At 38.6% G+C, this 121,896-nt stretch overlaps 6 protein-coding genes and 2 long non-coding RNA genes across 10 annotated transcripts in view; 2 read left to right on the top strand and 6 right to left on the bottom strand.

Moving 5' to 3' along the window:
- The first annotated feature begins 333 nt into the window (after positions 1-333).
- LOC124286526 (phospholipid phosphatase-related protein type 5-like) lies at positions 334-38,833 on the top strand. Its single transcript, XM_046722899.1, has 10 exons — positions 334-970; positions 23,190-23,399; positions 26,277-26,400; positions 26,453-26,491; positions 30,263-30,380; positions 35,417-35,594; positions 36,370-36,427; positions 37,009-37,185; positions 38,260-38,358; positions 38,631-38,833. The coding sequence occupies exons 2-10, from the start codon at positions 23,206-23,208 to the stop codon at positions 38,826-38,828; spliced, it is 1,185 nt and encodes a 394-aa protein (XP_046578855.1). The 5' UTR covers positions 334-970; positions 23,190-23,205; the 3' UTR covers positions 38,829-38,833.
- Positions 18,475-27,970, bottom strand: LOC124286528. Its single transcript, XR_006901052.1, has 3 exons — positions 27,940-27,970; positions 20,597-20,918; positions 18,475-18,939 (listed from the first exon to the last, which is right to left on the bottom strand). It is a non-coding gene; the product is annotated as an uncharacterized LOC124286528 (long non-coding RNA).
- A 12,852-nt stretch (positions 38,834-51,685) lies between the features above and the next one.
- Positions 51,686-75,327, top strand: LOC124286531. The gene is made up of 4 exons (XR_006901055.1): positions 51,686-51,789; positions 64,490-64,492; positions 71,492-71,499; positions 75,318-75,327. It is a non-coding gene; the product is annotated as an uncharacterized LOC124286531 (long non-coding RNA).
- Positions 54,546-77,378, bottom strand: LOC124286521. Of its 3 annotated transcripts, none has more exons than XM_046722892.1 (15): positions 77,189-77,378; positions 72,407-72,491; positions 72,113-72,245; positions 70,695-70,876; positions 70,357-70,496; positions 68,637-68,781; positions 63,990-64,081; positions 62,967-63,192; positions 60,893-61,041; positions 60,467-60,677; positions 60,083-60,241; positions 59,660-59,812; positions 58,731-58,818; positions 58,100-58,169; positions 54,546-57,694 (listed from the first exon to the last, which is right to left on the bottom strand). In XM_046722892.1, exons 3-15 carry the CDS (start codon positions 72,238-72,240, stop codon positions 55,745-55,747), a joined length of 3,693 nt encoding a protein of 1,230 aa, XP_046578848.1. In that variant the 5' UTR covers positions 72,241-72,245; positions 72,407-72,491; positions 77,189-77,378; the 3' UTR covers positions 54,546-55,744. The 3 variants fall into 3 exon arrangements, with proteins under 3 accessions (XP_046578848.1, XP_046578847.1, XP_046578849.1); XM_046722891.1 differs by having other exon boundaries at positions 72,407-72,476; XM_046722893.1 differs by lacking the exon at positions 77,189-77,378 and adding an exon at positions 77,035-77,056 and having other exon boundaries at positions 72,407-72,476.
- Positions 77,379-94,442: 17,064 nt separating this feature from the next.
- Positions 94,443-107,954, bottom strand: LOC124286524 (oncostatin-M-specific receptor subunit beta-like). The gene is made up of 10 exons (XM_046722896.1): positions 107,785-107,954; positions 106,313-106,404; positions 105,508-105,733; positions 100,850-100,998; positions 99,883-100,093; positions 99,133-99,291; positions 98,728-98,880; positions 98,060-98,147; positions 96,147-96,219; positions 94,443-95,757 (listed from the first exon to the last, which is right to left on the bottom strand). Exons 1-10 carry the CDS (start codon positions 107,882-107,884, stop codon positions 95,380-95,382), a joined length of 1,629 nt encoding a protein of 542 aa, XP_046578852.1. The 5' UTR covers positions 107,885-107,954; the 3' UTR covers positions 94,443-95,379.
- A 381-nt stretch (positions 107,955-108,335) lies between these two features.
- LOC124286504 lies at positions 108,336-109,800 on the bottom strand. The gene is made up of 4 exons (XM_046722878.1): positions 109,655-109,800; positions 109,245-109,362; positions 108,886-109,067; positions 108,336-108,406 (listed from the first exon to the last, which is right to left on the bottom strand). Exons 1-4 carry the CDS (start codon positions 109,755-109,757, stop codon positions 108,336-108,338), a joined length of 474 nt encoding a protein of 157 aa, XP_046578834.1. The 5' UTR covers positions 109,758-109,800.
- A 253-nt stretch (positions 109,801-110,053) lies between these two features.
- LOC124286503 lies at positions 110,054-115,319 on the bottom strand. The gene is made up of 2 exons (XM_046722877.1): positions 114,947-115,319; positions 110,054-110,310 (listed from the first exon to the last, which is right to left on the bottom strand). Exons 1-2 carry the CDS (start codon positions 115,317-115,319, stop codon positions 110,054-110,056), a joined length of 630 nt encoding a protein of 209 aa, XP_046578833.1.
- Positions 115,320-121,692: 6,373 nt separating this feature from the next.
- Positions 121,693-121,896, bottom strand: part of LOC124286502 (proteoglycan 4-like) — a 9,103-nt gene continuing 8,899 nt past the window's right edge. Inside the window, exon 9 of the mRNA XM_046722876.1 lies at positions 121,693-121,896. This exon is cut by the window's right edge and continues 1,377 nt beyond it. Within this exon, the coding sequence (XP_046578832.1) occupies positions 121,693-121,896 (204 nt within the window).

Genomic DNA, 121,896 nt, shown 5'->3' with positions numbered 1-121,896 from the left:
CAAAGGTAATTGATGACTAAAATAGCCAGCAGTGCGGTCCGTCTGACGTTTTTATTTACTGATGATATGTTTTGTTTAGAGCTAACGAGGACAAAGAGTGTGTAGAGACCAGGACTGTAAGAAGACCTTGTTTAATCTTGGGGACATATTTGTCCACTAGGGACAGCGGCCGCGACGTCGCTGCACCGTGCAGGAGTATACCTCCTCAAACATAGGTCTGTTACGGCAGCAAGATTAGGGAGTAAATAGTCCTAACGTGCAGCATTTTAACGTGTTGACACAAGACTTTCTATGTCATTCCCAGCATGGGCAAATAGGCCTGACCCAGGAGACGGCTTCATCCTGCTACCGTGATGCTAGTCCTCATGTCTCCTCAGTCAGTCGCTCCTCGCTGGAAGAGGCAGTTGGTAGTCGGCTGGGGTGGTGGCAGCGATCTCGAAGCAGCAGTGTTGAAATAGCTGTCAGCATTGAAATACTTGAAGGGATATCATTTGCACCTGTTAAGTAGTGGTTGAATATGTTGAAGTGTGACCAATGTTGAATTGTGACCAGTGGTTGTAACTGTTGAACTGTGACCAGTGTTGAATTGTGACCAGTGTTGAATTGTGACCAGTGTTGAATTGTGACCAGTGTTGAACTGTGACCAGTGTTGTACCATGACCAGTTGTTGAATCTGCTTAATTGTCAACTGGGCAAAACTGATGGATAGTGATAATAGTGGCAACAGATGATAATAATATAATATCTGCAAAGATGAAATAGTGACTTTGGCTGCAGTGACTGGAAAAGGAATTTGTTTAAAAAATATTAATATTGACTTGAGTTGTGAAGAAATGGTATAATCCTTGACACTGTGATAGTGGTGAACAACTCAGACCTCACGGGACATCTGTAACTGACAGCCTAAATACCTTTTGTGAATATGACCCGAAGGATTATTAACTTACCCAGTCAACGCTGAAAGCATCTGGTGAGTAAAAGGACTATAATCTATACTGATGCCCTAAAGATTTTATCCCATAAAAGTCATTTGGCAAGTCGAGCACCATTGCTGCTATATTGGCATGTGTCCATATAACAAGCCGTTTTCTAAACCTAATGAAAAAGTTGTTTTAAACTGAGAAAAAAATACTGGCATGGCTTGGATCTCTTGCTTACAGTATTTTTACAAACTCTGACAGCGAATAATTCTGGACTTGACCAACCAGTGATTGATATCCTTTGCAACAACCCATGCTGTATGGGTACTGTACTTTGACATGCAGTCAGCCTATTGGTCAAGTCTGTCCCCTCATTACTTCAAGTCACATTGTTCAAAATAGCATTGGTTCGAGAACACTGTCTAAAACAGAATCCAATTTGTTAATTATTTGTCCATAGGAATGTTAATCTACAATATTATTTCCCTAGATACCATTTTGTAGGAAAGAATTAAAGAAAGTTTTTTCACATTTTTCATTAATTCAAAAACATTGAACTTATGTTGATTGACTTTATTGGTTTTGGGTTTTTTACAAGAAATGTAAAGAATTGTCCTTAGCATGGTAGTTCTTTGAGAAAACAAGAACAAATTCTTTCAAGAAAAGATATGAGCCTCGTTTTTCATAGAAATAAAGTGCCATCTAAATGAAATTCTCCATAATAGATGAGTGTGTTGGGTTTAATGCAGCACTGAACGGATTTCTAGTCAGCATGTCAGCATTGGTGAAATCCACTAGACAAGCCTAAAAACATAATCAGGGTGAACCAGGTGTAGAAAACATAATCATAGATTCCTGCAATGTTCAAGGGAGGCAACTCTGTACATCAACATGTGGTGAACGTTTGATTGAACATGTGGTTGAGGGTATGTAGAAATAACAAAGAATGCACTTTTCAGGAGTATATTACTAAAGTACTGGAGGTGAGTGAGATGTAAAAATCTGCCAGATTAATTGAGGTAATGAACTTGTGATATCATCTCAAACCTTTGATATTTTAAAACAGATTGTAAAATCAATCATTACATGAATCACCTTTGGAAGCAATGTTTGAAGCCAAAGTTCAATATCCAACTAATCTCTGTCACTGATGTTTTTTTCACATGTCAGGAATTCAAATATTCTTGTCCTTTCGATTTCTGCTCCACTAATGGCATCCCGTCCACTGATGCTGATACGGAACACATTGATTATCCCCTGATGGCCGGTGTAAAGTAACACCTTAACACACCCACATATTGACAGTCCGCCACTCGGTGACAACAATTACACATTCTGTAGAATTACTCTCCAAAAATGAGATCGGATTCAATATTTGTTACATGAAAAAGGCTCCTTTGGACAAATTTAGAATCTGTAATAAATCACCGGATATGAAACTGCTCAGGTCAATGATGAAGTAGCTTTTTTATTACTGTAGGATATTACGATGTATTTCTTCGATCGCTTCGTAGGGCTGTAGGGTTAAGACATTCAGGATGTTATTGTCTGTGGTATAACTTAATGAACAGAGCTAACAGACTTTTACAGTTAGCTATCTAGACAGCATTGTGTTCAGAGGTTCTCATTTACATTATTAGGTTAGGTAGCCCAGTGGTTCAAGCATTTGCTGTTGGTTTTAGTTCTATTCCCCATGGACCAGTGAAAATCCTGGTTAGAACTGGTCTTCAGTAACCCATGCTTGTCGAAAAGAGACAAAATACGGGATCTGGTTGCCAGGCTCACTGGCTTGGTTGACACATGTCATTTTATCCCAACTGTGTAGATCGATGCTCATGCTGTTGCTCACTGGATTGTCTGGTGCAGGCTTGATTATTTACAGACCGCTGCCATATGGCTTGAACATTGTTCAGTGCGACTTTAAACAACTACCAACCATCCAATCTATTCCCCTCAAGGTATAATCTATACAGCCCCTGTCTGGTGTCCCCGCAGTAGAACCCCACTCTCTCATTCAACCTCACTCACTCACTCAATTTACACAATGAAAACTGACCATGACCTTCATGCAACATACATACTGGTTACCATAGTTACTTGAGGCACAACAATTCACTGAATTGTCATAATCACCAAGGTATAAAGTGCAGTGACATTTGTGAAGATTTTCTATGCTTCAATTCTTTTTCTCGAATTACATCCAACAGAGATGAAGTGTGGAGATTGATCTTTTTAAAAATAAAATGAATTCAGCCATATTAGGACTGAAGAAATTGTAGATGGTCACAGTGGGAGAAGCTCATGAGGATACAATTCATTATTTAGTGGTTTACCTATAACAGATAAATGTCTCTTCCGAAGCTATGTCAGTAACAACACATCACACCATTTTGAAAATCCTAATAAAACTTAGATCTATAACTTGTAATATATTTGTATTTTTTTATGTAATATTAAATTTAATCAACAAAACCTGTTCTATAATTATAAGAAATACTTTTTTTTAAAGTAAAGTCCATATTGCTTGACGTACAGGAAACATTGATTGCTGGAAGTCATCCCTCTCGACGTACTGAGACCTTTGGTATGACCTTTATCCACATTTTAGAGTCATAACAATGAATAGTTTACCTAGTACAATGTACATTGTAGTGCCCCATGCTTGTATATTCTTTATTTAATATACTACACTGAACTTATACTGGACTAGAGGAAAGGTATCTGGTGGTATTCCTGTAGGGCAGTGTTACATATTTGTAATGAAATAAAGTGTTATTTTGTTTGGTGAAGCTAACAGAGTCAACTTGGACAGTATCCTCCAACATTTGACTTCTCCATTTGAATTTACAACTTCAACTAAACTGATAGTATAGATTTTCTATGTAGCATACACTAAAGGTGAAGTGAGAATCATACAAGGGACTTTCTTATGGTTATCAGATGGTTTTGTCTCTTCTATTTCCTTTGATTTTACTTGTATTTCTCTTCTGTTTTATTTGTTTTTTCTTATATTTCTCTCTATTTCACTTGCATTTCCTTCTATTTCACTTCTACTTCTCTTCTATTTCACTTCTATTTCTCTTCTACTTCTCTTCTATTTCACTTCTATTTCTCTTCTACTTCACTTCTATTTAAATTCTATTTCTCTTCTATTTCACTTCTATTTCACTTTTGTTTCAATTTCCCCCCTGTATATATCCCTTGTATTTCCCATCACGAATGACTGTCTTTCAGGAACGAGGTCTCAAGGATATGAATGTAATCTGTATAAACAGATTCAAGAAAGGCATCCTTGTCATTCCAGGACCCAGCTAGCTCCTGATACAGATGGTCTAGGCTCATATCCTGTTAGGAAGGGTTTATACACTTCGTCACCTCCAGTCTTCAATAATGATGTATATTGTTCTGGGTTGCTAATGAAACTCATCAGACACCTGTCTCTCATAAACATGAACAGCAGGAAGACACTGGAGATATCTGGTCAGAACTAGTTCCCGCCAGCCTATTCTGGTGAAGGACTACAGGAATCAGGTGGTCCGACTCAGAGACTTGTTTGACTTGGGTCAAGGTACCCTGATGTCTGGGGCATGGTGCTCACTATATCAATCACAGGTTTGGTTCAGTAATTTACAGGCCAGCATCTAGTCTGTCTCCCAGTCTCTGAACCACATTATTTTCCTGACTGCCCAGCCCTCCAAGCAATGCTAAACCCCTAAATGAATCAAGTCTAGATTTCCCTAGATCTCTGGTCTCCCTGGGGCTTCTTTTTTTTAATGGGTTTGTTTGTTGCAACAAACAAACCTAGCAGTAGTTCCTCTATCAAAGTATCAGGTTGTGTCAGGAATTCTTTGTTTCCAATTCCATATTTAGATAAACAGAAGTTATTAGAAGGAATAATGGTGCCGCAACAGACAATGAGGAAACAAACCAATGTAGAAGTAGTTCCTTCATCAAAGTTTCACGTCTGTCTCACAGTCCCTGAGCCACATTATATTCCCTTCCGCAGAGCCCCTTCTACAGTCCTAAAGCCCTGAATGAAAGTTTAGCTTTCATCAGTTTCTTAATCTCCCTTCTCACAGGGACTCCATATTAATTTAAAAGGAATTATTTGTTTCTGTCAGAATTATATATATTCAGAGACTAAGCCACAGTCTAGTAGTGACAGGAAATCTGTTTCTATATTTAGACCAACTCTGATCACTAAGATTAGGGGTGACACCAGGTGTTCACAAGGTAAGGGTGTTCTGCTCTGCCTATATCCTCCCCTCACTGAGACGCTGCATAAGAATACCTGGACATTTACCTGTAATTAGGGCATAAAACCATCTTTACCATTTCCATAGTAACCCTTCAGGTAAAATGACATATAGCCATGAAAGTCAATATGTAATGGAGGTATGAGTTTATCTTCTTGTTGGTTTTTGTGTATGATTCATACATCAAAGCTACTAAGATCGTTTCCAGTAATTAAATAGTGTCTGGTAATTAAAAGCAACTGCAGCATCCATTTACAAGGCTGAGGAGTTTAGTTCTTGAACTTCCTCACACAGTGTAATGTACAACCCTTGTTAGGATACCAGTGTACCTTGAGGTAAGACAGAACAAAACACTTCAAGTCCTTTACACACACTTAGCTTCCACCCCAGAACTGCCTCGCACAGGAAATGTAGTTCCTGAAACCTTCGGACAAGTACAAGGAACTGTTCTCCCCCTGATTCTTAAAACTTTAATCCACAAATGAGACCTCATTGCCATGAGATACTTTAATCCCTCCCAAGATTAGCGCCGGCATCATTTTACGTTGTGTTTGTTCTCATTATCTGCGTGTGACAGCGATGTTTGAGACGGAAGACTAACAGAATCTTGAGTTTGTCTTGAAGGTATTTGACGTGTATACACAGTAAAGCTTGCAGTCCACTGCAGCTGGGTGGTGCCCTCAAGTCACCGTCTCAATACGGGTATTTATACTCCCACAGTAGCCTCTTCTCATAATTAACATCCCGTTTGATTAATCACAGGACAGATACCACAGGCTTGGTCCCACAGTCACTAGCTGTTCCTGAGTGTGTGCTAATATAAACTTCTGGGTGGATGCTCATATAAAGTGACATCTTACTTTTGATTCCCACAATAGTCTTCATTCTGTCCACTGATTGATGAAACCAGGGCTTCTTTTCTGCATCATTTTGGTCAATCATTAAGGTAAGAGGATTTGTATGTATGTCAATGAAGATTATAGGTGGAAAGACGACTACTAAAACAACTATCCATTTCTTTGATATGTGATGTTTATTACCCTGTGGTATGGAAGAATCTTGTTCTTACCACTGGTCCTGTTGGTGACATCCTGGGCTGTGTTTTATGTCTGCTTGACGATGAAAATTGACATCCTGCAATGAAAACACAGGTTTGATATTTCAAAAACTGACGCTGTATGATGCTCTAGGATTTCCTAATATCAAACATCCTGCCTGATCGTCAGCTGTTGATTTATTTCATTGTATTTATTCCATGAGAAATAATAGCTGTGGCTTTAAGCTTGAATGATACACTGGAATAGAAACAATGGTTTTGTGTTGTGATGGATAGATAAAGTCAGTAGGTGTGATGTCAGGCACTCTTGGACATCAAGTAAATATTTTGCTAATTATTTGCATTTTTTGTCTTAATTTTCTGTTAATATTGTCAAATTATTAATTAATATTGACTTTCAATTAGTTCTCTGATTAAATATTTAATGGTTTGCATTCAGGTGTGCAGAAACAGAATGAGCAGTAGACCCCACTGGTCATATATCCTGTATATATAATTGATTTGGAGTGGGATGATAGTGTTTTGGGATGTGTGGAGGTATTGCTTCATACGGACTGCTGATATCAATGCAAATTCTATCATGGCATGGACGTTAACTTGACTTTGATTGGTCAAAATAGTATTAAAATCAGGTCTCAGTAAGCTTGATTGTGACTGGTGACAACAGTATTAAAAACAGATTTTCAATTCTATATGCTACCTCTAAGTCAACAAGCCTTTTCACACAGAAAGCATGTATGAATACATTGATCTATTGATGGCTCACATACAATAATTACTGCCGATTACCTATCAGAATTGTATACATTTGATATCGGGGCATTATCAAATATATTTGGCAAGACTTTTACCGAAGTACCAAGTTCCAAATTAACATAAGAGATATTCTTTCTACAGTGAACATATGTAAAATTCCAAAACAGTTGTTTTTTCTGGTAATTGTTACTATGTTGCACCTAGAAGAATGTTCTTGTACATAGCCTAGATTTCAGCTGCCCATTGTTGCAATAATTGTTGCTGTGACATCGCCCAGGTATTTGGTACATCAAATAGGCATCACCAGTGTTGTTTGGTTGTATCGGGCCACCTGTGTGATATAGAGTTGTTTGTTTATTCTAAGGAGGAAATTCATTGCAATATTACAACAGTGTAGTGTTGTTAAAACACTGTATTTATGAAGTGCAGGTGTAGATGTGTTGATTCACTGAGACTTCACCTTGGCGCCAGTAGAGTTCAGGTAAGTGTCCAGTGGCCATATGTGTTGTGTGGACATGATGATGATGATGATGATGATGATGATGATTTGGAGATTGAACATTTGCTTACTGACATAATGAGTATTTCGCAGCTGAATGGGAATTACTGTGCTATTTATATTTCTTGGTTACTATCAGGCTCATGAAATACAAATAAAAGATGTTTAAGTAATATGTAGTCAATAAATCATATCTTCTTCAAGTGGCATTTAGAAGCTGGCATGATGAAGATAAACACCTTTTTGTGGATAGACAACTTCTTTATAGGAATAGATGCAACATTTCGGTGTAGATCCTAACACCGTTATCAAGCAAATGATAACGGTGTCCAGCAAATGATAACTGTGTTAGGATCTACACCGAAATGTCGCATTTGGTGGAAATAACCCATTGCCCGACGCCCAAGTCCAGTGGTTTTTTCTGTCGGGCAAGCAAATTTGTATATCCTACTGTACCGGTGTCCAGTTGACTTTCCAATATTAATTATGTTGTTTATTTAAAAAATCAACAAGAAAACGGCCGGTATAGTGGAAAAATTATCAGGGCAAGTGATTTTACATGTGCCACTGTACCGGAGTACACTAGCAATTTTAAAGTTATTTCCACCCCTGTATTGCTATAAAGAAGTTGTCTAACTATTGTATACCTCAAATGGCTTAGACTGTTAATGATATAGTGTCTGTAAGTAAATAACTGATTCTTACTGACACTGACTCCAGAAATGCATGACAAACTCATTTTGGTAATATTTTTGGGTTTTTTTATGGGGAACTTTCATTTTACTGAATAAATATTGACAATAATTGTGTGCCATGTTAGAAAACTACTTAATTATGAAGGGTCATGAAAACAAGATAAGTACGTGACAGGGGGTGGGTCATTGTCACACCACACGCAACATATCTGGCATTTACCCTTCATGATAACTGACCAGTCTCATTGACCTGTCTCCCAGTAACTGGTCAGATCCACCTGTCTACCTGTATATGTATAATACAGGTAGGATACACTATCTAGTCTGATCCACCTCTCTACCTGTGAATGTATAGTACAGGTAAGATATACTAGATAACAATTCAGACTTTCAATACATATTTCACAAAGACAGGGCAGTATTTAATTTTAAGCATTTTTTCAACCATTTCCTCAAAATGTTTTTATGTTGATTTGTAAATACCTGTATCATTTAGCCCAAAGACAATATGTCTTGAGTAAATATGGATGAGATGGGAAGATCATGTCTGTATGACTAAACTAAAATCAGGGATCAACATTCTGTCATCAAGCATTGATTTTCTAACCTGGCCATTTTTATCAATATTTGATTACCTGTTCTCGTTAATGGTAATTTGACACCTCCGTCTGTATCCAGGTGTGTCGGCCACACTGCCAGTGCTACTCCGATAAAGAGTTGCTGTCTGTGAGGAGGGGGTTCTGGGTTCTGTTGGCCGAGGACATTTTGATGCACAGATTGAACAAAAGCTCCTGATAATGTCGAAGATGCTTTTGAGGTCACAAAAAATGGATCAGGGTGAAACCAAAATGTCATTGTTCCTTCATCTGTTGTTGAGACTAAGTTGTCCAGTAGTCTGATTGACCTTCGTCTGTTGTTGAGACTAAGTTGTCCAGTAGTCTGATTGACCTTCGTCTGTTGTTGAGACTAAGTTGTCCAGTAGTCTGATTGACCTTCGTCTGTTGTTGAGACTAAGTTGTCCAGTAGTCTGATTGACCTTCGTCTAACATCTAGTCTCTGAAATGAAAGTATTTTAATTTAACAAAATGTAATAAAATATAAAATATTTCATTTGTAGAAACCGCAGTAATCCAGACTTGCCACATATTATAGACATGCATGGGTTTTCTTAGATATGCTTGTTTCAGGGTCTGTATGACAGACACGAACCACTTTATGTTCACTGTCTAGAATTAAATCCCTTGACAATGTAAGGATCCCTTGGTCTTTGGTTTGAATCCGAGATTCACTCTGTTTAGGATCCAAGTGGATCATCAGGGTATAGGCAGAGAGGAAAGAGCTTGGCTTTTGGAATGCCCTTCAATATATATCAGACACACACTGATAGTCTTGAAACAGTGTATGTAATAAGGCCCGTCCGACTGCCCGAGACAGGGCTAGATTTCTGACGGACGGTCTAAATTTACAGCTAGCCAGCCCGATGGTCTGGTAAATTTTTTAGATGTTCTATACATCTGAGTAAATTCACCATATTTGGTCTGGTTAAATCCATTTTGGGCTGGTAACATTTTGAAGTTACCAGCCGTGATGTCTGGCTGTATTTTTGGCTTATATCATCTACTGCTTGAAACACTCATGTCACTTGACTTGACTCATCTAATTATTGTTCTATCTGATATATATCTAGTAATATCATGTTTGTGTATTGTACATCAAAAATACTACATAAACTACATGTCTATTTCACAGTGCAGAGTTCCATCCCTTTACAGTATCAGGATATACTTCTCATGAGTTTGAATCCCAGGTTGGCCCTGATCATTATTCTTAATCCGTCAGCACCACACCCACATTTGTTGGTTTCCTTTAATGGAAGTCTACAACTTAAGTTGTCACTGTAAGTTTTCCTTCCTCATTAAATTCCCAAGTACCCCAAATACTGTTTAATGCCGTATGATAGAGGCTCACTAACAAGCTCACTTTCAAAGTTTTTATATTCTCTCTGGAGGAGGATGAAGATTTTGTGAAACGAAAATGTCTTTTCAAATGTAGACCTAATTACATGTGCGCAAACAAAGCCTTGACTGGCACTACCGGTCACACCAGCTGGGTGGGGGTGGGGCACCTGTCATTGGTGGGGACGGAAGTGAGTCAAGAACACTTGTCGTTCAATTACCCATTGTCGTAGGTGAAACCACTTGACTCAATAACACAGTAATTGCTATCTATAATGAAACCCCTTCATCTGGACTATAAAGGTTCAGGTTGAAATAATTCTGATCTGCTAATAAACCCATTTATAAATCTTGGTGAAATTGTAATATCGCTTGGAAATCATGTAGATATTCTTAACAGTAATTGTCCAGAAAGCAGGGATTTCTGATTAGAAGGGTGCAGAATATAAAATATTAAAGATTTCTCAGGTACATATATATGTCGAATATGCCATACTTGATACACACAGGCTCTCGAGGCTTACAGTGTGAGTGAGTATAGTTTTACGCCGCTTTTAGCAATATTCTAGCAATATCACGTCCGGAGACACCAGAAATGGGCTTCACACACTGTACCCGTGTGGGAAATCAAACCTGGGTCTTGTGACAAGCGCATACTTTAACTACTAGGCTACCTGACAGCCCCTCCAGTCTGACAGGTTCATATACATCATGATATCAGACATCGATCGTTGTGTTATGGGGTTTGGGATGTGTAGACACCCTTGTTGTTTCCTGGCTAATCACATGATCAACTGTAAAACATATCATTGACTTATAAAAGTCAATATTATCTTAGCCAACAATGAGTATTTGCTATGTCTGTGTTGCACAACACGCCTTGGTATAGCACGAGTTAACAAGTCATCTGTAAATGTACGTCCAGAAACATGTTTTGGGGATCCACTGTTAAGTGTCATTCTGAAAATGTAATTGTGACATGAGTGAGTGAGAGTGTTTTCTGTGTGTAACTGGGTCCCCAATGAGTGAATGGGTAAAACCGTGGTACGCCCCTGAGTGAGTGATGAGTTAATGGATGGGTGTGTGGGTGAGTGAGAGTAAATTTTGAATGAGTGAATGGATGAGTGGGTGAGTGAATGGAATGGGTGTGTAGGTGAGTGAGTGAGTGAATTTTAATGATGTGAATGGATGAGTGGGTGAGTGAACAAATGGGTGGAGTAGGATGGTGAATGAGTGAGTGAATGGATTGGGGTGGATGGGTGGGTGATTGAATGGATGGGTGGGTGGATGCTTGAATAGATGGGTGGGTGAGGTGGGTGAGTGAGGAGTGAGTGAGTGAACGGTGGGTGGTAGGTGAGTGAGTGAATGGGTGGGTGGATGCTTGAATAGATGAATGGGTGAGTGAATGGGTGGGTGGGTGGGTGGGTGAGTGAGTGAATGGATGGGTGGATGCTTGAATAGATATGGGTGGGTGAGTGAATGGATGGGTGGATGCTGAAATAGAATATGGGTGGGTGAGTGAATGGGTGGATGGATGCTTGAATAGATATGGGTGGGTGAGTGAATGGGTGGGTGGATGCTTGAATAGATATGGGTGGGTGAGTGAATGGGTGGGTGGGTAGGTGGGTGAGTGAATGGATGGGTGGATGCTTGAACGATATGGGTGGGTGAGGTGAATGGGTGGGTGGGTGGGTGGGTGAGTGAATGGATGGGTGGATGCTTGAATAGATATGGGTGGGTGAGTGAATGGGTGGGTGGATGCTTGAATAGATATGGGTGGGTGAGTGAATGGGTGGGTGGATGCTTGAATAGATATGGGTGGGTGAGTGAATGGGTGAATGAGTGAGTGAATGGGTGGGTGAATGAGTGAGTGAGTGTGATTTCTCTGTGAGGAGTATGTAAAAAGACATTTAATCACCAGGCTACACCATTTTCCCTGATTATCTGAGACAAAACGTGAAACTATTGTCCTGGGATTATGTTTGTCTGTGAGTCACCTGTCTCCATCATAGCATTTCCTGCCTGCTGCCGACATTGTTCCTGAGTTTAGATCAATAGTGAGTCAACTTCCTTGTCCATGTAGGTAGGACTCCAGCCACAGCATCATCTACACCTCCACTGACCCTGACACGAGTGCTCTGCCGATGATGTATGTGTTTTATAAATACCTAATATAAATCTTTTTTGTTGATATATGGGGCGGAGCTGGATGACCAGTTCTGTGTATAGGTGGTGCTGCTCAAGACCGAGAGGGCCATATGTGTGTAACATAAGAATATTGAGGTGTATATATTGACTTCATCTGGTTGTCATTAAATATTACATATTCAAAACTAGAAATACAGATGTATGTTTTCATGTCAGGAAATGCTGGAGAAATGGCCTGGGACTTCTGTAGTGCAGTGAGAATTCTCGTAACAGACCAGACACACTCTTCGGTAATAGTTGCACCTGATCATAGTAAAAATATGAAATGTGAAGCGGGAATAAATGGAAAGTGTATGTATTTTGTTCTTTCCATCAAAGACTGCACTTATGGTGCTCCTCGTCCATACAAATTATATAGCATCTTAGTGTTCTTTCTTACCAGTGAAGATCTGGGTTAGGATTGGTCTTTAGCAACCCATGCTTGTCTCCCGTGAAGATCTGGGTTAGAATTGGTCTTTAGCAACCCATGCTTGTCTCCCGTGAAGATCTGGGTTAGGATTGGTCTTTAGCAACCCATGCTTGTCTCCCCGTGAAGATCCGGGTTAGAATTGGTCTTCAGCAACCCATGCTTGTCGTAACAGGCGGCTAACAGGATCAGGTGGTCAGGCTCACTGACTTGGTTTACACATGTCATTGTTACCCAATTTTGTAGACTGGTGCTCATGCTGTTGATCAGTCCGCTGCCATATAGCTGGACTATTACTGAGGTGGGGCATCTTCGTGGTCTTCCTTGAGTATTTTTATTGTTAGATCATAATCAGGTACTAAATGGCAATGTATGATAAGGGGACATTTGTGGCCCATAGGATATACGTAATTTTACAAATTTGGTCCAATTTTAAAACAACATTCACTGAAGTTATTGTATGTCTTCCTACAACTGGAGGGGGCAGTAGGGTAGCCTAGTGGTTAAGGCGTTCGCTCATCACACCAGAGATCCGGGTTCAATTACCCACATGGGCACAATGTGTGAAGCCCATTTCTGGTGTCCCCCATTGTAATTTTGCTGGCGCTCACTCACTCACTACAACTGAGAACGACGTTTTGTTCATTTCATCACATGCTTGTTCTGGACTTAATACAAACATGAATGTATGCAGAACAATGACAAAGATACCTTAAAGTCACAGAAAACAAGAATATTCTGATAGACATTTATAGTTACATTTCGTACATTTTTGTTTTAAAGCTTAAGGCATCAAAAATCAAATCTAGCTGTCTTAGCCAGTTCCTTCTCTGAGTATGCATGCCACTTACGTATCAAATATTACCTGCTTGAAATTATGTACACATCATTTTTAAAAAAGACCACTTAATATTGAAAAATATTCTTTTTATTCCCGAATGGATGTACATTTAGAGAACTTAAAAATCTAACAGAAAATCATCCAATCACAGTTTCCTGATTGTTCAATCCACATTCAAATCTCTGTGAAGCCTGATGTTTGGAGTACTGATTAACTAGTGGAACCTAACAAGGAAAAGATCAACATATTTATGTAAATGTTATCATTCTATGAGATAATTGTATAAACGAGAGTGGATAAATATCCTCTAAATGTATTAGAACTTGTCAGCTATGAGGCTTTTTTACTGTGATGCCATTGTTTCCTAGTGTTTCAAATATTTAAGATTTTTCAGAGCAAATTTTCCCAGGTCTAGAAATGAGAATGTGCTTGCTAGTATGAGCAGTTCATGACTAAGTTATTGCTGCGTGCAGTGTTAAACAAGACAACAGCAGTTTGAATAATGAAAAAATTGTTTGAGTATAAATATGAACAAATTTGTCAACAAATGTGAAATTGTATGTAATAAATGTTGTGTCATCTTTGTTAAAAAAATATTGACTAAAACTGTACTCTCTAACATAGTTTCAATCACGCAATGAAACTGTCCATAAAACTACTGTTTGGTACATGTTTTGGTTGTAATAAAAACAATTCCCCGGAGTTTGTTAAATCCGCATAAACTGTTCATCAAGCTGTCCATTTAGCATCCATGTTTATATTCTTTGTTTGCAAAAAAAATTCATCAATGTTTTATTTAAACAAATCTTAGCCAACAAGCCATTCAAGTGTTTGCTTAAATGCACTGTTTAACTTAATCCTAGGTCGTTCGTGGGCCGCTTGGCATGCTGGGACTACCTGGCTTGTATTTACTAAACATTGATTCGCTCCCATTTAACTGACTTTCCAATACAGCGTAATTATGAAAGGTCAATAATAGGCTTGTTGAGCATTCATCTTAATAGCGCAGTCCGGGAGTCTATGGCAACAACCTTTCCTACAATATCCTGACCTAATACTTCATCAAGATATCCCACTCAATACGTTAACGCTTTCTTGGTACGAGGGCATACATCGTTTAAGAAAATGGCTTACGGGGAACATGTTTCACAATTAATCCTATTTTAGGACAATAGTTATTGTATTGTATATATTTCAATAGCTCTGGGTTTTTTGTTTAGTTCTGTTATTGATACTAAGACAACCATGACAAACTGACCCTTACGTGAAGGAAATACTGGTCGTTGATGGCATATTTCAGCTGATGATTTCAGAGAGTGGCATACACGAAGGAAGTGACCTGTGTCTAGGAATGATGGGTACTTGTGGACAGGAGAATGTGGTGAGATATCCTTACTCTATTACACAATCTTGAAGGTACTTGTGGACAGGAGAATGTGGTGAGATATCCTTACTCTATTACACAATCTTGAAGGTAGTTGTGGACAGGAGAATGTGGTGAGATATCCTTACTCTATAACACAATCTTGAAGGTACTTGTGGACAGGAGAATGTGGTGAGATATCCTTACTCTATTACACAATCTTGAAGGTAGTTGTGGACAGGAGAATGTGGTGAGATATCCTTACTCTATAACACAATCTTGAAGGTAGTTGTGGACAGGAGAATGTGGTGAGATATCCTTACTCTATTACACAATCTTGAAGGTAGTTGTGGACAGGAGAATGTGGTGAGATATCCTTACTCTATTACACAATCTTGAAGGTAGTTGTGGACAGGAGAATGTGGTGGGATATCCTTACTCTATTACACAATCTTGAAGGTAGTTGTGGACAGGAGAATGTGGTGAGATATCCTTACTCTATTACACAATCTTGAAGGTAGTTGTGGACAGGAGAATGTGGTGAGATATCCTTACTCTATTACACAATCTTGAAGGTAGTTGTGGACAGGAGAATGTGGTGAGATATCCTTACTCTATTACACAATCTTGAAGGTGTGAAGCAGAATGACAAGATAAATACCAATTAATCACGACTCACTCTTGGATTGATTGCATCTGTGCAACGTCCACAGATATAGGCATTTCATTTTTTATGAAACCTAATGAAGTCCAAACATCCATGTACCGTTAAGATAAATGTTTACACAATCAAAGTCATGTAATACACAATTACATATGTACAACTATAATGTGTAACTGTATTTGCTTGACATCATTATCTGTTTGTTCAATACAAGAGAAGCTGTACAATATTCTTGTGAAGAGATTTTGATAGTATGCGTATTATTTACATTTTTATTAAATATTCATGTTATCTGATTACAAGGTAATAATATCAATGTGTTGTACCTGACAGTCGGTAGGTAGTACTACAGTAAAGGCAGGAACACATTCTGCCCATCTTGAGGACTGAACATTCTTCAAGCTAACACTTTAACCACAGAGCTTCATACTCTACCTGCAGCCCATTTCTGGTGTCCCCCGCCGTGATGTTGCTGGAATATTGCTAAAAGCGGGGTAAAACCAAACTCAGTCAGTCAGTCAGTCATACTCTACCATACTGTTGGAGCAACAACAGTAATGACAGTAGTAAAGCAGATTCTAAATGTGACTGTATATATCACATATATTACTTTTTAGTTGCAGACAGGGCCTTTCTAAACAATATATAAGAAACTTTCTTAAAACTTATTACTTCCTGTATAATGTTTAAGTTAATAAGTTATTTGTGTGAAAAACAAAACTGTGTATTTTGTATGACCCCTTATCTCAGCATCTCACTACCCTCCTCGTCTATGATAAATGGTCAGTCCCCTATAGACACCTGACACATGTGGTCAACATTTCCTATCCTTCCACATTGACCTGTGTCTATGTTCTTCACCTCAACACAGGCAGGCATTGATCAAGGTAACTAATTCTTTCACCAAGACGCAGAAATCACAAATTGAAAATTATGATACTGTAATTGTCTGTGCTAAACACTGCCTACTCACACTGATTTATTTATGTATTTGTCCATCCATCCATCCATCCATCCATCCATCCAAATACTAGTTTTGTCCGTTTATATCCAGATACTCGTGTCTGCTCAAATACAATTATTTTATAAGGGTTTGCAGAAGACAGAGTGACATTACTTATCAAATTTATTAACAGATTCTAGACCAAGCTGAAACGGATGCTTCTGCACACTGAGACATTTGAACATCCACTCAAGCTGAATGTGATATTAGTGCAAGATAAAATTCTCTAGTAATTAGTCGTGTCTTGTGTGAGCATGGGAGAGGGGAAGTCGAGGGAGACGTAGCAGGCGATTTCTGCACAAACATTGGATACAGTGAGACACTCGGAGCTTGTAGAGGAAGCTCTGGGTGGAGTGCTTCATAACACAGAAATACACTCACACCGTCACAGGGAGCATGTGTGTTGAGTATGTGTGACCAAATCTGAACTCTGTGAGTATTAGGGTTTTAAAACTTTTTGCTCTTCAGAATAGTTTTTTCACTTCTTAAAACACTGGACTATTAATGTTCTCTTCTGCATGTTTTGTTCCTGTTCATGCTTAGATGGTTTATTCATTATTTCATTGGGCACTTAGGTAGTTTTATAAAGTGTTCACTGTTTTTATGAGGCCATTTAGTACTTTTTATGCTGGGGTTTTGAAAGTTTGTTAAATTTTACTTAAATAACTTAAATTTAATACTGGCTAATCTTTTGTCTGCAGATGGATTATAGATAATTATGGGAAATCAAGTATTTTGTGTTTTTGTAATTTGTAATTAAATATATTACATGTATGATATTTGTGTGATGTCACAGTTAATAAGACCAAATTGCTAAACTCTTTTCTAGATAAAGTTTCTGCATTTTATTGTTTTATGGTTTTATGGACCTACGTTGGTCATTTTTTAAGAAACCAGAAAATAAGAAAATGTACGGATTCAGGGAAATCTCCTAAAGGCAGCTTTCAAATAAATGTTTGGACAAATATTGCAGCAAGATGTTAAAAATAATAATTTCAATCTGACATACAAATTTAAATCATGCTCTTTCACATTTGCAAACTAGGTAAATTCTTTCATAACCTGTCATTGTTGGAAGATGGAACTGATGCTTAGAAAGACGAGTTGATTGTCTGTAATTTTATTAAAGATTTACATTTCTCTTCAAGATCCTGTCTTTAAGATCTTGAAAATCCTTGAACTAACACCGATAACGTCATGTAATGTTGTGTTGTGTCATGTAACGTTTGTTGTTTCTGTTAGCTCTGAGATCCAAGTTCCTGGACCGTGTCCACAGATATGAGTTGAGACAGGATGTACATATTTGACTTGATGTCTTGAATCTCTTCCAGTGTCAAGTTGACCTGACATGTGGTTTATATTAGACATGTTTTTAAAGATTTTATCAGCTCTGCAAAATTTCCCAGGATACATTATAAGTGTTTGATAGCTTGATGGAAATGTTATGTAGCAAACAGCTGCCAACTATCTTGAAAGTGATGTTGTTTTATAACATGAGCAGGTTGTTATCTTGCGTCTATGTTTGCTGTATGTGGTATGTATGTATGTGTAGATCAATGTTGCAAACATGCAGTCAAAACAAAATAGGGAAAAAGTTTCTCATGATACTGACTTGAGGTCATATTGCTTACAAAACACTTTAAAAAAGGGTTAAAAGTCAAAATGTGAAAAGAATATTTTCAATCAAAAACAATACCGCTATATATATATATATATTTGGGAAAAATTGCTAGAATCAGTAAAGTAAGAATACAGTCTGTCCAAAAAGATTACCAGCAGTTGCTTTGAAGCCAGGATAGCATACTGTGCTCCTTAAATCAAACACTGCTAGAGTTTTAATGTTTGTATTTTCTTGTTTCCCTGACTTTTGACTTTGGATTTCATTGTAAACACACAGTTAGATTCTGTTTCAACAATTACATTAACAGGTAATATACGCCAACCATATTAAACACTTCAGGGACAGAAAGGTTTACATATTTAACAAAAAGTCTATTTCGAATAATGTCCCTAGATCCACCAATTGCCTAAAAGGGCTGAAAACTTAAAAATATGAAAACCCCAAATATTGAGATCTCTGGGATTAGATGATTTTCTGAAGCTTAGCAGCATTCTTGTCATAGACACTGAAAGGTCAACCGATGACCTTGAGTAGCTTGCTGGAAGAACCAGGTCTTTAAGACACGGCAAAAGAGGAAGCCAGGGTGGATTATCTTTCTTACTGGAGTTTCATCCTATACTCAGAGATTTTGCCAACTTCATCGCTTTCTGCGATGTAGTGGTCAGTGGCCGGAGAGGTTGTCACTGGGGTCTCACCTGTAAACAAAGCCAGTGAACCATTTGGCATCATGGCCTCTTCGTCTCCCAGTTGTATTCATGCTGCTTTGATCTTCCCAAGCCTAGATGATACTTTAAACAACTGAAGGTTTGATGTGTTCTACAGATTGTCACTTTTTATCAGTTTGCCAAGAAAATTTATTGTATCAAAGTTAAATGATTGTATTAAGGTGTTTAACTTGATTGAACATTTTGCCAAATTTGAAAAATGCAAACATTAAAGGGTTTTTAGAAATGTAAGGAGAATTACAGGATACTTGTTGAAAACATGAAGGAGAATGTCTGCTTTGAAATAATTATTTTACTTTTTTTTTTTTGTAATACAGCACAAACTTGGTTGTTACTTTGTATTGTCTCAAACCAAATAATTAATATTTTGAAAAAAAGCTTTTTAATGCAAAATATGTTTTCACATTATGTCTTTTCTTCCCTAACACTCATGAAATACATAAAAAGTTCCATATTCATACCATGCTAAGGATGATTTTTTTGTAGATGTTTATGTAATGAAATTCTCTTCATCTGTTGAAGTGAAGTTAAAATTATATATTCAACACCTTCATTTTAGATGTTCTTCTCTAACCAAAACAAGGAGTACCAGTTTGTAATGTTATCAACTTTACTTGATAAAATATCTGTAGAAAAGTTCATTAATGCAATAAATATGTTCATCTCATGTCTTTTCTTTCCTAACACTCTTATGAAATTGATAAAAAGTTCTGTATTCATACCATGCTTAGAATTATTTTTAGTAGATGCTTATTTAATGAAATTTTCTATATCTGTTCAGATGAAGTTAAAATTATATATTTGGCACCTTCATTTTTAAGTTCTTGAAAGGCATTTGGAAGTTGGATGATGATGAATACACAACACATGTTATGGATAACAACTTCTTTTTATGAAATACACAATGCCATTTTAGAAAGTGGTCAAATGTAACATATGTTATTATTGGGATTACACTTTCTCAGTAAAGTACAGATTCTAGTACATCTTTTTATTCTTTATCACGATGTTTCAGAACTAAATCTTGCTCCTTCATCAGGTGAATGATGAAGAAGCAAGAATTAGCTTTCAGTTGTTATTTCTGAAATGTTGTGATAAGAAATAAAGATAAGTTGTTATCCATAAAGCGTGTCATGTATTCACCTTTTAGATGAAAACCAATGTTTACGTTATATAATCTTCAGGATTGCTTTTATCACACACATCTATGAGGATAATACTAAAGACATACGATGTTAACAATAATTGCTTGTTGATGCTCCTGTCTTTCAAGGAGTTGTAAAGCTAATATTCCCCTGCTCTCTTTGTAGTTTGGTGTTTTTTCTCTCAGCTATTTTGACTGTTTGAGTTTTGAAATTCCCAGGATGCTTCATGGTCAGTGTTGTACCCATAACGGTCAATATTGAAATGACTGTTCCCCCATCTGATGTTTGTACACCCCAATGGTGTCAGCTGGTCAGACGAAATCTGCCATAAGCCATGGCCAAAGTTGGGTCCAGCTGCTGATTAAACACACTGGACTAGACTGGCCACTGGAACACGGGTTACTTGTAGGTTATTTCAAGTATTTGTTAAACAGCAGTTCTTTTCTTGTTCACAGGCTGTACATCGGCATACTGAAGGTTACCTGTTGTGGGTTAATCCAGTGGATTATCTGGCCCTAATGGCATCAGTTATACATGTTCTTCATGTCAAGAGTTACGGCAGACAATATGAATATGTGTTGCAGACGTCTGGTATTTTGTAGATTATTTACTGTTCATGTGAGGGCCATACATCTAATGGAGGAGGAATCTGTCTGTCACCAATGCTGGCATCAGCATAACTGATTCATCTACTGAGCCGAAAGCTAATATGTGTTGATCATAGTTAGCTTATCTCTTTGAGCCTGAAAAGTCTGAGTTAACTATGAATTCTTCTTCACTCAGAAACATTCAGATGTCCAAAATCTGAAAATATAAGAATGTTGTTTGTCATGTAAGCATGTTCAATAATTTTGTCTGTCTTTACAATTTGGACATGTTGAATTTATTTAACATTGCTTCACAGTTGGAAATTCCGTATCCGGGATCATCTGAACAACCGTTCAACAGAACAATAATGTTATTGGCCTGAAGATTTAGAAGCAATCATTAAAATTCAAGTGAAAGAGTGAGTGAGTGAGTGAGTTTAGTTTTACGCCGCTCTCGGCAACATTCCAGCTATATGGTGGCGGTCAGTAAATAATCGAGTCTGGATCAAACAATCCAGTGATCAACAGCATGAGCATTGATCTGCACAATTGGGAACCGATGACATGTGTCAACCAAGCCAGTGAGTCTGACCACCCGATCCCGTTAGTTGCCTCTTACGACAAGCATGGGTCACCGAAGGTTCATTCTAACCCGGACCTTCATGGGTTTCAATTGAAAGAAAATATGGTTGTTGCACAGAAACAAGATTATGGGTCAGGTTTAAAATGGTGTTACTAGATCTTTAGATATATTATCACTGATAACAGAATTGTTTATTTAGTTTTAAATGTTTTACAATAAAGTTGAAATAATTATGAGAATAAGTCTTGAGTCTATACAAATAATTCAAATTCAAGAACATGATGAATTAATTTCTCAGAAAAGTTTTATTTCTTTCTTCAAAAATATTGTGGAAAATTTTAATCCAGATTTCATTGGTTCTTAGGCAGTTGAAGAAGTAGTTCAATGAAATAGAATATGTCTCTCCTGTCTGGTTGGTGTAATGCCTGTGTTGAAATACTGATACCAAATATAGAAGAGTATGTGTCAAACTCCCCATATTGTTGTTACAAGGATATTAACTGTTGAAATTTAGGATATTAGATTCTATTTATCCCAATATCTTTTCCAGCTATATTTGAGTGGTTTTATTGTTTTGGTTTTGATGCAGTTAAGTGACATAATCAAGCTCTATATTGGACCTCAGAGGGAAGCTGAAAGAAAATATTGAACATCTTTCAGTGGAGATGAGTGTAACACTCAATAAACATTACAAACATTCCAGAAAATATTTGATCATCAAGCCAAATAAAGAGGATTTCATCTGGTATAGTGGCTCTATTATCTGAACAGTGAACTCGGTTGTATAAAGCATTGTCCGCTTGTTCTATATTCAGAACTGTGAGTTGTATCACAAACACTTTGTATTGGAGTTGATTAGCACAGACGATATCGGATCCTATGAATAGTTTAGCTGCTTTCAGACCCTGTCAATAGTTCATCTGCTTGGAGGTACAGCATGTCATGCTCAGTTGATGTTTTCATGAACTGATTTTTCAGTTTTGATGAAGAGGATCAGAATGTTGAGTTACATACTGTGATCAATAGCTATGGAGCAAAAAGATATCAGTGTAGGAGATGAGTAGGAGTTTGATTACATTATTTGTTTTGTATCAGAAATAGCATGCTTATAAACAGAATACAGTGTTCCTATAATGGAATGAACTATCTCTGTCTACTGAAATCATTCTTGACATATAACCATCTGTGTGGAACAATATGTCCTTTATCATCAGATATATCCAATCAATAGTGACAGTTCTGTGATTCCATTACTTTGAGTCTGCAGAATTCTTCCAGGAATAAAAATTCAAAGTTTCTAACTAGGGTGATATCCTTGTATTTGTCATAAAACATATTTGACTCTAATTGCATCTATTACATGCCAAGCAGCAGTTTCAAAACATTAGTAACAACAATATTTTGTTATTTCAGATTTGTCGATGCATTGTATTAAAAAACACAAGACTAATTCCTATGGTTTTGATTTTCTTAGTCAGATGAGAAACTAAGACATTGAGACTTATACGAGTATGTACGTACACCAACCCTAAACCTCTAACGATATTGATACTTCCATCTCAATCACATGAAAAATAATCAGAGCCTGTCTGAGCAAAGTGAAGGCAAAATATTAAAAGAAACTTAAACTCTCAGATTCTTCCATGATTGTCCACTGTATATGTCTGATGTCTGTCATGCCAGATAGCCATTCATCATCATAATTTAGTTTTCACTAACTTTTCAGTATGAAAATATGCGAGACTAAAAATAGTTGTTTAAAGAAATCATGCAGATGGTTATCAGAGCACCTTACTGAACACATCTGGACATGGTGATGTCCACTGGTGAAGCTATCGGACCAATCATATACTGGGTTTCAATATGGCTGAAGAATCAGTTTTGAGACCATGTTCTGTATTACAGGTGAGGGCATGGAAGAATGGCCGATGACCATTTTGAGCGGATGGACTCTCAGGACTATACAGACATCCATGGAAGACCATATATGAATTCAGAAAGAAACTCAGACTATGTGGTGAGGCAGGATGGGTATCGCAACATTCTCCTGTGTGCCACCTTTGTCCTTGAACTTCTCATCCTCACCTTCGTCATCGTGTTGGAGTACTTTCTCAGGTGAGTCACACTTCCTCCATATTTTCATGTGGTCACTCTTGCATCCTGTAAATGGACTCAAGTAAACTCACAAAGGAATTCTCAGAAAATTAAGCTCTTTCTTTCCCAATGTTTGTGGTTTAAATTCATATTGAACCTAGGAAATGTATCCTCAAAATCCTGCTTTTAAGGAAGCAACCATTTCTCCATTTTTACCTTACATGCATTAGGGGAACTCTGTATGGGATAGATTGTGTCAGATGGTCAATGTGACCATAGACTGCCACACGCTTTGATTCTCATCCCACAGAGGGGAGTTCTAGGCTGAGTTTTAAATAAGTTTAGTTGCTGGAGAGTAAAGTGTAATACTTGTGCAGAACCAACACAAATCAGTCAGGTTTAAAATATTGTCTGTGGCGTGTTCTTTCCTTTCTCTAAAGGTGAGAATTTCACATATTAGTCAATCAAAACTGGCAGGCTCCAAATATTAGAAAAGGCTGTATAAATTAACATTTCCTAGAGCTGTAAGTTTGAGCTAATCAAGTATGATTCAATTAAAACCATGCACATACTAGAAAGCTGTCAGTCAGTTTGAGTGGAGAAGATAATTTAACTGTAAACTATGGTAGATTACTGTTCTGTCAGAGTCAGAAATATTGTTGTAACTGTCCATCGTGTCAGGTTTACATTCTTATCCATTACTCTCCTTTTCCTGCAGCAATTTCAGTTTTTTACATGTTCCCATGGTGATATTTCTCTACAAATAATTGCCTTCTACTAAATTTGTCACAAAGTCATAGATAGGAAGCTTGGTCCAGTCTATCTTGATCATGTGTAAAGGTTAATCATCAAAGGCTCCGTGCCGATAAGTCACCAGGAGGAAAGACTAATGTCATGGTGTTGATGAGGACGTGATGACCCGTGAAGACGTGATGATCAGGAAGTGATGGTTCATCAAGTGATGATCAGGAAGTGATGATTCATCAAGTGATGATCAGGAAGTGATGATTCAACAAGCGAAGACCAGGAAGTGATGACCAGGAACTGATGATTCATCAAGTGATGACCAGGAACCAATGATTCATCGGTGATGACCAGGAACCAATGATTCATCGGTGATGACCAGGAACCAATGATTCATCAGTGATGACCAGGAACCAATGATTCATCGAAGTGATGACCAGGAAGTGATGATGAGGAACCAATGATTCATCAAGTGATGACCAGGAAGTGATGATTCATCAAGTGATGACCAAGAACTGATGATCTATCAAGTGATGAGAATGAAGTGTTGACACTTTGAGTGATGACCAGGAAGAACTGCCATATACATTGAGCTCTAAACATGTGACAATGTGCATTCTGGACAACATGCCTTTGTTCAACCATTTCTAGGCAAGCTGGTTCCAGTTATTTGCCTCGAGCATTTCCCCTTTATAAACTATTTGAAATAAATATCCTTTCAATAAAGGATATATAAAAACGATATCGCCCACTGTTTGCTGGAAGTCGTGAAGGGGGAAGGTCATCAGAAAGACGACACATGGAACGTGGCATGTTAATATTGAGAGAATAGAAACACGCGAACATTGTGTTTGTGTTGACACGGCGATTGCCAGCTGACTGCTAACAGTGGGAAGAGTCACACATTGTCTGAAATGTGCTTTGTTCACACAACAACCTCATAAACCTCTCCAATCCAAACTTATTTAAACACGTTTCTTTCACAAGGCCACAAGTTAGCTGTTTTTCTTTGGGCTTCCAGATCGTATGTTTGCCATGTATGATAAACAAAGGTTTATATCTAGGGATGCAGAAATAGATCTTCTTTAACAGTCACATCTCCGACATTTTTATTTTTAAATTTTGGCCATATCGGCAAGGAGATCCCCTTATCCCAGGATTACCCTTCAATTTACTAGTAAAGAAATAAGATTATATTTTAAGTTATATTTTTTAAGGAGGTGACATTTCCGATTTTTTGTAAAAGAGATATGAGCATACAATGTATCTGTTAGTTTCCATTAAAAAAGGTTTTTCATGTAAAAATAATGTAAGGATGATCTTGACAATGAAGATATTACAAGTTAATCCATAGCTTAGCATAGCAACATAGATCAACCAAGCACAAACATTTGCCATATCTGGCAGTTTAAAGGATACATGCTATTTAATGCAGATTGCAAACTCAGCATATTTTTTCTGATTATTTGTATTGTTTTTCGTGTGGGTTCAATTGTTGAAGAGTTTTACAGGAAACTTGTCACTTTGGGCTCAGGGAGCAGGTCCTTAAGGACGAAGGTCCTGTGGTTTGGTTTTGTTCCACTGGAATTATGACATTGATACTACATTGTGGGCAGTTTCTGATGTCAGCAATAGATGGAGTCTTATTGTAAGATGTCTTTACCCCATGTCTGTGAGTGAGTGAGGGAATGTTGTATAAACACAGTGGACTGCCAGTAAATACTCAGGCAAACCATGTGGCTGAAATCATGAGCATCAATCCTTACAACTGGTGTTTGGTGACATGCATTCCAGCCTATCTGATCACCTAATCTGACAAAGTCGACCACTGGTACTTGGAACATCTGATACAGGTTCCAACACAAGGAAACCTCACATGGTTTAAAAGTGCTCTTAACATGCATTTGAATCGTTTAAAGGGATACAACTATATTCCTGATGGCAATTTCTTGACAATATTTTACTCAACGTTTTTGTTCATTTTCTTCCCAAATGTGCTTTAATATCCTATACTACTCTGTATCTACTGACAAAAAGCTAATACTTCTATGCAAGTGTTAAAACATTTATTTTTCATATTGATGAATCCGTGCACAAGAGTTTAAAATGGTGATATTTCGGTTCCTTTGTGTAGTTGTGATTATGTATTTACAGATGGACAGACATCTTCCCGCTCCGCAGGCAGAACTTTTCCTGTACAGATCCTGAAATCTCTTGCTCAAAGGATGCCAGAGCCCTAATGGCTGACTTTGCCTTCAATGCCCAGGTTCCAAATGAGGCCAGGCTTCCTTCTGTGTAAATGAGGCAGTGTATGCGGTATAATATACAAGTGTTTTTACGCTCTCAGCTTCTGTGTACCACCATTTGTTGTGTGTAGTAGACTGCTATACATCATGTAGTATGCGGTATAATACAAGTTACAAGTGACCATTTGTTGTAAGTAGACTATACTCCTTATATCTCCATGAGTTTTTCATTGATGATCACTTTAGATAAATGGTATTTAAATTAGTGTCGATTTGGAAGGTTTCTACAGGGTGGTCCTTTGCACTTTGATCATGCTAAAAAAAAGAGAATCAAAATACACTTCTAGAGATTATATCTCCATACAGAACCTTCGTGTGCTTGTTACATCTAGTGATGACACCTGAATATTGCCAAATCTGTTTTTCAATAGGTAACTTGTCTCTTGCAGTTTTACTCTGCAATATTTGCAAGATTGTACAGCATGTAACTGAAGTTGGTATCCATTAGGTAGTTGTAGATTCAATATATTCTTCTTTTACTGTCAATATTGTACATTTTCATCTTCTTAAAATCATGCTAAAAAAACTCTTAAACAACATGTTTAGTTCAGCAAACTTAAATTGTCAGGCTGATGGAGCAGAACATTTATGTTATTGTTAATGATGAGGTCATATTTTGTTCATATAGATTTAGCTTTAGTTTTTAGTCCTCCTTAAGTCCTCGGTATTCAGGTGAGCTTCAGTGCTGATTTTAGTGCATAGTATATAACATGCTATGAAGCAGTTAGCTATAATATATATTTGCATATCCCTAAGTTCAACTTCAGATAGGGTGGTGGGGTAGCTTAGTGGTTGAAGCGTTCACTCGTCACGCCGAAGACCTGGGTTCGATTCCCGACATGGGCAGAATGTGTGAAGCCTATTTCTGGTGTCCCCCGCCATGATATTGCTGGAATATTGCTAAGAGCGGTGTAAAACTAAACTCAAGCTCAGATGACATAATATAATCAGTTCAAATGGAGAACATCATAGTACACTATAGCACTGTGATATCAATTGCAGCCTTAATGGAGACTTGGTGTGGAGAATCACTAAAATGCTAATACGCAAATGTCATAATATCTAGTCATTCTACCCTTATGGATAATACTTGATTATAATTATATCTATGAATCCTGAATCAAAGTCAAATTGAGTTCTTGTCTGCGCAACTCTCATCTACACAATAAGTAGGACACAATCTGATTTTTCCGTCTTGACAGCTACAGTCAACAATTTGTTGTAACTTCTGTCCCCAAAAGATCAAGTTTTACACAATAAATGACCTATTTCTCAATGTTAAAATTAGTTTAATTGAAGCCAATGTGCTTTCGGAATTCTACAACAATCTTCAAGGTTTGTTTAACGTTACTTGTTCCTGTGAGGTAAGCTTGTGACTGTAGCAGTGTTTGCCTCTACAGTATTGAAGGACACTTTCTCGTAAAGCAGACGTCAACATTACATCAGCATGGGGCTACCTGGGTATACAGACAACATGTTGGTCCGGCTGCAGCAGGTTTAACATGACTTACCTCCATTGATGTGGAGGCTTGTGATGTTCTCTCCCAACTGGTGGGACGTTTTTAATTGGCAGTCGTGTTGTGACGGGATTATGACCTGGGTCAGATAAGCGGCCAGGAGTCAAGGAGATTGTGGAGAAGAAAGACAATGGTGACACAAGTCATTAGTAGCTATAGCTCAAGGTCAACACCAAAACATGGAATTTGAAAACAGGGGTTAGTTTAAACTGTCAAAACACCTGCATAGGCGGTACATGATGGTGTAGAAAAATATTTGTGTTTATATTTCTTTCTGTTGTATAATCAGTATTTGTTATGTTGCTAGGAAGGATGATATTGATTCAAGATCTGTATCCAACATGATAAGATCGTAATCTCCATCATTAACTGATGACCTCAGATCCCAATAGTCAGATGACCCATCAGCTTGGACAGTTTAAAACAACAAACTATACTCTGATAAAAAAGAAACGCAAAAATGTTTTTCAGAAGTTTTTGCTGTTTTTGCTTTATGTATTATAAATCAACAGATCATAATAAATAATTCCATTATTCAAACTGTAATGGTGCCTGGCAATACATGAAAAACAACTGGCTACAGCTGAGGCTCAGTCACTGTGTGTCACGTGTCTGTAGACGGCTGTTGCGTTGCGCTGAGCTTATGTCATTCGTTTTCAAAAGTTTTCACTTGGTGTAGAACTGTGATGGCAGACAAATGAAAACCCACCAACAATAGCCAACAGTTCATGTTACCTGCTCATTACATGTTGGTGTGTTTTGCTGCTAAACTCCCACTTTTACAGTATTTATAGGTCATACACCTCTCTCACACATCACTCTTGATTCATGCACACATGAAAAATTCATATTTCGTATGAACATCAGCAAAGCTCTGTCAGATATTTCCAATTGTTCTACTTTTGTATTTCTCTTTTTGCTGAGTGTATATCACTGATTGAACTTGTAATTATGAATGACCTGTATTAAAAGGTTTGGTCCCAACAGAAACGGATTCCTTTACATGTTATTTCACATTCTGTAATGTAACGGGAGTCTGGTGCACGTGTTTGGGGTGTGATGTGCAGGTTATGCAAACCCCATATCACCCCACTACCCCCAAAACTAACACCAACACCAACATACACACCCCACCCCTAAACCCCAACTAACACCAACACACACACCCCCACCCACCTACCCCACCAACTAACACCAACACACACACCACCACACACACCACACCTACTCCCCCAAACTAACACCAACACCAACACCAACACACACACCCCACACCCCTACCCCAAAACTAACACCAACCACCACACACACCCCACCCACCTACTCCCAAACCTAACACCAACACCAACACACACACACCACACACCCCCCACACCCACACACACACACCCACCCACCTCCCCCAAACCAACACTAACACCAACACAAACACACCACCCACCTACCCCCTCCAACCTAACACCAACACCAACACACACACACACACACCCACCTCCCTACTCCCAACACACCCCCACCACACACACCAACACACACACACACCCCACCTCCCTACTCCCAAAACTACCACCAACACACACACCAACACACACATCCCACCCCCCTACTCCCAAAACTAACACCAACACCAACACACACACCCCAACACCTATGATCTGAGTATTTCTCCATATTCTGAGGAAAAACAGAATTATTTTTTTAATTCTTACCGTTTGACCAACCACAGTATGACAAATTATAAATCCATTGTTAAAACAAATTCATTATTCTGTGTTCTTTCATTCACTGACTACTTGTTATTTGAAGGAAATTAACAGAGTAGATGTAAAAAGTATTGAAATAATTTTGTTCCTTTAAATAATGACACAATATAACACTTGGGGATGACAGAGAAAGATGGGGGAACACTGTAGTTTCATACACTGGTGGGGAGGGTCACATTTACCTTATACAGGTAGGGGGGATCAGGGTTTGGGGGACCAGGGGATGGGAGTGGGGGAAGAGGAGGCAGATGTGCAGCAGCTCATGACAAGATGGGTGCCACATTTCTGTCAAGCGATACCAGTCGCGACCATCCACCCAAATGTACATTGTTACGTGTACCTGTGTCGGATGATGTTGGTATGTTAGGAAAGCGAGTTCCGAGGGGGCTGACAAACACTGAGTCACAAGGAGATGAGGATCTGGGCAGAGAATGGCCCTGGTACAATCAGAGTACACCTGGCTTGCCGCCATCTGTTGTGATCTGCGTGACTGCCAAACACTGATGTTGACGGCCAGCAGGTTTCAAATATTGGCTATTTATCCTCTTTTGCAGGTGTTAATCGGCGAAATTGGGATGTACACCTTCAGTTCCGAGCCCCAGAAGCCGGTGAGACTCCTCAGCAAACACTGTACTATGCCGCAGGTCTGTCGCCGTCTGCTGCGATTTATAGGTAGGACGGCCATGACACCTGGACTTTGATGGAGGGTAAACACATGATGGGAGAGGAGCGGGATGAAAGGTCGACAGAAAGGTGGGGGAGAGTATATGTGGAGAGGAAAGGTCTGTGGGTGGGGCTGCCAGAGGTGAACAGAGTACTGGGTGGCCTGGATTGGGGGACATTAGAACTAAGAGTGAGTTGGATCATGTGAGAACTAAGGGTGAGTTGGATCATGTGAGAACTAAGGGTGAGTTGGATCATGTGAGAACTAAGGATGAGTTTATCATGTGAGAACTAAGACTGAGTTGGATCATGTGAGAACTAAGGGTGAGTTGGATCATGTGAGAACTAAGGATGAGTTTATCATGTGGGAACTAAGGGTGAGTTGGATCATGTGAGAACTAAGGGTGAGTTGGATCATGTGAGAACTAAGGGTGAGGTGGATCATGTGAGAACTAAGGGTGAGGTGGATCATGTGAGAACTAAGGGTGAGGTGGATCATGTGAGAACTAAGGGTGAGTTGGATCATGTGAGAACTAAGGGTGAGTTGGATCATGTGAGAACTAAGGATGAGTTGGATCATGTGAGAACTAAGGGAGGTGAGGTGGATCATGTGAGAACTAAGGATGAGTTGGATCATGTGAGAACTAAGTCCCAAAACTACCACCAACACACACACACCAGGTGAGTTGGATAACACCAACACACACACCCCCACCCCTACTCCCAAAAACTAACACTCAACACTAACACACACACCCCAACACCTATGATCTGAGTATTTCTCCATATTCTGAAGAAAAACAGAATTATTTTTTTAATTCTTACTGCTTGACCAACCACAGTATGACAAATTATAAATCCATTCTTTGTTAAAACAAATTCATTATTCTGTGTTCTTTCATTCACTGACTACTTGTTATTTGAAGGAAATTAACAGAGTAGATGTAAAAAGTATTGAAACAATTTTGATCCTTTAAATAATGACACAATATAATACTTGGGGATGACAGAGAAAGATGGGGGAACACTGTAGTTTCATACACTGGTGGGAGGGTCACATTTACCTTATACAGGTAGGGGATCATCAGGGTTTGGGGATGGGGTGGGGAAGAGGAGGCAGATGTGCAGCAGCTCATGACAAGATGGGTGCCACATTTCTGTCAAGCTTATCATAGTCGCGACACCATCCACCCAAATGTACATTGTTACGTGTACCTGTGTCGGATGATGTTGGTATGTTAGGAAAGCGAGTTCCGAGGGGGCTGACAAACACTGAGTCACAAGGAGATGAGGATCTGGGCAGAGAATGGCCCTGGTACAATCAGAGTACACCTGGCTTGCCGCCATCTGTTGTGATCTGCGTGACTGCCAAACACTGATGTTGACGGCCAGCAGGTTTCAAATATTGGCTATTTATCCTCTTTTGCAGGTGTTAATCGGCGAAATTGGGATGTACACCTTCAGTTCCGAGCCCCAGAAGCCGGTGAGACTCCTCAGCAAACACTGTACTATGCCGCAGGTCTGTCGCCGTCTGCTGCGATTTATAGGTAGGACGGCCATGACACCTGGACTTTGATGGAGGGTGAAGGGTAAACACATGATGGGAGAGGAGCGGGATGAAAGGTCGACAGAAAGGTGGGGGAGAGTATATGTGGAGAGGAAAGGTCTGTGGGTGGGGCTGCCAGAGGTGAACAGAGTACTGGGTGGCCTGGATTGGGGGACATTAGAACTAAGGGTGAGTTGGATCATGTGAGAACTAAGGGTGAGTTGGATCATGTGAGAACTAAGGGTGAGTTGATCATGTGAGAACTAAGGGTGAGTTTATCATGTGAGAACTAAGGATGAGTTTGATCATGTGAGAACTAAGGGTGAGTTGGATCATGTGAGAACTAAGGGTGAGTTGGATCATGTGAGAACTAAGGGTGAGTTGGTTGGGGAACTAATGTGTGGAACTAAGGTGGGTGAGTTGGCATGTGATGAGAACTAAGGGTGAGCTGGTTGGGGCATGTGAGAACTAAGGGTGAGTTGGGACATGCTATGGGTGGATAGGTTGTTGGGGCACAGGAAAACTGAGGATGGGTAGGTTAGGGCACATAAGAACTAACAGTGGTTATGTTGGGGCACATGAGAACTAACAGTGGTTATGATAGGCACATGAGAACTAACAGTGGTTATGATAGGCACATGAGAACTAACAGTGGTTATGTTAGGGCACATGAGAACTAACAGTGGTTATGATGGGCACATGAGAACTAAAAGTGGTTATGTTAGGGCACATGAGAACTAATAGTGGTTATGTTGGGCACATGAGAACTAATAGTGGTTATGTTGTGTCACTATGGGTAGGTTAGGGAACTAAGAACTAGTGGTTATGTTGGGGCACATGATAACTAATAGAACTAATGGGCACATGAGTAGGTTTAGGTTAGGGAACATAAGAACTAACAGTGGTTATGTTGGGGCACATGAGAACTAAGGATAGGTAGGTTTGGGCACATGAGAACTAATAGTGGTTATGTTGGGGCACATGAGAACTAAGGATAGGTAGGTTTGGGCACATGAGAACTAATAGTGGTTATGTTGGGGCACATGAGAACTAAGGATAGGTAGGTTTGGGCACATGAGAACTAATAGTGGTTATGTTGGGGCACATGAGAACTAAGGATAGGTAGGTTTGGGCACATGAGAACTAATAGTGGTTATGTTGGGGCACATGAGAACTAAGGATAGGTAGGTTTGGGCACATGAGAACTAATAGTGGTTATGATGGGCACATGAGAACTAAGGATAGGTAGGTTTGACGCAGGAGATTTTAGGATTGGTTGGGGTCACATGGGTAGTGAATGGGTCAAAGTTAACATAATTATGGATAGCGGCCGTATCCATTGCTTTGCAACAGTAAATAGATCTATATCAAAACATGACAGTTCAATAAAGAAGTTGTTATCGATAAACTTTGTCTACTTTGTCATGCATTAACTTCTAGGAAATACCCATAGAGTAATAGTCAGTATGTAAATAGTTGACACAACAACAGCATATTTGAGCAATGTGACAATTAGATGGAGCATGTTTGGGTTTGGAGAGTGTCAAGGGTGGTGTAGTTAGGAGGCAGGGTGCAGAATGAACTGGTCAGCCTCCATTTTACTGGAGTCCTTCAAAGTGTTAAGAGGAAGAGGCGAGTGGCAATTGGTTTGGGGCTGAAGGAAGAGTGAGACAATTTGTTGTGATGTGGGCACAATTAGGTTTAGGACCACAGTAGAAGGGTAGATGTATATGTAGGATTAGGAGTACAATTAGGTTTAGGACCACGGTAGAAGGGTAGAAGTATATGTAGGATTGGTAGTACAATTAGGATTAGGACCACGGTAGAAGGGTAGATGTATATGTAGGATTGGGAGTACAATTAGGATCCAGAAGGGTAGATGTATATGTAGGATTGACCACGGTAGAAGGGTAGATGTATATGTAGGATTGGGAGTACAATTAGGAGTAGGACCACGGAAGGGTAGAAGGGATAGATGTATATGGCTGAAGGATTGGGAGTACAATTAGGATTAGGACCACGGTAGAAGGGTAGATGTATATGTAGGATTAGGAGTACAATTAGGTTTAGGACCACGGTAGAAGGGTAGATGTATATGTAGGATTGGGAGTACAGAATTAGGTTTAGGACCACGGTAGAAGGGTAGATGTATATGTAGGATTGGGAGTACAATTAGGTTTAGGACCACGGTAGAAGGGTAGATGTATATGTAGGATTGGGAGTACAATTAGGTTTAGGACCACGGTAGAAGGGTAGATGTATATGTAGGATTGGGAGTACCATTAGGTTTAGGACCACGGTAGAAGGGTAGATGTATATGTAGGATTGGGAGTGCATGCTACTGCATGTCTGAACTTCCAAGTTGAAACAATAAGTAAAATCGGAAATCTACACAGCAAATAATTGTGAAACCAACAAATAACAACAAAATATTGTACAAAAAATTATAGTAGTACAAAAATAACTTGGGTTTAAGGTCAATACAAATTACTGGTAAGTATTTAAGATGGAAGCATGCATACAGGACTGACAGCTGCTACACTTGTGCCAGCAGTGCGTTGTGCAACATCAGTGGTAGTGAGGGGCTGAGTGTTGAGTAGTTACTGTTATACATACCACACAGCTTAACAGGGAGGGTACAAAGGATTATGATTAATGGAATATTATGAGAATTAAGGACTACAAAATTTCAGTGATAATTTTGACAGTCATGACATGTAAGAACCACTAAAGATATGAGTATGTATTGTGAAGAGGATTATAATTAAGTGGAATATTATTGGAATTAAGAACCACAAAGGAGTTTTTCTGTGGGATGATGGTTATCTGTACTGTGATGAAAGAAACTTGATTATGTGATATTCGTGCTTTCAAGAAGATGTGAATATGTTAGCACCGTGATATTTCTGCTCTTGTGACTTTCAATTATTTGTTTACATTTCTACTACAAATGCTATTGGGAATATTGTGAATGTCATTTGTCGGTATATAATGCAAGACAAAGTTTAGACGTCTAGAGGTTATTCTGTCTTTTCCTTGTTCCAGTTCTAATGGACATGTGACGACATAATATGTAATAAGGCCATTACTGCATACTGTGTTAAGATACTAGAGATCGAAACATGCCACCATGACAACCTTGTTCAGAATGCCTCATGGCAAATATTTCTCTCTGTAAATCATCATAAACATGATGCAAGGCACAGACAGCAAAGAACCAGTCTGTGTGAGATGCTGCATTACAATACTGCAGTGCAGATCTAGCATTAACACATTTATGCTCCGCAGTAAATGAAATTTTTAGATGAAATGCGTTTTATGATTAGAAAAAAACAAAAACAATATTTTTGTACTAGGATATGAACTAAAATTACCAGAAAAGCGAGATGCTATCATGATCCTGCTTCATTATTGCTACTCTGAGCAGCATCGTGACGAAGTTACTTCCAGTGGCAAAATTTCGTTGTTAGCTGTTACTTATTTGTGTTCCTGTTTCCAGGAGTGTTTCTGTTCGGAGCCTTTGCACTGATGGTCTTTGTGGACATCATTAAGGTGGTCGTGGGCCGTCTACGCCCCGACTTCCTGGAAGTGTGTCAGCTGAACCACACCCGCTGCGTCACCACCGGTGGGGACGAGATGTGTCTCAACACAAACAAGTTCGACCTCAGGGAGGCCAGGTGAGCTTCATTATTCTTATCAATCATGTCATTTTTGACTTCAATGAGTTGTATCAAATATAGGAATTGTTACAACAATCAAAGAAAACTTGTGTGAATTAGAAAGGCTGAAGTTCCATGGTAAAAAGTGAAAATAACATATATTTGTTATGTTAAAAATGTATCTTATGTGAAATTTGTATCTGTAATTTGACAGGTAGTGCTTTGGTCACACTTAGAAGATGAGTAGCATGGAAAATCCATGACAGATAAATATAACTAAGTTATCTTCATTAACTTCAACAATATTTTATTTATTATTGTATATGCTCATGTTAGTAAAGTAAACTCAGACATCTTCAACTGTCGTCCGTGTGTTTAAATGTTCTGTCTGTCATTCCGACAGAAGCATGTTCGTCTGTGACACTGACATTAATATTTTCATCTGTCATTCTCTCATTAATACTGAGATTAAAAATCTTCCACTGGAGTTAGGACAATTAACAATCTGAAGATTTTCAAATCCAAACTGAAGACATACCTGTTTAAGAAAACATACAGTGTCTAACTTTTCATTCTGGAGTTGTTCGGAGAGCGCTACTGAGCTGTACTTTTGGACTGGAATTGGCTCTATATAAATGTTTTCATGATGATGATTAAAAGACTTCATCTTTCTTTCTCCTCACAGTAATGTCTGTCACTCTCACAGTAAAGTTACGTCTGTCACCCTGCCATAAAAATAGTTGTCTGTCATTCTCATATAACCTGATCTTTCATGTTCTTCTCAATGTTGCAGGACGTCATTTCCCTCCCTGAATGCCTCCTTGACGTCCTACTCAGCCATATTTATAGCTGTGAGTAATCAGCCTGTTTAGTCAGTCATGTCTCTGTGTGCAGTATTTAGGCAGAGAAGTGGACAAGGAATACAATCAATGTGCAGTGTAAATCTACTTTCAGTTCACAACAGTATCTAAGCAAACTTGTCATATAGTTGATCAGGTCATACAGTTAATCAGGTCTAATAGTTGATCAAGTCAGAAAACAAATGTAGCTGGGAGAGATGTTTCCTGCATAAGAAGACAGGATTGTCCTTATGAAAAGGTTCCTGGAGCTGTATTTGAGATAACATGCAAAACTTGAGGATTGGTCCAATCGCTGCTTTTTGAAAGCATAAAAATAACATCATGTTCTTGTTTTTTCGTCTCTGTGCTATATTCTGGTAACTGAGACCAGGGTTATGCTATAATGAGTGAAAGAAAATTTGATGCACTGGTTAACAGATTATGATATAGAAGAAGATTGTCAGTCCGACAATGCTTTTCTAATCTTAGTTTTAATTTAGATTATAGGCCAATATTTAAAAGATATAAATAAGTAAGCATGATGCAAGAATTGCTGTGTATAACATTGGTTGTCTTCTCTTGTCCGTGATCAGATCTACATCCACGGTGCCATGCGGGCACACACAGTTCGCATCCTGCGTCCGTTCCTGTCTCTCATCTTTATAATGCTGTCTCTCCTGTGTGGCCTCACTGAGTACGTCCTATGTCGCAGCCACTGGACCGACGTGGCCACGGGCTTCGCCATGGGACTGGTACTGGCTCTGTACATTGTGAGTATACACCCGCCCTGGAACCACCAGTTGTCATTGTTATAAATATTCTGGTCACAGTCTACTTCAATATTGATTCTAGATCTGTCTCTGAGTAAATATCAGTTCTGTATTCAGTATTTTATTGTTTTTGTGAAATATAAAACTTGAAAGAAAATATATGCAACAAGGAACTGCAGATTACCTGTTCCGAGAAAATTAAATGGCTTTTTTTCTCGGGGATATCATGAGAAAAAGATAAGTATTATTCTGAGTATTGATGGGTTATTCTCTATATTACCCATTGTCTTTTATGAAAAGAAAATGAAGAAAAGTGAAATGTCAATCTGCAAATAATGTCCACTTTTTATATCAATTTATGACATTATATCAATGACTGGGATTGTTCAAAATGCATATGTGCAACTCTTCAATGTTTTTACACTGATGACTGTGCTGTAAAAGGTCTGTCCCTGCAAAGTTATCTCCCTTGGTCTCATTTTCCAAAGGGTGACATTGTTGATGCTGCTTCTTCAGTATAGAAGCAGGTTGTCGTCACTAGCAGTTGTATTTCAGAGAATTTATGACACCAAACATTTAAATTTTAAAAAATCAGTTCCCTTCATAAGTAGCAATACTTACAATTTTGCAAATATAACAAATTTAGACAAAACGTATTGTGCATAATGAAGAATTTAGAAGAAAAGTTGGTCCTAAGGCTTGATGATGATAAAGGGTAGATGCACAAAAGCAACTAGGTCTAGTTTTCCTAAGTTTGAAATGGCTGTTTTGAGTTGGTTCAAATGTTAAGTTTATTTTGTTAAATATTGATATTCCTTTCAGATTTACAATTTCTGTGTAAAATTGTTATTATCTGTTTAGTTCTAGAACATGTACACTACCTTGTGTGTAACAGAATATCCAACAATGTTATAGGTAGTTACAGAAGTTGTGGTTTGGAGACAATTGTATGTTAAGATGTTCTTAAGAATAAACCATGTCATTCACTGATAATGTCTCATGTAAATTACAGAAAAGGGAAACTATAATATCAAACTGATTTGTAATGACAACTGCATACTCGCTTACTTCCAGGGCATCGCTGTGTTGAACCACTTCCAGGAGAACCTGTCCCACCTGAGGCTGATGCACATCTTCAACTCCTACCTGTCTGACAACTACTATTCATTAGATGTGAGTTGAGGAACGTACATCATTTTGTAAAAGTTAGAATCTTGTGGACATGTCTTTTGAACAGTGGTGATCTTCACTTGCAATTCAAAATTCTTACATTTTCACGTTCATTCTCTTTTAAAACTTTGAATTTATTGGTTTGCAGCCTTCTATTCAAAACCGGTAAATTTTTCTTTAAATGAATAATAAATGTTTGACCAAAAATACATGAAAAAATATTTTGAGGAAATATGGTTTCCATTACGATAGGATGTGTGTTATTTTCTTTACAGGACAAATACCATTCCCGATTCACTGACTTCCCCTCCCTCCATATTCCGCGTGCGCACATGCCGCCACGGCTGTCCGACTCCAGCGACGGCAAGTACCGACGTCGCCCCCCTCACAACACGTTTCAGCGAGACCTCACCCACACTGTGGAGAACTTCCGCCGGAACTCCTACATGCAGGGATCCTCGTCTCACATGTGACTATGGACGTGGAGTTCAGGGCTGGGGAAGGGGATCTACCTGCCATCCAGTCTCCTGGAGGAGGAGAGCATTGTCCTGTACTGATGTCTCCCAGGCTCATCTCATCTCAGACATATGGTCATCTCACCTGGTCCCGTGCTAATGGTCATCTCACCTGGTCCCGTGCTAATGGTCATCTCACCTGTCCTGTGCTAATGGTCATCTCACCTGGTCCCGTGCTAATGGTCATCTCACCTGGTCCCGTGCTAATGGTCATCTCACCTGGTCTAATGGTCATCTCACCTGGTCCCGTGCTAATGGTCATCTCACCTGGTCCTGTGCTAATGGTCATCTCACCTGTCCTGTGCTAATGGTCATCTCACCTGGTCCCGTGCTAATGGTCATCTCACCTGTCCTGTGCTAATGGTCATCTCACCTGTCCTGTGCTAATGGTCATCTCACCTAGTCCTGTGCTAATGGTTATCTCACCTAGTCCTGTGCTAATGGTCATCTCACCTGTCCTGTGGTAATCATCATCTTACCTGGTCCTGTGTGAATAGTGATCTCACCTAGTCGACTGTGCTACCGGTCATCAGACCTGTCCTGTGGTAAGGATCATTTTATCTGATCCTATATGAATGGTCATCTCACCTTACTTAAATACAAACTGTCTACTTTCACAGGCTATCATCAAGCACAGCATGTTGAAGATGAACTTTTCCTCATGGTCTGGTAAGAAACAGACCTCACCCTGACATCAGAAGATCAGGCCTGTGATCACCACAAGAGAACAGGTGCTCCCATGTGATCACAATAACTCTCATCACAGACTGAGGAGGAAGTTAGTACAGCTATTGCACATAGGGAGATGCTGCTGCTGAGGTTATCAACAGTGCCTTCATGGGTTGATGTGTGTACACATTGGTTACAGATGAAACTGTTTGTGATGCAGAGAAGTGTGCCTTGATGTTTTGTGTTGAACCCAATGTGACAGAGCAGAAGACTATTTAGAAAGATGCCTTTATCCCCATCGCAAGGTGCTGAGCTGCTGTGTAAATCAGTGCATCAGTTGACACTGTGGGGGTAGCCCATACAAATCCAAATACAGTGTCCATTCTTGTGGTCATGTCTGGAGTGCATTCAGTGGACGACTCCTCCTATCCATACTGGAGTTTTCCAAAGGGTCATGTTTCTGACCAGGTGCCTGTGTTTGTTTCGGATACTGTCTGACTATATATGAATGACAGTTCATCAGTATTTTGACTGGCTACAAATGAATACATCAGATGGCTTCTCCTGTAAGCGTGTGGCCTTTGTAACACCAGACAGCCCTAATGATATTTCTTCTTTGTAATAGGCCCACAGCAATCTTTGAAGAACTAAAGGTTTTATAACTTCTATCATTCGGAACACATTGAGAACACTGAAATACAGAAACTGCCTGCTTCAAGGGATTTATCTACTATTTATCTACTTCTATCTACAGACAGAAGATGTTCCCAGTAACATTATGGCTTGGTCAGGGTGTGTTGTATTTCACTGATAATACAAGTAATAAGGTCAGGGTGTAATAAGAAAGAGGTTTAGTTCAGATCATTGCATTGAAAGCATTGTTAATATACAACTGATAGTAATAGCTATATTTTGAAAAGGGTCTGAATATCTCAATTTACCAACCGTTTTCCAATTTCACACTAAGGACGCTTAGTTTGAACAGTGACCATATCATAATCTATTATATGGTCTCTGGTTTGGATGCCTTCATAGGTCCCTGTTTGTACATAATAATATATAGATATGGATGGGACTTAGGTCCATATGCAGCGGCTCCATACAGGTGTTGAAGTCCAACATATCTGGAGCCAGCTGATGCCAAATACAACAGATCTCTCCTCTATTAATCTTCTTAGTTCTTCCAGCTCAGCAGAACTGTCATGAATTTCATGTTACATATTGATGTTTTAGAGCTGCTAAGGAACTGCTATAGGTTCAGTAACTCAAAGCATGATGTACTGGTTTGTTCTGTCTCACTCGCTCTCTTTTGCCAAAGTTTTGTCTAAGTTTCCTAAACTATGCGGAACCATTTGCATGTTTTGAACATGTATTTGGAGAACCTGCATCAGTTGTCATGGGCAGAGCTGATACCTCTGCAACATTCAAAATGAGTGAGTGAGTTTAGTTTTACGCCACTTTTAGCAATATTCCAGCAATATCACGGCAAGGGACACCAGAAATGAGCTTCACACATTGTGCCCATCTGGGGAATCAAACCTGGGTCTTCAGTGTGACAAGCAAACGCCTTAACCACTAGGCTACCCCACCGCCCCACATTCAAAATGAGAGCATTATGTTTCTGCACATCTCCAAATAATCATTATTATTTACATCTCCCAAAACATTATTATTTTCTTGCAACTGAAAAAAAGGAAGATATTTTTTTAAATTCTGAATGTAACCCAAATCATTGTCAGTTCTTAAATTGGGGGGACATTTCTTTGCTAAATTCAACAAAGTTAGGTTTCTAACACCTGTTAACTTGATGGGGTATCTGAGAGAGCATTAAGCCTGATTGGTCAATGAAGTTTAAACACTGAAACATGCCACTCCGTTAATTCATCAGATGACGAGAGTCAGGATCAGTGACCTTGTAAAGTAGAATCATGTGACCCTTCATTTCCGACTAACATAGGTCAGTATTCTGAACAGTATGGGTAACTGGCCCTTATCTCGGAAATTTGGTGGATTGATATCATGAGAAATGGATTATGTGACACATAAATATTATTTTCAACCAGAATCTCCGCCAAGTCTGAACAATTCAGCAGTTTATTAAGAAACAGAAAAGTGATAATTTAACAACTAAAAGATGATAATTTGGAACACTAGAGCGCCCATTTAAAGAAAATTTATGTTTTGGCAACACACCACATGGGGCTGAATATATATTTTACGTGCTTTTTGATATTATTTTTAAAATTCATGTTGGAAAAAGAGACAGCTCTCAAAACACAAGTTAAACTCTGCAGTGTTCTGCATGTATACAATCAGTCCAGCTCGTCTAGTGATCCTGCAAGCTTCATTGTTAACTGCTTGGATCCCATAGAGGGAGGAGCATGTTTTTTATCATTTTTCAGACTTTTAAATTTGTCTTAAAAGATCAAATTATATTTTTGAAGTATTAACAGGGATTTAGCATTTATTGATTCCACCTTGAGCCAAATCAAAAACATTTCATATGCATTATTTATTATACATTGCTAATTTATTTCACAAGTACATATAGTCAGGTGAGAATGTTTATCCATCTTTTATACACTGTTGGACTATTTTATTTTTAAACCATTCATTTATGTTCAGTAGTATATACTGAAGTCCTAATATATACCCAACTTAAGAAGCATGAGACTGACTGCCTGATGGATGATAACGGTGCCCAACAAGCATTTTGATTGGCTTACATGCTAAAAATATGTCATATGGATAATGCTATGTATACGTACTGCTTAGCTGACAACAATTTACCATTTTACTAAACATTGGTTTTGAAACTGGGGAAATCAGGTTGCAACACAATGATACTGATTTAAGGAGATATATCAGTTATTTTGATATTGAATAAAAGTTTTCTGTGTTGTATTGTATATTTATGTATATCTACCCGGTATATTACATTTCTCGGGATTACCTCTTGATATCAGTGTTGTACAAAGACATATGTTATCTGTATTATTGCAACAACCTGTACTGGCATACAATATAGTAGACAAGATGGAGTCTCACACTGTACATGGTGGTAAACTTGTCTCACATTGTACTGGCATACAATATAGTAGGTGGGAGTCTTTGTATCACATTAGTAGACAGGATGGAGTCTCACATTGTACATGGTGGTAAGCTTGTCTCACATTGTACATGGTGGTAAGCTTGTACATGGTGGTGAGCTTGTCTCACATTGTACATGGTGGTAAGCTTTATCATATTGTACATGTACATGATGGTAAGCTTGTCTCACATTGTACATGATGGTAAACTTGTCTCACATTGTACATGGTGGTGAGCTTGTCTCACATTGTACATGGTGGTAAGCTTGTCTCACATTGTACATGTACATGATGGTAAGCTTGTCTCACATTGTACAAGATGGTAAGCTTGTCTCACATTGTACAAGGTGGTAAGCTTGTCTCACATTGTACATGATGGTAAGCTTGTCTCACATTGTACAAGATGGTAAGCTTGTCTCACATTGTACATGGTGGTAAGCTTGTCTCACATTGTACAAGGTGGTAAGCTTGTCTCACATTGTACATGGTGGTAAGCTTGTCTCACATTGTACAAGATGGTAAGCTTTATCACATTGTACATGATGGTAAGCTTGTCTCAAATTGTACAAGATGGTAAGCTTGTCTCACATTGTACAAGATGGTAAGCTTGTCTCACATTGTACAAGGTGGTAAGCTTGTATCACATTGTACAAGATGGTAAGCTTGTCTCACATTGTACGTGATGGTAAGCTTGTATCACAATGTACATGATGGTAAGCTTGTCTCACATTTTACAAGATACAAGATGGTAAGCTTGTCTCACATTGTACAAGTAATCAAACTTGAGGGCTTTCTTGAACAAAGTTACAATGTACACAAAGTATATAGAAGCAAATATTGTTCTTTCATTAATCTTATGTGCATGTATTGCTTCTGTTGGCAATTGAAGAGTTAACTAGCAGACTTGTGTCTGTGTAGTGCACTTAACTAATCAGTGAGGCATGTCTGTAGTCTGGGCCCCAGTCAACAAACTGATTGTAGTGTTTACAGTTTGTTTAACAACTATGAGCCTATCAAGAAAATACTGTTGGTAAATACCAATTTGGGAATAATCTGCCTTAAGTTGTAAGGATCAGAGTGGTATGCAATAAACGTTGTGGCCCAAATACTGTCTTGTTCATCAACACGCAAACCCATCAAAAACAAACATCACACCAGTCCTAGCTCAAGGATTGTCTAAAGTCTGTATTAATGTATGGTCGTTAGGGCAATTTTAACACTAAGATCACTTTGTGGAATGGGGTCATGGACTAAGATGGACAATATGTTTTCTTGACTGAAGACACTGGAACAAGTCAGGTTCAGATGCATGTTTTCCACTTATGGCAACATGAACAATGAAGTGATGTTGAGCAGCAATGCATGATGATATTTTCTTGGACTAAAACAACGTTTGGTCAGCAATGCAAGATAGAGTTAGAATTCAGGACCCACTCTCACGAAGTGATAATAGCACTAACACCAATCTGACAGTTCTAATAATGGTCTATCTGCTAAGATTGCTTTGTTTAAGTGAGTGCTGGATTTCAGCCATGGCACTTGTTTCACAGTCATCCTATGTAGTCGACTAAAGACAACTCGAGAACCAAGAAAGACAACTCGAGAACCAAGAAAGACACCTCTGGTACTGCTGCCTACATATATCTGCCTTGCATTCTTCATATATTATCCTACAATGTACCTTCAATCGTTTGTCCATCTCCTATAAACTCAATGAAGAACATGTTTCAGCCTGTCACAGGTACATACAGAACCAACCTGAAGACATGGTTGGTTGATCTCAGATTCCGTGCTGAATGAAATGTAATTCACTTTCAATGATGAGTCATCTATGAACATGTCATGACACCGTTGTCTTCTGTATCATATATGTCACGTTAGGCCCGACAATATTGGGCAGTGACTCGATGGTATTTGTCATTTTCATATTCCTATATGTAACACATGTTATATTTGGGATTACACTTTCTTAGTAAAGAACAGATTCTAGTACTTTTTTGGGGTTGAGTCCCATCCGGGATTTCTGTGGAAGCCGCGGTGGCTGAGCGGTCTAGGCATCTGACTTTGTGTGCTGGCGATTAGGCGCCTGACTCTGAGGGTGTGGGTTCGAATCCCAGATGACTCAACCCCAAAAAAACTAGAATCTGTTCTTTACTAAGAAAGTGTAATCCCAAATATAACATGTTACATTTGACCACTTTCTAAAATGGCATTGTGTATTTCATATTCCTTCATGTAAGTAACTCTGGAGCTAGAACAAAGTGGAATATGTTTATGGTATTAAAACTTGAATTGACAACTGTGTTTGTTTTATATATAAGATGTGTTTATGACTCAAGGAACATCTATTGTTGTCTGTACTAAAGACAGTTCAGAGATTTACACAAACTCGAAAGGTTTGATTCTCTTTGTACCCTGGCCAGATACAGGAGCTCTACAGAAAAAGAAAAACTGTTCATCTGTAACAGCTCAAGAAAGATGTAGAACTTTCGAAAACTTTTAATCCTGTTTGATATGCCACTACATAATCATACATGAGCTTGTGAGAAAGGCTCAGAAAAAATGCAATCAATTCTTTATTCTCATTGTCTGCATGTGAACGAATAGTGGCCAGGGGTCTGTATTCCACAAGGTCTGTATTGAACTGGAATGGTCACAATGTTGTCGTATCTGGCAACATACTCTCAGACAGGTCATGTATACTCAAGAGCCACATCTTCTTTCCAAGCCCTGCAGTCAGAGTCACACTTTCAGTTACTTTAAACAAAAGCATAAGAAAACAAACGCTGATGCAGGTCTTAGACTAGTCTGTCTCACAGTCCCTGAACCACATTATTTTCCCTACTGCCTGGCCCTCCCTGCAATGCTAAAGCCCTAAATGAAGCAAGTCTATATTTCCCCAGGTTCAGGAGCTCATTTTCAATTTAAAGGGGTAAATTTGTTACTCACAAAATTATATATATATTCAGGGACTAAGCGTCAGTCTAGTCTCTTAGACTTTTACCATAGACATAGCTAAACCAGGAACATAATCTGGGTGAGCAGAGTTGCAACCCACTATAATGCGTCCCCCCAACCCGGTAGTACATGTCTACAAACCTGATGACCCCATTAACTCCCCAGAACAAAATTGGTGAACCCCCTAAGCATAGAAGTTTCTTGCTGACAAACCCAAGAACATAATCTGGGCAACCGGAGTTGGCACCCACAATCCTGTGTTTCTGGTAGATTACTTGGTTAGCATGCCTCAAACACCTGCACGAGATCATGGGTGTTTGACCTCCACTATAATCTCAATTTATTGTCTGGCCAACGTGATAATGAAAATGAACTTGAATGTTTTATGGTTCCTTTATTTGATCAGTTTTACTGAAGTCCTGAAGCACAAAGAAGAACTTGACCAGGTTCTGTGTAGCAAAACGTCTAACCATTCATCGTCAGGAGAGCCAGAACACTGACTAGGACAACATACAGAGACCAGCAGAGCGTTGGGGACAATGTTGTTCAACCAAGCTGTCCATGCAGGATTCTTGTTTCAAAGCTTTCAAAAACCATAAGAATAACATAAAGTGCGTAACATTTAAACATGACAATTAGACAAATCAATCTGTTTGTAAACAAATCAGTCTGTTTGTGGACAAAGTCTCTGGAGTTTGTCACTTCAACGTCCCCTGCATGGCATTCAGCTAAGTCAACTGAACAAGCGACAAGGTGTACAAAGTACAGCCGACAGGTTCTACAGGATGACGACCACACTCTTCAGGAACTGCAATGGTGTAGCAGTCTGAACGACACAATCTGCATGTCGACATCAGATGATGGTGCTACCAGCATTGGCAAAAACGTGTGGGAGCAGAAACTTTATAATAAGACCATATTATATGCTCCCTGGTCGAAACATAACCTTTAGCAGAGGTGGCGTTGATGTATGGAATTAGCTTCCAGTAAAAACCAACAACTATCGGTAAGCACTCAAGGCCATATTCTTAAAACAAACAGTATGACAGCCTATTTGATAAGATGGGCTATGTTATTAACATTAACGCCGATATATTCAAAAAAGAAAACGTAACTTCTGACAAGACAATCTGAAGGATTTTGAGTGACATCACCATGACATCACATTGGCAGGAAAGAAGTTGAAATGTGGCACCTGTCACTCACCTGTCACTGGTAACTGGTGAAGAAGAGATTCAACGGAATCAGCTGACCTCAAATTGCCTGTAAACCTGTCCTGACGACAGACACACTAACATCATCTTAATCCTCGCCATGACATGATAACGGACAGGGGGATATGGAGATAAGCAAAGCATCAGGCTGCATAATGTGTATATGTTCTGAACTACAAAAGAAACCTAAAAGGTTTTACTGACTGAGTCTAGTTTTACGCCGCTTTTTAGCAATATTCCAGCAATATCACGGCGGGGACACCAGAAAATGTACACATTGTACCCATGTGGGGAATCGAACCCGGGTCTCCGGCGTGACAAGCGAACGCTGTAACCATTAGGCTACCCCACCGTCCCCTAAAAGGTTTTAACTGAGCTAATGTAGTTGGTTGGTTTGTTGTTTAACGCTGCACTCAGCAATATTCCAGCTATATGGCGGCGGTCTGTAAATAATCGAGTCTGGGCCAGATAATCCGGTGATTAACAGCATGAGCATCGATATACGCAAATGGGATACGATTATATGTGTCAACCAAGTCAGCGAGCCTGACCACCTTATCCCGTTAGTCGCCTTTTACGACAAGCATGGGTTACCGAAGACCAGTGGGGCGGTGGGGTAGTCTCGTGGTTAAAGCGTTCGTTCGTCATGCCGAAGACCCGGGTTCGATTCCCAACATGGGTATAATGTGTGAAGCCCATTTCTGGTGTCCCCCGCCGTGATATTGCTTGAATACTGCGAAAAGCGGCGTAAAACCATACTCACTCACTTAAGACCAGTTCTAACCCGGATCTTTACTGAAAGCTTAACGCAACCAAACGAGTATATAAACCATCTCCGTGATGTAGTGGCCAGAACGCGTCTATGACGGAAAGACGTTGTTTTGATATCATCACCAACCAATACCCAAAAGCTACCAAGGCGGTATGCTACTTGTTGTTACCTTTCCTGGAGCTCGGCATTAAGGGAATACACATGAACTGACGGCCCCGGAATCAGTATAAAGTCTTGGTTGGGTATCTATGCTACACTGCTATCGTAGTGTCTTACCTGCGAATTCATAATGCTACCATATTTGTAGCATAAATTCTTCTTTGACTAATTATTCCAATCATTTTTCCGTTGCTTTTTGACTGTTTTTTCGTTACTTCCAATTGAAAGTTCGAATATCTTCTCTTAATTTAAATTATTTTCTCACTGTATCTATCATTTTCTCGATACTTCAAGTTTCTTTCAATACTCGAAATTTTGAAGGTTTGAAAGAAACTTGTAGCCAAAACATAGTCGAAACAACAAGAAAATAATTGAAATTCCAAGTCAGTGTTGGAAGCAACGCGGGACCTGAGTGCTAGGACGATCGTAACGCCCATACTTTAACAAATCAAACAACATGGCGTAACAAATCAGATTTGGCTATTCCTAAATTTCGCACCTCAATTCTCCAAAAGTCATTTATTTATGATTCTGCATGTTTATGGAATGCTCTTTCCTCTACAACAAATGTACAAATTCATTATCATCGTTTACATCAAAGTTATCTGGAAAAGAAAATGACGAAGTTCCAAAATATTTTCTATTTGGTGAAAGAAAGACAAATATACTACACACGAAGTTCGTGTAGTTCATTACATGCAGATCTTTTTCGTATTGATTTATCAGAGAGTAAAGTTGGCAATTCGGTGGAAGATGCTCACCATTTCTTTTTAAAACGTCCACAATTTGTCAGCTGCCGTTTTGATCTGACTTTGAACTATCAAAAGTTCACTTAGACATTGATACCATTCTTTACGGCAACCCTGCTCTGCCAAATACTATTAATGAAAATATCTTTAGTAATGTGCATAAATACATTGTACGAAGTAAGCGCTTCGATTAATGAATAACATGTCTTTATATTAGCATGTCCATTCATTACTGTTCATGTTTCTGATTCGAGCGGGCGGTAATAAGTTACATAACGTGTGCCCAATCCCTTTCAACATTGAATAAAATATATTCAAACAAACAAACATTAACATAATAGTATTGCATTTTAACGGGGGGACAATTCGGGGGAAATCCTTAAGAGTTACCTGCTCCTTGATCAACTCTCTCGCCAGGGTGGCTAGCAGACGACACACGAGTGTAGGACAGGAAAAGTAAAGCTGTCTCTATCACTAACAGTTCGTGGACGGAAACATAGGCTTCAGGTGCAGAGGCTGACAAGGTAAGTACTGCTTTTAAAGAGAATGTTATGTAACTCCTCTGTCTTGAATTCCACCCAAACAGCTACAGAATTAAGTGTTGGACGTGCGCTGGGTTCGGCCCAAAGCCATGAATACATGGACATTTTGTTCTCACATTTTCTGTAAAGCTGTTAGATAATAAAGACTTGTGACACAGTACTTTTATCAGTTTACCATAGAAGAGTAAGAATGGCGAAAGTTGCTGTCCTTTTATGAATAACAGCTTCACGACAACACTTACCGCTGCCTGTTTTTCAAAACATTTCAGGGGTAGTGGGGTGTTTCAGGTTTCAATCAGATACATTCTTTATGTTCTGTAACTGTAAAACATCACATTAACTTCCATAAGACAACTTTACTTGAAACACAATACATCATCCGAGTATTCACATTGTCATAGCGATGCAGTATACCTCATAAAGCATGCAGTCGTATGAAGCATGAAAACATATAATCCGAGGATACTGCCTATGTGTAACTTCAATGTGATAAATAGTTCGCCCTGATTGACAGACATCAATTTTCACCCATAACATCAAAAGACCATCAAAAACTCCGATGTTGGTAGAAAATTTTCGCTAAGATTTCCCACAATGAAGCACACAGGCAAGTAAATTTGTTCAAATTTGCCTCAGTTCACGAAAATGTGTCATAAGTAATTTGACTATAAACCTTCTTAGTTCTAGCACCTCACAGGCTGCAGTTTTGGTTATCCGGGGTAATAATGTCCATTATGCTGTATGAAATAAGGCTACTTTTTTTTACTATTAAAACATGGGCCATTCTTTGTTTTTAACCTTTGTGCGAAAAAAGTGGACATTTGCAGCAATGGGTTCAGGTGTTTATACATGAACCTTAATCCCAGTGGAATCACAAGATGTTCATGTTTATTTTATTCATACATATGTACAAAATAATAGTTTATCACCATATCAGTTTTGTCATTATTGCAGGATGTACAATGATCCACTTTACCACTGGGGCGGTGGTGTAGCCTAGTGGTTAAAGCGCTCGCTTGTCTCGCCAAAGACCGGGTTCGATTCCCCATATGGGTACAATGTGTGACGCCCATTTCTAGTGTCCCCCGTCATTATATTGCTGGAATATTGCTAAAAGCGGCATAGAACCATACTCAGTCAGTCTTACCAAATTTAGCCAATTTATCAGGTGAAACAAAGTGATATGTATACACATTTATGTAATAGTCTCTGTATGTATCCAAATTTATTGTGACGTCTCCATCAATGTAATCTTTCCTTCAATAATGCTCTGCATCAAGTGACAGTACTAACAACACATCAAAGTAGCCAGATATATGACAACACATGATTTAAAAGAGCATATTTTATTTTATTTTCATTAAAGAAACTGTACATTTAACAAGCAGATAAATTTTTTTTCACCTTGAACAAATTATTAATATTTTGCAACTAATTAATTATAAGTGTATGTCATCATCAATGAAATGCTTGTGAATTAAGTTAACTGGCAGTGTTTCATCTAATGAACTACTATCAGCTGCTATATAAGAAAACATCCTCAATGCAGTAAATATATATGGTATTACAAGTAGTATCAAAAATACATACCTCAAGACAGCTAGCTACACAGTCCTGCATATATACGAAATGACCAATGACCCTTTTATGCATAGATAATACCCTACAGTGGGCAACAGGCTTGAGCGTTGACACTGTTAAGTCTGGACAGGGGACACTTCTTTTCGAAACTGCTAATTTAAAATATTCAATGATAATTACACTAATACAAAGCAGAATTTTAGTAAACACTTTCATAAAGCTTGATGTTTCTTCATTCACGAAAACATGTTTGTTTGGGGCAAGCAAAAACCATACTTGTCTTTTAACAACATACTTATCTTTCTTGCACGGCTATCTGATAATGATTATCAGTGATTGATATTGGATATTATTTCAGGTAACAGTTACATCAGCATGGGAAAAACATTTCAAGAACTTTAAAGTAAGACTTCTACTGAAGAGTCTGACATAATGTGAGACATCTCATTGGTTCTTTTTGTACCTGTCCATGTTCATTTGCTTTTAAATATGCATTTTATTGTCTGTACCTGTCCAGATGTATCAAAAGCTTAACGCTTAGGCAACAAATTACATGTCAATATGCCATCTAAGAGAACCTACTCCAGGGAAAATGATGCATGCTTAGGTAACTTATTGGTTAAGGGTGAATATAGTCTGTGCTGTAAGCCATTTTATATATGTGAACTATATACTGTTGTATACTGGCAATATCGAACATACACATTGGCAGGGGAAAACTGCCTCGACCTTGATGTCATCTGATCATACAAAGGATGGTTTGTTTACTAAGGGATAAAAACATGTGAACAATTGAGATTAAGTATAACAAATACTCTGAATTTGTAGTGAAAAAAGCATCTTATATAGTCTGTTTTCAAAATGTCTGAAAGATAAGTGCCAAACTTTGTTAGACACTACTTACTATGAATCCACCCAGCAATATATTCATAGGCATAACATATTGAATATGAACAAACTAAGCACATCTGACAAACTAACAAAACACACATGTACGGTCCCACATTGAACAGCACACTAATACATCGTAACTAAAATCTAACATTGAGCATACTATGTACAGGACAGAAGTAGTTAAACGAGCATTTATATCAGAGAAAAAAAACCAGATAATAGATTTGGCACTTAGAAACTATTGCAGAAAGCGGCACTTATTCATAGAAAAATATAGGCATTGATAAGAGAGGTCCTTTAAAATTAACTTTGTTTTGCCATGAATCACTTCAAAATTGCTGTGATACAGTGTTAACAATATTCCCTCATTCACTGCTTTAATTGGTAGATTTAACAGGACAATGTACTTCATCATGATAAATCCCAGTCAGTATCGACATTGAAATAAACCTGGTAGATGTGTGTAGTCACTATCATCATGCCAGAGATCAAAGGACAAGCTTCCAGCTGATGTCAGGGTCATCATGCCACAGATGTCCACAGATCTATGTTCCTGTGTTGTCAGGGTAATTCCACAGATACATGTTCAAGACATAATCCTTGAGGCTGTCTGGGTTCACAGATTCATGTAGCATGCTAGAACCAGGTTGACGTCCGAAATATAACCTCCTGAAGTCCTACATTCATCTATCAGCTCACCAGCCAGTACCGTACACACAGCCAGTTATATACCATTTGCAGTGTACATGTATTTACAATTCTTGCTTAGGCCAGACCAATTATATTTCTTGTTTTATGGATTTTTGTCTTCAGAAAACCTAAAGGCAGGAGGTAAAATTAAAAAATCACCAAAGTACTATTCCATTTAAATACTAAAAGTAATGTAATTTTGGCAATTAATGAAGTGCATATGGGGCAAAACCAATCTTTAAAAATATTCTTGTAACTTTACATTTTTCGCCAATGAAAACATTAGGATTTTATTTTTTGAGCGGGAATTTTTTTGTTTTCTATTCTTGAAACAATACGACCGGTGGATCCGTAAAACAAGAAATAAAATTGGTCTGGCCTTATCTTTCATATGTTATTATTGTTAAATCCTTTGAAAAAGAAGGTTTTTTACAGAAAAAATCAGGCATGAAGAAAAATAATGCCACAAAACTGTTCAAGAGCAATGTAGTACCTTTCTTTTATTCTCGGACAGTGTGCTAATATTGATCCATAAATACATAACCATGCCTCATATCAATAAAACAGCATATCACAAGAAGTCATCTATGATAAATATATTGGACTAAAACATTTGGCAAGAGGCAAGGCTACAAATTAAGCAATTGACTAAAAAAGCAAGCACCGATGAAATGACTACAGAATTCTCATATGTTTTCTACCCTGTATGAAATTGTCTGTCTCGAAAAATCAACTTACAATTTAAATATGCAAAATTTGTAGTACCCCGGTACAACTTTATCTCGTTGCAATGTTATCAGGAAAGACATGGCCATTTAGGACTGAACTCAGCAATCATCAAACTCTCAAAACTCTCAAATACATTCAGTTTAAGATAAAACATAATGTTACACACCATTATATGTTGGGGTAACTCATTAACAACAACCCTGGCTATGCCTTCTTCACAATGATAAAACATTGCTATATTGGATAAAAGGTAAAATAAAATAAAATTTGATCTCCAGATGTACATGCCCCAGGTATGTCTCTGACTTGTGTGGAGTCTGTTTGAAGACAAGTGCTTAATGCCACAATTATCAGAAGACTGTTATCAGCTCGGTATCAAAAGCTTCAGAGTCTACTTGACCAAATTTGTTTCTCAGCATAATTTTCAGTAGAATTTAGATGAGTTTGCGTTGGTCTATTATCGGTCGAGCATACAAGACCAATTAGTATTGTTCTGCACAATCATGCTTAGAATGTTTAGAGTTAGGGACATTCATAATTTATGGCTAGGGGGGTGATGATGATTTTAGGGGTGGGTGGGGTGGTGGTGTTCCACCCATTTTGTTCTGGCGAGCTAGGGGGTCATCAATTTTGTACACATGTACTGGGGGTGTCATCAATTTTGTTCATAAAAATATGTTTAAAATTATGCTTAGAAATTATTGGTAGGTGGGGGGTCATTGATTTTGTACATGACATGCAGGGGGGTCACTTATTTTGTACATACATTTTAGGGGGGGTCATTCACATTGTACATGCTTCTCCATAAAAAATCATCATCACCCCCAAGCCATAAATTATGAACGGCCCCTTAGTCTGAATGTGTCATGCATGTAGTTGATACTAATGTAATACAATCTTAAAAATGTCAACTAATGTACAATGCAACGAGTCAGAGTATTTTAAACCAATGCTATATATGAAATGACTGTTACTTCTAGTAGAAGTAGAAGTTCTACATTTTCCTCCTTTTATGCCATTATGGAATGAATGAATGTTGGGCACGAGTAGATGGTAGATGAGGTACATAGTTAGAAACACAGGCAGAAATTAGAAATGCAAAATAACACATGAATGTATCAAAATATAGCTTAAAAATGTTGTTTATGATTAACCAACTGCAACTGAGTGAATTACAAGTTAAAGACATGAAGACTCAATTAAAGGCCACACTTTTTGATCAAGTAAATTGGTTTTAACACTGCACAGTGTTTCAATTCATGGCATCAAACTATTAGGATGATGACCCATTTTACCAGATATGAGAATGATATTTGGCGCATGGCGTTTTTAATGGAACAATGATCTATGCCCTCTGGCAGTCTTAGGCACAGCTTTGAACTTCATTTATTTATAAAAGAATAGTGTTAGGTCAGATGAATGGAAATCATACCATTTTCTAATCCAAGTTTACTACATGCTGCTGAATCTTGGATTCAGTGGTAATTTCAGGGGTTTTAGAAATGTTGGAATAAAAAGATATAAAACTTGTGTTTTCAAAATGGTTAGAGAATGCTTTAATGCACCATCCAATGTACCGTGAAAGCCTAGTGTGTTTCTACCTCTTGATACTCCACCCAATCCTTAAAGTTTTGTTGAAATAAAAAATCAACATCAACAGCAAATGGAGACATTTGGGGCAGAATGGAATTGGTGAAAGTGACTCACTTTTGTAAAATGACAACTGTAGTCCATCACAGCATGTAATGTAGACACAAATCTATATCAATCTCTTATATCACAAGTAATATCGTGCAAATGTTCAAAGCCTTAGATCAGATGCATGATGACATATGCAATTGCAGAAAAAAGAACACAATGAATTTCTCCACTTGATGTTGCAATAAAGCACCAGAATGAGTTATTGTTGCACCATTCCGCAAACATTAGTTTTGTCATTTTTCACAATGATTCACTTTAACAATATTATTCAAAATGTCATTGTTCAACTCATGATGTTTTGTACATATTTTCACATTGCTCCTCAGTGCTTTAAGATCGCACAACCTTGAACTCCTTTATGTGAAGTGTTGCTGATAGTCCCATACATTGAAGAGTCTTAAACAATACACACAAGATTCATGCTCAGGGCAATATCAGATGATGGTTTTGTTACATCATGCTCATGTGTTATTATGCATGACACTGGCACTTCTTTTAGTAAGCTGAACATACTGTCCTCAAGTTCATCCAGAATTTTGAGTTAAAATGTCAGTGGGGCTCATTTGCAGTTCATGGTTAGTATCTTGTGCAGTAGACCTTTTCCCATCATTCCCTTAGTCAGTGATGCAGTAAACATGAAAACTAGCTTTAGGAAATTGATGAAGAGACACATGAATTCCAAGCAAATCCAGTTGTTCAATCCATATGGTCAGATACTGTTTTGACGATTTGGTTTGGATCTCAATAAGCATATTACTCAGATCTATTAATCAATGTCATGTCAGAAAGATTTCAAGTAAAATCTCTACAGAAATGACTGTGAATGTTTCCTTCAGGTGAATATTTAACAATGAGATAAATGAGATTCTCTTCTAAGGTAAGATTCCAATTATCAGCATATATGGTGCATGAAATCTCCACGCCGCTACCATTGTTATTGGCTTGTCAAACTTGATCAAAGTACACAATCGTGTAAATATTTGACTCTGAGATTGTACAATATAACAGTTCAGTTCCAGTCACATTATACTTGAGTCAGCATTTGTGTTGCATATGGTCCATGATTTACACTGATCATGCTGAAACATGGTTGCACAATTTCAATGTGAACGACACCTGCTGCACCTCTACATGTGCTGTTCGTAGTTAGAACTCCCTGTAGATGTTCTGTTCAGGAGTGTTGGAGGAGGTGAGACTGCTGTGGGACTAGCTTCAACACGCCCATAGTTGCTGTTTCTTGTGCTCACGAACATTGGCTTCGGTGCAACTTTAGGTGGATTGGACTTCCTTTTAGAGTCTCGAGCATCTGATGCAGGTTTTGTGGACTCTCTTGCTGGTTTCTTAGGCCTCATGGTAACTTCAGTACTGTCTGGATCTTTTTTCGTCACAACACCTTCCCCCAGTAGCTCTCCAACAAGAAAGGAAATATCAAGAACATTATTGTCTTCATCTGTCTTGCTGCTGGTTCTAGGTTTGGCAGAGGGAAGCATGGATGATTGAGTTGGCAGTGGAGGAAGATTCTCCTGTGTGGATTTGTCTACAGATCCTCTGTTGCTAGGTATTTCACTTGAAGGTTGTGAGGGCTTTTTGTCATTGCTTGGCTTATCATCAGGTTTAGTACTTTCTGGTGTAACATTTGTTCTTATGGGCTCTGGCTCATGTTTAAGTGTGGGTTCATTCTGGATTCTGCCATCCACTATGTCTCTTACAGGCTTCTGAGTGACTTGCTCTGGATTATAGGGTGTGAAAGGTTTTGGACTTTGCAAACTTGTGCGAGGCTTGGGGATTTGCACAGGTGTAATAGTCAGTGGACGTGGAATGGGTTTCTCTTCTTTAGGTTCCTGGTTAGTCTGAGTGGCAGCAGCAGTTATTGGACTATTTGTCTCTTGAGGAATGGGTTCGTTCTTAAGATTTGGAGAAGGATCTTGAGGATCTGTGGTTTCTTTATTTTGTATGGGGACAGCAGATACTGGATTACGTACACTTGCAGGACGGGGAAGACTACCCAGATTTGGAGGCGGAGGAGGATTTTGTTCTTCTGTTGTAGCTTTGCTTGTTTGAGCTCCAGTTTGAACAGGGGGGAATGTACCAGAATTACGAACACTTGCAGGCCTTGGAAGACTATCCAGATTTGGAGGTGGAGGAGGTTCTTGAGAATGTGTGCTTGCTCTATTATTTTGCAAAGGAGCTGTTGAAGTTGAAGAATAACGCACTTTTGGAGGAGGAGGGACCTTCTTCAAATTTTGTGGTGAAATTTTGTCTGTGTTATCAGGTATAGGAACTGTAGTTGGAGCATAGAGAACTCGAGGTGGTGGTGGATGATTCTGACTTGGGGGTGGGGGGCTATATTGTTTTAGGGGTTGGATATTTTGTGGCTCAGGAGGAAATGTGAAATTTTCGAGATTGGCAGGAGGTGGAGGGAAATAAGGTGGAGGTGAGCGATCATTCTCATTGGGGTCAGGAGGAGGATCTGGCAACACAAAATCAGGTTGAAGATGAAATGACCCAGTACTGCCTCTCTTCTGCTTGTTTTTCTTGTCTTTTTGTGGTTTCTGTTTTGATTCATGTGATCCACTTTTCATATTTTCTTTTGGATCCGTTATGAGAGGACTAGTTGCACTATTCCTATCTCGTTGAGCATTCACATAGTCCTGATATTCAGAATCATCCTTTAAAGGAAAGCCATAATCTCTCACTGGGAGTCGACTTTTGAATGATGAAATCCTTTCCCGAGGAACACCTTCAACATCTAAATCCACTACGGCATAAGGCAGGTCAGATGCATCTTCGAGTTCTGTCCAACCAGCCTTTTTCCTGTTGTTGTTTTCAGCCTTAAGTTCCAGAAGTCGAGAGTTCTTCTTAGCTGATGAGGCCATATAGCAAGTGTCAGTTCTTTTGGGGCCTAACGAATCCGACCATCTTAGGTTTGCATTTTCTTTGTAGGATTCTGACGGTAAAAGTTTGGTGTCTTCCAGTTCCTTGTCTACGTCTCGCTCTTTGTCTGATCCACTTTTCCTGTAGGTTCCATTTTTGGCTGATGTACTGCTTTCAGGACGTGTTGTGGGCATATCAACATACTGAAAACAAGACATATTGATGACATAAAGTATCATTACACGCCTACCTGAGGACTGTAATAAAGCATACAACTGTATTTATAACTACTTCTTGTTTATTGCATAGGACGTTTCGATGTGGACCCTTACACCATTTTCAAGCTTAAAAGGGTTGTAAGAATCTACGCCGAAACATCGTTCCAGATACAGTAATCATAAACAGGAAGTCATATGTTTTATTATTGAATCACCAACTTTTAAAATGCTGATCAAACAATTACCTGAGGACTGGCTGGCATTTCTAGTGAAATGAGAAATGAGTAGAAAACCATAAACAAAGACTTTAAACCAATCACCTTTGATTCACTATGACATATGACCTATTTTGCTGTCAAGAACACCTGAAATCTTTAAGTCTATACTCACGTCATGTTCTTGTGGCAGTAGCTTGTCATCTTGAACAGATATTTCCAACTTGTCACTCTTGCGCCCTTTGCTGAAAACCACAAACACAATTCAGCTGATTACCCATATACTGAAGTTGGGACATATTTCTGTTTCAAATATACTTATATCCAAAGCATTTCCTGTTGTAAACATCAGCTTGTTTTAGTCAGTAGTTCTGTGGATGCTTATCCAATATAGGTGTGTTGAGATTATAGGTGTGTTGTGCAAAATGCCAGTTTCTAACATTGAAACAAAGAAGCCATTGCCCCAAACTGGAAACAAAGCATCAAATAATTGTCTAGCTATTGGTTGAACAAATTTGATGTGATATGTAATTAATGACAATTCTCGATGAATAAATAATATCGAAATATTAGTTTGCACTGCACCTCTGAGACAGATGTGGACAGAGAGAGTACTATAGGTTTAAGTGATGACAGGTGAATACAGTCAGTCACATTCATCATGCCCATGATTGCTTATAACGTTTGAAAGTACATGTACTTATTTTTGACCCAACAATTCACTGATATTCTTAAATTTGGTTCTAATTCTAATTCTTATGTGGAGCCACAACAGTTATGGTAGTCAGGAGATCCAACATACTCACCAGCATCCCCATATGACGCAGAAGAAGATGAACAACAGGAGGAGCAGCACACTTGCCACTATTAGCACTGTGTACATGAGTGCAAGATCTGAAACATACCACATCTCATAGAGAATTCTAATTTGACTCTTGTGAACATGATCTGTGTCCTCAAGCATCCAGTTTCTTGGAGTAATAATAGTGGATTAAAGCATTGCTAAAATTAGAATATCTAGGTCATAAATGTTTCAACTTATTATATAATCATGTTAAAAGATTGATTTTACCGACTGTAATTATTTGATGCAGTCTGCTATTTTTGTAGGCATATTTTCCATAGTTTTTATCCTTAGTATATATGGAGTAGAATAAGCTGATCTTACTAAATCACACAAAATGTTATGGGCAACCATCTGGCTGTAATTTACCTTTTCACATTCAGTGACAAAGACATATTTGCTACATACTTATGAAAAACAGAGCCAGAGAGACAAGAGTTATGTCCCCTGTTTTATCACCTGTACATTCACATCGGTAGGAAACATTTCAAGTGTTGTTAAAAGCAGTGTTGATATGGGAAAAGTAAGAAGGGGAGAATAAAAGTACTGGTACTTTATTGCTAAACTAATTATCTGCATTGTACATTGTATATCAAAATTGCCAGTAGCAATGACTATATTCTTCTGCAACATCATTTATACAAAACTATGATTGTTTATCAGTTTTACTATATATATTTATGTGTTTTATAAGCGGCACTTGCAAATATTTTTGATGAATAATTGTTTAACATATATATCTTCTTTGTTCAAATACTAATACCTGCAGCTAATAACAATAGATAACAATAGATGGTTCAAATCATGTTTTACTTCTCAAGTAAAAAGTAACTCTTGCACCATTTGACAAATGGCTTGAGTATAGAACTTAAATGAATATGCATAACTCACATGCTTTCAGGTCTACTTTGACTGGTGCACTGAAAGGTCCATTCCCAGCTGCTGACACGCCACACACTTTGATGAGGTACGTGTGGCCAGTGTCCAAATCCTTCAATGTGTAGCTGCTCCCTCTACCTATGACCATCTGACTCTGTTCAGATCCTGGAAACAAATGTTGGTTTCTTATAACATATGTTGAAATGTTATTTCCAAGAAATCGAACACTGCATCTTCTTTGTGAGGAAAAAACACAAGCCACAAGGCAACCCACCATCCTCACAAACTTAAAAGATTGTTTCCCTGCTGAGATACAAACATGTGGATATAAACATGAACAGTCAATTTCAGGAAGCAAGTCGTTTTCACAGATGATTGAAGTTTTTAGCAGAATGTGGTGATATTGACTTATTCTCAATCAATATAAATTATTACCTGTACATGTGTCCCCTCCATCAACAACACAGTACACCACAAGTACACCTGTCAGTACACTAGGTGTCTCCAAGCAGCTCAGTTTCTGCCATTCCATGTCTATACTGGCAGTCGATGGGTCACTGGTCATGTGCAGAACCTCAGGTGCTGCTGTTGGAACTGAAGAAATTAGAAAATAACACGATGTAATTTGTTTTGAAATTAAACGAAAACGTGTTGACAACCAAATATTGACTTGGGGATATTTAGTGGTCCTGGTGAATTTTTACTAGCAAGGGACCACGGGACTAGCATAAATTTTGGTCATTGTCGACTCAGAGTCACAAGGATTTGGGAACATGTAAGGCAGGAGAAGACACACTCATTGTTGAAATTGTCACTCACCGTTCCCACTGATGTGGAGGCACTGACTCCATGAGATGCCACTACTGGTCACCTGGCTTGCATCACTTGCCCTCCGTGTCCTCGATGAGGTCATGATGGCCTCAGCAGAGATCCCCACCGTGTAGTCTTGTGTAGTGTTCTCACTGAGGCCTGGGAGTGTCAGATTGTACTCCGTGGTGTTGGGGGCCACAGTCGTCCAGTCCAAGGGGGTCTGTAGGGAAGAATTAATGGACTTGTTGGAAGGAATTGTTTCAGTGTGTACATTTCTGCTGCCCATGTTTTTGTTCCTGTGTGTGACAGGAGATTCTAGGTCATTGATTCAGAGACAGAATAAGCCCAAGCATGTTTAGAAGAGCTGACAAAAGGTTTGCATTAAACAATTCTCATATGCTCTTTGCTGCAACTAGTATACACTAAGAGGCTTACTGTGCAGCTGGTTGTGTTTTCTTCCCTCATGCACCAGTATATGGTGTAGGACACAACTCGGGTGTGGAGTGGTTGCCAGTTGATGTTGAAGTTGCCAGGCTCCTCATCCGTCATAAACTCCACTGTAAAGTCCTGGGGTGGTGACACACCTGTAGTGAACCAATCAGAGATCTCTTGTTGATCATGTAATCCCCTAATTCTTGAGTTACATACTAAGAACTTTGTTTTCATGATATTTTAGGATAAGTTCCCAGTTACCTATGCTTGCCATAATTCAGGGAGGCAGGACCCGTGAAGGTCCGGGTTAGAATATTGGCCTTCAGTAACCCATGCTTGTCGTAAGAGGTGACTAACGGGATCGGGTGGTCAGGCTCGCTGACTTGGTTGACACATGTCATCGGTTCCCAATTGCACAGATCGATGCTCATGTTGTTGATCACTGGATTGTCTGTTCCAGATTCGATTATTTACAGGCCGCCGCCATACAGCGGGAATATTGCTGAGTGTGGCGTAAAACTAAACTCACTCACTCACTCACTCACTCAGGTAGGCAGACTCAGAGATTTGGTTGATTGTATCACAGTCATTGTTCCTGACTGTGAGGGATGTTGCTTCTCATCGCCTCAGTTACTTGTTAATCTGTGCCCTCTTGCACAAAGCAATCGCAGTGCTAAGACTGTCTTACATCTATGTCAGAGTATGGGAGTTACGATCATGTAGCGCTAAGATCACTTTGTGCAAGTAGTCCCTGGTCCAGACTGCTTTCACCTGACCCAATGCTCCTTGATGTAATATCTGCCACCTAATAGACATTTTCTCAAATTTTCTTTCATTGAGCTTTCCAATTTTGAATCAAGAATTAATATATTTAAAATGCAAATATTGAAAATATTTTCAAAGCATAGTCTGGATTAGAATTCACCAGTTTGAAACAGGTGTTGTACCACGAAAGATGCTTTTTGTTTGGCTATTGTCAGATTCTTGTTAGTCATTTCATTCGTCGATCAAAATTTGCAAACAGTTGTTCTGACATTACCTGTACTGGAATATCCTCAGATATTTCTTTAGCAGTATCATGGACTAAGATCTGGTTTTATGACATTTCTCTTTTTTCAGTCACGTAAGTACCATCTTTTTGCCTCACTATTTAGCTAGTGTCCTTTTTATGAACCAGAGAATGTAAAACAACAATACTGTTAAATAGTGTGGTCGGAGAAAGCATTTCATTAATTGATATTGACCCAGAAGCCTAAGTGTGTTACCTAACTAACACATTGTAATGTCTGTTGTTAGCTCTCTCCGATGTGGTATTCTTCCCAGTCACATCAATCTGAGTGACTACAAAGTAATTCAGTGGATCTCATCATCCGGAGCCACAGTGTATGATATGTTATGACTGTTATGTCTCACGGCCCACTTCTTTACACTGATCACATGTATTGTTGCTAATGCTTTCAGTCACTAATTTGCCTGTCCACTCACTCACTCACTCACTCACTCACTCACTCACTCACTCACTCACTCACTCACTCACTCCACCTGCCCCCTCACCCCCCTCATTCCACTCATCCCACATGCCCCACTCACCCGACTCATCCCTTTCACCCCACTTGCACCACTCATCCCACTTACCCCACCTGCCCACTTACCCGACTCATTCCATTCATCCCACTTACCCCACCTGCCCACTCACCCCACTTATTCCACTTACCCGACTCATCCCATTCACCACACTTACCCCACCTGCCCACTCACAACACTTATCCCACTCACCCCAACTCTCTCCTCTGCCCACTCGTCCTACTTACCCCACCTGCCCACTCACCCACTTACCCAACTCATCCCATTCACCCCACTTATCCCACTTACCCCACTCAATATTAAAAGATTTTTATTTGTAATATGACACAGATTCTTCTGTGTGCAGCCTGTTTTCAGAAATTCTGCAGATTCTGCCCACAAATAATAGGTATCATCGACATGAACTTGAGTTGAGTTACAATGTAGTTTTGAAAGCAACAATTTAATATGCTAGATGACAAAGGATTTAAGAACAAAAGACCCACAAATATACCTTTTCCCTGTGGTGCGATGGTGATGTGTTTGGACTTGGTGGAGCATCCCATCTCTGTACAGGCCGAGGTCTGGACCTGGTAGGTGTTGTTTGGCTCCAGGCGGAGTTCTAGTGACGTCTGTGTCTTGTTCGTCACAGTGAAGTCAGTCTCGTTTCCGATATCAGTGTCTCCCACAAAGATGTGATATTCTGTGATGGGACCATTACGCAGATGTGCAGGAACAGCCTAACAGATGGTGAATGATCAGTTAGACCTCTTCTCATAGTAAGGAGAAATCTCTTTATGTTCGGTTGTCTTTGTATTTATAAGTGTCCTCAGATCGAATTTGTTTTGTGTAATATTTAGCATCATTGAGTATTTGTTGAGGTTAATATTGTTTTAGTCAAACACTTGTTTCACTTGATTACATATTTATAATACTGACTAATCTGGCTGATTGTGGGACTATATTAACATGTGAATTGTCTACAAAAGTGAAATGTTGAAATCTAGTATTCATTTTCTTAAGAATTTTCCACAAACCTTTTTTTCTGCATGTGTAGTTTAATAGTGTGCAACAGTATTGTTAATATTGACAGACTAGTGAAATTTCACTGTATTTAGCTATCTCACTGTGAAAAACTTCAATAATTGCACATGTTGATGAGTTGTTGTAAGTATATGTTAATCTATGGGAGTTAAGATCAGCTTTGGGGCGGTGGGGTAGCCTAGTGGTTAAAGCGTTGTCTCGCCATGCCGAAGACCTGGGTTGATCTTCAGTAACCCATGCTTGTTGTAAGAGGCAACTAATGGGATCAGGTTGTCAGGCACGCTGACTTGGTTGACACATCCCAATTGCGTAGATTGATACTATTTATCACTGGATTGTCTGGTCCAGACTCAATTAATTACAGACCGCCGCCGCCATATAGCTAGGATATTGCTTAGTGCGGCGTAAAACTCAACTCATACACACACAATGTGAAAATACAAATATCCTCTATGGATCATGTACTTCTTAAAATCAATGACTGTTGTCATACCTTCCAGAACAGCAAGATCTCTCTGCAGTTGTCTTCTTCACAGTCAAGTTGTAGAAAACTCCCAGGATGCACTTCTGGTTGAGATGCAGGCACTACAAAATGATGTTTCATTAGTTTATGACTCAGATCCTTATAACACCAGATTCTTTGAGGCAAAATGCTTTGAACCAACAGTACAACTTATTAGGGCTGTGTATTGGCAAATAAGTTGTATTGCAATACATTCCAATTCAGGTTCCCATATTAGCATACATATTTCAGTATATAGTAACGAGCAGAAAAAATGCGACAAAAAACTTTATCCTGTAGACTCGATCCTACTATCAAAAAAGCCGAAATACATTGTTTCTAGCCGCCAGTAGCTTGCCTCTTTGGTATGGCATTATCTCCCTTGGGTTCAGGGATGGCTTGATCACGTGACCTCGTTGCTAGCAGACGATACCGAAGCTTTGCCATGACGTTACAAAACAACAGAAATTGACTCTTGGCATATTATGAAGCAGGTATTACATCCGTAACTAGACTTGTGAAACTGGCGGGACTGCATCGGGCCTCTGTTTCCAATTTGAAAAAATTTGGCGCAGGGTTAGGGACAGGGCGACAGGCTGGATCGGGACGTCGTGCTACTCTTGGGGCAAATGACAGACGACGTATTGCGCGTCTCGCGGCGGCGGCGAAGTACCCAAACTGGTCTGCAAAACAGCTTGCTGTGAAGGCGTCAAGTCAAGGAACCCCTAAGGTATCAGAATGAACAATCTGAAGATCTTTAAAGCAATCTGGATATGTCAAGCGAGTGCCGAAGAAAGTTCCTTTGATGACAACAGCACACATGGAAAAAAGGCTCGAGTGGTGCTGGGAAATGCAGGGTACAACGACTTTTCAAATGTGACTTTTACGGACGAATCAAAGTTTCAGTTTTATAGGATCACAAGAAAAAGGTGGTCAAGAGGTGGACGTAGCTTCAAAATGGTTCCGAAGTTCTCACCCGGTGTCATGGTTTGGGGTGGTATAGGCGCTGCTAACTATTACAGGAAGGATGGATTCACACAAGTACTGTCAACTTATACAAGAAGGCATAGGTAAATCCCATATAGGACAGAGTGGAATACCTTTCAAACTTTTACAGGACAATGCACCTGTACATAAGTCAAGACACCTGTAACTGGTTTGAAACGAGTCACGTGACCTTACAGAAATTTCCAGCGGCATCACCAGACCTGAACCCAATTGAAAATATGTTGCAGATTATGAAGGACAAATTAGAAAAGTTGGAACCGAAGAGTGTCGTTGAGTGGTCTAATCTCACCAGTCAAATATGGGTGGACCTACCCCAGGACTACATAGACAATTTGATTGACAGCACGGGACGCCGTATTCAGCAGTGCATCGAGCGAAACGGTGGACTAACAGACTATTGACTTGCATAAATGTAAACTTCAGTATCCAGAGTGGATGTATGAAAAATTTATAACTGAATTTATCAGTAAATAAATATTGAAACTATGTCTGTGAAAAGTTGCATTTTTTCTTCTCGTTACTGTATATTGGCAGCTAAGTATTTTCTCCATACAAAGATCCTAAAAATATATGTTATGGTTCTGATAACAGCAATCTCAAAATCAGGTTGGATACTTAGGGATTTTCTTTACTATTTTACACAGTTTATAGTATGTAAAATATGCCATTTTTCAATTAAGTACGAATGGAAATATCTTTCCCTAATGAAGAAAAATTATAGGCTGAAGGAATTTGAACTTACACAAACATACTGTAATTATTTGAAGCTTGTAAGTGTGGCTTGTAAGAGTGAATGTGTTGTAGGGTCTTGTGTTGTTTTGTTCTTTGTTCGAAGAAAAAATCCTGTATTTCTGTTGTCAAAGTTTTCTTGCAAAAGGCCCTAGAGTCCCTTGGTTCTATTGCCTTTTATTGTAACAGGGCAAACAGGAAATAAAAATTGTCCATTATGAAAAAATATCTTTTGCGAATGAAAGTCTGTGGAGAGTTTAACTTTAACCATAGACATAATCACAAAACATCATATATGTTTTGACTGATTTCCCTGTAATACCGCACAGTCCTACTACTTATCAAGGGTTTCGAGGTTAGTGTCATATACATATTGACCTTGATGGTCATTGTCTGATGTATTAAGTAATCCAGATTTATGTTCATTAGATCCTAACTGTATGATAGATGAAGCAATTTGCTGAAGAAACACAATCTAGAGTGTAGTAATATGTTGAGTATTTACTGTTAGAGTAATCAGGAATAGCCTTTGGAATAGCCTTGAATGTATGATACTTCTTGGCTGCATTCAAGTCAGTGTAGGTCCTGCTTGTCAGGGATGAGTGCTGATGTTTGGATTGTCGCAACTTGTATGAATGTTTATCTAATTCCTCAAAGCTGTCTTCCACACCACCTCTTTTCTTTAAACCATACACAACCTACATTCAATAGGACCCACTACCATGAGTAACGCACTCATGCGCCATCAGTTACACAGTTACCACCCACCATCAGTAACACAGTTCCCACCCACCATCAGTAACACAGTTCCCACCTACCATCAGTAACACAGTTCCCACCTACCATCAGTAACACAGTTACCACCTACCATCAGTAACACAGTTACCACCTACCAGCAGTAACACAGTTACCACCTACCAGCAGTAACACAGTTACCACAGTAACATAGTTCCCACAGTTGCCATCAGTAACACAGTTCCACAGTACCATCACCATCAGTAACACAGTTGCCACCTACCATCAGTAACACAGTTGCCACCCACCATCAGTAACACAGTTCCCACCTACCATCAGTAACACAGTTACCACCCACCATCAGTAACACAGTTACCACCTACCATCAGTAACACAGTTACCACCTACCAGCAGTAACACAGTTACCACCCACCATCAGTAACATAGTTCCCACCTACCATCAGTAACACAGTTGCCACCTTCCATCAGTAACACAGTTGCCACCCACCATCAGTAACACAGTTACCACTCACAATCAGGAACACAGTTGCCACCTACCATCGGTAACACAGTTGCCACCTACCATCAGTAACACAGTTGCCACCTACCATCAGTAACACAGTTGCCACCTACCATCAGTAACACAGTTGCCACCCACCATCAGTAATACAGTTGCCACCTACCATCAGTAACACAGTTTCCATCTACCATCGGTAACACAGTTACCACCTACCATCAGTAACACACCACCTACCATCAGTAACACAGTTACCACCCACCATCAGTAACACAGTTACCACCTACCATCAGTAACACAGTTACTACCTACCATCAGTAACACAGTTGCCACCCACCATCAGTAACACAGTTGCCACCTACCATCAGTAACACGGTTTCCACCTAACATCAGTAACACAGTTGCCACCTACCATCAGTAACAGTTACCACCTACCATCAGTAACACAGTTACCACCTACCATCAGTAACACAGTTGCACCTACCATCAGTAACACAGTTGCCACCTACCATCAGTAACACAGTTGCCACCCACCATCAGTTATACAGTTGCCACCTACCATCAGGAACACAGTTTCCACCTACCATCAGTAACACAGTTGCCACCTACCATCAGAAACACAGTTGCCACCCACCATCAGTAATACAGTTGCCACCTACCATCAGTAACACAGTTTCCATCTACCATCAGTAACACAGTTGCCACCTACCAGCAGTAACACAGTTGCCACCCACCATCAGTAACACACACCACCTACCATCACTAACACAGTTGCCACCTACCATCAGTAACACAGTTGCCACCTACCATCAGTAACACAGTTGCCACCTACCATCAGTAACACAGTTGCCACCTACCATCAGTAACACAGTTGCCACCTACCATCAGTAACACAGTTGCCACCTACCATCAGTAACACAGTTGCCACCTACCATCAGTAACACAGTTGCCACCTACCATCAGTAACACAGTTGCCACCCACCATCAGTTATACAGTTGCCACCTACCATCAGTAACACAGTTCCCACCCACCATCAGTAATACAGTTGCCACCTACCATCAGTAACACAGTTTCCATCTACCATCAGTAACACAGTTGCCACCTACCATCAGTAACACAGTTGCCACCTACCATCAGTAACACAGTTGCCACCCACCATCAGTAATACAGTTGCCACCTACCATCAGTAACACAGTTTCCATCCCACCATCAGTAATACCATCCATCAGTAACACAGTTAACACAGTTTACCACCTACCATCAGTAACACAGTTACCACCTACCATCAGTAACACACCACCTAGCATCAGTAACACAGTTACCACCTACCATCAGTAACACAGTTACCACCTACCATCAGTAACACAGTTACTACCTACCATCAGTAACACAGTTGCCACCCACCATCAGTAACACAGTTGCCACCTACCATCAGTAACACGGTTTCCACCTAACATCAGTAACACAGTTGCAACCTACCATCAGTAACAGTTACCACCTACCATCAGTAACACAGTTACCACCTACCATCAGTAACACAGTTGCACCTACCATCAGTAACAGTTGCCACCTACCATCAGTAACACAGTTACCACCTACCATCAGTAACACAGTTGCACCTAACATCAGTAACACAGTTGCCACCTACCGTCAGTCTGTGTGGTGTGTCTGAATGTGCTGACTTCACTCCAGAATCCCCCTTCTTCAGGGAGACAGGACACATTCCACTGATATACTGTCCCAGGCAAGAGGCCACACACAGAGACAGATCCATTGGACACATTGTCCACAGGCTGGAAGTGCACAGAAAACAAAGTAATTACATGGTAAACTAGTTTCTTATTAATCCATTTACACTTTTACTGAGATGCGTTTTTCAAGAAATGAACCTGTAGGGAATCCACATAAGAATAAAATGCCCATCCACCATGTGCTTTTTGTAGTGGTTGACTTGGTGGACTAGGCGCTGTAACTTGTTTTATTTAAGAAATACAGTTCGCTCTACCACCATGTATAGTGTAATAAAACACACTTTTGCCCTGAACTATTATAGTTAAAGCACGAGGACGCTTGCGTCCGAGTGCTTTAACGCCATAATAGTTCAGGGAGAAAGTGTGTTTTATTACATATACATGGTGGTAGAGCCGAACTGTATTTCTTTCTAAGATGCCAAATTTAATACTTTCTAAGGATAATTACGATTAATTTAAGGCAGAAAACAAACGACGGTGTCGGTGACCTAAATTAAGAATCCTCGCGACAGGGCTAACTGGCGCCATGTTCTATTGATGTGTCTGCCCCCTCTACGCTAAGATCTAACGCTACCAGAAAAACAAATGATAAACAGTTTCATGACGGTTTACGCTCGGATTAAATATCTTCTCTAAAGTATTTTAATTACATCTGTGATTAACGTAAACCATGTGAACATCGCATTTCTACTACCAACGTTTAGATCAGTACATCCAGACGAAGCTGAGTAGTCTAGCGACATTCAACGATTGCATTGTGGGAATGTAAACATTGCTAACGCTACCGTGTCGCTGAAAACTTCATGAAGTCTAATTGAGACATTTAAAACGTCAGAAAACATAAACGTAATGTTTCCACCAGTGATGTTAGGTGAGTGAAGCAACTGCAAACCAAGAAACGGGATGCAACGCAGTAGTTTACTGTAGGAGGCTGTACGAGGCGATGACAACTGACATGCATCGTGACGTCGCTTACATTGTGACGTAATGTAAAATGGTTCGATTACGAGGGGGCACACTAGAATGGCGCAGTGACGGGATAACGTCATTCAATTGTTACGTCATCAAAAACTATACCTTTATTGTCTGATAATGTATTTTCTTTTCGATTGTTCTAAGCGCTAAGCATCTTAGAATGCTAGTTATTGTAGCTCAAAAGCATAGATTAATGCCAATGATTGCTATCACTTGATTATCTGATCCTTTGTTTTGAATAATAAACAAATCCAAATGATGTATTTTCTCTTGTTTCAGCCATGTATATTGTTTGAGATGTAAAATCTGATTTCCAATGGGATTCATGACCTTTATATGGGTGTAACAAAACAATTGTATTTTATGATAGGTTCATAAATAGGATCTTCACCACCAGGGAATTATCAGTAGCAATCGCTGCATATTCTGATTCCATGTGTAATGAAATCAAAATGACTTTAACCAACACAGAGGGGCTGAGCCTCCCCTTTTTAAAGAATACTAAATATGTGAACGTATGAAAGGCTTATTTGATAATGTTAGACAAAAATAACATGGATACTAAACACAAGTTGTCTTGCTAAATATTTGCATTCCTTGTGCAAGTTTTATACTAGGTGCAACACTGACACTTAGACTCACCTGACAATAATCTTGCCAACTGGAGCAATTGTACAACATTCGACATTTTAGACTATGATTATCTACTTGTTGCCATGATAATGATGCACAGGTTTTGTTGAGATTGGTGGCGCTGATATCAGTCACAGCAGGTGGTCTTACTGTATACAGAATAAACAGGGAGATAGTTACAAAATACCCGATGTCATTGTTATGAACAGTGTTTAAGCTAAATCGTAGTGATATTTTGATGTATAGAAGGCATTTCAAAGATTCAGTTTCCATTGTAAATTGACTACATTATTAAATACAAAACAAACAGTAAAAGATGTTAACAGAATTCAAGAAGAGATATTTACCAATGACATTTGTGTCAAACTGAAAGCGTTCTGACACTTCACTACCCTTGACTATTCCCCTGCTTGTTAAAGTCATGACAGTGACCATGATTGTGTAGAGGCTTCCCATCTTGAAATTTTCTGCTGGCCAGTGGCAGGATCCAGGCACTTTGTCATCAACACAATCCTGGTTGGGAACGCCGCTGGAATAGTAATAATGTCAGGTATAACAAATGTGATGAAATTTCCGTTTATTTTGAAATATGAGGTTATATTTGTTCTATCATATGTAACATACAATTCTAGATCTCAAGATGTGTTTGACCTGCTCCACAATTTACTGATAAACTATCAGTAAACCATGAAATGATATTATTGAGGCCTCATCCACTCAGAACAGCTCAAATGAAAGGGTGTGAATAAATACTGACAAAATGTTTTCAATGCCAAAAAGCAGAGTTGCTTGTACAACTCTGACTGTGTCATAAGGATATGTGTATGAATCCAGCAATTTAAATAATCAATAGCCCGGAGGCCCAGCGCCAGTTTCAAATATTTGCAGGCCCTGATGGCCTTCAGTAAATTATCTGTCTATTTTTTTTTTCAACTAGAATCTTTCCCATAATTTTTTTTTTATTAACGTTCAGGAATCATCCATGATCCACCATGTTGTGATAACTTACAGCTTCACTTCCTGGTATTTCAGGGCTTTGCGCATAGGAATGTCAACACCAGTCTTTAACAAATAAAAACTTCTCTCTGCTCTTTAGGCTTCGCTAATTGATTGTGTTGAAACAGTGAGAAACTGTACAGTGTAGTCTATTTTGTTCTTATTGATTTGACTTCAAAATGGGCCTGCAGATTTCATTCAGGGCCTGTAGATTTTAAAGCCTGCAGCCAGCAGCAGGCCCTGATGGCCAACTGGCAAATTAAAGTATTGCAAACACTGTATGAATCACTATCCAACTGCCATGATACCAGATGATTGTGAAAAGGTTAGCATGTCTGACCCCACCAACAGCACCTATCATAAATACATGCAAAGGAAAGTCAGCTGTTCATGTGAAAAAAGAACTGTCATACCTCAACACATGGCGGATGATTTGTGGGAGTGGCATTTTCCATTTGAATAAATAATTCTGCATATTCTGTCAACACTAATTCAATGACAATGCTCTGCATTATGATTGATGACATCCACAAAATATTACACAAAAAATAATTTAGAAACTGTTGACACAAAATGTTGGTTTAATGTAGACCAAACTATGGTTTAGCCTAGTCAATCAGTACCTGGTGCTTGTGACATGTCAAGCCAGTGATGCTTGCCCATGTTAGTAGACACTACACAGAAATATTGGACTGACAGATGTGAAATAGCTGTGATTATTACTCCTATTGTTAAGAGCACATAAATGACAGTAGTATTTATTACTCACTTTGTACCATAGTTAAGTCTAGCAAGAATAACATCCGAGGCCGATGGTGATCCAACTTCCCATGGCCAGCTGCATGTCATGGTTGACCAGTTGTCCACCACACACGATACATTTGTTACCGCCTCCATTCTACCTGGCAACAGAAAATATTGTGAGCTGTACTGACTCTATTGTATCTGTGAAAAACAATTTAGGTAAATTAAGATGGAAATCAAATGAATAATCTTTTGCCCAACTTCTTCTCTTACTTTTTAAAAGGAAATCTTTAAGAGGATACTGAATTAATTCACTTACGTTATGCTTGATGAAGGACTAGGTTAGGTATTGTGTTTTGCTATCACATCTAGGTAGAAAGGTTGGCTACCTGAAACACATCATGCTCATTAAAATCATAGTCATCATCATCATCATCATCATCATTAATCACTTATATCACAGCAGCAATCTCAAAATCACTATCCTGATTTAGTTTCAGCCCCTTTGGGATATTAGGAATCCTTATTTTAAAATGAACATTTGTCTTTGCCAGAATAGTCTAAACATCTTCCCACCCCAATGTCACTGATAATGCTTTTCATGAATGCTGACTAACATTGGTAAAGACTTATGTGACTTGGTTGACATTTAACCCAAAAGACATGTGTCTGTCAACCACCAGGCATTTGCCCAGACCTGATAAATTAAAGGCTGTTATGGTATACTAGTAGCTTGTAAATAAATAAGACAGCATAACATTTTATATTAAGATAATCTGCAGTTGACAGCTGAGGCAAGATGTACATAGAACTCAAATACATTGAAATATTATGGAAAGTAATACAATGGATATTCAATAAACAATCATGATTTTCCTACTTCTGATATGGCATTGTTGGTTATTGGTTATTGGGAGGCAGAGAATAACAAAGAGGCCCAACATCATAATGTGCCTGCAGAAACAGGAAATCATACCATTGGGTTCCAACTGGAACATTAACCACAGAACAGCTATGTACAGAAAACATAAGAAAATTTATGTATTTGTGTAGATATACACAAATATTTTAAGAGAAGCATACCTGTCTATAATCATCAACAGGGGAAGTGTCAAGCTATGGTATTCTATGGTATTTACAGTGGTATTATCATGTTCTGAGAGCACCCAGCCAACTGACCCTAAAGTCATTGTGAAAGGTATTGCAGAGGGGCAAATAATCCATTGATTACCCCGTCAGTCCGAGGAGAGGATGTGCTTAATGAAGCATGTGCTCTTTCAGACCAGAAACCTCTTACACCACCAACAATGTTACAGATTAACTGGAACTCAACTATGCCTATTTGAATGGCTGAATGATTTCCTTCCTGCATGTTTTATTTGCTTGAAACAATGGAAAGGCAGTGTTCACGAATGGTGTTTCAAAGTCCCAGGACATTGGGTCCTGCAAGTTTCAGATGTCTGTCTGACCCATTAAAAATGCACAGGACCCATGGAATAAACTTAAACACACATTTCAGATTTAATATTTCTTATAATTGACATTGAAATTATTAACAAACATAAGATTTATAAACAGCAAACAAGTGTCACATGTCACATAAAACAACTTCAGTCAAGTCATTGTGAAATATACAGTCAGACACTGGGGCCGGCGGGTTGTAGACTTCTGTCTGACCGTTGGCAAATCTGCCGGATTTGTCAGAGGGTCAGACGCTATTCGTGAACACTGGTAAGGTTGATCACTAGTATTTGTGGACCTTGTTGGATATGACATAATAGAACGTTTGTAGCTGCATACTGGGTAAAGTAACAGATAAACAGTTTAAGGTAAATTTCGAAAACTTACTTTTAAATCCGTAACTGATTATGTTACAAATGTAAAATAGATTACATTTTTATTTTAGATTCGATCACTTTTCATTCAATTCAATATTTAATTCATTGGTTTTAAAATAATTCAAATGAAATTGAAGATTATGCCTTGGGGCACAGACTGCTTACCCTGGTCTGTATATGTGCAATACCCAGCACTTTGGCTTCAAATTGTACTCCTTATACAATGGGGGAAAAACAAATTCAAGATTCTTGGTCTAGATAATAAAGTCCATAAAGAATCCAGTTGTACTGAGGTCACAGAGAGTTGCTTTACCATAATCCAAAGCAGATTAGCATTGTTATGCAAATGCTAGTGATTTCTCATCACATGATAGGAGGTATAGGTTGGTTCTCAACATGGGCTTAGTGTATAAGCTATACCTCTTGGTGTCCCCAACTGTTAAACTGCCCTGCTAATAGCAGTTTATAAGGACACACTAATTTTAACTGAGCTCACACTTATAGGTCAGCTGAGATAAACACACATTTCAAGATAAGTTGTATTAGCCCAGCGTTGTATAAAATATTGAGGCCTGTCCTACTTATGCGTGGGTAGTAGAGTATAGGCTGTGATATTTCTATTATAAAGACACCCTTGTCAGTTTTATCATGAAGTATGATCCCCTTAACTGTTGCTTTCTTTCATAACTGCTTCACTAAGCCTGAAAGCTCTTTTCAGAGAGTACATGTTAAATGTCTTAGCTTGGAATATATGAAGCGTGTCTATATGTGAAAGGACCATAGGGGACATAATACATGACCTGTCTGTGCCCTAGAGTCACGATTACCTCCACACATGTGAGTCTAACATTACTTTCATCAAAACACAATTCAAATAACAATTATATAATACCAACGCCTCATTTGTGGAGTGCAAAATTCACATTTTCTCCTAATGTGATTTGGAATAGTTATTCTCTTAACCATATCTGTGCAATTACTGGTTTGAAGTTCATTTCCACTGACACTGAAAGAACTGCAACTAAAACCCATATACAGCATTGGCAGACAAATGGAATGTGAGCATTTTAGAGGCAGCAAGATATTGAGGAGTTGACTTTTTCACAAATTTAGTGTAGATTACCTATTCTATAATCTTTTATCATTGAAGACGCAAGATCTGTATTGGCAGATATACTGACAGCTAGTAGTTATGGTAGCAGCAGGAACAGTACATGTAAAATGTATAAAACACATCTGATATACAAGGCACCTAGCTATTAATTAATGTATTAATGTACAAGTTAATGTATGTAAATATTTAGTATGTGCTGCATGCATGTAGGGGTAGATGTTGTAAGCACCTCATGCTTATTTATTTGATATAAACATGAAGATTCTGCTTTTCATGAGATAAATTATCTTCTAGATCATGGTGGCTAGGCATCATTTGAAAATCCACTTGCTAAAAACATTTTTATGTGGTACAATGTAGTTAAATTTAAATCCTCATCTAAATTTTGTCCTATCTTGTGTTGAACCACAGACTGATGATGTGTAGTGATCAAACACAGAAGCCAGTGAGTTTAACAGTCTGCAACAATGCATCTCTATCCTGGCACCCTGTAAGTATTCCAGACCAGGCAAACTGGTGACTGAAAACATCAGCATTGACCTGCAACATCAGGTCACATTGTCACGTAATAAGCCAAGCCACTGTACCTGACCTCACAGTGTAATTATGTCATCTCTGGAGACGAGCAATGGAGTGCTTGGGACCTATTCAAACATGAGTCCTCAGGGTGCACAAATACAGGTACAGGAGCCATACCAGTCAGTGACACAGATACACAGGCTTCAACATTGACATGAATCCACTATTCTACCATTAGTTGCAAAACAATTCAGTAAAGACTTGTAACATTTCTTATGAATTAGTGCTTTAAAAAATTAGTGGATGAAATTATTTAGCTTGTTACTGATGCAGACTAGTTACAAGTAATATTTGTATAACATACCTCATATATTGAGCCCAAATCTAATTAAGTACATTCAAGGTTTTCCACACACAAAAAAATGTTTTCAGCAATGGCACATGAGATATGAATAATACTGGTACCACAGAAGAATTGCAAACTGGTCCATGATACATTGGTAATTAGCTGCTAAAACCATAGATACCTGTCAGTATGACCATTATTAGTCTACAGACACAATTCAGTACTCATAAATACTAGTAATTGGTTGCGATATTTAATTCTCAAATCCTGACTGGTGCCATATACTGGAATATTGCGGAGTGTGGCATAAAACTAAACTCACTCACTTAAATCCTGAGGGTCATGATGAGAACATGTATAGTTTTGAATCTACATCTTAGTTTCATGATGAAATGGTGATGTCTTGAGTAACAGATTCAGTAAGAAATATATACTCTTTTGTGTAATCTCTACAGAAAACAACAATGTGGTCTAATATTTGCAGTAGGTTAATATTCACTCAGGAGCAGCAAAACCATATAATGTCAATATTAGTAAAGAAGCTTACTGGAATACAGAAAACAAGCCCAGTTGTGTAAGCATGACTTGATGTTCAATCTAGACTTGCTTAAATCCATGCAAACATCAATACAACGTGTGCACAACTATTTATGTACATGTCCGTGAGGGAGTCTATACATCAATGCCTTGCCTACCATGTGCTACAGCTATCACAATAAAATGTCACCTACACAGCATTGTTTGGACATTTACAACTGTCACAATGAAACGTCACGCTCCACACAGTTTTAACACGAGTACAGGTTCAGCTATGCTGTCTGATAATCAGCATCTGGGCCAACAAGCCTACAATCTTGGTGGCTACCAGACCATGTACACCAGTAGCAATAAGGATAGAATTCTGTATCGCATAATTACATTGACAAGGCAACAATGTCAGCCTGTAACAAAAAAAATACAGTAACTCCTTTCACAAACATGTCACTCATAGCATGACGACATTAATCCATACCCATCTTGGCGGGATTCTGTTGTGGGCCAAAAAAACAAGTGAATACAAGGCATTCAAGAGTACTCTTAGATCTCTTAGTAGCCATTAAAACAGACTATTTGATGCTGATTAAAATTACCTGTAAATAACCTGTTGACAGCAGGAAATGAGACAGCCATGTATTTGAATGGTATATCATGAGTGCAAGCCATGCAGGCCTTGTCTATATTTAAATGACACTCCCAATTTACGTGGACTTGCTTGCCCACCTGTCTGACCTTCTCCCATCTTACCTTGATACAATATGGTAGATCAATCAGACATCGTACATAACAAACAGTTCCACGGGATGGCAAGCTGTAGCACTCTGCACATATTTGTCAAGGCCTTTCTCTAGGGTACGTTGATCTAAACCCACATTAATGTCGGCTTCTGTTAAACCGGTCTGGGTCCAACTTGCATGGAGAATATGTAGGCCAAACACAGCTGTGTGTATGCTACAATTGATGTACAGGAGCTCGACAGTCAGCCAAGCATGTCATATATTATGCATTCACCTGTGAAATCCACAACAGTGTCATGCATTGATATTCAGTGTGAGGAGCAGTGCCCAATGTCATGGAGTGCTCAGTGTCCTGTGAATGCTGCTGCTACAATGAGAGGATTTGGGGTTTTGTGTTTGTCAAACTTGTGGATCAGTCAATCTTGTTCAATCAGTTACCTGCTGTCAACAGTGAAGAATGAAGATGTGTCAGGATTTCATTCTCATTGTGTCTGATTTGAAATCAAACAAAAGCCAATGTTTTTTAAAGACCTGTGGACTCAATGATCATATTTATATACTTATAGTGGTTTTGATTTGAGATGCAATATTTTGAATTACATAATTTTTGTGATTTGAAGTGTTAGAATATGAACAGAATTATTATAAATAGAATTATTTTTTGATGACTGTGTATTGTGATAGTCATTAGAGTTCCCATAGCTACACCACAAGGTACTATTGTATATAGTGAGTATAGCAGTGAATATGTTTTGCTGCAGCTGTCAGCAGTATTCAAGTTATGTCATGCAGACCTGTATATGATAAACCTAGACCAGGAAACCAGTGACTGACAGCTTTAGCAAATATCTGCACCATCAGGGCATGGTGACACATGCAAGTGTTCGGACTTGACCACCAAAATCTCCTTCATCTACTGTTACAAGTGTGGGAGACTGGGAACCACCTCTTCCCAAAGTCCCCATTTTGTCTCCCTCAAACCCTGTAGTGTATATATCATGGAGAAGGATGTAAACATGACAAGCAGTGACATAGTATCAATCCTGGATGTCGACATCTCACAGGTGCCTGCAGGCAGTCAAACAAACTTTAAAACACTTTCTCAAGTTTGCAATAAAAATGACTAATAGACAGATTCATCTAAGAAAAATTGAGAGCACTTCCTGTTTAAAGACATAACCAAATGAAGTTGAGCAGTATGAGAATGAATGCAATCCCTAATTGATATTAATGCTGCAAACCTATATTGGTTGTTTCAAGAAATGCAGAATATCTGCAAGAGAGTCCATTCATCATGATTATTACCAGTTTGTGGTCAGCTTAATCCAATCTCTTTTTAATCAGTTAAACGTGTTGCAAGTATCTTTAAGCATTTCTTTTGGGAAAGAAAGTTCAAAAGATATTTACACAGTAATCCCTTTGTATTGTCTTCATTATCAATTGTACATGATTTTATCACTGGTCATAAAGCAATCTTATCCCTTCACTGAAAAATCTTGTAAAACCTGAGATATTACATTTATTTGCTCTAAGTGAACTACATATTTTACAGGTTTAATACACCTGCACAGATTATGCAAAAAGGCAGTTAAAAATGCCTGAAAGTGTACATGACATGTGGCATTTAAAGTGCATACTCACTCAAATATCCGCCCACATATATTCCTCTATCTATCAGCACACAAGAGTCCCCAGGATATGTTTTCCTTCTCTACGGCTTTCGAGATTGTCTGTGTACATAGCATAATGTAAGTGGACAGGTGAGTCACATTACAGGTATACAAAGTACAATGTACACATTATACTTGCATGTAACTGCAGAACGCTGTGTGTAGACTTTCACCATCCATGATTTATTTGGTCACTCCTAAAACACAAGCCCAAGACGTGTCCTACCTTACTATAATTTCCTTCCAACTCCTACTTCAAGGTTAAGTAAGGTCACATAGGCTCACATTTATATGTAAGCATTATAACAGTCTTAAAACAAAATTCTGGTATTGTTTTTTGTCCATCAGATACTTGACTTACTGTGAAAATATTATCTGATCATCAACCGCTTTCTGTGTCATTTCAATGTGGCAAATGCAGATTTCATGTCTGCATTTTTTAATGCACTGTCAGCCTGTCATCATGTCTATACAAGGTATGGTATGCTTTGTTTATTAGGTTAAATGCATGTCAGTGTTTAGCATTGTGTTGACAAGGACAGAGGTAGGCATTGATCTTGTTGCATACCAAGCACTTATTTTGGTCAATGTTTGAGATTATACAGTTTTGTCCTGGTTCAATTCTCCATCTATGAAGCATATATCTGATGTTCCCGTTCATGATATTGAGTAAAGACAAACTCATTCTCCATATAATTTTGTTATACTGAAATAACATCTAAATATATTGGGTTAAATAGCACTTGAACAATCCATTTTGCAGGAAATTATTATTTGAACATTACATATTTGTTTTAAACATAACAGAATGAGTGCATAAAGCTTTAAACACTATTTACAGTTATATCACTGCTTAATGTTGGAAAAAGACCCATTTACACATGCAAGAGATATTTGACACTGATTAAACCAAAGAACACTGGCACATTGCCCAAACTAGGGTTTTAGTTAATTTATCAAATCATAACCAAGTCTAGCAGAGCCTGGCATGGTTAGGGGACATAACTCCACTTGACAAATTTCTGTGCTTTAAGTCACATGCTCCAACTGACATTAGGGGAAAGTAAATATTCTGAATGTTTTATCAGCTACTTTACTGTAATTCACTGACATGGGAAGATAAATAAGAAAATCTGGTTTATATGAGATTGTACCGCCCTCATACAATAATAGTCCTCAGTTGGACCATCTGAAGTGAAATACTGTTAGTTTCCGGGAACAAGTGCTGTTAAATAAGGGTGTGTGGTGTTCCCTGGTAACGTGTGAACTCTAACCGCATACACATAGCAGTGTGACTACTACCACCCCCAGTATGGACACTCCTCCAACGGATTACCTCCTAGGGAAGGTGTCACTCACAGTCACCATTGATCTCAAGTAAATATTTTGGACATGGCCCAAACAACCTAATATATTGTATGGATTTATTTGTGACCAGTATATGTCAAGATGATACAAGAACATTGTTTCAGGATCGACAGGCTCATAGTTACCTTGTTTCTAGAAACAAATCTAATGACAAGGACTGGGACCGGGACTGAAATAGACATGCTTTCACTCAAACAGTTTATTTTCTTTTTCCTTTTTGTGAGGTGAGGTGAAATTTGGGTTTAACATCACGTTCAAGATAGTTTCATGTTAATATATGTGTGGCTGCTCGTACTAGTCAGGACTTATGTCAGTTTTATAGTGCAATCTTTAAGATAGCATGTCACAGTTTAACATGAATACCCACTCTGATACGTTATGATAGGTATTCTAATAAAACAAGAAAAAAATGGAAATGCTTATGGCTCATAAAATTGTTATGGCTATGTGGTTTGCTTGAAGGGATATCCTTTTCACAACTGATCAAGTAAACTATGTCACAATGATTAAACTTGAATCTCACTATATTTGTGTTTTTTATATTTAGATGAGGTAAAGTTGAATGAAACTGAAGGAGAGGTTTATTTGACATTTTCTGAATACAATATGCGGCGTGTGAGCAGTTCAGTACACATGATAAGTTGTTTATTACCCATGTTGTGACCTCAATACTTGTATGGTTATTATTTATTTATATGAGCTGTTGACCAGTGATCAATAGTCCTTTGATGTGCAATGTCCCATGTCCATAAATAGCCACATTGCGGATGCTGTTGGATGTTCTAGGCACAGGAAACACCTTGAAACAGGAGCAGTGCAAATATTGTTTCCTTGTACATATATGTTATTATGCTTACAGAATGGAATTGCATTCATTGAGTTAAATAAAACAAATATTGTCTTATATTAGCCTCAGGATACTTCTAACTTTCTTATGAGCTTGACAGTGTGACATGAGGTCAACTATCTACCTATGACACCTATCTGTATTAATTATTAAAACACATGTATATTATTTATGTTTAACTCCCCCAAAATCAATAAAAGGGATAAATCCTTTTTACACATTGTTTAAACAAAATGTTTATCTGTGTAGATACAAACCTTATCCTGCCGGCAATATCTCTATCAGTGATAGTTATCTGTGAAGCCACACGCCACTTAACATTACAAGAGTCATTCATCATATCTCCTTCAAGTGTTGTGTATTACAGTGAAAACTTGGTAAATTGTTTTATTAAATACTACAGTAAATGATCACCACTTTTGTTATTTACAAATGCAATATTTATTGTACCTTTTATTATAAGGTGTAATCAATGTAATTAAAGGGATCGAAATAGTGCGTAATTTGCATACCGTGGCATGGTAAATACTGAAAGCATAGAAGAAATAATTTCATTGTGCCATGGCGACATGACTAAAATTATGAAAACAATACATACAATGATTCATTTGATGGAAAGTGTAATGAATTTGAACAACTGCAATGATTCAAAACCTATTTTTGCACCCCATCAAACTGTTTATCGATGGCACTCTCAATCTCAGCGTTTAACATGGGTTTGGCCATTTTGAAATCCAGTGTGTATTAAAAGGAAATTCTGCTGTGGACGATAACATAGTCTGTGGGTTAGCTTATGGGTCCAGGGCAAATGAATCTGAACTATTCTTGCAGTCTTGATAGTGTTTATGAAATCCAGCTCTCAAGTTTACAAGTTTATATGGTGTTTCCTGATTTATTAAACAATAAATTTAAATGACACAATTGTTGTGATGTTTTTATTTGATTGGATCATTAAAAGGCATGGGCACACTTATTTTCACACCTGAAATATCTGTCTGGTGCCCTAGGGAACCCTTAAAGAACAAATAAACTTTGTTTATTTGTACTCTTTTAACTACTACATCTGAAAGATTTGTGTTTAGTCTGATGGGGAACACCAAATTCATTCTTAAAAAACTTGTGGTTAATTAATACCGAGCGATTAAAAGTTGCCAAAAAGTCGCCTGCTTCACTCTTGTCCGCCAACAAAACCACAGACAGGTTACATAACTCTGTCGCCAGAGCACTGCAGTGACGTCATATGAGGAAGGATTTTCGGTTAGTTGTATAGAAAGTGTGTAGCAAGCTCATCAGTTTGATGATTTCTCAACATCAACGAAGACATGCCGAATTGTTGTGCTGTCGTCAATTGCTCCTAAGGGTTGGGCGATGGTGTCGCCATGCACAGATTTCCACAGGACCCCGCAGTTCGTGCTAAATGGGTTATGTTTGTGAGTGCGAAGCGAGCGTTGTGGAACCCTGAAACGATATCTTACTTGTGTTCAGATCGCTTCACGGAAGTTAAAGAATCAAAACTACTTACTAGTTGTAGTAAAATATGTATATGATTGATGGCCATAAAGATTTTCCATGACACAACTTGTAACATAACGATTTCTTCCTCGGAAGCGAGGTTGTAGTCGAAGTGACAATAATACTGTAGTAGTATTATATTGACACCCACCTCGCTTCCACGAGAGAAATTGTTATGTTATACGTTATGTCATGCAAAATCCTATTGGCCATCAATCAAATACATATTTTACTATACCAGTAGAAAGTAGTTTTGATTTTGTAACTCGGTGAAACAAACCTAAATAGCATTTATCCTCAGACTGGCGGATGTTCGCGACAGGGCGCCGCGATTTTTTGAAAGTCATTAAGTCACGGGCTAAAGTCTGTTAGAATTAATGAGATTATGGTTTGTTTTTATCAAGTTAGAAACTCAAAACTACATTCTACTCGTAGTTAAATATGTATTTGAATCATGACCAAAAGGATTTTGCATGAGACAACTTATAACATAACGATTTCTTCCACGGAATAGAGGTGGGGGTCGAATTCACAATACTGCGCGATAAATTTCTTGCTACATTCACGTGGTTAACGTCCACTCACCAGTATGTAGATACTAGTCACTGATTCTGTTGAATGCTACGACAAATGAATAAAAACAAAATGCAAATATTAAAATTAAAACAGATTAAAGTTATAGGAACAATGTCAGGCTATTACCTTGTTTGATCCATCAATATCCACAAAAACGAGTGATATGCCATTCATCTGCAGCTGTTCCAAGTGATGTGTCTAATAACAGTCTAATATACGAAAAGGTGACGTATGGTTTCAGGTATTTCACATTGGTGTATAGTCTCATTGGTCACCCAAGATAGCACACCTGGCAACTAATTGCATAATGTCCGCCTTTCTTTAAAAAAAGTAATTTAGTTAGCCAATAATGAGCAATCAATAAATGTATTGGCGGTTAATCCTTTGAAAGAAGGACGTGTTTTTTTCGCAGACACAGACACGACAGAGTGTATTCAGTATAGATTAGTAAATCTACATACATAAACACTACCTTTTGACAAATCCGCTGTGCAAGATAAAAGTAATTAATCAATCAGCGTGTTATCGGTTAATCCTTTGATCGATGTTTATAATGTTGAGTATTTACTCCAGACACAAAAAATGCCAAATGGGAACCTTTGTCTGGTAATCTAAGTGGGGTTACCACTAATTATACTTGTTATAATTTCATTAACTGACCATCAAGTGAATGATGACAAATAACATGTGTAGGTTTATACCACCTAACACGGGTTACAACAAGCAGGGAGACAATATAGATTATCCCTGCAACAAGGGAGTATTAATTGCTGTATTGCATGCAATTTTAATAGCATGTGAAAACTTATGGGCCGACACTGTTTTGAGAATGCAAACAGAACTTCATTGCTGCATAAGAAATACATATAAGCATTTTCTGTGTGCTAAAACTGTATGTACCTATTTACCTAAGTAAATTTTCAGATTCTTCTAGCAATGGCAAAGTAGAGTTGTTTAGTTTACGGTTTCAAATAAATCAAATGTCAATTTTTAATATCATACATAATAGACGTCATATTTTTACATGACATGATTAAATATTGAGGTAAAAAAACACAGAAATGGGATCAATTTGGATCAGTCATTATACCATCCAGGCATTAGAAAACCTGAAAAAGCCCACACTGCTTTGATACTTTATTACAATCAGACAAGAACTACCGGGGATATTTTCAAATAACTGTATCTGATGGGCATCCACCCTTCTTAATGTCGCACTGTTTAGGTTGAAGAAATTAACCGTAACCGTGATGAGCAAGGCTGATCATCATTTTCACTATCACTAGCGTCTGGCTCGAACAAATAAGGCCTAGTGACACCAAGCGATTTTGACAGAATCGTCAATGAAAACAATTTGTAACTTGGAAACTAGGCAAAGCAGGAGACAAAATCAAATGACAGCAGATTGTGAGAACATATAGCTTTCATTTTTGACAACAGTTGTCACGATTTCAGGTTTATACAAACCTGTAAACAAGATAATTTACCCCCTGAAATGTACTTGAATTCTGCATCAGCCTTCATATCTATTCAGGCGGTGGGGTAGTCTAGTGGTTAAAGCGTTGGCTCGTCACGCCGAAGACCCGGGTTCGAATCCCCACATGGGTACAATGAGTGAAGCCCATTTCTGGTGTCCCCCGCCGTGATATTGCTGGAATATTGCTAAAAGCGGCGTAAAACCAAACTCAGTCAGTCAGTCAGTCATATCTATTCCTCATATGACGTCACAGAGATGCGCCACTCTGATTGGTTGAAATTTCGTTCGCGGGTGAGAATTGTGCACTGTTGTTGAAAAGGTCGATCTAAGTTAATTAAAAATCCAAATGAGTAGTTTTAATGACGGGGTTTCATTTATAACGATGCCAGTTAGTGATTTATGTAAATGTACCCCCCTAGAGTATATGTGATCTTTAAAAGATATGGCATTTCTGGGAATTGGTTACAATCTCACAATTGATAATTGGTTCATTACGACCGATCAATCATCGAAAATAATTGGTAGCGTCATTTATCAAATTCTCCTGGTTATGTTTGTCAGTGCACAAAGATATAGAAAAAACGTGTAGTTCTTTCGGGTTTTGTTTTGCAAATTGCACAAAATGCATATACAAATTTCATATCTAAAGGATGACTAGTATGTTACGAACCTAAATTTCATGGATAATTCAATCATAACTTGAAATGTAACAGACAAAACCATCTTTGTGAAAATGGTTGTTAATGCAAACCAGTGTTCCAAAATTGTTTGTGTTCGATTATTAGAAAACATGATCGATTGCTTGTTCGTTTAATCATTGCGACCAATCTTCGATTATTTCAATTAATCGGATCACCACTAATTTCTATCCCTTAATCATCTCCAATATACTCATGTGATAGCAATATGTATATGAAGACATTTACTATTTCTAAATTGAAAAGCAACATCATCCATAACATTGGTAGACAGAACATGCTTACCAAAATGGCTACATTTGGTAGTGGTATAAGTCACGATGAGCTTCAGCCATAGCTTCCTACTTGCAGCACATGCTATAATGTACCAGAATACATACGTATTTGTCCCAATACAGTGGTATAATACTAGAATTACATTAACTGAGTGTTAGTGTGGCAGTTAGAGCTGTTTGGGGGAAACTGAACAATTGATATATCAATACAATGTGTCTCCAGCTACTGTATCAATACACATATAATATTAATATCAATACTGATATAATTATTACAACTTGAAGTTCATATTTGTCAAGCTTGGGCCAACTTTCATTGACATGTAAACAGTGGTACTAATTAAAGTCTTTTTAGAGAGAAACAATTATTATTTATTAAATTTTACTGATTAATTCATGAATACAATTTCAATTATTAAGTTGAATTGATGCCTAATACCATGAATGAAACAGGTAATTGTCAGAACTGGAAGCTTGTGTATTTCCAATTTCTAATCAATAAAATCCCCATGAGCAGTTGAGGAAATTACCAGTGGCGATCTGGGGGAGATTATAGCATGATTATCTGGAGAGATGACTGAAGAGGATCATATGGTGAGAATAATATTGACTAATAGTGTTGAGTTGACACTAATGCTTTTTACCTGGTCCAGATCCAGTTATATGCAGGCTGTTGAGATTCAGCTGGAATATTGCTGACTATCATGATTAACAACTTTGTCTGATTCACTTAGTCAGTGATACATCAAATATCTGGATCAAGATGTAGGTTACCACAGCAGGTTGAAAGTCATCCAACAGGTCACATCTTCACCTTTGGCTAATTGTGTTAACCTCTCTGACCATGAGGACAAGGCATCAAATCCCAAATCAGAAGGGCCATGGTTTGAATCCCATCATGGAGGCTTGAAAACTTTATGATCATTACATCAATATATTCATTAGCTGAAATTACATTTTTGTTGCATCTGAAAAGACCCCTTGTGGATGGTACAAGTTTTGGGACATGATAAGAACATTCAAGCTATTTGTAAAGAAGAATGAGAAATGTAACATCCCTACTGATGTAGATATTTACCTTGTCATGGACAACAGTGGTTGCGGGCTGCTTTGGTAAGATAGACATTGTGAGATGAGTGCTTGGCTTGGGTACACAATAAGAGACATTTATAGGAAAAAGAAGTTTTCATAGCCCAGTACTATGGGGGCCAGCTATTTGAGGAATTACCTGGTCTGAGCTTGGAAGTCCTTTTACAGGCAGATAGACAGGTGATTGGTGAATGGTGGGCTTGGTATGGAGCAGTAACGAGGAAGGACCTTCCCTCCACAACATATCCATTCTTTCGTTTCATGGCCTGAGTAGATGCATTACCTCTGAGATATTTTTAGCCTTAGAGATTAAGACAGTATTTGACTGACCCTTGAGTGCATGTGGTAATGACCACAGATATAGTTGTTGACAAGATTTAGGTAGCAACCATTTGATCATCATGGGGAGGGGTGGCACTAACATTTTCTTCAAAGGAGCTCAACTATTAGTTGAACTATATTTTCAGGTACTGAATTAGGGCACATTTTTCCTGACAATTTACAATGGTTATTCTAGTTATTTCTCAGTAAGACAAGAACTTGAATATATTTTTAGCAAAAATTTGACATTTCGATTGGGTTGTGATGAGATACTCAGTGAAATGGATGAGTGTGTGTCGCTGTAATCCCATTGGTCATGGTCTCACTCACTACCGGTACTTTACCTGGTCCATGCTTGATTATTACAGGCCGATATTTTATAGCTGAAATGTTTCTGTCTGGTGTCAAGCAGCAGGAACTCACTTGATCACTCTCCTTACTGCACTTGAATCATCACTGACATCTCAGTTCTGCATGGAATATCCAAGTAAGCACAGATGTTGTCTTCCAGTATATTATATATTCCTTCCATTGTGGGCTATATTAACCTGATTTTACTAGACGCTGACTTCAGACAAGTTGCAAAGGCTAGACTGTCACACCTCCAAATCTTTCTATGCTTGTCAATGCAACTGATTTTTCCAATTGAATAGCTTCTGGTGAAAAGAAGCAGAACTTATATCGTTGAAAAGACTAATATATTCTCCAATGATTCATGTCAGGTTTTTACAAGTTTCTTACAAGTTTGATCTCTGGTGTCAGACCAAACCTACCTGTGTTTCAAGATTCTGGATGCTTCCAACCTGTTCATGTTCTTGTTTTTCTGGTCCAATCACAAGAAACAACTTTCAGGCAGTGACCATATGTACAAATACGTTTCTGTGTATCAAGAAATTGTTTCCACTATACTTTTACCGTTCCTTGTTCCTGTAGATACAGAATGTGTAATTAACACAAACATGATACACTCAATGTAGTTTCTAGTTTTCTGTATATTGTGGTTTTCTTTGTTACATGCAAGGGTATACCGCCCAAATCTGTCAGGAGCGGTAAAGAATCACACACCTATACAGACATTCACTGTGTTAATGAGGTTCTGTGCTGTAGATCCACGTCAACCTTTATGTACTGTGGACAAAAGTAACGGTGTTGCGCCTCGGGTATTATGTCGTATCAATGAGGTGTCAGCTTATGCCCTCAGGTGCAGTGACACACTATTCAGGATAAAAGTAAAGGCATCAACCCTTGCCTTAGGGATAATGTCACATCAATGAGGCTGGAAGTTGGGGGCATCGACTCATACCCCCAGCTGTAATGTCTTGGTGGGTTCGAATAGACCTTCCTTTAGCCTAAGTTAGGCATAAGACTTAACTGCTGCTATAATGCTTGATTTTGTGCAAAAGGGATTTAATTTCACCCAAGTTGGCCCTTATACATTACTGTTAATGGATCTATAATATCTTAGGTGCAAATAGGAATTCCGGTCAGCACCATACCTGTGCTTATGGGTTTCATCAAAGTGGTAAATGTCTGAGAATTATATAGCATCAGGCTTTCCACCCACATAAGCTGACATGATATAATGGGCATAATGGTGGCGTTGAACCCAACCGTCCCTCTTTTGGACCAAGATGCCCTGAATCCTTGTCACAACTCTTGTCAAACCAGTGAGATCAACACTGACATGTTTGGTTTTAAATATTACTCAGCTCTGCCTGTCGTTACTTTCACACTGCTTGAACATATCTTTTACTGAAGAAGGTCAGATGTCTTAAAGGGGAGCTGATTGTGTTGAAATTCCCATTGCAGTTTCCCTTTCCATTGTGGTCCTGAGTAGCATGTAATGGCTGCGTGTTGAAGATGCCAGGCCATTGCTTTTTTGCACATATTCGACTTATTCAAGTTATTGCTTCACTTCATTACAGAAGTACATTTCCACATTTAATGCATCAATGACAAAAATGATGTCCGATACAATTCCCTACCTTGAGTATATGTTCCGATGTTGTTTCAGGTGGACAACTGACTTGCCTAGCACAGATGTCACAGTAGGATACAGTCACCTTTTTGTGAACACCTGGTATCATCACTATTTGATGCTGATTAACAAACACATCCTAATGTTGTACATATAGGCAAAAGTGTATAACTGAATCTGCTTTCAGCAGAGATTTGTTAGGACTGTAGAAAGTGCTTTGTTGCCTTTCCAAGTGCTGGTTTAGGGGTGGGCAAGAGACATCACCAGTACTACCATTATGTGCTGCCTTGACCCATAGTGTTTCTTGTGTGTATGTGTATATTTACATTTATAGCTGTAAGCTGGAAATACATTATAGGTTTATATATGCAGCCTATCATCTGAGTTGCAGTGTTCGCGAATAGAGTCTGACCCTCTGACAAATCCCGCAGATTTGCCAACGGTCCGATAGAAGTCTACAACCCACCGCCCCAGTGTCCGACTGTATATTTCACAATGACTTTGACTGAAGTTGTTATATGTGACATGTGACACTTGTTTATCTTAATTTTTCTTATGTTTGTTAATAGTTTCAATGCCAATTATAAGAAATGTTAAATCTGAAATGTGTGTTTAATTTTATTCCATGGGTCCTGTGAATTTTCAGTGGGTCAGACAGACATCTTAAACTTACAGGACCCCATGTCCTGTTACTTTGAAATACCATTCGTGAACACTGGAGTTGTCACTGGGCACACCAAGGTGGACCCCTTGCATGTAGGAAATCCATCATCAACTGTTCCTGGTGAGAAACATCCAGAGATCTGAGAGAAAGAGAGATTCAAACATTGTATTCATGTGGGGAATCAAACCCGGGTATTCGATGTAATGTGTGAACACTTTAACCACTACATTACCCCTCAGCCCCTATGCTATAGAGAACAGTCATTACATCATCATCTGATATTTTATTGCCATTATTGCCAACCCTGGGTACCAGCATGGATGAAAATCTTTCTACCGGACAATAAAACCATGTTTGAAATTAAAGTTTTTGTTTTTCAGTGCCAAGGTATTCCTAATAGTCTAATAGTCACTCAGATTCCTGATGTGGATTTGATTGAGACCGATTCTTGGAGTTCTTTTATAAAACTGCAAAGTGTCCTACATCATGTGATAAGGCAAAAAAAAAAAAAATGTGTCTTTAGGGTAACATGAAATTATAAAACAGGGTTGGTAGGTAGGGGCTATCTTTTTTTTCTTACATTTTTTTTAAAATGCACTCGCATATTTTTCATAAAATCACATATTTATGTAATATCAGGCACCAGTTTTGAAAGAAAAGAGGGGAAACCAGTTTAAAATTTTAATAACTTAAGAAGCAACACTTTCTAAATTCAACAGTTATGAAAAACAAGAGTAAGTGAGCACAAGTCACATATGATCGCCCCCAACATTGGGGAGTACATGTGTACATACTGTTGGAATAACAAAATGTTTTGCCGTCTTTTTAAAAAAAACAAAAAAAAAGTTTAGGTATGGGAAGTTTGTGATGGGTCAGTTGGGAAACCGTAAACACACATTTGTTTTTTTGGTCTAAGCTGCTGTGTTGTACAATCTATGATTATGTATGATTATGTGGACTGTCTATACTGTGTAGTGAAAAACAGAGAGTGGAATGCTGGTGGTTCATCCTCTGTTCAAGTAAGTGATTAAGAAATTTTTTAATGCCATACAGGGAAAGACACCTTTCATAATTTTCCGTTAGACCACAGGACCAGTGAGTGAACTATCAATACAAAATTCACTGGCCACCAGGACCACTGCAAACTTCTCATTTAGTGGTCCTGATGAATTTTTACTAGCCAGGGACCACAGGACCAGCGTACATTTCACACATTGCCATACATTAAGGTAAAACTGGATAAAGGACGGGCCGTCTCAGAGTCAGTTCAATGTATCTTAGTGGGCTATCCCTGTTAAACTTCAGCATTGTTATCCATTTTACCACTACTAGGCCTATAAGTCTGGACTATAACATGCAGTGATACACATATGTGCAAGCCCTACTCAGTAAACCGGTAAGTCAAGTAATCTTGAAGTCAATGTTAATCCCATTTGAGATCACTTCACCTCATGATCATGTTGAATGTGGCTGAGATTACTAATGAAAAAAATAAACATATCAATTTCTTCCTCGTCAAGTGCTGTATACATGCTAAACTATAGGTGATATCACTGAAGACATGGGATGGTCCTGAATTCCACAATGCCTTTTTGTTTGTGTGACAGTGCAAGGATCTCTCTGAGTGTTTACTGCTGTCATAGTGACAGATTCAGGACAACAACGGTCTGAATGAACATTTCCAAGGTCTTATTACTGTGGCCATTATGTGTGTCTCCATCACTTGTTTGACCTTATTGATATGATGCTAATTCCCATTACTAATCCTCATCACCATTGACTGGTCACTGTCAATGACTGATATGTCACTTCTCATCAATTGATGTTATTTATATCATGACATTTATAGTCTTAATCGATTATTCCCAGGGCAATCATGGCCATAAGTCACATGTCTAGGGCTGTGTCAGTCTCTTTCTCTGTCCAGTGTTGTTCATTATTGTGTTTGAGTGAGGTTTAAAGGTACAGATGTAAACCCATGACAGTGGTATAATGTCACCAGTGAGGTTTAAAGATACAGGTGTAAACCTATGACAGTGGTATAATGTCACCAATGAGGTTTAAAGATACAGGTGTAAACCTATGACAGTGGTATAATGTCACCAGTGAGGTTTAAAGATACAGGTTTAAACCCATGACAGTGGCATAATGTCACCATTAAGGTTTAAAGATACAGGTGTAAACCCATGACAGTGGAATAATGTGTCAGTAAGGTTTAAAGATACAGGAGTTTACACATGACACTGGTATAATGTCACCAGTGAGGTTTAAAGATATGGATGTAAACTCATGACAGGTATAGAGTCAACAGTGAGGTTTAAGATATGAGTGTAAACTCTTAACAGTTTAAAGATAAATCGGTAAACTTATAACATGTAGAGTGTCATCAGAGATCTTAAAGATATGTCTGTAAAACCCATGTCAGTAGTGTAATGGTTAAGCCCCAGTCGGTCAACCATGGCCAAGGTGCATCTGATGACATATCAGTGTACTATAATTAGGGGCATCTATGCCTTGGGATCATGTCACACAAATGAGCTTCATTTTAAGAGCTTAGGATATAATGTCACTCCAAAGAGGTTCTAGTTATGGGATTAAATATAATCTGCACATCAGTGTGGTTTAAGATCATCATAAAAGACCATTTCATATTGATAATTATATGTTTATGTGTTATATGTTATGGGTGGTAACCCAAACACTTAGGTGCAACCTGTTAAACAACACTATTGAAGTTTAAGTGAAAAGCACAGAACCATGAAGATTTGGGCTGGGCTAGACTTGATCTTCAGCAACCTATACTTGTTATAAGGGGTGACTAACAAGTCCGTCAGGGTTGCTGACTTGGTTTGACACGCTTCATGTTCATAATATACTTAACGCATAACATCATTGTATCCTTAAAGCTTAATGCACATGATGTCAGTTGGATTGCCTGGTTAAGACTAAATTGATTACTGTCTTTTGCAATATCTCTGGAATATTGCTTTGTGTATAGTTAAACAACAAAGAAACAAAGTATTACCCTGCTTTTATTGATGATATTGCAGCATTAATACTATATATGATGCTTCATCAATGCAGCCACAGTTAGGGGCATGGCTACTATGGCCTTACAGATGTCACACCAATAATGTGGTGTTTGAGGGGTTTACCAATGCTAGGGCAAAGGCGTTTGTAATGTCAGGTCAGTGCCATTTGTAGCTTGGGGCATAGTCATTCATGATTCAGATATGTATGTATAATGTGGAAGGGCTAATACATGTATTTGGTTCAGGATTCGGATGTTCACTGATATATTTTAGATGCAAGACAAATTAAAACCACAAAAGACCTGTGAAGATCCAGGTCAGAATTGATCGCCAGCAAGGCATGTTTTTGTCGTGGCATAAGACACAACTAACGGCATCGGATGGTCACTCCCGCTGACTTGGTTGATACATGTCATCGTATCTGAGTTGTGCAGATTGATGCTCATGATGTCAGTTTACCGACCATCGTCATAGTCGGAGTGCGGCACTAAGTAACAAAGAAAGAAGCAACTACTTGAAAATCGGGGAAAATATATTTCTTTAGAAAGATGACATTGGCAAGAAACTGTGATAGTGGTTCAAGGTTACTCTGCTTTAAGTGACGTCTATATTCTGAACATCAGACAAAGGATTCTCAACATTTGGCACAAGTTTTCAGGACATGCACACACATACATATAATTACCCAAATTTGACCAGCTGGGGAAATACATTGTATGAACTATTCATCAGTAGTTTCCTGATAAGTAAATGTTGACTGCATGAAACATTATGCTTCATTTATATTTTTCTCACCTATGTCATTCAATACACCAAACTTTAAATGCAATACTCAATAGATGCCCAAGACATCTTTCAATTTAATCTGAATTAGCAAACATGAACTACAATATCGAGGAAGATGAGCATTTTTAATTGTCCGATACAGTTCCAAATATACATCTGATTGCTCAGTTTCAATCGTCAGGATCTTATTTGGATTTCAGAAAAATAATCCATTACTGTTAAGATATATTCCTGACAGTCAAAGTCAGTGCTGAATAACCTTCTTGACCACAGAAATCACCATGAATGTTTCTCGATCATGTAAATGTTTAACTTTGGGATATCTGAGATTCACCTCAAGAGACAATGTCTGATTATTCTTGTTCAAGCACATATAGGAACCACGTCCTGGCTCAGCAAATTTAAGTTACTGTCTCTTAAAATATAGCTGTGCATTTTACTTCAGAATGACACTTAAATAGTTGAAATATCTTCTTATGCAGTTCATCATGATGCCAGTTGGATCTCCCTTCTGAAGAAAACTGATACGGGGTGAGGTATTGATGTGGGACCATCATCAACATGGCAACCTTTGCTGTGTCCAGCAGTCACAGACATTGGCCTTGGGGAACCTCAGGTGGATCAGACTCCAGTTTGAAATACTGACCTTCTTCATATTTTAGACAAAATGGTAACTTCAGGAAAATCTTGATCTCTTTTTTTATTCTACCTTAGGCCAGACCAATTTTATTTCTTGCTTTATGGATCCGCCAGTCGTATTTTTTTCAAGAATAAGAACAAAAATAATTATTAATTTTCCCTGCTAAAAAATTAAACTCCTTATGTTTTTATTGGCCAAAAATGTAAACTTACAAGAAAACTTCTTATAGATTGTTTTTTGCCCCATATACACTTCATAAATTCCCAAAAGTAAAATACTTTAGTATTTAGAAGGAATATTACTTTGACTGAGCATTTTATTTAATTTTTTCCCTCCTGCCGTGATGTTTTCTGAGGACAAAAATCTGTAAAACAAGAAATAAAATTGGTAGGGCCTTATGCAGTAGTTCTCCCACAAGAAAGGGAATATCAAGGACATTATTGTCATCACTGGTTTTACTGCAGGTTCTAGAGTTGACAGAAGGAAGTCTGGATGTTAGACTCGGCAGTATAGGAAGGTTTTCCTGTGTGGACAGATTCTCTGTTTCACTTGAAAGTCGTAGGGGCGTTGAATACTTATTACTCTTTTGTAGAGTCATTGTTACTTTGGGAAGGATATTTGTTTTGTTGATATCGGAGACATTTTTCTGCATGGATAGTTTGTTGTTGTGAATGGATTGATTTCAAATTCTTGAAGGTGGAGGAATATTTTCTTCTTCAATGAATGTATGACTTCACTCATGACAGAAAGTTCCAAAGTTAGGATTACAAGCAGGTCATGGTGGAGTGTGTATTGTGGAAACAGAAAGGAGCAGGACTGTGGTGAACAAGTGTTAACTCATTTGTTTGCAATTGTGCAGAAGCTGAGGCTGAAGCAGAAACAACATATTGCACAATGGGAGAAGGGTGATCTTCAGCAGACTTTTATGTGATGGAGTATTTCCTGCAGCAGGAAACCTGAGGTGATGGTGTTTCCAACAGGCAGAGAGTTTGCAGGTGTGGCAACAAGTTTAAGGTGGAATCATCTGCAGAATTGATGTTGGAGGTTGATCGAGTTGATTAGCTGGCAGACCTGGTTATTTTGTACTTTTGCAAAAGCAACTAAAATACTTCAACATGGAATATTTTGTGGATGAGGAGAAATAATACCCTGATTGGTAGAATGAGCATTTTAGCAATTTTTGGGGTCTGTTTTTTGTTTTCATATGAAAGGATGAGAAAAATATTCCTGCCCTGATTCAGCATTCACATAGCTCTCAATATCCCCCTTCAAGGCAGAGGGAGATGACTTCTGAATGAGGAAAGCTGTTCCCGAGGAATGTCTTCACCATGTACAGCCACTATCACATAAGCAGGGTCCGCTGTATCAGAGGGTTGTGTGAAACCTATCTTTTCTCTATTTATAGGCTTAACTTCCAGGGAGCTCTTTTTAGCTGATGAGCCCATATAACAAGAGTGCGTTCTTTTGGGACCTAATGATTCTCTCATTCTTATACTGGCAATGTCCCGGTAGGATTCTGAAGGTAAAAGTTTGGTGTCTTCCAGTTCCTGGTCTAAATCTCGCTCTTTGTCTGTTCCACTTTTCCTATAGGTTCCATTTTTACCTGATGTACTGCTTTCAGGATGTGTAGTGGGCATATCAACATACTGAAAATATATATATATGATGAAATCAATGATGCCCTTTTGAAAACAATAACTTTGATTTGTTCCATGGGGAGAGACGCTGATAAAAGTAAATAATTCTTTGAAATTGTTAAGGTGAAGGTAAGAAATGGAACCCATCAGTGCACATGGCCTTCAGATAGTGAGCTCAGTGAGCACCACAAGCATCAGAGACAGAGGTTTATATGATTTGCAGTACCTATCAAACATTTACTATGGACAGTGATATGAAAGATTTGTAACTGGTATGAAAGAAGCTGGTTGTCTAACTGGTAAAAGGTCACTGAGTGTCTTTGGCAAAGCAGGAATCAGCTTGGAATATGTGAAACACAAATTGTAAGGGGTTAGATTTGTAAGTTTTATGTGCTTACGTCACAATGTTGCAGCAGCTGCAGCTTGTTTTTGGGGTAAGATATTTCCAACTTGGTATTTTCTTGTATTTTGCTGAAACCATAACAAATTCATAGGATGAACACGTTTGAAGAAACATTTTAATTTTTTCACAATCATAAATGTTTGAGCAATTACCCTTGCAGCTTCCTCAGTCAGTCTACATATCACAACTTGACATAACACTGAACGTGCTGCGAAAGTAAGGAACTCTGATTGTGAGTTTCAATCTGCCATAGTAGTCATATCATAAAGAAATGAATGGTGCTATGTGTGCACGATCTGAATTACCAACATGTGATGACCACAAACTAAATATCCATACTGAGGTTGAAAATCAGGTGGCCATTCATGTACAATCTCAATATTACTAAGCAGCAAAAGAAACGTCAGTTCCTTCGCAGAAACAGATAAATGTTTTGATTGTATACTTTTGACAACATCTCCAACTTTACCTGAGCAAAGACATTCCTTCCCAAACTCAGAATGGAACCCATGAAATGGTCTTGAAAACGCAACCTGATCTTGGAGATGGTACGGTGTTCTCCATGTTTTTCATGCAACTCATGCTGCACGTGCTGTTCACAAGGACCAGCCCTATAAAAGGCACCCCCAAATCTGGTTGAAACATTCACATTACAATGTCAGCAGGATGCCCCTTCTCACAACAGCTCAGAGGAACCAGGTGCTAGGAAGACTTGAAGCTGGCCACACTGCACAAGCTGTTGCCAATCACTTCCAGGTCAACGTTCAGACCATCTACAGGCTGCAGCAACGTTTCCGGGCCACCAACACCACAAATGATCGCCCCCGTACTGGCAGACCAAGGGTGACCACAAGAAGACAAGATCACCATGATGTGCGACAGCATGTACAGAATCCCTTCATACAGGCATCCGAAATAGCACACCAGACTGTGGAAACCAACCTCCATTGCCGTAGACCTTACCATGGACCTATCCTCACCCCTCGTCATTGGCGTGAACGTCTACAGTTTGCCCTACATCACCAAAACTGGCAATACAGACAATGGAGAACTGTTCTGTTCACACATGAGAGTCAGTACTGCGTATCAACTGCAGATGGCAGAACAAAAATATGGCGATGACGTGGCCAGCGTTACTCAGACCAATGTGTTATGGAAAGAGACTCATGGGGAGGTGCAAGCATCATGGTATTGGGTGGAATAGGCCTGAACCAGAGAATGGGTCCTGTGGTGTTCCAGAACCTTGGTCCAGGGAGAGGAGGCGGCATCACAGGGGTGCGCTACATCGACCAAGCTCTCAGACCCCATATCATACCACATTTCGCACGTCACCAGAACAACATTTTCCAGCATGATAACGCCTGGGCCCATACTGCCAGAGCTACATGGAACTTCCTACAGCAGAACGGTGTCAACATTATGCAGTGGCCAGCACTTTGTCCTGATTAAAACCCAGTTGAACATCTTTGGGATGAAATTCAGAGGAGACTGAATAATGTCATACCAAGGCCAAACACAGCCAATTTATTGTGCCAGGCCTTTCTCAGAGTGTGGTTCCAGGTGCCAATGGCCTTCATCAATCGACTGGTGCACTACATGCATTGCCGCTGTGCTGCAGTTATTGCCGCTCATGGTGGTCACACTAGATACTGAAGTCAAGAGTCTGAAAAGACTGCAAATGTTCCTGTAATGTCTTGGAATTGTGCTGAGTTATTCATTGATGTGTCAAGATATTGTACACAAAAACTGTTTTTGATCCGCTTATTATGTCCATTTCTGTAATGATTTCATTACAGTGCCTATCTAATTTTGAATTCATACTGACGTGTTTTTTTGCTGCTGAGTATATTTGTAATTATGACTTAGAGATTTGAAGGCTATGGTAGTCAGGAGATCCAACATACTCACCAGCATCCCCATATGATGCAGAAGAAGATGAACAACAGGAGGAGCAGCACACTTGCCACTATTAGCACTGTGTACATGAGTGCAAGATCTGAAACATACCACATCTCATGGAGAATTGACACTTGTCATCTGTATCCTCCAGCTTATCACAGATAGAGATCCATTTTCATTTTGACTTTGAGACTTATATACATTCATTAGACAATAACATCAAAGTGACAATAGTAGATTTAAGAAGTGTTGCAATTAATTATTTCTGATCATCTCTTCTGGTCAAGCCTGGTGGGAATTCCAGTTAGAATTACTCCCCGCTGCTGTTGTTGGTCATAAGAGGCAATTTGGTGGATAGGGTTGTCAGACTCTGTGGTTGATTCTATGCCCTTGTACCCCATTGACTGTTGTTCCTATATCAGTCACTGATATGACAGACCCAGACTTGTTTATGTCTGCAATTTTGGACAGTGAAATAAGAAACAAATCTAAACTACATCCTTTGGGATTAAGAAAACACTATGGTAATCTCTCAAGCACCAAATTCCATATGCAATGTTTACCATAATAAGAAGTGTTTTAGTCTTAGTCAAAGTCAGAAGTGTAGTGCATATACTAGTTGCACATTTTACCTGGATCTACAATCATTTGTGTAAATTTCAGTATGCATAACTCACATGCTTTCAGGTCTACTTTGACTGGTGCACTGAAAGGTCCATTCCCTGCTGCTGAAACACCACAAACTTTGATGAGGTATGTGTGGCCAGTGTCCAAATCCTTCAAAGTGTAGCTGCTCCCTCGACCTACAGCCATCTGACTCTGTTCAGGTCCTGGAAAAAAATTTTGGTTTCTTATAACATTCCAAATGTTATTTCCAAGAAATCAAACACTGCATCTTTGTTAGGAGAAAAAAACACACAAGCCACAAGGCAACCCACTTGAACGATGTTTCCCTGCTAAGATAAAAACGTGTCCATAAATATGAATAGTCATTTTCAGAAGCAAGACGTTTTCACAGATGATTGAAGTTTTTAGCAGAATGTGGTGATATTGACTTATTCTCAATCAGTATAAATTATTACCTGTACATGTATCCCCTCCATCAACAACACAGTACACCACAAGTACACCTGTCAGTACACTAGGTGTCTCCAAGCAGCTCAGTTTTTGCCATTCCATGTCTATACTGGCAGTCGATGGGTCACTGGTCATGTGCAGAACCTCAGGTGCTGCTGCTGGAACTGAGAAAACAAATTAAAGCAGGAATAATTTTGTTATGTCTGACAACTAAAAGAAAGTAGACATTGTTTTGTGTTTGCTTTTCAGTTGTGTTGATGGTGTAGGTTGTGTTGGCAATGGCATCATCTTTAACATCCTATGCAGTCATAATTTCAAAACTGCTCAATATATTCAACAAAACTTGGTATGCGAACTGTGCAAAAGCTAAATTGGTACCTTCTGCTATTTTAATATTTTTCAAAATTTTCTTCTATTTTCTTATTTTTCCATGGAAGCAATTTCGACGTATACTTCATTCCCATTCACCTCACTACAAGTGACATTCTGGATCATAGAGTCAAAGGGTTGTGTACAGACTAAATCAAACACATTTTGTTTATGTGAACATTTCTATATGGTAATTCTCTTCTCATTGGTAAATGTCATTTTCATTTTGATATCTTGAAGATACTGATGTGTGCCTTACACATTTATATACCTTACTTACACACCTCAGTTAATTTTCCTATAAATGCATAGTACACTTACATTTGCACACATATTTGTATGTTTACACATGTGTATAATTAGTCATGTGAATAAATATTGCTCACTATTCCCACTGATGTGGAGGCACTGACTCCATGAGATGCCACTGCTGGTCACCTGGCTTGCATCACTTGCCCTCCGTGTCCTCGATGAGGTCATGATGACCTCAGCAGAGATCCCCACCATGTAGTCTTGTGTGGTGTTCTCACTGAGGCCTGGGAGTGTCAGATTGTACTCCGTGGTGTTGGGGGCCACAGTCGTCCAGTCCAAGGGGGTCTGTGGGGAAGAATTAATGGACTTGTTGGAAGGCATTGCTTCAATGTGTACATTTCTGCTGCCCATGTTTCGGTCAGAAACCATAGGAAGGTCACGAGTTTCGTATAATTCATATGTTATGAGACCGAATGTGGTATTTTATTTATTACCCACGTCTTACATGCATTAAATTGACAAAATAGCGTATTTTTGTTATATTTATGGTTCAAACCGAAACCAGTTTCATAAAGAGGTTTGCGGAGGAATTTTGTTGTAGTACACTTTTTGCATGACGTCACACTGTAATGACATCACTACACCTTACTTGTCTGCCCCCTTGGTAACCGACGTCACAATGCATGTCAGTTGTCATCACCTCGTACAGCCTCCTACATTAAACTACTCCATAGTACCCCGTTTCTTAGTTTGCAGTTGCTTCACTCGGCTAACATCACTGGTGGAACCATTGTTTCTCGACACATATAATGTCTCAGTTCAACTCACAATTAAACAGCGATATGGCAACGTTCGCAATGTTTACATTCCCACAATGCATATAAGTTGTAGAATGAATGAATTCATGTGTTTGTTATGAATGAAAAAGAAATTCCGTCACAATGTGACCTAATTGAGAGGTCATCGGTTATCCAATCAAATTGTTAGAATCTCAGGTCAAGTCGTTACGACACAGGTCAACGCGATACAACACTCGTGTGACGTACGAGATCAGTATGCAACTACCCATACGTTGACCAAGTGGGTAATAAAGCTGCTTACTGTAGAGTTGGTTGTGTTTTCTCCCCTCATGCACCAGTATATGGTGTAGGACACGACTCGGGTGTGGAGTGGTTGCCAGTTGATGTTGAAGTTGCCAGGCTCCTCATCCGTCATAAACTCCACTGTAAAGTCCTGGGGTGGTGACACACCTGTAGTAAACCAATCAGAGATCTAGAGATCTATAACATCCCCTACAGCTCCCTTCTCATTACTTGCATATTCCAATTCATTTCCTGCATCTTCCTATTTATCACCTGCATATTCCTAGTCATCACCTACATGTACCTAGTCATCACCTGCATCTACCTAGTCATCACCTGCATCTTCCTAGTCATCACCTGCATCTTCCTAGTCATCACCTGCATATTCCTAGTCATCACCTGCATCTCCCTAGTCATCACCTGCATCTGCCTAGTCATCACCTGCATCTTCCTAGTCATCACCTGCATCTACCTAGTCATCACCTGCATCTTCCTAGTCATCACCTACATCTACCTAGTCATCACCTACATCTTCCTAGTCATCACCTGCATCTTCCTAGTCATCACCTGCATCTACCTAGTCATCACCTGCATCTTCCTAGTCATCACCTACACCTTCCTAGTCATCACCTGCATCTACCTAGTCATCACCTGCATCTTCCTAGTCATCACCTACACCTTCCTAGTCATCACCTACATCTTCCTAGTCATCATCTGCATCTACCTAGTCATCACCTGCATCTTCCTAGTCATCACCTGCATCTTCCTAGTCATCACCTGCACCTTCCTAGTCATCACCTGCATCTTCCTACTCATCACCTGCATCTACCTAGTCATCACCTGCATCTTCCTAGTCATCACCTGCATCTTCCTAGTCATCACCTGTATCTACCTTTTATGATGAGACTTGGCTTGACTAAAACCCAACTCACATAAAGATATAAACAACTCCACAAATTTTAACTTGGTGAAATTTAGTATAATGATTCTGGTGGAGAAGCACAGTGCCATGTTTTCTGAACCACTGAATTTAACTGCCTTATTAGCATTCTAGGAGTTGGTGAATAAAAAAAAAATGTACTTCTGTGTGCATAACATATGGTTTTTGGCATATAGCTAAGTTTCAAGGCAGAATCTTTCTCCATCATCATGCCTGACTGATTTCAACCAAGTGTTGAGAGAGATATGTGCTTGACATGTTGTGATAAGCAGCACATTAACATCACTGAATGTATAACAAGTATATTCCTAGAAAAAGCAAGCACAGCAGTTACATGAATAACTGGTTGGAGAGAGCATTACAATAATTGATATTGACCAGGAAGTATGTTAAAGCCCCAGGAGAGATCTAAGTACCGCATTGTCATGTCTGTTATTACCTCAGTCTGTGGCAGTATCCTTCCCCATCACATCACAGTAATTAATTACAGTGTAAATTAGTACCTCTGAGTCTCAGGTGAGTGGTATTGGCCTGACTTGCAATTTAATGCAAAATTGATTCATGAATTGCGTACAACAGTATATGACATTCATTCTATCGTCTGTAATTGGTTGTGAAACTAAAATAAACCAAATGGGCCTGTACATAAGGTTATATTTGCAGTCTTGTTCCAATAGAGATTTCAGGTTAACATACAATAACCCAGCAACTAAAGATGGCAGCTAATTGCATCAGGCTATTGGCCACTTATATAATTAGTGATATTACTGACTGTGTCATCAGAAGGAACAAATATGGATATTGTTAGTAATTATTAGTAAACTTACCTCTTGATTATGGTTGCCAGTTTCCTTTTGGGTGACACAGATACATACAGAATGAAAGAGATTACATTTTTCTAAGTCATAGCTATCCCTAGTGGTATGCCTAAATATCTACATGGTTAACTCCCTTAGCTGTGACGTCACAGCATTGTTCTTTGAACACCTTCATAATTTGTTTTTATTTTTAAAAATTATTTTTCCTCATACACTTCGCGGGGAGGTAAGGGAGGGTCCTAGATGCAATAATCCAGAGGTAAGTTTACTAATAATTACTGACAATATCCGTAATTCACAGTTTCTAATTATTGTGTCGTAAACGTTTCCTCTGGATTATGGTTGCCAGAATCCCACACAAGGATGGAGGGCCCCAGTGAAGAGGAAACATAGCTATACCACTATACTTCTGGAATCCCGAATTCCCTTCTTGGGATAACTATGACTTAGATAACTTCCTGTTCAATATTCCCTCCACCATATTATTTTTTTAATATATTACTAGAAGAGGAAGTTAACATGATGAAGATTCTGAAATATTTGGAGAGAAATTAGATCATTAACAGAATTAATTCCTAATATTCTAACTAATTCAGAGAACCTATTCCCATCCTGAAACCGCGTGTTCAGACATGACGTCACTTTTCGTTCTTTCGACTATACCTTCGAATTTATGACGTCACCTTACGTTACTATGACGTCACTTCCAGTATGTTATCGTCACCTTCCGGTTTATGACGTCACTTCTGGCTTTATGATGTCACCTATGACGTCACTTAGGGCTTTTATGACGTCACTTATGATGTCACTTCCGGCTATGACGTCACTCCCGTTATGGCGTCACTTCCGGGTATGACATCACTTCCGGTTATGACGTCACTTCCGGTTCATATTGTATCCATCCTCAGATATATACTACCCTTACTAAACTAATTCTCTAGAACAACTTCCCAACATCTAACAGTTCTCTCCAAATCACGTGATATGTGAAACCATCACCATACACTGTAATATACAGATAATATTAGATCTTTATGAACAAGTATCCAATATCCATAAGTCCCGAAGTCTTGTTGATCCAGGTCGTCTGAACTGATCCACTTTCAGGCTTTCACTCGAACACACACACACACGCACATGCACACACACATACACGCACGCACGCATGCACGCACACATACACATACACACACCAGGTCAGGGGATATATGCTGTGCCGCCACTAAAGTTTCGTAGACCCCCCCATGGACGTGGCAACATCTCTAAGATATAAATTCGCAAAAGCATTTGATGTTTTCCATTGACAACTAGATACTATCTGTTCCACCGAAACTGAATTCCAAGCTGCCAAAGATGAAGCTAGTGCCCTAATCTCATGAGGTGAAAACAGCATCTATAGTCTCCTGATCACAGTCCCTATAAGCAAAGGTGATAGTCTTTCTTGAGATGAGTATTTTTTAAAATTTCTGAATCAATGTTCTCTTACATGGAAGAAACAAACGACGGCGACCCTTTCTGAAGTCAAGAGTTCTCTAAATGTACCACCGTAAAGCATGAATTGACAGCCAGGGACCGTGTCCCTCCCACTCAAAGCTTTAGCGTCTCCAACCTGGCTTCAGGACGTGGGTGATGCTGGACTGCAGAGCACTGCGCCGCCCTACGGGGAATGACTCTAGACCTTGGGACCTAGCATGCCCTTCATCGTATGAGTCATATAGATAAGCCGCATTTTGAGTTAGGGAGCTGGAGAAATCAATTTGCCTCTGTAAGTCTGAGATTTTCCCTTCGTTACGTAAGTCAAAGTCATGGAAGGACTGCCGCATGGATGATTGAATTTCTGACATGAAAGAAGACGAAAGCTCTGCAATAGCTGACAAATCAACCTGGCAAGATGATGAACTTGATCTAGATTTAGATTTTGACTTAGAGTCCGATTTAACTGCTGAACTAAAAGGCTGAGAGGCAGGTATTTTACTTCTAGAGGAATCTGAGATCTCTGACAATTTTCTCTTCCTCGCCTTATAACGTGCTTTATCCATACTAATCCATTTCTCCGTAGATAAGGCAGAACATAGCAAACAGCAATCTTCAACTGTGCAAGGAGCTCCAACAAAACATGATGCACATAGAGAATGCGGATCTAACTCAGCCATAAATTTTTGACATTGAACGCACTTATTTTGCGACATGGCGGGAAAAGTTAAAAAAGGGCGGGGAAAAAGTCCTAAACTACACAAAGTAAAAAGTTTTTTACAATAAGCAATAATAAAGCCATTAATAAATCTGTAAGATTAAACTTGACAATAAACCTCTTCCACTCTTCCACGTCCGTGTGTGACCATACAGATAAAAATTATGAAGGTGTTCAAAGAAAAATGCTGTGACGTCACAGCTAAGGGAGTTAACCATGTAGATATTTAGGCATACCACTAGGGATAGCTATGACTTAGAAAAAATGTAATCTCTTTCATTCTGTATGTATCTGTGTCACCCACAGGAAACTGGCAACCATAATCAAGAGGAAACGTTTACGACATAATTTCCTAATGTAATACATCTCCTAACGTCAATCATTTAATTTTTGTGTTCCCAAAAGTTATTTACAGTGTGCAGTCAAATTTCCAAAAACACCAAACAAAGAAAAACTTCAATTCTTTTATTGAAAAGGAAAAACGGAATGCTAATTTGCTTGTAAGTAATAATTCAATTGCAGTTATATTGTGTCCTGACTTGTTGCTTCTTATTGTTGAATATTAGGAATGTCACAGAGGATATTTGCTCTTGAATGATGATAGTGTCGATGAGGTAAGATTGATTAATTGGTAAGATGAATTGTTGGATGTATGGGGTGAGTTGGATGGATAGGATGGTGTCAGTGGCTAGGTAAATTACAGAGGAAGAAACAACCCACAAATATACCTTTTCCCTGTGGTGCGATGGTGATGTGTTTGGACTTGGTGGAGCATCCCACCTCTGTACAGGCTGAGGTCTGGACCTGGTAGGTGTTGTTTGGCTCCAGGCGGAGTTCTAGTGACGTCTGTGTCATGTTTGTCACGGTGATGTCAGTCTCATTTCCAATATCAGTGTCTTCCACAAAGATGTGATATTCTGTGATGGGACCATTACGCAGATGGGCAGGAACAGCCTAAAAGATGGTGATTGATGATGAGTTACGAAATGTACAGTTCACATGCGTTGCTTCAGTTGAAGAAGTCTGACTAGTTCATTCCACCCTTATCATATATCTGGTAGCATAAGCTTGTGTTACTTTGAAGAAAATGCTCTGTGATGTGAGAGATACAGGCGCAAGGAAACTACATGTTAACAGTTAAATGAACTACCTAAATTCCTACATTTTTTAAGTTATATTTACATCTAACATGTGTCTTCAAATTGGGCATTTAAATTTTCTTTTATCTTCCCCCAAACATCCAGACATATAACCTTGCTGTAAGCATGAAGTATTCTCTCAAGATATAATCCCAAAGTCCAAGTTTGTACTGTTTACTTATGTGACAACTAGTAATTAATAGCTGTTCTCCAAGATGTGGTGGTAGGCCATGATATGGTGGAACATATGTAAATGGCTCTATAACATCAGTCTGCAAATTATGATGAACTAGATTTGTCTTCTCAGTTCTACTGACATGGAGATTTGAACATGCTGGAACAAATGAACTGAATAGCATGTTTTAATTGTTGTATTGCTCACTTATGATCATACCTTCCAGAACAGCAAGATCCCTCTGCAGTTGTCTTCTTCACAGTCAACTTGTAGAAAACTCCCAGGATGCACTTCTGGTTGAGATGCTGGAACTAGCAAATAGTCAATTCCAATAACAAACATGGCGGATTGTATCAGAATTAAACATGCAATTAAACCTCATTAATAGGTTCGTCTATTCAAAGTATTTGAGTCAAGTCATATGTTTCTATATAACATGGGAGCTCATGTAGTAAGAAATGTTTTTTGTAGGTGAATTACATTGTTATGATCTATGTATTTGATGACACGCTTAAACCAAGGACAGTGTACATAAAATGTCATCAATCTATGAACAACAACATAAAATACATACCATCAGTAACAAACAACCTGCCATCAGTAACACAGTTGCCACCTACCATCAGTAACACAGTTGCCACCTACCATCAGTAACACACACCACCTACCATCAGTAACACACATCAACTACCATCAGTAACACAGTTGCCACCTACCAACAGTAACACACACCACCTACCATCAGTAACAAACAACCTGCCATCAGTAACACAGTTGCCACCTACCATCAGTAACAAACAACCTGCCATCAGTTACACACACCACCTACCATCAGTAACACAGTTGCCACCTACCATCAGTAACACACACCACCTACCATCAGTAACAAACAACCTGCCATCAGTAACACACATCAACTACCATCAGCAACACAGTTGCCACCTACCATCAGTAACACACACCACCTACCATCAGTAACACACATCAACTACCAACAGTAACACAATTGCCACCTACCATCAGTAACACACCACCTACCATCAGTAACACACATCAAACTACCATCAGTAACACAGTTGCCACCTACCATCAGTAACAGGCACCACAGTAACACAGTTGCCACCTACCATCAGTAACACACATCAACTACCATCAGTAACACAGTTGCCACCTACCATCAGTAACACACACCACCTACCATCAGTAACAAACAACCTGCCATCAGTAACACAGTTGCCACCTACCATCAGTAACACACACCACCTACCATCAGTAACAAACAACCTGCCATCAGTTACACACACCACCTACCATCAGTAACACAGTTACCACCTACCATCAGTAACACACACCACCTACCATCAGTAGCAAACAACCTGCCATCAGTAACACACATCAACTACCATCAGTAACACAGTTGCCACCTACCATCAGTAACACACACCACCTACCATCAGTAACACACATCAACTACCAACAGTAACACAGTTGCCACCTACCATCAGTTACACACACCACCTACCATCAGTAACACAGTTACCACCTACCATCAGTAACACACACCACCTACCATCAGTAACACACACCACCTACCATCAGTAACACACACCACCTACCATAAGTAACACAGTTGCCACCTACCATCAGTAACACAGTTGCCACCTACCATCAGTAACACAGTTGCCACCTACCATCAGTCTGTGTGGTGTGGATGAATGTGCTGACTTCGCTCCAGAATCCCCCTTCTTCAGGGAGACAGGACACATTCCACTGATATACTGTCCCAGGCATGAGGCCACACACAGAGACAGATCCATCGGACACATTGTCCACAGGCTGGAAGTGCACAGAAAGCAAAACAGAGACAGCATATGGAAGATTTATTTACATCATTGATGTAACTTGTTCAACCAGCAATTCAGGTCACTTTGTCATGTCACAATTGATGTCACTACAAATGCTATTTCTTAATCAGATGTCTCAGAATGAGTGCTTTGCCTTTCTCAGGATATGCATAAATCTGTGTAGCACATGCAGCTGGTGTCATGATTCAGTCATGTTGTGATCGAGGTATATACCCATTGGTTCATTATAATCATCAGATAAGAAAATGATGCAACCAACCTGACAGGATTCTTGCCAGTAAGAGCAATTGTACAGTATTCGACATGCTATTCTGTGAGTATCTGCATGTTGCCATGACAACAGTACACAGGTACTGTTGAAATTAGTGGCACTGATGTCAGTCAAAGTAGATGGTTTTACTGTTGAATGGAAAAATGAAGGCAATGAAGGGATAGAAAGTAACATTGTCTACAAGCCCAAACAGTAAGAGCATACAGTAATGACCCCAAATATTTGCAATTCTTCCAGATCTTGGAATACCATTGCTTGATTGAAAATGGCTTGGGTGAGTTTATATTTTATCCCTGTACTGATAGACTGACTGAGTTTGGTTTTACGCCACTTTTAGCAATATTCCAGCAACTTTACGGCGGGATACGGGATGATTTGTTTGTTTATTGCACTCAGCAATATCCCAACTATATGACAACAGCTTGTAAATATATGATTTAGAAAAGCTATTATAAGCAATCATGTGATGACATGTAATGAGTCACGTTACCAAGCTTGACCATCCAATCAAAGGATTCAGTCACAGCTACAGCCAGCATACATTGCCTTGGATATATTCTATCCCAGAATCTCCATGATGGATTTTGATGATATTATTTAATATTCTAAAAAAAATAACTGAGGATAGTAGGAAATTGTATTGACAAAATGATTACCAATTTCACTTGTGTTAAACACAAACTGATCTGACACTTTCACATCGAGGAAGTCACCAGTGTCAGATGTTGTAGTAATGTTGACAACTATTGTGTAGAGGTTTCCCATGCTGAACTGTTCTGCTGGCCAGTGACAAGATCCAGGAACTTTGTCATCAACACAAAGCTGGCTGGCAACACCACTGGAATGTCAATCATGTCAGGTATCAACAAAGGACAATGAATGTTTGTTTGTTGTTTAATGCCAAACTCAGATATATTCCAGCTATGTGACCATGGCATGTAAATGAGTCTGGACCAGTGACTAATATTTATTTGTCTTTGAGTTTATGTACAACATATAATAATCCTTCACTCACTTTGTGCCCCAACTAAGTATAGCAAGTGTAGCATCTGAAGCGGATGGTGGCCAGCTGCATGTCATGGTTGACCAGTTGTCCACCACACACGACACATTTGTTACCGCCTCCATTCTCCCTGGCAACAAAAAATATTGTGAGCTGTACTGACTCTATTATATCTGTGAAAAACAATTTAGGTAAATTAAGTTGGAAATCACATGAATAATCTCTTGCCCAACTTCTTCTGTTACCAAGTTTACCATTCAGTGAGTCAGTATGGTTTTATGACACTTTCAGCAAATTAGAGTTGTGTCACAGTTTACCAATACTAGCGTGTGAGAGAACGCATTTACCACTGTGCTGCCTTACTGCCCCTTGAATAACAAATAGTAAAAGTTTTACAGAGAAAATGACCCAAGTTCACGTACTGTACAGTTTGATATAAGAAAGGGCTGCATGTGGTTTGTTATTTTCACATAAGTAGCAACGATAGAGACCTTCATCAACTTTGGCTTCCTGCAAAGATATCATTATGAGTCATCATGTAGGGTTAACAGAAAAAGAAAACATTGCTAGTATATCAGCGAACAACCAAATATAACAGAGAAATGCTGTGACAAGCCAGAAAATATGTGACAGTTAATCCTAATGACAATTAGCATTGCAAATAAAAATTATTTTCCAGCAACTACACTACAAATAAAACTTATGCATATAGTTTAGTTTTCAGTTTTAACATAAATTCTTTTAGCTTTCTTGAGATGCGTTTTCATCAATTTATTTATTGTTGTTATATATTATATTATTGTTGAGCCTCAGAGAAGAAATCATACCTTGGTCTTGTACTGAAGTTGAATGGTCGTAGAGTTGATTACTTTTACATGCTGACTGCTGACTGGTTTCTGCATGTATCTCGTCTTCCTAGGTATGTTATGGCACATGTTCCACTTATGAAGTGTGGTGTTATCATTTTGATGTCTCTTTGTGAAATACATGTTAGATGCATTTGATGTATCAGAGGTCACACTGCAGGTCAAGGTCACCACATCACCCATGAGGAGGCGCACATCATCTGGTGCAAGAGCTGTGAAAAGAAAGCAGAAATATGATGTTACTTTGATTATGAAGATTTCAACAAAAAATATGATATTGTTAACTATGTAGTTACAATGTCGTTTTCTAATGAACAGAAATAAGTTTGATGAAACTGTAACCTATAGATAAACCAACCGCCTTCTACAGACTGCTTTTCTGGGTGCTTAAAATTCGGCTTATCTATGGTCATATACGGTAAGTCAATTTATGACTCATCTTAATGTTGCTGATTTTTTTCACGGAATCAATCTATTGTTAGTGGTGCTTAACAATGATTGGATGTACCTCATGAACTCTGGTCATATATAAATTGTTATATCGTAACCTAGTGTTTGCTTTACTCAGCTTGTTGACAGTAAAATGGCTTTTGTCCAAGACATTTGAACCCGTTCTCATGGTTTATCCTTTCAGTTTCATATTTCAATGGAAATTTGGCAGTAGCAAAGGCACTTGAAAAATAAATAGAGATTAGTGTGTTCATCAGTCACTTGATTGTCTGAATGGTTGTAAATGACTTCTTGACCTATGAAACTGAAACTAAAAATGTTTGTACCCACAAATCATGAGCCCCATTATGTTTGTAACTGATTTTCAATATGGCCACCTCAGCAGCCATATTGAAAAAAATACTTATGACTGTTCCTGTGGACAGCAGCTTCTGTTAAGTTTAAGCTGGTGAGTAGATCGCCAGGTGAGCTACGATGCTGTTTCACTTGGGGACATTTGAATGAAAATGGTGTGCTCCCAATCATAGATGATGAAGTGGTAATCAGATGAGTTGTGTTTCACTGGCTCTTAGAATAAAAATGAATGGGATTATAAGCTAATTGTGTGTGTCTCTGTGTGTGTAACAGTGAATGTGAAAGTGGTTGACTGACTACACATCCTTACACCTCCCCAGCATCCCTGATGTAGCTGCTAGGTGATTTCACTCACTAATAAGAGTGTTATATTAATCCTGCTCTCTCTAATTATTTGATTAACAGTGAGATGAAGTGAAATAGTAAGTCCATTTTCTGTGTGCCAAACTTCACCCCAAAGTAACTGCTTTGGGAGCTATGGAAAAGTACAATAATGACATTTTTTTATATAGATAACAACTTCTTTGATTTCACAAGTGTGATGTTTGGATACAGATTCTTATACTGTTGTCAAGCAGTAATGTAGCACTGTCAAGTTGTGTTTCCTGCTAGACAGAGGCACAAGATTCTGTAGCAAATCTCATACCTATGAAGTATAATTTTGTCATCATTGTATTTCGTAACTTCTAAAATGGCTCTCAAAGAAGTTATGTAAAAATGATATTACTTTGAACTAGGTATGTCTAAAGATTTGTCTTCAAAGCTGACAGAAGGAGTCAGATAAATGCATGGAACCTTGTTCCACAGAGAAGCTCTAGCAAATTTTAAGTTATTTGTCCAAAAGATTAATATGTCATTCAAATTGTTAAAATTTTTGAGTTTTATTCATGTTTGGTCATTTTTCATTCATGTGAGAGCAGGACATGTGAACACGTCATCACAAGAGAGCTTACAATGATAGTAGGTTATTTATTTAATTAAAGATGCCATTTATGTTTTGAATATGAAATTACCGGACCTTAAAGAGATATTGAATTTTTTTACTGTTTATAATCAGTAAAATATTTGCTCTCATTAAAAAATGTGGGTACAAAAAAATGTGTCAGAGTTGAACTGTTGTCATGGTAAGTGCTGTTATTGAGGCCTCTGCATTCCTATGGTGCATGGTGAGATGTGACCTGGCGACTTTCAGTCCAGCACCTCCCTGACTATACAGAGATGACCCTTCCCCTTCAACAAACTGACACCATGACAGCTGTCTACTAATATGTATGTATTTCACTTATGTAGGTCACTTATAAAGACCTCACGCACAAGTCAAGTGGAAAATGTCTTCAGATACAGCATATTAAATCATGCATGAATAGGTGCAAACTTGTATTTTGTTATAATGATCTGATGAAAATAGCAAATGTAAAAAGAGATTGATAGCAGCTTGTATAAAGGGGAAGGAACTTTGATAATAAGCAGGTGGACAATAAATTCTGTTTGTCCACTGTTCTGGCTGAGGGACTGACCCACATTATGCTTAATTACACAGCTTTCACAAAGTGCGGAGGGGGCATCTTCTATCATGACTTTAACAGGCCAGAAATACTTCAAAATCCTTGTGAAACAGATTCCCATTCTGAAAATCAGTAGTTACATTGTAAACAGCATGTCTTGGTCTCATGTGTCTCTGTGTTGAACATAATTTGTCTCAGGAAACAGCTTATTTCATCTGCTAAGGCTTCAGATAAAAATGTTTTTATTACCAACTACAATGTAATTGTGTAGTTATGCTGACCTACATGAGCCTGCAGAGAACACACAGAGGGTTTTATGCTATGCTGGGCTTGAAATGTAAATAATTTCTTTCCCAAGTGTGTTTGTCATTTTGCATATTTTGATAAAGAAACATTTACGTCTCCTTTATTGAAACAAGATTTTGAACAAAACAATGTAAGACTATGTGCAAAGAATACTCTCTAACGTTCACAGATTAATATGTCCTTAGCTAGGCATGTTTTTCTGAGACAAACTTTCAATTACAAGTAGTTTTTAGCAACTCTGAACATAAGCGGCAGCTAATAGTTCATAGATACACCATGACTAGTTCACAGAGTTATACCAATGTAGGAAAAAACTCATGACTCAACTCCAGTGTACAATTGTTTTATACCGGTAAGTATAAAACATTCATCATGTCAATACATTTTCATGCAATATTTCATCTTCCTTAGGCAAGGGAGTAAATTGATTATTGAAGTCCTGTTTTCACCCTTGACAAGCTAGTCTGGAATTTCTGAGTTGTTTGTTGGCTGGCCTTATGAATCTATGCACAGTCCAATCAAAATCTTGTAATGGGATCAGCATGAGGCTCGCTAAGAACATGGTAACTGAACTGCTGATTTAATCAGGGTTTGCAAATCATTGTTACAATAACTGGGCATCAACAGATATTGTTTTAAGTTCATGGTTGTTATAAAACAGTCTCAAGTGTTTTTAATCACTTTGTCTGTTTAACATCCATGTTATTACAATAAGTATTAAATGAGCTCATCGTTGCCATGAGTCATAGAATAACTCCTATGATTGGTTAATAGGAGAGACAAACAAGGCGCATAGCTAGTAATAGCCACGTATGATGCTTCAAATGAGCCGCAACATTACACCCTATTTCAGCATTGGTAGAAACTGTACCTTTGCAGTAAATTAACAGCCTTGCCGCAGGAAGATGAAATGCTAATGATTCCTGGAATTCATGAAATTCATGAGATCATATCCTTATCTGAAAATCCCATTTAATTTCCAGATAATCCCCACTATCCTTCAGTGTAAAGGTTCTCAAACGTATACGAATTGTGTACTGCTACCAGTTGGAATTCCAGGTTGGAACAGATCCCCAGCAACCTGTGCTGATTGTAAGATTGACCTGGTTGACTTGCATGTCACAGTTTTCCTGACAGCCTGGCTTCTTCATAATTTCAGTGGCCATCAGTGCTTTCTCTAATCCAGGCTTAATTCACAGGCCATTTTCATATAGCATGAATATTGCTGAGTGTGTCATGTAATAGCAACATACACATTGCATGTGATTCCATGGTATGTAATTTGCCTACCAACCATTTTTAGTGTTGTATTTTTCCTTTACTGAAACAATCAGTGTCCACTTTTGACTACTCTTTTCATGTGGCTCATTATTAGCACTACAGGTAGGGCTTACACCATATTGTGTACCATTGCCTGCAGATAAGCAGATTTACAAGGTGCACACACAAATTATCTATAAACACAAAAAACTTATCAAAGTCCACTTGTACAAAATGTAACCTACAGGTCAATGCCCTAATGAATACTGACTCAGTAGTGAGCTAGATATCTGGGGGTTTACCTCATATAAAAATGACTGTCGACTGTTGCTCAGCTTGCGTCCTATTAGTGGACAAGAAATGAGTGAAAATGGAAACAATGGATTACAATTACTGACTGTAGCCTTTTTCTACCTTATAAATGGTATTTCATCTTTTCAAAATATATTCTTTTATGAAACTGAGGCTTAATTCATTAATTATTATCTGTAACATATTGTCTGTACAGTTTCTAATTCAGAGCGTAACTTTTAATTGCATGAAAGTTTTATTATGAAACTTGACGTGTTTATCAAACCCATTCTAAACCTGTTCCTTTGGATGTTACGGTATTTTTGTAAAAGAATTTAAGAAACTATGAATGAAACTTTGCAGGCTTTAAAGAGTCACCTATCATGACTGAGTTTGAAAATTGGATGCAGGTTTACCTCTTCAGTGAAAACCATTAGCAAAGTTTCAGTTTTGAGAAACCTGACATCATATGCCCCTGAATTTGTTTCTGTCTTCCAAGAATGTCATAAGAGACTAACAGAGAGATGTGTTGTCAAGCAGGATAACTGATTGTGTATTATTGCATGGTCCAAACTTTATTAACTACTGGTTATGTTTTACATGACTGGAATATTGCTTGCAACAGTATTAGCAACATGCTTTTGAAAGAAGTGTAAACACAACTGACTGTTGCAATACTTACTCAGTATGGAAGCAGCAACATCCACATCAGCAGCAGCACCGGACATCCCACGCACAGTACACCTGTATGTCCCTGCATAACTGGATGTCACATGAATAGCTTCCAGTACGATGCCCAGAGAGGATGTGTAGTCACCAGCAAACCATCCCTTGTTCTTCCAGGAGTCGATGAATGTAGCTGTAGGTGGATCCACTGTGCCCCTGACTATGTCCACAGTTTTGCCACCCTCCACTCTGCTCCAGCGGAACTCTGTCACATTCTCCCCGGGACTCAGAGTGTAGTTACATTGGAGAGTCAGAGGCTGTTGATTGGGCACGCCGACATCTCCCCACCCTGATACTGTCACTGTTCCTTCAACATCAGGACACAACATCTTTGCTATACTCATGGAGATTTAGGGAATAATTTACCACTCTCTAGTAAAATACACTTGTTCTAAAAGGTGACTAAAGGAATCTGAAAGGCAGACTCGGTGACATGGTTGGGCACCTGACATCTAATACTCTTTATTCAACATCAACAAATAACATAGCTTCATGGTTAAAGCATTCGCTTGTGACACCGAAGTCTTGGGTTCAATTCTCCATAGGGTACAAGCCCATTTCTGGTGTCCCTGCTGTGATATTGCTTGAGTATTGCTAAAAGCAGCATAAAACAGAAACTCACTTGTCATCTCAGTGAGGCTAGACAACATAATGTGATAGTGTGCTGCCTAGAAGTGTATTTGGAGATATCTTGGCAAAATGAAAAGAAATTGTGACCCTCCTGACTGAATTGAGATTCAGTAACGGAAGTGTGGTGGTCTAGGGAGCTTTATCTGATATACAGAAATCTGGCTTGGTCTTAGTTCAGGAGAATATGATGGCAAATTGGCACATGGACCAAATTTGTCATCACCTATTCGTGATTATCAACCAACAGAGGGAGTTGTTTCGATATGCCAATACAGTAGCACACTCAGCTTGTATCACAGATAACTTCCTTCATAATTCAAACATCAGTGTTTGCCATGACCATCCTTATCATCTGTGGAACTCAATTACGTCAGCATCAACCTATGCCACATATACTTGCACAACAGGTCATCATATTGTAGGAAGAATGGAGGAGAATTACACAGGACAGGATCCGCAAACTTTTTGTTAAGAGTGTGTTTTGATTACAGTTAACCAGGAACCAAACTTAGTCAATCAATCCCATTCATAGCCCTTGAGTTACTCCTTTAAAGCATGTCTACTTACCTATTCCAGTCTCCCCTTGACCAGAGGTAGAACCATCAATCCCCTGGTGACTGTAGGTGCACCATACACAAAGCAGTATCAGAAGCCTCATTGTTGGTGGTGTATCCAGGACCCAGGTCTTTACATATGTTGCTACAACAGCTGACAGTGGTCCAAGTACAATCTACAGGTAAGGCAACATCAGACAGTGGTCCCAACACAATCTACAGGTGAGTCTACAACAGCAGACAGTGGTCTCAGCACAATCTACAGGTGAGTCTACATTATCAGACAGTGGTCCAAGTACATTCTACAGATGTTGCTACAACAGCAGACAGTGGTCCCTGCACAATTTACAGGAGAGTCAGCATCATCAGACAGTGGTCCCAGCACAATCTATAGGTGGGGCTGGCAACAACTGTAGACATCGGTTCTAGCACAATCTACAGGTGATGCTACAACTTCAGACAGTGGTCCCAACAAGAAAGACTGGCACAGCTAGAATATCCTTCCTCAGAAAGACAATATCACCTCAACTGTAATCACAGGCAGTGACTGTAACAGCACTTCTGGTTTGAAAGACATGCTGACTGGGGGCAATGGTAGCTTCCGCCTGCAAAGTGCATTAAGTCTCCACAGAGTCAAGGTTGTGCTTCCTTATGTTATCTATCCATTATAAATAACATTTTCCGTCCTGATACTATTCATGATAACAACCTTTAGAAATATATTAAATAATGCATATGTGAAAAGAGGTTTAATGTAAAAATAATTTCCTTGGATAATTTGAACTGAAAGTTAAGTTAGACATAAGGAAGAAGTCATCAGTTGGTCAGAAGGACTGAGTTAAATAAAGTGAAAGGAGACTTAATGTGTTCAAGCAGTGGATGGGTAGCAACAATGTTGAGGTGTTTGAATCCCCATATGGGTACAATGCTAGGATGCCGATTCTTAAGGCTCCTGTCATGGCTTTGCAAGAATATTGCTAAAACTGCAAATAATATCAACCATTTGTTCGTCTGAACCAAATTTGATAATCTACAGACCTCTATTATATAGCTTGAATATTGCTACATCTGGCATCAAACATCAAACAAACAGGATAGCAATTAAAACACCATGCTCAATGCTAATTATCCTGTTAAGGGTTACTTGTTTCTGAAGCAGTGTTTAGCAGTATTTCCGTAATATGACAGTGTGGCACTTAGTGTTGAAGGAATGTCTGAAGTGATTTGTTGAAAATCCTCAGTAAAACAGCCAGGGATCTTTATCTGGGCAAGACTTAGATAGGATCAATCAAGGCATAGGGTAATCTATTGAAGACGCAAATTAACAGAATCAGTAGAATCATTCAGATCAACAACTTTTTAAATAGTATAATCAAAGCATTGTAATCGCAGGCATAGTACGAAATTGTGCTTTGAGAATAAGAGTTAATTCTAGAAACACTAATGATATTTTTGTGTATGGTGTAGATTAAAATATATATAACAAAACATGTTTACCATGTGGTATAGCTTCGTAATACACAGTAACATCCAACTTCCAGGCAAGTTATAATATTATGGCCGTTATGTGGGTCACAGTAAAATCTTGAATGGTGTCCCTTTATACCATTAAGATTCTTTCAGTCAGAGTTTTGTATTAATCAGAGGTAACCCTCCCTGTCCTGTTGCCATGGGCAAATATGCCAGGTGTGAATGTTTATTGTTGTACTGACGCTATGCTGTCTGTTGGGGAAAGCTTTTGCTTTAACTTATTCAATGGCCATTGCTCAACAAGTCAAATAGTGCGGGTTACTGATGAAGGTGTGTGAGAAGGGCAGTGAATCACACACAGCTAATCTCCCTCATTACTCACTCTGAGAACACTCAGTGGTAATAATCCCATAATTTTACTAGTTTAGTTGTGGAAGTCTGAAGAGTTAAGTCATGTTGTTGAAGCATCTTAATCATTCTAAGTGTATGTTCTTATATAAGTATATTGTCATAAGACCAAATATTGAGGAAGGGTCAGGATTAGGAAGAGTTGTTTAACAGTTTATGGTAGAGCTCATAACTTGTGTAAACACAGTTACTATTATAATGTTTTCATTGAATAGAAGGCATCATAGAATTAGATCACCAGTCACTGTTTTCAGTATTTTGTTTTACATTATATTATTCTATTTTAATGAACTGCTTTCTTTTGTTTCTGGAAGATATGGATAGTCCATGTCTGTGTTGTGAGTGAGTGGCATGTCTGATGATCCAGACTTGTTTCTCATATGGTGCAATATTGTCTCTAGCCTTCCACAGCCAACATGCAGGAGGCAAAAACATCCAAGGCTGCACATGGAGGTCAACTACAAGGAATTATCAGAAAAATCAAAATCAATAAAACCGGAAATTAAAATATCAATTTGAAAATAGCTGTGATGTAAGTTTTATTACAACAGTTACCAAATACCCCAATGGCAAGTAGGGTGTTGAAATGTGTTGAGGGGAAATGGAGTTTATCGTCGCATTTAAGATTATTTTACGAGTACAGAATGTTCACCTATGCACAGGTATGCCAGCAGAAATCACAGCTAACACAGCAATACTCTTTGGAAATCATATATATTGCAATATTTGCATTATGTCCAAGTTGAAGGACGTCATACAAAGAATGTCGCTTTGACGTGCATTAAAATACATAAATGCACGTTTTTATCAATTCACAAAACATTATCAAGAAACATAGATATTTATATATTTTTTTACAGGTAAACATTGTATCCATATGTAGTTAAAATATTTTTAAATGTTAAAAACTACTATGTATGCTTTTTTGTGAAACTATGAAACTGATAGCAATGAAACTGCCCCAGTCCACCCAGCTGTAAATGGGTACCTCGTTGGATGAGAAAGCCACAATAACTTTGTGTGCCTACTGGCTGGAAGAGTTGAGATTAATAGTATTATGTGCTGTTGAGACTGACATCCAGTGATCGAGGGGAAAAAATACCAGCGCCTTGAGCATGTACCAGTTGCATGGATATGTGTACTATATAAATATCCTATAATAATAATGATAATAATAATATTGCTTTGAAATCCTGGATCCGCCCCAGGTGAACATCCCTAAACTTGTGATCAGAAATAATAAGATTATTGTCTTAAACTATTTGTTACATATATGCTCATGCTGTTGATCAATGGATTGTGTGATCAGACCTGATTATCTACAGACCACCGCCATATAGCTGGAATATTGCTGAGTGCGACGTTAAACAACAAACCAAAATTCTTATTAATGTCTGATGTAGTATCTCAGAAATAACACAAGCATCTATTTCTTTGTTAAGTTATTTATTCAAATGATAGTTTTACAGTAAAAGTAAATACAAATAAATAAGATATAAATAAGTGTAAATGCAGGATAGCTGTTTAGGTGAAAATAGGCATACACAGACTATCCTGCACTGTGAACAAAGACAGATAAACTTCACAGATAGACAATCATATGTGCATGGTATGGCAATCTTCCTCTTACACAGTAAAACAAAAATGACAAAATTATAAACATATCCAGCAAAATTTGAGGCTTCTCTTTCGTAACTCTTCCTTTTCATTATGAGCCAAGAGAGAAAATGAAATCTCTGGCAATTCAATCGGATCCATCACACTTATTAAATGAATGTTATGAATTACTGCCTTCTGGCCACGGTTTCAAAATAATGTATTACAAAACTCAAAAAACTTTTAAGTCATTTGTCCCATACAGTGTAAAACTTTAAATTCTTCCTCCCAAATTGTAATTGTGATATCAATGATGTGGCATGAAAGTTATATGCATTGTATTGGCTCTTTGAATGCATGACAAATTTCCCTTGAGAGACAATAAAGTTTATCTTATCTTATCACAGATGAAATAGTTACACACAGACAGTCAAAACAATCGTAGCAGCTACTCAGTTGCAAAGATGAAAATTGTACCACACATACATAGTTCTACTAGCATCTGCAGTGAACAAAGATTGACAGATCTTCGCAGATACAAACATGCACAGTGATAGATATTCACATGTCCCACTGACTGACAGATCATGACACATGCACAGTTTTCACAGTTCCACGGGAATCGTGCTACATAAGGCATCAGATTACTTCAGATATATTTGGACTTAAACCATATTTTCCTGTGTTATTAAAATACTCAACAATGTTTGATTGATCAGCAAATCTAGCAGAAAAATGGTTAAAACAGTAAATATAAACATTTGTTTGTAGTTCCAGCACTGATCTCTAGTGAACATAAACTACATCTGTTTCATATTTTGTCTGTGGCAATCAAGAAAACAAATTGTTTGAGCAGTTTGAGCGCATAACCTTTCCAAAGGATGGCAAATTATAGACAAACACCTGAAGTTAGGTTCAGAGAGATTGTCCTCTTCAATGCCCACCACACTTGATCAACCTGAGGTAATGTATGGGACATGCCCAAGCAATAAGTATTTGCCAGTATCTTAGGTCAGTAAATTACTAACAACACTTTAGTCAGTGTATCAATATCTAAGAAAGGTTTAGTCAGTGTATCAATATTTAAGAAAGCTTTTGTCGATGTATCAATATCAAAGAAAGGTTTAGTCAGTGTACCATATCTAAGAAAGCGTTGTCAGTGTATCAATATTGAAGAAAGCTTTTGTCAATGTACCAATATCTAAGAAAGATTTAGTCAGTGTATCAATATCTAAGGATGTGTGTGCATGTGTATATTAATATAAAGGAAAGTTTTAGGGTGTATATACATTATCTAAGAAAGTTTTAGTCAATATATTACTGTCTACAAAGGCTATGACAGGGAAGTCACAAGTTCTTATGCTCTACAGTGAAATGATATGACATTGTATCATGATTGTCTATGCACAATGTCAAATGTAATCTAGGTTATGAATATTAGGGTATGATGTACAGAAATATTGATGGTAACCTCTGCATCAACCAACCAAATGCCCACGAAAGAGATGAGATAACAACAGTTAGAACAACTTGTGGCTTGTTGATGCTCAGAAATCTAAATACAGTTTATTCTTCTATGTGTAAATTTTAATAAGAATGCAGTTCTTTTGTTCTGATCATTTTGTATGGTCCTCATTACAACACTTTCTGAGTTCTACTCCAGACACGGTTTCAACATTTTTTTCCAAGAAGGGTATTACAGACGGCATACTTTAAGTAATTGCCTGCCCTACCATCCGAGACAGAAACAGCCTGTTGCTGGCCTTAAACTTTCTAAACTACACATGTGATGGGTCTGGCTGATTTCATTTCTATAGATGCAGATGGTGATATAAAGAAAATGAACATATACCATTTGGTAAGTGAATATATGATGTAAGAAAAAGTTCAGGGCCCGTTCCTCAAAGCGATTGTAGCGGAGTCGTAAATCTATGTAAATCATCTTAGCGCTACGATCGCTTTGAAGAACCAGGCCCAGCTGTGTATTTTGGCAACCTGTAAGATGGCCCACTTGTCCAGGAATGACTATCGGGTATCTGTTTCATCATTCATGATGATTCTTGGCTTGACACAGATTCAGAGCTTCCTCATGGCTCACATACCCTGCACAGGGAGCTTGGGTGGGGGTGCATGATGGTAGGGGTGTGGCAGGGGGACAGCTGGGTGGGAGACATGTGGCAATAGCTGTAGTGGCTTGTGACTGTGTGGGTGAGGTGAAGGGTTGGAAAGGGTTTGACAATTGGTGGGT

This window comes from Haliotis rubra, unplaced genomic scaffold (genome assembly GCF_003918875.1).
Source record: "Haliotis rubra isolate DU_JTF1 unplaced genomic scaffold, ASM391887v1 Scf385, whole genome shotgun sequence".
Classification (NCBI taxonomy): Eukaryota; Metazoa; Mollusca; class Gastropoda; order Lepetellida; family Haliotidae; genus Haliotis; species Haliotis rubra.
This window is presented reverse-complemented; position numbering and strand designations above follow the sequence as displayed.

Bases quoted from the DNA above. Each gene is read 5' to 3' on its own strand.
- LOC124286521 (XM_046722892.1), bottom strand. From the start codon at position 72,240: ATGGAGGCGGTAACAAATGTATCGTGTGTGGTGGACAACTGGTCAACC. The intron at 60,242-60,466 runs GTGAGTGACAAT...TAATTTCTTCAG, and splicing joins CCTCCACATCAGTGGGAACG to TTCCAACAGCAGCACCTGAG. The intron at 59,813-60,082 runs GTAATAATTTAT...ATTTGTTTCCAG, and splicing joins TGGAGGGGACACATGTACAG to GATCTGAACAGAGTCAGATG.
- LOC124286524 (XM_046722896.1), bottom strand. From the start codon at position 107,884: ATGCCTGGGACAGTATATCAGTGGAATGTGTCCTGTCTCCCTGAAGAA. The intron at 100,094-100,849 runs GTAAGCAGCTTT...TCTTCCCCACAG, and splicing joins AAAACACAACCAACTCTACA to ACCCCCTTGGACTGGACGAC. The intron at 95,758-96,146 runs GTAAGCACATAA...ATATATTTTCAG, and splicing joins AGCTGCTGCAACATTGTGAC to TATGTTGATATGCCCACTAC.
- LOC124286504 (XM_046722878.1), bottom strand. From the start codon at position 109,757: ATGATATCTTTGCAGGAAGCCAAAGTTGATGAAGGTCTCTATCGTTGC. The intron at 109,363-109,654 runs GTACGTGAACTT...TTTTGTTGCCAG, and splicing joins TTCTTATATCAAACTGTACA to GGAGAATGGAGGCGGTAACA. The intron at 109,068-109,244 runs GTGAGTGAAGGA...TTGACATTCCAG, and splicing joins ATACTTAGTTGGGGCACAAA to TGGTGTTGCCAGCCAGCTTT.
- LOC124286503 (XM_046722877.1), bottom strand. From the start codon at position 115,319: ATGTTGTGTCCTGATGTTGAAGGAACAGTGACAGTATCAGGGTGGGGA. The intron at 110,311-114,946 runs GTAAGTATTGCA...TTCTTTTCACAG, and splicing joins TGTTGCTGCTTCCATACTGA to CTCTTGCACCAGATGATGTG.
- LOC124286526 (XM_046722899.1), top strand. From the start codon at position 23,206: ATGGCCGATGACCATTTTGAGCGGATGGACTCTCAGGACTATACAGAC. The intron at 35,595-36,369 runs GTGAGCTTCATT...TCAATGTTGCAG, and splicing joins TTCGACCTCAGGGAGGCCAG to GACGTCATTTCCCTCCCTGA. The intron at 36,428-37,008 runs GTGAGTAATCAG...GTCCGTGATCAG, and splicing joins ACTCAGCCATATTTATAGCT to ATCTACATCCACGGTGCCAT.